Genomic DNA, 144179 nt, shown 5'->3' with positions numbered 1-144179 from the left:
CTGACCGTGGAGGGCATCCCCAGTACCGGACCGAGCTGACCCCGGTAGGCATTCCTGCGCTGGGCTGCGGCTGTCTGGTCCGTAGAATCCACGGAATGTCTGGTGCAGAGGCCATGCGCAGGGTCAGCAGGACCCTGGACTGTGATTGTGGCAGGTCCATGGCTCCCCGACTATAGGCCTGGCATCCGTGCTTGCCACTGAACAGACTCCCTGTCCATCCCAGAATACTATGCTGGCACTATTAAGTCAGATCTCAAGAAGGAGACGCTGTGGCAGAAAAACTGTGAGGCTGTGACCGGTATTTTGAGGTACAGGTGTTGCATTCTCGGTGTCCTTTTGTAGCAAAAGTCCTTGACCCTCCTGGAGATTCTGCTGTCACCTCTGTGTGCTCCTGCCTCTGCGCAATAAGTGATGGCAGCCTCGTTAAGAACAGCACTTCTTTAGAAGTGCAGGTCACAGGACACTTATTTTTATTTTATTTATTTATTTATTTATTTATTTTTTTTATTTTTTATTTTTTTAAATTTTATTTATTTATGATAATCACAGAGAGAGAGAGAGGGAGAGAGAGAGGCAGAGACACAGGCAGAGGGAGAAGCAGGCTCCATGCACCGGGAGCCCGATGTGGGATTCGATCCCGGATCTCCAGGATCGTGCCCTGGGCCAAAGGCAGGCGCCAAACCGCTGCGCCACCCAGGGATCCCTATTTATTTATTTTTTTAATAATAAATTTATTTTTTATTGGTGTTCAAATTGCCAACATATAGAATAACACCCAGTGCTCATCCCGTCAAATGCCCACCTCAGTGTCCATCACCCAGTCACCCCGACCCCCCGCCCACTTCCCTTCCATCACCCCTGGTTCGTTTCCCAGAGTTAGGAGTCTTTCATGTTCTGTCTCCCTTTCTGATATTTCCCACTCATTTTTTCTCCTTTCCCCTTCATTCCTTTTCACTATTTTTTATATTCCCCAAATGAATGAGACCATATAAAGTTTGTCCTTCTCCAATTGACTCATTTCACTCAGCATAATACCCTCCAGTTCCATCCATGTTGAAGCAAATGGTGGGTATTTGTCATTTCTAATGGCTGAGTAATATTCCACTGTGTACATAGACCACATCTTCTTTATCCATTCATCTTTCGATGGACACTGAGGCTCCTACAACAGTTTGGCTATTGTGGACATTGCTGCTATAAACAGGACGTGAGGGCGATCTAGCTGCGACATCTGTCACCCCATTGATTGCCAGGGTTGATTCGGCTGATCTGGCTGGCTAGGCGGGTGTCTCCTTCCTCCCTCACCACTCCATGTGTGTCCCTCCCAAAGCTGCGCACTCGGTCGAAGAGGACTACCATCCCTGATAGAGGAGGACCATTCTTCTGTCAAGGGTATATGAGTAGCTGCGCTCCCCTGCTAGAACCTCCAAACAAGGTCACAGGACTTCTTGATCGTTCCATCAACAAAACAATTAATCAGGTCCCAGGATCGAGTCTCGCATCAGGCTCCCTGCAGGAAGCTTGCTTCACTGCCTGTGTTTCTCATTAATAAGTAAATAAAATCTCTAACAAGTTATAAAAGGGAGTTATGTTAGCATGAAAGGGAAGAGGAGGTTCCATAGAAGATTCCACGAGGTGGGGCGGGTCAGCTGTGTTTATCAAATGTTTTCCTCAGTGAACCATTGACAGTTTGTAAGTCCCTGCCCCAGATGGTCTTTACTAGAACAAGCTCGCAAGCAGGCAGTACATCTGCACAGGGAGGAAATAGGGATACAATTCCTCCCTCACCCCACCAATACTCTTTTTTCCTCCTTTTTAAAAGTAGTTTTTATTTAAATTTCACTTAGGTACATGCGTGTAATATTTATTCCAGGTGTAGAATTTAGTGATTCATTGTTTACATACAACACCTGGTGCTCATCACAAGTACCCTCCTTCCTCCTCGTCACCTGTTCTCCCCCCACCATCAGTGTGTTCTTTGTAGATAATAGTCTGTTTCCTGGTTCATCTCTCTCTCATTCTTCTTTTTCCTTTTTTTTTTTTTTAAGTTTTAAATGAATAAGACTTAGATATTTTTTTAAAGTTTTATTTTTTTATTTGAGAGAGAGTAAGCAAGAGTCTCTCTTTTTAGGGATACCTTTCTTACTAATTAAAGAATGGGTCATAGAAGGAGATAGTGGGGGGATCCCTGGGTGGTGCGGCGGTTTGGCGCCTGCCTTTGGCCCAGGGCGCGATCCTGGAGACCTGGGATCGAATCCCACGCCGGGCTCCCGGTGCATGGAGCCTGCTTCTCCCTCTGCCTGTGTCTCTGCCTCTCTCTCTGTGTGTGTGACTATCATAAATAAATAAAAATTAAAAAAATTTTTTAAAAAGGAGACAGTGGTATGGTAGCATGTGAATGGCCAGAGGGTGGAAAGGCATGGAGCGAGAGCTGCATAGTATGAGAGTTTGCCAGGGTGGGTGGTGATGATGATGATGATGATGATGGTGATGATGGTGATATGATGCTAATTATGATGAAAATGGATCTGTACTGCATTAACTCGTATTTTCACCTTCTGACAATTCTGAAATAGGAGCAATTTAAGATTTAATGGCAAGGTATAGTTTACTTTGCAATATTTTTTCTCAGACTTATAGTAAAAGGTGAAAATGAGAATCTAAGTTGTAAAAATTAATGAAATTAATTTCAATTACTTCTAGGAACTAATTCATGAGTGTTATGGTGAACTCTATGTGTTAATCAGACTAGGCCATAAGACTCAGGTAATAGGTCAAAAACCTGTACCGATGTTGCTCTGAAGGTATTTCTTAGATACATTAATATTGATGCCACGAACCAGCTGATTCAACGTTGTGTGGCTGCGTGCTCCAGGTCCGCGGTTTCCGGCGCTACAGGCGCCTGGCAGTGGCTCTGCAGGCCTCCGCCCGGGCGCGCACTGTAACTTGTGTTTGGCCGCGTGCACTGAGTAAGATAACTAGAACGAAAAACTCACCACAGAAGAAGGAATCAGAAACAGTCCTCTCTCCCACGGAGTTCGATTCCAGGAGAACTCCATGAAATCGAGATCAGAAGAACTGTGGAACAGATCAACAAAACCAGGAGCTGGTTCTTTGAAAGATTAATAAAACAGATAAACCATTAGCCAGCCTTATTAAAAAGAAGAGAGAAAAGGCTCAAATTAATAAAATCATGAATGAGAATGGAGAGATCATCACCAATACCAAGGAAATACAAATGATTTTTAAAGATTTAATATGAACAGCTATACGCGAATAAATTAGGCAATCTAGAAAGAATGGACACATATCTGGAAAACCATAAACTACCAAAATGGGAACAGGAAAAAATGGAAAACCTGAACAGGCCAATAACCAGGGTGGAAATGGAAGCAGTCATCCAAAACCTCCCAAGACGCAAAAGTCCATGGCCAGATGGCTTCCCAGAGGAATTCTATCAAACATTTAAAGAAGAAACCATACCTATTCTACTAAAGCTGTTCGGAAAGATAGAAAGAGATGGAATACTTCCAAATTCGTTCCATGAGTCCAGCATCACCTTAAATCCAAACCAAAACCACACAAAGACCCCACCAAAAGGAGAATTATAGACCAATATCCCTGATGAACACAGAAGCTAAAATTCTCAACCAGGTACTAGTCAGTAGGATCCAACAATAGATTAAGAAGATAATTCACCATGACCAAGTGGGATTTATCCCTGGGATGCAAGGCTTGTTCAACACTCATCAAGCAATTAATGTGATTCATCATATCAGCAAGAGAAAAAACAAGAACCATAGGATCCTCTCAAAAGATGCAGAGGAAGCCTTTGACAAACTACAGCATCCATTCCTGTTCAAAACTCTTTTTTACCCCAGGAAATTATACCAAATATTTATTTTTAAATGAATTTATTTTTTATTGGTGTTCAATTTGCCAAAATATAGAATAACACCTAGTGCTCATCCCATCAAGTGCTCCCCTCAGTGCCCGTCACCCAGTCACCCCCACCTCCCACCCACCTCCCTTTCTACCACCCTTAGTTCGTTTCCCAGAGTTAGGAGTCTCTCATGTTCTGTCTCCCTTTCTGATATTTCCCACTCGTTTTTTCTCCTTTCCCCTAATTCCCTTTCACTATTTTTAATATTCCCCAAATGAATGAGACCATATAATGTTTGTTCTTCTCCGATTGACTTACTTCACTCAGCATAATACCCTCCAGTTCCATCCACATTGAAGCAAATGGTGGGTATTTGTCATTTCTAATGGCTGAGGAATATTCCATTGTATACATAGACCACATCTTCTTTATCCATTCATCTTTCGATGGACACCGAGGCTCCTTCCACAGTTTGGCTATTGTGGACATTGCTGCTAGAAACATCGGGGTGCATGTGTCCAGGCATTTCCCTGCATCTGTATCTTTGGGGTAAATCCCCAACAGTGCAATTGCTGGGTCTAGGGAAGATATATTTTTAACTCATTGAGAAACCTCCACACAGTTTTCCAGAGTGGCTGCACCAGTTCACATTCCTACCAACAGTGCAAGAGGCTTCCTTCTATTCTGAATGAGAGTCTTGCTGGATAAAGTATTCTTGGCTGCATGTTCTTCTCATGTCGGACCCTGATTATATCCTGCCAGCCCTTTCTGGCCTGCCAGGTCTCTGTAGAGAGGTCTGCTGTTAATCAAGTATTTGTCCCCATATAAGTTAGAGATTTCTTGTCTCTTGCTGCTTTAAGGATGTTCTCTTTATCGTTGGAATTTGCAAGCTTCACTATTAAATGTTGAGGTGCTGAGCGGTTTTTATTGATATTGGGGGAGGGGGAAGTCTCTCTAATTCCTGGATCTGAATGCCTGTTTCCCTTCCCAGATTAGGAAAGTTTTCAGCTATGATTTATTCAAAAACATATTCTGGACCTCTGTCCCTTTTGGAACCCAATTTAATGTAGATTTTTCTTTCTGAGGCTGTCATTTAATCCCCTTAATCTATCCTCATGATCTTTTAATTGTTTTTCTCTTTTTTCCTCAGCTTCCCTCTTTGCCATCAACTTGTCTTCTATGTCACTCACTCGTTCTTCCACCTCGTTTACCCTCATCATTAGGACCTCCAGTTTGGATTGTATCTCATTTAATTGATTTTTAATTTTGGCTTGATTAGATCTAAATCCTGCAGTCATGAAGTCTCTTGAGTCCTTTATGCTTTTTTTCTAGAGCCACCAGTAGCTGTATAATAGTGCTTCTGAATTGCTTTCTGACATTGAATTGTAATCTAAATTTTGTAACTCTGGGTGAGAGGACTGTTTCAGATTCTTTCTTTTGAGGTGAGGTTTTCCTTCTAGTCATTTTGCTCAGTGCAGAGTGGCCCAAAACAAGTTATATTGGGAAAAGGAGAATAAGAGAGAAGAGAAAGGAGAAAAGAAAAAGAAAAAAAAGGAGGAAGGAAAAAAGAGCAGAGAAGAAAAGGAAAAAAAAAAGGAGTGGGGTGGGGAAGCAAACAGAAAACAAAAAACAAGGGGGAATATCCTCTGATGCTGTATACTGTAAATCCCTTACTTCCCCTGGAACTTTCCAGGGCAGCTTGGTCAATAGTTTGTTTTTCTGCTGTTGGTCAAGCTGGTCTTATGGGGGGGGGGCCTGCTGTGCTGATTCTCAGGTGTCAGCACTTGGGGGGGGGCCTGCTCAGCCCCCTGCCTGGTGCAGGGCTCAGTGAAAGTTGTTTAACCTGTTTAACCCTTGAAGCCAATGTGAAGCTCTGTGGGGGTTGTTTATCCTGTGAGGCCCCAGGAGGAAAAACCATAGCAGCAGCGGCCACCTCTCCAGCTCTGGAGTCAGCTCCTGCAGTAACTACCTGAGCCTTCCTGCAGGGGCCTGGATGCTCCGGGGGTTGGGGGCTTCTGATCTGCACTGCTCGGGCTGCCCGGTGGCAGGAGTGTCCTTGCTGTCCTGTGCCCTCCTGGTTTCTACCTGTCTGGGGGGAGCACCGGATCTTGGGCAGTGTCCCCTGGCACCCTGGGCTCCCGGGCCTCTGCTGTTGGAATCCCGCTCCCGGCCCACAGTTCCCTCTGTGTGGAGCCTCTGCCCCAGCCACCTCCGAGATGCTCCCAGGTCAAGCCAGGTGCACTGCAGCCTTTTATGGAGCTCGGCCGCGGGGTTTGTCGCGCTCTCACTGGGGTGCAGTTCCTCTGTTTGTGTACCTGGGGGATGCGGGCATCCCTGCCCCTCCTGGGATCCTGCTCTAAATCCCTGTGAGTGCCTTCCATCTGGGAAGATTGGTGAAGCTCCTGCTTCTCCCTGGAGGGGCTTTGCTGTCTTGTGGGCCTCTCCCCCTTGGATGCCTTTTGTTTCTTTATTTCTTTTTTTCCCCCATCTTCTTACCCTGATAGAAGCATGAACTCTTCTCACTGTAGTACTCCAGCTCTTCTCTCTTTAAATCTCATGCCAAATTCGTAGGTTTTCAGGATGATTTGAAAGTTATCTAGGTAATTTGGTGGGGACAGGTGATTGGGGAACCTACTCTTCCGCCATCTTGCCCTGCCTCCTCCCTTTATTCCCTTTCACTATTTTTATATTCCCCAAATGAATGAGACCATATAATGTTTATTCTTCTCCGATTGACTTATTTCACTCAGCATAATACCCACCAGTTGCATCCACGTTGAAGCAAATGGTGGGTACTTGTCATTTCTAATGGCTGAGTAATATTCCACTGTACGCATATACCACATCTTCTTTATCCATTCATCTTTTGATGGACACCGAGGCTCCTTCCATAGTTTGGCTATTGTGGACATTGCTGCTAGAAACATCAGGGTGCAGGTGTCTTGCCATTTCACTGCATCTGTATCTTTGGGGTAAATCCCCAGCAGTGCAATTGCTGGGTCTAGGGTAGATATACTTTTCACTCATTGAGGAACCTCCACACAGTTTTCCAGAGTGGCTGCACCAGTTCACATTCCCACCAACAGTGCGAGAGGGTTCCCCTTTCTCCACATCCTCTCCAAAATTTGTGGTTTCCTGCCTTGTTAATTTTCCCCATTCTCACTGGGGTGGGGTGGTATTTCATTGTCGTTTTGATTTGTATTTCGCTGATGACAAGTGATACGGAGCATTTTCTCATGTGCTTGTTGGCCACGACTATGTCTTCCTCTGCGAAATTTCTGTTCATGTCTTTTGCCCATTTCATGATTGGATTGTTTGTTTCCTTGCTGCTGAGTTTAATAAGTTCTTTATACGTCTTGGATACTAGTCCTTTATCTGATATGTCATTTGCAAATATCTTCTCCCATTCTGTAGGCTGTCTTCTAGTTTTGTGGACGCTTTCTTTTTTTAAGATTTATTTATTTATGATAGAGAGAGAGAGAGGCAGACACAGGAGGAGGGAGAAGAAGGCCCATGCCTGGAGACTGACGTGATACCGGGACCCCAGATTGCGCCCCGGTCCAAAGGCAGGTGCTAATCCGCTGAGCCACTCAGGGATCCCCTTGTTGACTATTTCTTTGGCTGTGCAAAAGCTTCTTATCTTGATGAAGTCCCAATAGTTCATTTTTGCTTTTGTTTCTCTTTCCTTCATGGATGTATCTTGCAAGAAGTTACTGTGGCCAAGTTCAAAAAGGGTGTTGCCTGTGTTTTCCTCTAGGATTTGAATGGAATCTTGTCTCACATTTAGATATTTCATACATTTTGAGTTTATCTTTGTGTATGGTGAAAGAGAGTGGTACAGTTTCATTCTTCTGCATGTGGATGTCCACTTTTCCCAGCACCACTGATTGAAGGGACTGTCTTTTTTTCCAGGGGATAGTCTTTCCTCCTTTGTTGAATATTAGTTGACCATAAAGTTGAGGGTCCACTCCTGGTTTCTCTATTCTGTTCCATTGATCTATGTGTCTGTTTTTTGTGCCAGGACCACACTGTCTTGATGACCACGGCTTTGTAGTATGACCTGAAATTTGGCATTGTGATGCCCCCAACTATCCTTTTCCTTTTTAATATTCCCCTGGCTATTCGGGGTCTTTTCTAATTCCACACATTTCTTAAGATGATTTCTTCCAACTCTGCAAAGAAAGTCCATGGTATTTTGATAGGGATTGCATTAGACGTGTAAATTGCCCTGGGTAGCATTGATATTTTCACAATAATAATTCTTCCAATCCATGAGCATGGAATATTTTTCTATCTTTTTGAGTCTTCCTCAATTTCTATCAGAAGTGTCCTGTCATCGTTAGGGTATGGATCTTATACCTTCTTGGATGGTATTGGTATACCTCTTTGGTTTATTCCTAGGTATCTTATGATTTTGGGTACAATTGTAAATGGGATTGACTCCTTAATTTCTCTTTCTTCAGTCTCTTTGTTAGTGTATAGAAATGCTACTGACTTCTATTGATTTTGTATCCTGCCACACTGCCACATTGCTGTATGAGTTCTAGGAATCTTGGGGTGGAGGCTTTTGGGTTTTCTGTGTAGAGTATCGTGTCATCGGTGACGAGGGAGAGTTTGACTTCTTTGCCAATTTGAATGCCTTTTATGTCTTTTTGTTGTCTGATTGCTTCTGCTAGGACTTCTAGTACTATGTTTAATAGTAGTGGTGAGAGTGGACATCCCTGTCTTGTTACTGATCTTAGGGGAAATGCTCCCAGTGTTTCCCCATAGAGAATGATATTTGCTGTGGATTTTTTGTAGATGGCTTTTAATATGCTGAGGAATGTTCCCTCTGTCCCTACACTCTCAAGAGTTTTGTGATTTAGTTCTAATTTCAAAGCATTATGGTCTGAAAATATGCAAGGGACAATCCCAGTCTTTTGATATCAGTTCCAACCTTATTTGTGACCCAGTATGTGGTCTATTCTGGAGAAAGTTCCCTGTGCACTTGAGAAGAATGTGTATTCAGTTGAGTTTGGATGTAAAGTTCTGCCAATATCTGTGAAATCCATCTTGTCCAGTGGGTCATTTAAAGCTCTTGTTTCTTTGGAGATCTTGTGCTTAGAAGACCTTTAGATTGGAGAAAGCACTACATTGAAGAAGCCTAAGTATAAGTGTATTATTATCTAAGTGTGTCTTGGTTATTGATTGATTGATATACTTGTCAGCTCCCACATTCGGGGCATATATATTGATGATTGTTAAGTCCTCTTCTTGGATATATCCTTTAAGTATGATATAGTGTCCCTCTTCATCTCTCACTAGTCTTCGGGATAAATTTTAGTTTATCTGATATAAGGATGGCTACCCCTGCTTTCTTTTGAGGATCATTTGAATTGTAAATGGTCTTCCCACCTTTCATTTTCAGGCTATAAGTGTCCTTATATCTAAAATGAGTCTCTTGTAGACATCAAATAGGGGGTCTTCCTTTTTTATCCAGTCTGAAACCCTGCGCCTTTTGATGGGGTCATTAAGCCCTTTCACGTTCATAGTTACTGTTGAAAGATATGAATTTAGTGTCATCATGATATCTCTTCAGTCCCTGTTTTTGTGGATTGTTCCCTTGGACTTCCTCTTTCCATTACAGAGTCCCTCTTAGTATTTCTTGCAGAGCCGGCTTGGTGGTCACATATTCTTTCAGTTTCTGCCTATCTTGTGAAGTTAGGGAAATTCTCAGCTATGATTTGTTCAAATACATATTTTGGACCTCTGTCCCTTCTGGCACCCTCAGGACCCCAATTAAGCATGGATTTTTCTTCCTGGTGCTTCATTTATTTCCTTAACCTATCCTCATGATCTTTAATTGTTTTTCTCTTTTTTCCTCAGTTTCCCTCCTTGACATCAACTTGTCTTCTATGTCACTCCCTGGTTTTTCTACCTTGTTAACCCTCATCGTTTGGACCTCCAGTTTGGATTACCTCTCGTTTAATTGATTTTTAATTTCGGCCTGATTAATCTAAATTTTCCAGTGTTGAAGTCTCTTGAATCCTTTATGCTTTTGTTCTAGAGCTTCTGGTAGCTTTATAATTGTGCTTCTGGATTGGCTTTCTGACATTGAATTGTAATTCAAATTTTGTAACTGTGGGTGAGGGGACTGTTTCTGATTCTTTCTTTTGAGGTGAGTTTTTCCTTCTAGTCATTTTGCTCAGTGCAGAGTTGCAAAAAACAAGTTGTACTGAAAAAAGGAGAAAAAGAGAGAAACAAAAAAGGAAAAGAAAAAAAAGAAAAAAAAGGGGAGGGAAGCAAACAGAAAATAAAAAACAAGAGGGAATATCCTCTGATTCTGTATACTGTGAATCCCTGCACTTCCCTTGGAACTTTCCAGTGCTGCTTGGTCAATAACTTGCTTTTCCCTGTCCTTCTAGTTGGTCTTCTGAGGGATAGGCCTTCTGTACTGATTCTCAGGTGTGTGCACCTTGGGGGGCTGCCCAGCTTCCTGGCAGGTGCACCGCTGAGTGCAAGCTGTGTATCCTGTGAGGCTCCTGCTCAGTCCCAGGTACAGGTGACAGCAGGAGGAACAACAGTAGTTGTGGTGGCCAGCTGTCCAGCCCTAGAATCAGCTCCCCGTAACTACCACAGCTCTCAGTCTGCAGGGGCCTGGATGCTCCAGGGAGGGCGCCAATCTGCACAGCTAGGGGCTGCCCTGCGGCAAGAGCGTCCTTGCTGTCCTAGGCCCTCCCGGTCTCTGCCTCTCCCGCGGGGAGCGCCAGATCTTGTGCTGTTTCCCCCAGTGCCCTAGACTCCTGGGCCTGTGCCACTTGAATTGGGCTCCCGCAGCCGCGCAGGCCTCTCCACGAGGAGCCGCTGTCCAAGCCGCTGCTGAGCTGCTCCCGAGGCCCTGTGGGGTGTGCACTGCAGTCCTTTTGGTAGCTCGGCCCACGGTGTGTGGTGCGCTCTCCCCCAGGGTGCAGTTCCTCTTTTAGTGCCCCTGGGAACCTGAGGGCTTCCCTGCCCTTCCCGAGATCCTGCCTGAGCTCTGTGCAAGGGCCTTTCTGTCCGGGAAGATTGGTAAAGCTCCTCCTTCTCCGGGCCTGGGCTCTCTTGTCCTGGGGGCACTCACTGCGGGGCCTTAGCCCGGCTCCTCATGGGGGCTCCTCCCCCTTGGATGCTTTTTTATTTATTATTTTTTTCCCGTCTTCCTTCCTTAATAGAAGCACCAACTCTTCTCACTGTAGCACTCCAATTGTTGTCTCTAAATCTCAGACCGAATTTGTAGGTTTTCAGGATGATTTGAAAGTTATCTAGGTAAGTTGGTGGGGACTGGTATCTTGGGGACCCTACTCTTCTGTCATCTTGACCCCTCCCCTTTGACTTGTTCCTATATGGCCTTTATTATGTTGAAGTGTTTTCCCTCTAAATCCACTTTGAGTTTTTTTTAAATTTTTATTTATTTATGATAGTCACACACAGAGAGGGAGAGAGAGGCAGAGACACAGGCAGAGGGAGAAGCAGGCTCCATGCACCGGGAGCCCGACATGGGATTCGATCCCGGGTCTCCAGGATGGCGCCCTGGGCCAAAGACAGGCGCTAAACTGCTGCGCCACCCAGGGATCCCACATTTTGAGTTTTTATCAAGAATGGATGTTGAACTTTGTCAGGTATATAAACATATGAATGTTATTTGCTTCAGTATTCTAAGACCCATCATCTAGAACTACTAGTTGAGTTTGCAAGGGTTATGACACATGTAAATAGAATGTAGCTTCATTTTTAATTATGAGCAATGGGAAATGCCCTTGGTGATTAGGTTTTCATGATACATGTGCACAGCATATATTGATATGAAAAATACATCCATGATCTTGTCAGTGACCATAATTGCCAGGAAGTCCTGAGTCTGCTTTACTCTGGTTTGGTTTCTCAAGTCTTGCATTCTTCTCTTGGAATGAGGAGCTTGCTATGCTGAGTTTGTTTATAATTTTTTACCTTCAAATTTTTGATACCATCTGCCTCCTGACATTTTACCCAATGTTCTGTCCCAAGCTGAAAGACAAATTGGTGTACTAAGATTGAGGAAATCACCTTAGTCTGGGTATCTTCAAGGCAGAAGCTGTGCCCAGTGTAGATAGTCTAGGATCCCCCAGAGCAGGGATATAGGGCAAGGACAAAGATGGATTTGGCCATAACTAAGAGTGACTGGTGCTCCATCCCATGGGGGCCAGATTGCTGAGTGAAGTGATATTATGATATAATAAGAAACATATATATTGGTCTTAGTCAATAGCCCATAATTTCTGGCATTTAACTCCCCAAATCCTTCTAATTTTGTTGGTGATTAGAGCAATAATCATTCATTATAATATTATTTTTTTTCCTCTTGCTTCCTGAAATATTTACAGTGGTAAAGTATGAATGGATGCCATTTGTTATTTCTACATTAAAAAAGTATCCCTTTCAACCACACTTGAGCTTATGATAATGAAATGACATTTGGAAAATCTCTTGATAAACACCAGCCCAGGGTCATTGCCAGGAGATTCACTCACATGATTAAAAAATTAGAACTTTCAGTTTCCAATCCTGCCCTGACATCTGGGGTGGAGAGATTGGCTGGGTTTTGGGTTAATCACTAATGGACAATGATTTCATCAGTAATGCCTAGATAAAAAAGCCTCCATAGGAGCTCAAAAGAAAGGGGTTTGGGAGCTTCTGGGTTGGTGAACAAAAACTCATCCATATGCTGTGAGGATGATGCACTCCAAACTCCATGGGTGCAGAAACTCCTGTGCTTGGGACCCTTCTGTACCTCACCCTATGTATCTATATCTCTTCATCTGGCTATTTATTTATATCATTTAATATCCTTTTGAACAGACAAGTAATCTAATAAGTAAACTGTCTGAGTTCTGTGAGCCACTATAGTAAAGTAATCAAACCTGAGGAGGGAGTTACGGGAACCTCTGCTTTACAGCTGGTGGGTCAGAAGCACAGTGCAAGACACCTGGACTTGCAATTGACATCTAAAGTGGGGGCAGTCTTCTGGGACTGAGCTCTTAACCTAGGGGGTCTGATGGTATCTCTGGGTAGAGTAGACAAACTGGGTTAAATTATAACACCCAGTTTGTGTAAGGGAATTGTTTGGTGTGATAAAAACACCCAAATACAAATATAGCCCAGATCAGTCCGCTGAGGGATGAAGTGGAAACACATTTCCATCATCTCGTGTTCCTGTGGTCAATGTATCTTCATTTCCAGGCTCTGCATGCTTAAATTCATCATGATCTTCACAGCAAGCAGTATGCAAGGAGACCCAGTATGCAAGTGGGGAAACCAAGGTTAGCCTCTGATTCACCACATTCACAGGGCTCTAGGGGCTCCACTTGTGCCATGTGTATTGCATTAGACTCTTTTTATCATAGATTAAGTAATTATTGCTGTTATACAGATACAAAAATATTCTAGGTGCAGTTTTGTCTTTCCCGCATTAACCGCATACAGAAAGGACTTTCACAATGCCTCAGCCATCACCATGGCATCTCGTACAATACCACCTGTGTCCAAGGAACACATTTTAAAACAAAGGGAGAGTAGTATTAGGGTCACCATTGGAATTTATGATTCTTACTTCATACTTTAGTGTTCAGAAGCAGCAAGCTGGAGAGATTGATGGAATGGACCAGTAAGGTTCAGATATGGGACAAGCTGAGAAACAATACTGCACAGATAATCACTGCTTTCCTACAGGAGCAGTAAATGCCCAAAGCCTGCAGTCAGTGTGTGAGGCCATCTTCCCCATAACTTGACACCTGGATCCAGGAACCAATGAGTGAGATGAGAGTGTCTTCACTCACTGTTATACATCATAGTCTAGTTGAAAATTTTTGCTTGGAGAATGTCACTTAAAGTTTGGGCTTGGTGAGTTTGATGGTTAATCTGATGTATCCCCTTGGCTAGACTATTATACCCAGTTTTTGTTCAAATACCAGACTAGACGTTGCTATAGAGATATTTTTTAAAAAAATATGATTAACATTAAATCAATAGACAAAGTATATTATCTTCTAAAGTGTAGGTGGATGTCATCCATGCAATGAAGGCCTTAAGAGAAAAGAATGAGTTCCCCTGAGGATGAGGAAATTCTGACGTCAGACTGCCTCTGGATTCAAGATGCAACATTAACTCCTGCCAGAATTTCCAGCTTGCTGTCCTGTCCTGCGGAATTTGGATTTGCCAAACTCCAAATCACATGAGCCAATTCCTTAAGATTAATCTCTCTTCTCTATCCTTCCTTTCTTCCCTCCCTTCCCCTCCCTCTCTCTGTGCCTATGATTATTTCTTATCTACCTATCTTTTTTTTATTTATGATAGTCACAGAGAGAGAGAGAGAGAGAGAGACAGAGACAGAGACAGAGACACAGGCAGAGGGAGAAGCAGGCTCCATGCAAGGAGCCAAGATGGAACTCAATCCCGGGTCTTCAGGATCATGCCCTGGGCTGAAGCTGGCGCTAAACCGCTGAGCCACCCAGGCTGCCTATCTATCTATCTATCTATCTATCTATCTATCTATCTATCTATCATCTATCTATTATCTATCTATCTATCTATCTATCTATCTATCTATCTATCTATCTATTATCTATCTATCTATCTATCTATCATCATCATCATCATCTATCTATATCTATCTATCTATCTATATCTATCTATCTATCTATCTATCTATCTATCTATCATCTATCATTTATCTGTCATCTATCACCTATCATCTATCAAACTTGCATTGCTGTTATAGAATGTTGCAAGGAGAAATAATTGGGGAAGAAACTTCTGGTACTTGCCCAATAGTCCTGCACAAGGAAAAATACAACATTCCAACAAAGCTAAGATATCAAATACTAAAATCCCACAGGAATTGAAAAGGATGAAGTTATGGTTCACCTCACCAGGTAAAGAATCTCTTTCTAGTTAAGACGCTGAAAAGAAGTTAGGGGAACATGGATTGGATGGTGAAAGAAAAAGCTGTTGACTAAAAGCTCTTATCTTATACTTCTCATGAGTAATGGGGATTGTTAGAAGCTATGTTTTAAGTTAAATTATTGCCCTCCCTTCTATCCTACTAAGTTATGTGAAAAACAATGGTGGTGGCTAATATTTTAGGTCTCCAAGAATTTATTCCTGAATTGATATCACTTCTTGTTATATAGTAGCTGTTTATATGTCCCTGAAGTTGGAGATGTGAACTTTCACCTAAATTAGAGACCAGGAGAGAGAGGAAAAGCAATGAAGATCTACTCTGCCCCAGGAGCTTCACCCTCTACTTTCTCCAACTTGGTCTGTGTTCCACCTGCAGAGATAACACCAGTGGGACTGTAGCCTTTAGCTTGTGGTTATATTCAGCCAGTGGGGGCCCATAACAGGAGGTAGAAAAGAGGGAGTAGAGTTAGGTCAACAGAGTGACCCCTGCTCTTTCTTATTGGGAGTGCCACATCTGTATGTTTCTCTTCCCTAAAAATAATAGCTCCTCCTGAACATCTGACACCACACAGCCCTTCTGTCTTTGGGTTCCTGTAGCTGCTGCTGTCCTCTTGCCTTTGTCCACAAGTAGTCATGGTCTCCACTGGGACTAGCCCCAGTTAAGATACTACCCCTGGAAATTTCTCTGCAGTCTGCCCACACTACAGGTGATTTTCTCTTTATTAAATATCATTCAAATGACCCAATTTTATATCTGTTTCTCAAGGGGACCCTGATTAACACAATTGCCCAGTAATTGCCTGACCAGTTTGATTATAAACCCAGGTCCTCTGGCTCAAATCCAGACTCATTTCCATTCTTCCTCATAGCTGAGGTGGGTTGGCAGGTTATCTGGAAGACAGCTTTGGTTTTCATTACCTTATTAAATCAAGAAAGAGGAGTGCCACTCTTTTTCACGTCAGAGGCAGACATGTTACCTGAGTACCACTCTTGATCCTGGCACCCGAAGTGCTTTATAGAGAAGCATAAAGTGGTACAATATGAAATAGAGAATCAATGAAAACAAATAGATATGATGTAATTTTTGGTATGCAGGTGGATTTCACTTTTTAAGGCATATTTGTGAAATAAATGGAATTATATCCACGATCTATTTCCCTCCCCAACTGCCAGTATGTGGCCAATGTTTGTGAAAAAAAATGCAATTCTTGTAATATTTTCCACAATAATAAATATCCTGTGGAGTATTTTAAGAAAATAATTCAATAAAAAAGAAACCTTCATATATCCCATAACATAGCAAAACATAAAGATAGCCTAAATGTCTACAAATAGAAATATATGGAAACTAAGGAATACCTACTGATTAGACTGTCATGCATTATTTCCAAAAACATCATGAGACAGTGCTAGTGTGAACATTTTAATGACATTTAATGAATAAAGGACTCAAGAAGAAGCAGGGCACTCTGAAACTGCCTGGATTAAAATATGAGCTTCCTGAATCTACGTTCTGTTAATTTGGGCCTCAGTTTCCTCATTTATAAAACGGGGACAGGGGCACCTGGGTAGCTCAGCCATTGAGTATCTGCTTTTGGCTCAGATCATGATCCTGGGAATCGAGTTCCACATTGGGCTCCCCGCAGGGAGCCTGCTTCTCCCTCTGCCTGGTCTCTGTCTCTCTCTGTGTCTCTCATGAATAAATAAAATCTTAAAAAAACAAAAATAAAACAAGGACAATGATGATGCCTAATTAATCACTTTAGTGTGAAAATTAGATGAGCGAAGCCAGATAAGTTGTTTAGAAATGTACCTGGCAGTACTAAGCAGCTATGACTTCAGGTATGTCAGCTGTCATCAACTACGTATGTCAGCTGTGATGGCTGTCATTCCCATTGGTAAAGGAAATAGAAAGCTATACCTGTACTGTACTAATCCTTGCTTGTGAATGAGCAAACAAGGGAACTGGGTAGAAGAAAATATGGAAAACCATCAATATGTGGATAGAATGCAGATAAATTTTTGGTTTTATAATTTTTTTATAATCTTATTTTATGTTTACAATAAATATATACATGTGTGAATCACTGGTTCTCATTTTCTACAGACCTGTAGACTCTTCACTTCCATTAGCAATGAAGCTGTTTTAAGGAGGCAATCGTTGATAAAGCTGAGCCGTTATCAACACCAATGCTCTATCTGTGCATATTAAGACCCAGATTTCCCAATATATGTTGGTATTAACCATATGAGAATCTAAACATCACATTTAGAAATGTGTTTAATTCAGAGAAGTGGAGGGACATTTTTTGGAGGTGTGAATCTCAGGGGTAAAGGCCACCTAAAGAATAACTGTGAAAATATTGTTGCAAGTACATGATTTTGTGGATTCCTCCCCTTAATCCAAGGCTGAAACACAAATGAATGCCATATTTTCTGTCTGATCAGAATATTCTTATTTCCAAAATGGCAACATCATCAACTTTACAACACTATTTTGAGATTTAAATCAATAAAGTCAATGACTGCTCTGTGACCTTGATTTATCTGTCTTAGGGTAGTGTGGTGTGCTCATTTTTATAACAACCAGAAATGGGTCTCATTTTAAGAATGAAGGAATGGGGGTTCCTGGGTGGCTCAGTTAGTTAATTGTCTGACTCTTGATTTCAGCTCAGGTCATGATCTTAGGGTCCTGGTATTAAGCCCGGCGTCTGGCTCCATGATCATTGAGGAGTCTGCTTGAGATTTTCCCTCTCTCTCTCCCTCTGCTCCTCCCCCCACTCACAAGGTACTCCCTCTCTCTCTGAAATAAATAAGTCTTAAAAAAAGAATGAGTGCATGCTTGGACATGTGAGTAAAGTAAGCAAATGTACTAATGAATGAATGAAAACATCTTTACATATATTGAAACAGGAAGGTGTATAGTTGAACAGGAAAATCAGTAATTCAGTAGTTAGAGATAAATCAGTGCAGTATATTATTGATGAAACTGCTGATGTACTGGCAATCAATTGCAGTTCTACTCCTGAGATGTTTGCATTTTCCAACTCCTACTACTGAAGGGATATGGACTGTTTTACTCCCAACACTTCTGACACTAAATGTGTGAGACTTTTCCACACCAATAGCCAATTCTCCAACTCTCTGGACACCTATATTAAATGAAATTCTGGCACTAATACCCAGAGTTAGCACAGACTCCTGAGGTTTGAGTGCTCAGTCCCAACAAGACCGCCTCAGTTCAGAAGGCAGTTGTCAGTGCCAGGTTGCCACCACATATATGACCAAATGGCTATAAAGAAAGGGTTTCCATGATCCTTACCTCAACTTTAGTAATTTGCTAAAATGTTTCACAAATCACAGGGAAGCACTTACTGATTTATTATAAAATATAAAAAAAGAACAACCAATGAAAGATGTACATGAGGTGAGGTCTGGAAGGTTCCCTCGTGGATATCTATTCCTGTGGAGTTTGGGGTGTTGCACTTAAATTTCCAAACACCATCATTTAGGAGTTTTAAGGAAGTTCCATTTAGTAGCCTTGATTGATTAAATTATTGGTCATTGGTGATTGAACTCAGCCTTCAGCCCTTCTTCCTTTCCTGAAGGTCAGGGAAGGTCTAAAGGTTCCAACCTTCTAATCACATGGCTGGTTTCTCTGGTCACCAGCCTCTATCCTGAAGCTATCTGCAGGCCCTGCTTTGCGTTACCTCATTGGAATAAGTCAGGTATGATTGAAATGGCCTCATTATGAATAACTAAAGATATACCTCTCACCCAAATCACTCAAGAAATCCCAAGAGGCCTGGAAACTGTGTCATTAGGCACAAAGACCACGAAGGATTATATTACGAAGGATTGCAGGCAAAATGGTGAACATGTGTATGGATAGATAGATCTAGAATTAGATCTCAGCATAAGCCCTTAATAGTTTTGTGATTCCTTAACCTTTATCAAGTTAATAATATTTACCTTGTGGAATTGTTATAAATATTAGGAAAAAAATGAAAAAAACTTCACACAGATTAGTCATATCCAAAGTCAATTAGTATAAACAATTAACAAAATAACAATGAACATATATAATTATACAAGCAATTAACAATAGGAGAATTAGCATATATATTACATGTATATAACAATATAAATGGCTAACAAAACAATAGGTTTAGTAACAAAAAGTAAAATACTTTCTCTTTGCCTTGGCTTGGAAATGATGTATGAGCACACTCATATCAGATTGTCATCTACCTTGAACTCCAACAACATTGGAACAGAAACTACATACCAAGTATCCTGCCACTCCAATCAATTTTGATATATTTCAATCTTCTCTTTCTCCTCAATAGTTACTAAACTGTCTAAATATGCCCCCATGGCCCTGCAAAGCCACAGCACTTCTCTAACACAATGTGCCTGAGAGCCGTCTTCACATCCTTGTTCCTGAGCGTGTAAATCAAGGGGTTCAGCATCGGGGTGATCACAGTGTAGAAGAGGGCTATGAACTTGCCCTGTTCATGGGAGTTACTCTTGGCTGGCTGGAGATACATAAAAATGATGCTCCCATAGAATAGAGCCACAACTGCCACATGGGAGGAGCAAGTGTTGAAGGCCTTTCTCCGTCCTTCTGCTGACCTGATTTTCATCACAGCCCAGGCAATGTGGCCATATGAGACCAGGATGAGACCCAGGGGCAAGACAACAAAGATAAAGCTGGCCACATACATCTCCACCTCATTGAGGCTGGTGTCCACGCAAGTCAATTGCATAATGAGGGGCATCTCACAGAAGAAGTGATCAATGTGATTGTTCCCACAGAGCGGCAGGAGCATAGTGAGTGTGGAGCCCACCATGCTGGTGGTCAGACCCCCAAGCCATGAGGCGAGGGCCAAGCAGAGGCAAAGCTGTGGATGCATGATGACGGTGTAATTAAGTGGCCTACAGATGGCAGCATAGCGGTCGTAGGACATGACTGCCAGGAAGACACATTCAGTCGCTCCCAGCCAGTGGGAGATATAGAATTGGACCACACACCCTCCATAGCTTATGGTTTTCTGTGGTCCCCAGAGGTTGACCAGAAGTTGTGGGACAATGCTTGTGGTAAAGCTAATGTCAAGGAAGGAGAGGTTAGCAAGAAAGAAGTACATAGGCGTGTGGAGGTGCACATCCATGCAGGAAACCAGAATAATGATGCCATTGCCCAAGATAGACCCCACATAAAACCCTAAGACAATGATGAAGAGGATGGATTCTAGGGAGGGTCGTGCAGAGAAGCCCAGGAGTACAAAGACTTCTGGAGAACTTACATTGGCTATTCCCATCATCATGTGAAGCCAGGAATGGGGCAAAAAGGCCACCTGTGGTGAATGGGGGTAGGGACACAGAATATGAAGCCCCAAGTGATTATATCAGCAAACTTCAAACATAATTTTATACTTATTTTGTTGAAAGCATCTACTCAAATGCTCCATGGATGATGTTGCATCATCTTCTTGAAGGCCATTTTGGAGAGACATGAAAATATGCATACCTAGCAGAAAATGGACATTCATGTAAAGTTCTTGGCACTGATTATTTTATTGAAACATTGCTTATAGTAGCAACATCTGGAGTCAACCTGAATGTTTAGTGATGAGGTTTTTCTTGGGTAAAAGATGGCATTTCATGTGATGAAACACTACAGAGGCACTAAAATCATGCTGGTGGTAGTCACTCTCCAGTTAATGGGCACATGGAGTCCATCATATCATTTCTCTTACTCTTAAATCCCACAATCAGCAAATTTTTGTTTTAACATTAAATTAAGATTCCATCACTTCTTCAGCCTCCCTGCTACCACCCTGGGCTATGCTATGATAAATCTAATATCCTAACTTGTCTTTTTGCTTTCTGCCTTAGTTCCCTTCAGAGTATTCTCAACATAGCAGCCGGAAACTTACATTAGGATACAATATGATCATATTGCTCCACTGCTTAGCACTTCTGTTTTCCTAGAGCAAGGCTTGCAGTGCCTTTCCCCCAAGACATCCATCCACAGCTCAACTTCATACCTCCTTCAGGTTGTTTTTCAAAAGGAATCTTTCATTGAAGCAAAAGCATTATTTTTCAGTGTTTATTTAAGTTCTAGTTAGTTAACCTACAGTGTAATATTAGTTTCAGGTGAACAATATAATGATTCAGTACTTCCATACAATGAAGCAAAGGTGCTACTTAGTATTGAAACTCCTCCCAGCTCCCTTTTCTTCCTTTTCTGCTTTATTTTTATTCATAGTACTTATCACTATAGGACAAACACGCTAGTCTGAGTTACTATGTTTGTACCTCTGCTAGAGTTTAAACTCCACGGGCTTCTGGCTTTCTGTTTACATTGTTTGCTTCTGGCTCTGCAATGCCTAGCCCAGTACTGATACACAACGATCCCTCAATCAATAGTCACTGAATGAGCAAACTGTGAAACAGGTCACTAAAATGTGTACATGGTTATAGTGACAGAAGAACCAGAGTAATATGAAGGCATCATTAAGGAATGCTCAGTGTAATCTCACAGTAGTGTTGTCAGGAAGGAACTCTTGGAACTGTCAGAGTCATGTACTGCTGACATTATTCCTTCTTCTTATGCAGGTTGAAGAAAGCAAACCTTTGGACCACGCAAGAAGCTAGAAATCCCCATAGAGAAACATGGACATCTTCAGTGTGCTTCAGATGTCCTTGAAAAGTTCTGAAGTCTTTCTTACAAAAACATTAATATATTTCTTCCTTGTCTTTTAAAAGGAAGAGTAAGTGCATTATAATTAGAAATCATGCAAGTATGAAGAACAGAGCAGCTATAAACTCAACGATCCCTTTTAAAATCCCAGGGAATGAAACTTGCTCATCTCTAAAACTGGAAGTTGACCAAGTTACATAGAATTTGAACACACATGTTTATTCACAGATTTTCAAAGTACCTGTAGAGTTTCCATCATGCACATGTAAAAACGGGGCTCAGAGAGCTTCAGGCATTTGCCAAAATTTACGCACAGAAACCAGTGTGGACCTCACAGAGCCATAGAACTGAGACAGTTGTCTGGTTTGCAAATCAGAGAGCAGAGCAGCAGTGATGCTCTGAAAAATCATCTGGGAAATATATTGTGACCCCCTGCAAACTGGGGAAGTATAGAGAGCCACAAGGACATGGGTGGCTTCCTAATGTGGGTGTGAGAGAGAAGTCACCAAGGGTATCTTGGTCAGATATGTGCATCTGAGCCACGACACAATGAGGTGATCACCCCACACAGAGAGTCATCTTAGATGAGTGAATGAGAACATGGAAAAGTAAAGGGCAAAACTCAAAACTCTATGTCCCCTGAGGATGTGTCCCCTCCATGGAGATTTGGAAAATTTGTGGATTCATTTATGAAGAAAATGTATGAATATCATCAAGAGATGGCCACCATAAGGTCAGTCATGAGATAACAGTTCAGTAGAATTTCTGAGGAAGCAGGGGCCTTTGTGGTGATATGATCTATTTCTAGAAATGTTCATGGTTTACCCAAAGTACCAGAGCTGATCAGTGCTGGGGTGAGCTTGAGCTACACCCAAGACATCCAGATTCTTAGTATGAAAATAACGCTACCAGCAAAGGAGGTTTGCTCATTTGCAGAGAATCACCAACACAGTCACAATAATCATTCTTGAAAATGTGACCTCGCCCCAAGTCCTGTGGTACTATGACAAAGAAAGATAGCATAGTGACAGTTGTGAAAATGTTTTGAGTTCACATTTTAAGTCAATTATGCAGTCACAAACTTCTTCTGGCTGTACGTAACCTGACAAAATACCAGACATCCAGAAGAACAAATCAGATTATTGAAATGGATCACTGTTCACCAACTTTAACTGGAATTACCAGAAACTCTGATCCCAATTCATCTTAAATATCATAAAAAAACCACAAACAAACAAATTAACAAGCAAACAAATCCAAGAATGTCACTTACAGATGGTGGGCTAGCTGCAGCACCTCCCTCTATGGAGAGTGGAAATGTTGAATAATGAGGAATATTTTCCTTCAAAGATTGGTAAAACTCATGAATTCAATGGATGTGGCATTAAAAAGTAGGAAAGTAGCAATGGCTTTGGAGAAGCCCTAAAAATATTGGAAATCTCCAAGTCTTCGGTGGCAGAAATCTTAGATTCTGTTCAAATGCATGTCTAAAGAACACACTTTTAAGTTTTAAAATCAGAATAGGCTTATATTAGAAAGAAAATTTTTTTCCTATGAAAACTGTTAGCAAAAAGAGTGAGGATGACTCTCAGTGTTTCCAGGAAGAGAAATATATGCCAACTCTCAAAGGATCTAGTGTGTTGTAAAAAAATGTATAATCACAAGACACTTGTTTTATCTTCTGGAGCATTCAGGAGGGAAGCAGAGGGTGATGTATATGTCAGGGGATTGAAATTGCAAGGAAAGAAGCTTTGGGGATTTGTTTTTCCCTTTTGAATAATTACAATTTCATTGTAAACAAACTAATTGATTTCTTTTATGAATAAAACACTATTGTAAGTGTTTTTACTGCCAAACACTTTTTACAGAACATAGAATCAGACCTCTCTACAGAAAGATTTATCACACAGTGGAGGACAGAGCCTGAAGTATTTGCTCATTACAATTTTGGTACATGTTGCTATAGATTTTCTTTAAAATGCAATCATATAATTATTGGTGTCCACCACAGCAATGAACTGATACCTTTTCTTTAAAAATGAGCCTATTTTTCTTGTGGTAAAATACACATAACATTAATTTAGCATCGTAATAATTTTTTCAAGTATACAAATTGGTGAAATTAAGGGTGTTCACAGGACAGTGCAGCCCTCACCAACATCTAGTTGCAGAACTTTCTTGTTGCTCCAGATGTAGCCATGACAGAGCCACTCTTCATTTGCTTTCTTTCTTCAGGCTTTGGCAACCACTGATCTGCTTTGTCCCTAAGGATTTACCTATTGTGGATATTACACATAAATGAAATAATATGTTTTGTGGCCTTTTGTGTTTGGATTCTTTCACTTAGCGTATGTCTTGCTCATCTACATTATGGCATATGTTTTGCTCACTCTTGTAGCTGAATATTATTCCATTGTGTGCCTTCGCCATATTATATTTACCTATTTATTTGCTGATGTATATTGGGTGTATTTGTTGGATATTTTGGCTATTTCTACCTTCAGCTATAGTGAATTGAGTTTTTCAGAACATTTCTCTACAAACTGTGTTTGAATGCCTGTTTTCAATTATTTCAGATATACACTTAGGATTGGACTCACTGGGACATGTGAGAACTCTGTGATTAATTTATGGGGGAACTGTCAAACTTTTCACAGCGACACATCATTGATATTCCTATAAGCACTGCATTGTATGTTCTGATTTTTCCACATCTTCACCACTACTTTTTATTTCCACTTAAGGTTTTTTTTGTAATAATCCTGGTGGGTGTGAAGTCACATTTCCTTCTAGTTTTGATTTGTACTTCCCTAAAGATTGATGATATTGTGCATCTGTTCATGCACTTTTGGTCACTTTATCTTTTTTGAAGCAGTATTTAATCAGGTTCTTTGCCCACTTTTAATTGCATTGTTTGTATTTTTGTTGTTAAGAAATTAGTTCTTTTTATATTCTGATTATTAGATGCTTTATAGATAGATCATTTACAAACAGTTTCTTTTATCTGTGTGCTGTTTTTTTTGGTCACTTTCTTCATAGTGTCCTTTGACAAAGAATTTTTTTTCACAAAGTCCAATCTGTCTATTTTCCTTTTGCTTCTTATATTTGGGGTGTCATATTTAGGAAACTTTTTAATGCCACATCCATTGAATTTATGAGTTTTGCCAAATCCAGACTCATGAAGTATTTCTTCTCCATAGTCTTCCAAGAGTTTTTAAATTTTAGCCCTTACAATTAAGTCCCTCATTTTTATTTATTTATTTATTTATTTATTTATTTAGTTAGTTAGTTAGTTAGTTAGTTTTAATATGATGTAAGATAGGGGTTCAGCTTCATTCTTTAACAGGTATATATCTATTTGGCCCAGCACTAGTTACTGAAGAAACTATTCTTTCCCCCATTGAATGGTCTTGACACCCTTGTCTAAAATTTAAAAAAAATAAAAATAAAAAATAAATTAAAAAAAGAAGTTTTTACCAAGACGTTTCTACTATTACATAACTTAAATATAAAAAGCACCTAATTCAAAAAAAGCACCTAATTCAGTAATTCTTCTCTCTCAATAACAAATATTTGCTAATTATAAAATAATGTTGTGCCAAATGTTTTGTTTCATGAAAACAGCAACTTTCAAAAAATATTGTTGAGCAAAAAAAGAAAATCGATTGCCATAGATGTATGAGTTTATTCTGTACTTCTATTTCTGTACCACTGATCTATTGTTATGTTAGTACCACAGTTTTGATTACTATAGATTTGTAATAAGTTTTGAAAGTGGAAAATGTGAGGTCTATGAATTTGGGTCCCCCCTCTGCATATTGTTTTGGCTGTTCTGGGTTCCTTGTAATTAAATATGAATTTCAGAATTGGCTTTTCTATTTTTGCAATGATGAGAACAAAAAATATTGGGGTTTTGATAGGCATTGCATTAAATCCATGGATCATTCTGAGGAGTGTTGCCGTCTTAGCCATATTAAGTCTTCCCATTCATAGACATGAATGTCTATTAAGTCTTCAATATTTTCTTTTTTTTAAATTTTTATTTACTTATGATAGGCACACAGTGAGAGAGAGAGGCAGAGACACAGGCAGAGGGAGAAGCAGGCTCCATGCACCGGGAGCCCGACGTGAGATTCGATCCTGAATCTCCAGGATCGCGCCCTGGGCCAAAGGCAGGCGCTAAATCCCTGCACCACCCAGGGATCCCTAAGTCTTCAATATTTTCATCAATAGTTTATTGCTTTCAATGTACAAATCTTAAACATACTTAAATTTATTCCTAACTATTTTCTTCCTCCCATGTTATTGTAAATAGAATTACTCTGTTAATTTCATTTTGGGGTTGTTTATGGCTAGTGTACAAAAACACTATTTTGTGTATTTTGTGTATTTTGTGTTTTGATGGAGTGTCTTTCAACTTTGGTGAATTCATTTATTTGCTCTAACAGTTTTGTGATTCTTCAGGTTTGGATACATTAAAAATCATGCCATTTGTGAGTAGAGATCATTTTACTACACTCTTTTCTTTTTGAGAGTCTTTATTTCTTTTGTTTGCCTAATTCCTTTGGCTAGAACTTCAGCACAATGTTGAACAGAAGTGATATTGGTGGATGCCCTTGACTTGTTCCTGATTTTAGAGAGTAATCTTAGTTTTTCATAATAGAGTATGATGTTAGATGTGGGTTTTTTAACTACTACCTTATCATGTTGAAGCAGTTTCCTTCTTGAAATACATGAATTTATTTTTGGATGTTGAACGGTCCTTGCATTACTATACTAAATCTCACTTAGTCATCATGCATAATGCTTTTAATATGCTCTGCAGGATTTGATTAGCTATTTTTTTTAGGATTTCTGTATCTACATTAATAAAGTACATTGGTCTGCAATTTTCTTTTCTTCAATGTCTAGCTGATAGCTATACACTTTTACATATATTTGGAAAAATTTCATTGGATAATATTTCTTCTTCTTCAGCACTGGTCCCTAATTGCATCATTATTCATTTACTCTTCAATTTGTGTAAAGATTTGGGTGAGCATAATTACTAAGAATTTCGCCTTTATAATTTGTCAAGCCTAGATTTGCACATTGCACTGCAACTAGCCAGTTCTAGCTATTAGTCAAGCCTCTTAAATTTACTTGTCTTCTGTTTTTTGATATACACATTAGAAGATTTGTAGAATATAATTTTAATTTTTAAACCCTGTGAAGGTAAGACCTGTGTCTAACCTGGTTACTATTATATTCTCCATTGTCCCAATATATACTTGATTTGGTACCTGGCATGTTGACATCTAATACATTATTATTATTATTATTATTATTATTATTATTCAATGAATGAATGATTCCAGATTTATTCTGTTAATGATGATAATAATGCTTTTCATATAACACAGGGATACAGGCATTGGAATATGTCTGTGACATAATTTACTCCAATATGAGTCATTTTACACCAATAATAATAATTATAAATAATATTTAATAATATTAGATAAATAATAATTTATCTGACTTTTGGATTATCCCTAAATTATTCAGATTACTCTTAGTTAAACTCTTTAAATATCTATTATGAGTACCCTGTTAAAGATGAGGCCAATATGGGTTTGAGTGGTCTTGTTCAAGGTCCTATGGATACTAAGGGGAAGTGGGTGGGGGAATGGGGAACTGGGTGACGGATACTGGAAGCGCACTTGATGGGATGAGCTCTGGATGTTATACTGTATGTTGGCAAATCGAATTTGAATAAAATCTTTTTTTTAAAGGTTATATGGCTACCAAATGCAGAGCAAGAACTGCACGTAAATTTGCACTCCTAAGTAACATTCTTTTTCTATTTCACACACTCCTTTAGTGACCTCATCTAGTCCAATGAGTTCAAATACTAAATCCTGGAGACTTTCCAAGTTACATCTGTGGCCAGCACCTCTATGCCAAACTTCAGATTTCTATGGCTAACTCCCTGAACTGTATCTTCATTTGGATGGTATTATGGACAGAATTCCAGCCCCCCCCATTTATAGTTGAAATCCTAATCCCCAAGGTGACTCCTCTCTTGGGTAAAAGATACATACTTTTCATTTTTCCTTTTTTTGTGTTTGTGCTTGTGAATGAATGTGCATGTGGCAAACTGTGATGGAAACATACGTATTAGTTTGCTGAGGCTGATATAACAAAATACAAAAAAAAAAAAACCCAAAAACCAACCTGAGTAGTTAAAACAATAGAAGTTTATTTCTCACAGTCCTGGAAGATAGAGTTCTGTAAATATCAAGGTGCCATTAGAGACCATTTATCTGAAGAGACCTCTCCTAGACTTGATGGTAACGTCTCTTTGTGTCTTCACATGTTTGTGCATCACTGATGTCTCTCTGTGTGTCCAAATCTCTTTTTATGACACCAGTCACTTGGATTGGGTTCCACCCTAATGGCCTTATTTTAAGTTAACTGCTTCTTTAAAAAATATTTTCTTTAAATATTCATAATATGAATTTTCTTTCCATTTTATGGAAAGCTCCATCCTGGAGAAGCAGGTGTTTCACCAATCTTCCCAGAGGTAAAGGCTCTCAAAGAGAGTTGGAGCAGGACCCAGGTACTGGAATTAGGGTTTCAACACATGAATGGGGAGCCATGATTCAGTTCATAGCACTGTGATTCTTCAATTCTAAAAGTTCAGAGTTATGGGCAATGCCCCCCAGTGTGATTTAAGAACTCACTTAAGTTCTTCCCCCGACCCTCTTTTTTCAGTTTTATTGAGGTGTGGTTGGCAAATATTATATATATTTGAGGTGTACACAGTGATATGTTTACATATGTATGCACTGTGAAATGATACCTCCAATGAAGATAATTGATCTACCCACCACCTCCCCTTTCTCCTATGAGTGTGGTGGAAACAGATTTATTCTCTTTGCATATTTTGAACATATAACAGGATTGTTAACCAGAATCACCATGTTGTATATTACATCTCTGGAACTTATTAATACTATAGCTGAAAGTGCACAGCTTTACTTCAGTTAGCTCTGACCAGATCTAAATCTCCTATTTATGCAATATAGAAACAGTATTACACAGAACCTCTCTCAAACTGGCATCCCTTGCATCCCTTCCAGACACAGTCTTCCCTGATAAACACCTTCCCTTGAGAAAATAGCCTTTACTTAGGCAAAGATGCAAAATAACTGTGTGCACAGTGGCACACACTCATACACATATACACACACAAACACCCATGCTGTTTGCCCAACACCTTTTCTGAAACAGTTTAGTAACTGACTCGGATTCAGTCTACCCACAGAAATACAAAAAAAAGTAGAAAGTAGAAAAGTTTTGATATGCAGATTAAAATGCATACCACACATCCCATCAAAGGAACCTGGCAGTTTGTGGAAAACAAAAACAGGACACTTCTTGGCTTGGTTAATTTTTTCATTGCTTTGCTTAATAACTGATCAGGTTCTATTGAATTAATTGAGGTTTAAACTAAAAATGCTGAGGAATCCCCATACTGTTTTCGGCAATGTCTGTACTGATTTGCAGTCCCATTAACAGTGCACATGGGTTCCCTTCACTCCACATCCTCACTGGCTTTTGTTATCTCTTGTCTTTTTGAAAATAAATATTCAGAGGTTGGGCAAGATGGTGGAAGAGTAGAGTCCCCAAGTCACCTGTCTCCAGCAAATTACCTAGATAACCTTCAAATCATCCTGAAAACCTATGCATTTGGCCTGAGATTTAAAGAGAGACCAGCCGGAATGCTACAGTGAGAAGAGTTCGCGCTTCTATCAAGGTAGGAAGATGGGGTGTGTGTGTGGGGGGGGGGCAGAAATAAAGAAACAAAAGGCCTCCAAGGGGACAGGACCCCGAGAGGACTGGTGCTAAGGCCACAGGGAGTGCCCCCAGGACAGGAAAGCTCCATCCTGGAGAAGCAGGTGTTTCACCAATATTCCCAGAGGTAAAGGCTCTCAAAGAGAGTTGGAGCAGGACCCAGGAGGGCGGGGATGCCCTCGGGCTCCCTGGGACAGTAACAGAGGAACTGCGCCCCGGGAGAGTGCGCCGAGCTCCCTAAGGGCTGCAGCGCGCACGGCTGGACCCGGAGCAGCTTGGAGGGGCTTGGGCGGCTCCGCGAGGAGGGGGCTGTGCAGCCCCAGGACCAGCTCTGAAGCGGCTCGGGCAGAGGCTACGAACAGACAGAGCTACACCGGGAGCGCGATTCCAACAGCGCAGGCCCCGGAGCACAGGGAGCCGGGACACAGCCCAGGATCCGGCCTCCCCCCGGAAAGGCAGAGTCCGGGAGGGCCCAGGACAGCAAGGACGCGCCTGCTCCGAGCTGAGCAGATCAGCGGCCCCGCCCCGGAGCCTCCAGGCCCTGCAGACGGAGAGCACCGGAGTTACTGCAGGAGCTGACTCCAGGGCTGCAGAGCTGGCCCCGCCACTGCGGTTGTTCCTCCTGGGGCCTCACGGGGTAAACAACCCCCACTGAGCCTCACAGTGGCCTCACCGTATAAACAGGTTAAACACCTTTCATTGAGCCCTGCAGGAGGCAGGGGGCTGAAGAGCTCCCCCAGTGCTAACACCTGAAAAGTCAGCACATTGGTTCCTCTCCCAAAAGACCAACTAGACTGACAGGGGAAAAACAAATTATTGACCAAGCAGCATTGGAAAGTTCTGGGGAAGTCGAGGGATTTACAGCATAGAGAATCAGAGGATACTCCCCCTTGTTTTTTGCTTTTGCTTTCTGTTTGCTCCCCCCCTTTTACTTTTTCTTTTTTCTTTTTTCTTTTTTTTCATCTTTTTTTTCTTTTTCTTTTCCTCTTTCTCTCCTCTTTTTTCTCCTTTCCCCAAATACAACTTGTTTTTAGTCACTCTGCACTGAGCAAAATGACGAGAAGGAAAAAGTCACCTCAAAGAAAGAAACAGAAACAGTCCTCTCTCCCACAGAGTTACAAAATTTGGATTACAATTCAACGTCAGAAAGCCAATTCAGAAGCACTATTATAAAGCTACTGCTGGCTCTAGAAAAAAGAATAAAGGACTCAAGAGACTTCATGACTGCAGAATTTAGATCTAATGAGGGAGAAATTAAAAATCAATTAAATGAGATGCAATCCAAACTAGAGGTCCTAACAACGAGGGTTAACAAGGTGGAAGAAAGAGTGAGTGACATAGAAGACAAGTTGATGGCAAAGAAGGAAACTGAGGAGAAAAGAGACAAAAAATAAAAAGATCATGAGGATAGATTAAGGGAATTAAATGACAACCTCAGAAAGAAAAATGTAGATTTAATTGGGGTTCCCGAGGGCGCTGAAAGGAACAGAGGTCCAGAATATGTATTTGAACAAATCATAGCTGAAAACTTTCCTAATCTAGGAAGGGAAACAGGAATTGATATCCAAGAAATAGAGAAAGTCCCCCCCACTGCTAAAATCAATCAAAACCACTCAACACCTTGACATTTAATAGTGATGCTTGCAAATTCCAAAGATAAAGAGAAGATTCTGAAAGCAGCAAGAGACAAGAAATCTCTAACTTATATGGGGAGAAATATTAGATTAACAGCAGAACTCTCCACAGAAACCTGGCAGGCCAGAAAGGGCTGGCAGAATATAGTCAGGGTCCTAAATGAGAAGAACATGCAACCAAGAATACTTTATCCAGAAAGTCTCACATTCAGAATAGAAGGAGAGATAAAGAGCTTCCAAGATAGGCAGGAACTGAAAGAATATGTGACCTCCAAACCAGCTCTGCAAGAAATTTTAAGGGGGACTCTCAAAATTCCCCTTTAGGAAGAATTCAGTGGAACAATCCACAAAAACAGGGACTGAACACTAAACTCATATCTTTCAATAGTAACTCTGAACGTGAATGGGCTTAATGACCCTATCAAAGGTGCAGGGTTTCAGACTGGATAAAAAAGCAGGACCCATCTATTTGCTGTCTACAAGAGACTCATTTTAGACAGAAGGACACCTACAGCCTGAAAATAAAACGTTGGAGAACCATGTACCATTCTAAAGGTCCTCAATAGAAAGCAGGGGTAGCCATCCTCATATCAGATAAACTAAATATTATCCCAAAGACTGTAGTGAGAGATGAAGAGGGACACTATCTCATACTTAAAGGATCTATCCAAGAGGACTTAACAGTCATCAATATATATGCCTCGAATGTGGGAGCTGCCAAATATATCAACCAATTCATAACCAAAGTTAAGACATACTTAGATAATAATACACTTATACTTGGTGACTTCAATGTAGCACTTTCTACACTCGACAGGTACAATAAGCACAATATCTCCAAAGAAACAAGAGCTTTAAAAGATACATTGGACTAGATGGATTTCACAGATATTTATAGAACCTTGCGTCCAAACACAAGTGAATACACATTCCTCTGAAGTGCAAATGGAACATTCTCCAGAATAGACCACACAGTGGGTCACAAATCGGGTCTTAATCGATACCAATAGATTGGGACCGTCCCCTGCATATTCTCAGGCCATAATGCCTTGAAATTAGAACTAAATCACAAGAAGAAGTTTGGAAGGACTTCAAACACGTGGAGGCTAAGGACCATCCTGCTAAAAGATGAAAGGGTCAACCAGGAAATTAAGTAGGAACTAAAAAGATTCGTGGAAACTAAACAGAATGAAGATACAACCATTCAAAATCTTTGGGAAGCAGCAAAAGCAGTACTGAAGGGGAAATACATCGCAATAAAAGCATCCATCCAAAAACTGGAAAGAAGTCAAATACAAAAGCTAACCTTGCACTTAAAGGAGCAGGAGAAAAAACAGTAAATAGATCCTGCACCCAGCAGAAGAAGAGAGTTAATAAAGATATGAGCAGAACTCAATGAAATTGAGACCAGAAATACTGTGGAACAGATCAACAAAACCAGGAGTTGGTTCCTTGAAATATAGATAAACCATTAGCCAGCCTTATTAAAGAGAGAGAGAGAGAAGACTCAAATTAATAAAATCATAAATGAGAAAGGAGAGGTCACTACCAACACCAAGGAAATACAAACGATTTTAAAACATATTATGAACAGCTATATGCCAATAAATTAGGCAATCTAGAAGAAATGGACGCATTTCTAGAAAGCCACAAACTACCAACACTGGAACAGGAAGAAATAGAAAACCTGAACAGGCCAATAACCAGGGAGGAAATTGAAGCAGTCATCAAAAACCTCCGAAGACACAAAAGTGCAGGGCCTGATGGCTTCCCTGGGGAATTCTATCAAACGCTTAAAGAAGAAACGATACCTATTTTACTGAAGCTGTTTGGGAAGATAGAAGGAGATGGAGTACTTCCAAACTCTTTCTATGAGGCCAGCATCACGTTAATTCCAAAACAAGACAAAGACCCCACCAAAAGGAGAATTATAGACCAATATCCCTGATGAACATGGGTGCAAAAATTCTCAACAAGATACTAGCCAATAGGATCCAACAGTACATTAAGAAGATTATTCACCATGACCAAGTGGGATTTATCCCTGGGATGCAAGGCTGGTTCAACACTCATAAAACAATTAATGTGATTGATCATATCAGCAAGAGAAAAAACAAGAACCATTGGATCCTTTCAGTAGATGCAGAGAAATCATTTGAAAAACTACAACATCCATTCCTGATCAAAACTCTTCAGAGTGTAGGGATAGAGGGAACATTCCTCAGCATCTTAAAATCCATTTACGAAAAGCCCACAGCAAATATCATTCTCAATGGGGAAACCCTGGGAGCCTTTCGCCTAAGATCAGGAACAAGACAGGGATGTCCACTCTCACCACTGCTATTCAACATAGTACTGGAAGTCCTCGCCTCAGAAATCAGACAACAAAAAAACATAAAAGGCATTCAAATTGGCAAAGAAGAAGTCAAACTCTCCCTCTTCACCGATGACATGATACTGTACAGAGAAAACCCAAAAGCCTCCACCCCAAGATTGCTAGAACTCATACAGCAATTTGTCAGTGTGACAGGATACAAAATCAATGCCCTGGAGTCAGTGGCATTCCTAGACACTAACAGTGAGACTGAATAAAGAGAAATTAAGGAGTCAATCCCATTTACAATTGCACCCAAAAGCATAAGATACCTAGGAATAAACCTAACCAAAGAGATAAACGATCTATACCCTAAAAAGTATAGAACACTTCTGAAAGAAATTGAGGAAGACACAGAGAGATGGAAAAATATTCCATGCTCATAGATTGACAGAATTAATATTGTGAAAATGTCAATGTCACCCAGGGCAATTTACACGTTTAATGCAATCCCTATCAGAATACCATGGACTTTCTTCAGAGAGTTGGAACAAATTATTTTAAGATTTGTGTGGAACCATTTGCTTCGACGTGGATAGAATAGGAGGGTATTATGCTGAGTGAAATAAGTCATTTGGAGAAAGACAAACATTATATGCTCTCCTTTATTTGGGGTATATAAATAATAGTGAAAGGGGATAAAGGGGAAAGGAGAAAAATAAGTGGGAAATATTCAGAAAGGGAGACAGAACATGGAAGACTCCTAACTCTGGGAAACAAACTAGGGGTGATGGAACGGGAGGAGGGCGAGGGGTGGTGCTACTAGGTGATACGCACTGAGGTGGGCACTTGATGGGATGAGCACTGGGTGTTATTCTGTATGTTGGCAAACTGAACACCAATAAAAAATAAATTTAGTATTAAAAAATGATTTGTGTGGAATCAGAAACGACCCTAAAAGCCAGGGGAATTTAAAAAAAAAGAAAACCATAGCTGGGGGCATCACAATGCCAGATTTCAGGTTGTATTACAATGCTGTGGTCATCAAGACAGTGTGGTCCTGGCACAAAAACAGACACATAGATCAGTGGAACAGAATAGACAATCCAGAAGTGGACCCTCAACTTTATGGCCAACTAATATTCGACAAAGGAGGCAAGACTATCCACTGGAAAAAATACAGTCTCTTCAATAGATGGTGCTGGGAAAATTGGACATTCACATGCAGATGAATGAAACTATACCATTCTCTTGCATCATACACAGAGATAAACTCAAAATGGATGAAAGATCTTAATGTGAGACAAGATTCCATCAAAATCCTAGAGGAGAACACAGGCAACATCCTTTTTTTAGCTCGGCCACAGTAACTTCTTGCATGATACATCCACGAAGGCAAAAGAAACAAAAGCAAAAATGAACTACAGGGACTTCATCAACATAAGAAGCTTTTGCACAGCAAAGGATACAGTCAACAAAACTCAAAGACAACCTACAGAATGGGAGAAGATATTTGCAAATGACGTATCAGATAAAGAGCTAGTTTCTAAGATCAATAAAGAACTTACTAAACTCTACAGCAAAGAAACAAACAATCCAATCATGAAATGGGCAAAAGACATGAAGAGAAATCTCACAGAGGAAGACATGGACATGGCCAACAAGCACAGGAGGAAATGCTCTGCATCACATGCTATCAGGGAAATACAAATCAAAACCACAATGAGATACCACCTCACACCAGTGAGAATGGGGAACATAAACAAGACAGGAAACCACAAATGTTGGAGAGGATGTGGAGAAAGGGGAACCCTCTTACACTGTTGGTGGGAATGTGAACTGGTGCAGCCACTCTGGAAAACTGTGTGGAGGTTCTTCAAAGAGTTAAAAATAGATCTGCCCTACGACCCAGTAATTGCACTTCTGGGGATTTACCCCAATGATATAGATTCAACGAAATGCTGGGACACCTGCACCCTATTTTTATAGCAGCAATGTCCACAATAGCCAAACTTGGAAGGAGCCTTGGTGTCCATCGAAAGATGAATGGATAAAGAAGATGTGGTCTATGTATACAATGGAATATTACTCAGCCTTTAGAAACGACAAATACCCACCATTTGCTTCGACATGGATGGTACTGGAGGGTATTATGCTGAATGAAATAAGTCAGTCAGAGAAAGACAAACATTATATGGTCTCATTCATTTGGGGATTATGAAACCTAGTGAAAGGGAATAAAGGGGAAAGGAGAAAAAATGAGTGGAAATATCAGAAAGGGAGACAGAACATGAAAGACTCCTAACTCTGGGAAACAAACTAGGGGTGGTGGAAGTGAGGTGGGTGGGAGGTGGGGGTGACTGGGTGAGGAGAACTGAGGTGGGCACTTGACGGGATGAGCACTGGGTGTTATTCTATATGTTGGTGAATTGAACACCAATAAAAAATAAATTTTAAAAAAAAGAATATAATCATTCTAGCAGGTATGACATGACATTGGGGTCTTTATTTGTATTTCCTGATTACTTGTGTGTTAAGCACCTTTTTATGTATCTATCGGCTATACCCATACTCTCATGCTTATTGCACCCTATTCAGAATAACTAAAATATAGAAACAGCAAGTATCTCTTGAAGGACTAATGGATGAAGAATATATATTGGAACATTTTTCAGCCATAAAAATCATGAGACCCTTCCACTTGAAACAATATGGGTGAAACTGGAAGGCGTTATGCTAACTGAAATAAGTTATACAGAGCAAGAGAAATATATTTTATAATCTAATCTATATGTAGAAAGACAGAAAGAAAAAGAGAAAGAAAGATAGAAATAAAGAAATTCAAACTTAAAGAAATAGTTAAATGATGGCTGCCAGAGGCTGGGGAGTGGGAAAAAATGGGGAGAGATATTGGTCAATGGATACAAATTTATTAGATATTAAGTTCTTTTTTTAATGTATTTTTTATTGGTGTTCAATTTGCCAACATATAGAATAACACCCAGTGCTCATTCTGTCAAGTGCCCACTTCAGTGCCCATCACCCAGTCACTCCCACCCCCCCCACCCACCTCCCCTTCCATGACCCCTAGTTTGTTTCCCAGAGTTAGGAGTCTTTCATGTTCTGTCTCCCTTAAGGACAAACATTATATGGTCTCATTCATTTGGGGAAGATATTTAAGTTCTGAGTATCTAATGCACAGAATAGTGGTTATTAATAATACTGCATTGTATATTTGAAATTTGCTGAAAGTAAATGTTAAATGTTCTCATTATAAAAGTCACCATGTGGAGTAATAGATGGGATAATTTGCTTCATCTTAGTGAACATTTCACAATGTATATGTATATCAAATCATCAAGTTGTATATTTTTTTTTGAGTGGTGAAAGCTGGAGTAGAGCCTTTTATTTTTAAATCTTTATTTTTTTCAGATTTATTTTTATTATTTTTTAATAATAAATTTATTTTTTATTGGTGTTAAATTTGCCAACCTACAGAATAGCACCCAGTGCTCATCCCGTCAAGTGCCCACCTCAGTCCCCATCACATATTCACCCCCCACCCCCACCCTTCTCCCCTTCCACCACCCCTAGTTCGTTTCCCAGAGTTAGGAGTCTTTATGTTCTGTCTCCCTTTCTGATATTTCCTACCCATTTCTTCTCCCTTTATTTTAATTCCAGTTAGTTAATATACAGTATTATATTAGTTTCAGTTGTGCAGAATAGTAACTCAACACTTCCCACAATACCGTGTGCTCATCAGGGCAAGTCCATGTCTTTGTCCTCATTATGTATTTAACCTATCCCCCCACCATCTTCCCTCTGGTCACCATCAGTGTGTTCTCTATAGTTAAGGGTCTGTTTCTTGGCTTCTCTCTCTCTCTCTCTCTCTCTCTTTCTCTCTCTCTCTCTCTTCCCCCTTTTATTCTTGGTTTTGTTTCTTAAATTACACATATAAGGGATGTAATACAGTATGCATCTTTCTATGACTTATTTCACTTAGTATAATACTCTCCATCTCCACCCATGTTGTTGCAAATGACAAGATATCATTCTTTTTTAGGGCTGAGTAATATTCTATTGTATATATTCCAAATCATTTCCTCCCCCCCTAAGATCTAGGGCTAGGGCTAGATTTAGGGACAAAATAATGTTTAGGGCTAGGGAAAAATGTGAGGGCATGTGCTTATTATATTGCAGTTGATGAGGGGTTTTATCATGAATGTGTATTTTACTATGTCAAATGCTTTGTCTGCATGTATTGGGAAGATCTTATGATTCTTATCCTTTATTTTATTAATGGTATGTATCACATACTCTGATTTTCAAATATTGAACCACTTTATAACCTGGGAATAAGTCCCACTTCACTATGGTGAATGATTATTTTAAAATTAATTGTATTTGATTTAATAGAATTTTATTGATAATGTTTGCATTCATGTTTATCAAAGATATTAGCTTATATTTCTCTTTTTTTGTGGAATTTTAAATCTACTTTTGGTTGCAGGGTTAAAGCTGGCCCTGTAGAATGAGTTCTGAAGTTTTTCTTCTATTTATATTTTTTGGAATAATTTGTGAAAAATAAATATTATACACACACAACAAAAAGAATAAACAGAGTCAATACTCTCTGCCAAAGCCATTATAGATATGGATTTAAGTAAAATGCAGGAGATGGAAATCAGGATAACAATTACAAAGTTACTAGCTGGGCTTGAGAGAAACAGAAAAGACATTAGAAAATCTCTTAGTATAGAAATCATATCTAATCAGGCTAAAACAAAAATGCTGTAACTGATTGACTCATTTCACTCAGCATAATACCCTCCAGTTCCATCCATGTTGAAGCAAATGGTGGGTATTTGTCATTTCTAATGGCTGAGGAATATCCCATTGTATACATAAACCACATCTTCTTTATTCATGAGTCAATTGGAGAAGGACAAACATTATATGTTCTCATTCATTTGGGGAATATAAATAATAGTGAAAGGGAATAGAAGGGAAGGGAGACGAAATGGGTAGGAAATACCAGAAAGGGAGACAGAACATGAAGACTCCTAACTCTGGGAAACGAACTAGAGGTGGTGGAAGTGGAAGAGGGCGGGGGTTGGGGGTGAATGGGTGACGGGCACTGAGGGGGGCACTTGACGGGATGAGCACTGGGTGTTATTCTGTATGTTGGCAAATTGAACACCAATAAAAAATAAATTTATTATTAAAAAAATAAAATAAAAAAATGCTGTAACTGAGATGAAGTCTAAACTGGATTCTTTAACAATGAGGGTAAATGAGACAGAAGAAAGAGTAGGTGACATAGAAGACAAGTGTATGGAAAGGAAGGAAGCTGAGGAAAAAAGAAAAAAACAACTAATATATCATGCAGGGAGGTTTCAAGAAATCAGTGATGCTATAAAATGAGGAAATATCAGAATTATTGGGGTGCCTGAGGGTGAAGAAATAGAAAAAGACCCAGAAGATTTATTTGAGCAAACCATAGCTGAGGACTTCCCTAATTTGGGGATGGATATAAGCATTCTTGTCCAAGAGGTTGAGAAGACACCTCCCCAAATCAATAAAAAATAGATCAACACCCTGACATATAATAATAAAGCTTGTAAATGTCAGAGATAAAGAGAAAATCTGGAAATCAACTTAAGACAAAAGGTTCCTTACCTATAGGGCTAGGAATATCAGACTGGCATAAGACCTATCCACAGAGACCTGGCAGGCCAGAAAGGGCTGGAATGATATATTCTGGGTACTAAATGAGACAAACATGGAGCGAAGAATACTTTATACAGCAAGGCTGTCATTAGGAATGGAAGGAGAGAGAAAGAACTTCCAGGACAGACAGAAGCTGAAATATTATGTGACCACCAAGACAACTCTGCAAGAAATATTAAGGGGACCCTGTAAGTGAAGAGAGGCCCCCAAAATAACATGGGCCAGAAAGAAACAGAAATAATCTACAAACACAAGGACTTTACAGGTAATGCAATGGCACTAAATTTTTATCTCTCAATAGGTTTTCTGAATGTAAATGGGCTAAAAGTTCCAGTCAAAAGACACAGGGTATCATGGATGAAAAAGCAAGACTCATCCATATGCTGTCTACAAGAGATTCATTTTAGATGTAAAGACACCCAAACTGAAAGTGAGGGGATAGACAATTATTTATCATGCCAATGGACCTCAAAAGAAAGCTGGGGTAGCAAAGATCATATGAGACAAATTAGATTTTACATCAACAACTATAGTAGGGGATGAAGACGGACACTATATCATACTTAAAGGGTCCGTCCAACAAGAAGATTTAACAATTATAAATATTCACCCTACTAATTTAAGAGCAGCCAATTATATCAACTAATTAATAACCAAAGTAAAGAAACACATCAATAACAAGATGGTAATAGTAGGGGACTTCAACACTCCACTCTCAGGAATGGGCAGATAATCTAAGCAGAAGATCAACAAAGGAATAAAGTTTTGCATAAGATACCTAGGAATAACCCTAACCAAAGAGATAAATATTCTATACCTTAAAAACTACAGGACACGTCTGAAAAACATTGAGGAAGACACAAAGAGATGGAAAAATATTCCATGCTCATGTAATGGAAGAAGTAATATTGTGAAAATGGCAATGATACTCAGGGCAATTTACACATATAATGCAATCCCTATCAAAATACCATGTATCAAAATACCATGGACTTTCTTCAGAGAGTGGGAACAAATCATCTTAAGATTTCTGTGGAATCAGAAAAGACCCCAAATAGCCAGGGAAATATTAAAAAGGAAAGAATGAAACTAGACCATTTTCTTATACCAGACACAAAAATAAACTCAAAATGGATGAAAGATCTAAATGTGAAACAAGTTGCATCAAAATCCTAGAGAAGAACACAGGCAACATCCTTTTTTAACTCGGCCACAGCAACTTCTTGCAAGATACATCCATGAAGGCAAGAGAAACAAAAGCAAAAATGAATTATTGGGATTTCATCAAGATTAAAAGCTTCTGTACAGCCAAAGAAACAGTCAACAAAACTAAAACACACAACCTACAGAATGGGAGAAGATATTTGCAAATGACATATCAGATAAAGGGCTAGTTTCCAAAATCTATAAAGAACTTATTAAAGGGGGAGGGGCAAGATGGCGGAGGAGTAGGGTCCCCAAGTCACCTGTCCTCAACAAATTACCTAGAAAACCATCCAATCATCCTGAAAATCTACGAATTCGGCCTGAGATTTAAAGAGAGACCAGCTGGAATGCTACAGTGAGAAGAGTTCGCGCTTCTATCAAGGTAGGAAGACGGGAAAAAAGAAATAAAGACACAAAAGGCCTCCAAGGGGGAGGGGCCCACGAGGAGCCGGGCTGAGGCCGGGGCGAGTGTCCCCAGGACAGGAGAGCCCCGTCCCGGAGGAGCAGGAGCTGCACCAACCTACCCGCGGAAAGGGGCTCCCAGGGAATTGGAGCAGGATCCCCAGAAAGGCGGGGACGCCCTCGGGCTCCCTGGGACAGTAACAGGCACCTGCGCCCCGGGGAGATGCGCCGAGCTCCCTAAGGGCTGCAGCGCTCGGCGGGACCCGGAGCAGCTCGGAGGGGCTCGGGCGGCGGCTCCGCGGAGGGGCCTGCGGGGCTCCGGGAGCAGCTCGGCGGCGGCGGCTCGTGCAGAGGAAGAAGCTCCCCAGAGGGGGCTGTGGGGCGGGAGCGCAAATCCAACAGCGCAGGCTCCAGAGCACAGGGTGCCGGGACACAGCCCAGGATCCGGCCTCCCCAGGGACAGGCAGAGGCCGGGAGGGCCCAGGACAGCGAGGACGCTCCTGCCTGGAACTGAGCAGATCAGCGGCCCCGCCCCGGAACCCCAGGCCCTACAGACAGAGAGCCCTGGAGCTACTGCGGGAGCTGACTCCAGGGTCCCAGAGCTGCCGCCGCCACTGTGGCTTCCTCCCGGGGCCTCACGGGGTAAACACCCCCCACTGAGCCCTGCACCAGGCAGGGGGCAGAGCAGCTCCCCCAAGTGCTAACACCTGAGAATCAGCACAGCAGGCCCCTCCCCCAGAAGACCAGCGACACGGACCAGTTCCAAGGGAAGTCAAGGGTCTTAAAGTATACAGAATCGGAAGATACTCCCCCTGTTTTTTTTTTTTTGTTTTTTTGTTTTTGTTTTTTGTTTTTTTGTTTTTGTTTTTTGTTTTTTTGTTTTTGGTTTTGTTTTGTTTTGTGCTTTTTTTTCTTTCTTTCTTCTTGATTTCTGATTGCTACCCCCACCCCACCCTTTTTTTTCTTTCTTTTTTCTCCTTTCTTTCTCTTCTCTTTTTCCCCTTTTTTTCTTCTTTCTCTTTTTTTCTTTTTCTCTTTTCTTTCCTTCTCTCTCGTTTTCTCCTTTTCCCAATACAACTTGTTTTTGGCCACTCTGCACTGAGCAAAATGACTAGAAGGAAAACCTCACCTCAAAAAAAAGAATCAAAAACAGCCCTCACTCCCACAGAATTACAAAATTTGGATTACAATTCAATGTCAGAAAGCCAATTCAGAAGCACTATTTTACAGCTACTGGTGGCTCTAGAAAAAAACCGTAAAGGACTCAAGAGACTTTATGAGTGCAGAATTTAGATCCAATCAGGCAGAAATTAAAAATCAATTAAATGAGATGCAATCCAAGCTAGAAGTTCTAACGACGAGGGTTAACGAGGTGGAAGAACGAGTGAGTGACATAGAAGACAAGTTGATGGCAAAGAGGGAAACTGAGGAAAAAAGAGACAAGCAATTAAAAGATCATGAAGATAGATTAAGGGAAATAAATGACAGCCTGAGGAAGAAAAACCTACGTTTAATTGGGGTTCCTGAGGGCGCAGAAAGGGACAGAGGGCCAGAATATGTATTTGAACAAATCCTAGCTGAAAACTTTCCTAATCTGGGAAGGGAAACAGGCATTCAGATCCAGGAAATAGAGAGATCCCCCCCTAAAATCAACAAAAACCGTTCAACACCTCGACATTTAATAGTGAAGCTTGCAAATTCCAAAGATAAGGAGAAGATCCTTAAAGCAGCAAGAGAAAAAAAGTCCCTGACGTTTATGGGGAGGAATATTAGGGTAACAGCAGACCTCTCCACAGAGACCTGGCAGGCCAGAAAGGGCTGGCAGGATATATTCAGGGTCCTAAATGATAAGAACATGCAACCAAGAATACTTTATCCAGAAAGGCTCTCATTCAAAATGGAAGGAGAGATAAAGAGCTTCCAAGACAGGCAGGAACTGAAAGAATATGTAACCTCCAAACCAGCCCTGCAAGAAATTTTAAGGGGGACTCTTAAAATTCCCCTTTAAGAAGAAGTTCAGTGGAACAATCCACAAAAACAAGGACTGAATAGATATGATGACACTAAACTCATATCTATCAATAGTAACTCTGAATGTGAACGGGCTTAATGACCCCATCAAAAGGCGCAGGGTTTCAGACTGGATAAAAAAGCAGGACCCATCTATTTGCTGTCTACAAGAGACTCATTTTAGACAGAAGGACACCTACAACCTGCAAATAAAAGGTTGGAGAACTATTTACCATTCAAATGGTCCTTAAAAGAAAGCAGGGGTTGCCATCCTTATATCAGATAAAATAAAATTTACCCCGAAGACTATAGTGAGAGATGAAGAGGGACACTATCTCATACTCAAAGGATCTATCCAACAAGAGGACTTAACAATCCTCAATATATATGCCCCGAATGTGGGAGCTGCCAAATATTTAAACCAATTAATAACCAAACTAAAGAAATACTTTGATAATAATACATTTATACTTGGTGACTTCAATCTAGCTCTCTCTATACTAGATAGGTATTCTAAGCACAACATATAAAAAGAAACGAGAGCTTTAAATGATATACTGGACCAGATGGATTTCACAGATATCTACAGAACTTTACATCCAAACTCAACTGAATACACATTCTTCTCAAGTGCACATGGATCTTTCTCCAGAATAGACCACATACTGGGTCACAAATCGGGTCTGAACCGATACCAAAAGATCGGGATAGTCCCCTGTATATTCTCAGACCATAATGCCTTGAAATTAGAACTTAAGCACAAAAAGAAGTTTGGAAGGACCACAAACACGTGGAGGTTAAGGACCATCCTGCTAAAAGATGAAAAGGTCAACCAGGAAATTAAGGAAGAATTAAAAAGATTCATGGAAACTAATGAGAATGAAGATACAACCGTTCAAAATCTTTGGGATGCAGCAAAAGCAGTCCTGAGGGGGAAATACATCGCAATACAAGCATCCATTCAAAAACTGGAAAGATCTCAAATTCAAAAGCTCACCCTACACATAAAGGAACTAGAGAAAAAGCAACAAATAGACCCCACCCCGAGCAGAAGAAGACAGTTAATTAAAATTCGAGCAGAACTCAATGATATCGAGACCAAAAGAACTGTGGAACAGATCAACAGAACCAGGAGTTGGTTCTTTGAAAGAATTAATAATATAGATAAACCATTAGCCAACCTTGTTAAAAAGAAGAGAGAGAAGACTCAAATTAATAAAATCATGAATGAGAAAGGAGAGATCACTACCAACACCAAGGAAATACAAACGATTTTAAAAACATATTATGAACAGCTGTACGCCAATAAGTTAGGAAATCTAGAAGAAATGGATGCATCCTGGAAAGCCACAAACTACCAAAACTGGAGCAGGAAGAAATAGAAAACCTGAACAGGTCAATAACCAGGGAGGAAATTGAAGCAGTCATCAAAAACCTCCCAAGACACAAGAGTCCAGGGCCAGATGGCTTCCCAGGGGAATTCTATCAAACGTTTAAAGAAGAAATCATACCTATTCTAGTAAAGCTGTTTGGAAAGATAGAAAGAGATGGAGTACTTCCAAATTCGTTCTATGAGGCCAGCATCACCTTAATTCCGAAACCAGACAAAGACCCCACAAAAAAGGAGAATTATAGACCAATATCCCTGATGAACATGGATGCAAAAATTCTCAACAAGATACTAGCCAATAGGATACAACAGTACATTAAGAAGATTATTCACCATGACCAAGTAGGATTTATCCCCGGGACACAAGGCTGGTTCAACACTCGTAAAACCATCAATGTGATTCATCATATCAGCAAGAGAAAAACCAAGAACCATATGATACTCTCATTAGATGCAGAGAAAGCATTTGACAAAATACAGCATCCATTCCTGATCAAAACCCTTAAGAGTGTTGGGATAGAGGGAACTTTCCTCGACATCTTAAAAGCCATTTACGAAAAGCCCACAGGAAATATCATTCTCAATGGGGAAGCACTGGGAGCCTTTCCCCTAAGATCAGGAACAAGACAGGGATGTCCACTCTCACCACTGCTGTTCAACATAGTTCTGGAAGTCCTCGCCTCAGCAAGCAGACAACAAAAAGACATTAAAGGCATTCAAATTGGCAAAGAAGAAGTCAAACTCTCCTTCTTCGCCGATGACATGATACTCTACATAGAAAACCCAAAAGCCTCCACCCCAAGATTGCTAGAACTCATACAGCAATTTGGTAGCGTGGCAGGATACAAAATCAATGCCCAGAAATCAATGGCATTTCTATACACTAACAATGAGACTGAAGAAAGAGAAATTAAGGAGTAATTCCCATTTACAATTGCACCCAAAAGCATAAGATACCTAGGAATAAACCTAACCAAAGAGGTAAAAGATCTATACCCTAAATACTATACAACACTTGTGAAAGAAATTGAGGAAGACACAAACAGATGGAAAAATATTCCATGCTCATGGATTGGCAGAATTAATATTGTAAAAATGTCAATGTTACCCAGGGCAATTTACACGTTTAATGCAATCCCTATCAAAATACCATGGACTTTCTTCAGAGAGTTAGAACAAATTATTTTAAGATTTGTGTGGAATCAGAAAAGACCCGGAATAGCCAGGGGAATTTTAAAAAAGAAAACCATAGCTGGGGGCATCACAATGCCAGATTTCAGGTTGTACTACAAAGCTGTGGTCATCAAGACAGTGTGGTACTGGCACAAAAACAGACACATAGATCAATGGAACAGAATAGAGAACCCAGAAGTGGACCCTGAAATGCATGGTCATCTAATATTCGATAAAGGAGGAAAGACTATCAATTGGAAGAAAGACAGTCTCTTCAATAAATGGTGCTGGGAAAATTGGACATCCACATGCAGAAGAATGAAACTGGACCACTCTCTTTCACCATACATAAAGATAGACTCAAAATGGATGAAAGATCTCAATGTGAGACAAGAGTCCATCCAAATCCTAGAGGAGAACACAGGCAACACCCTCTTTGAACTCGGCCACAGTAACTTCTTGCAAGATACATCCACAAAGGCAAAAGAAACAAAAGCAAAAATGAACTATTGGGACTTCATAAAGATAAGAAGCTTTTGCACAGCAAAGGATACAGTCAACAAAACTAAAAGGCAACCTACAGAATGGGAGAAGATATTTGCAAATGACATATCAGATAAAGGGCTAGTTTCTAAAATCTATAAAGAACTTATTAAACTCAACACCAAAGAAACAAACAATCCAATCATGAAATGGGCAAAAGACATGAAGAGAAATCTCACAGAGGAAGACATGGACATGGCCAACACGCACATGAGAAAATGCTCTGCATCACTTGCCATCAGGGAAATACAAATCCAAACCACAATGAGATACCACCTCACACCAGTGAGAATGGGGAAAATTAACAAGGCAGGAAACAACAAATGTTGGAGAGGATGCGGAGAAAAGGGAACCCTCTTACACTGTTGGTGGGAATGTGAACTGGTGCAGCCACTCTGGAAAACTGTGTGGAGGTTCCTCAAAGAGTTAAAAATAGACCTGCCCTACGACCCAGCAATTGCACTGTTGGGGATTTACCCCAAAGATTCAGATGCAATGAAACGTCGGGACACCTGCACCCCGATGTTTCTATCAGCAATGGCCATAATAGCCAAACTGTGGAAGGAGCCTCGGTGTCCATGGAAAGATGAATGGATAAAGAAGATGTGGTTTATGTATACAATGGAATATTACTCAGCAATTAGAAACGACAAATACCCACCATTTGCTTCAACGTGGATGGAACTGGAGGGTATTATGCTGAGTGAAATAAGTCAATCGGAGAAGGACAAACAGTGTATGTTCTCATTCATTTGGGGAATATGAATAATAGTGAAAGGGAATATAAAGGAAGCGAAAAGAAATGTTGGGAAATATCAGGAAGGGAGACAGAACATAAGGACTCCTAACTCTGGGAAATGAACTAGGGAGGTGGAAGGGGAGGAGGGTGGGTGTTGGAGGGGAATGGGTGACGGGCACTGAGGTGGACACTTGAAGGGATGAGCACTGGGTGTTTTTCTGTATGTTGGTAAATTGAACAGCAATAAAAATTAATTAAAAAAAAGAACTTATTAAACTCAACAAGCAAAGAAACAAACAATCCAATCATGAAATGGGCAAAAGACATGAACAGAAATTTCACGGAGGAAGACATAGACATGGCCAACACACACATGGGAAAATTCTCTGCATCACTTGCCATCATGCAAATACAAATCAAAACCACAATGAGATACCACCTCACACCAGTGAGAATGGAGAAAATTAACAAGGCAGGAAACCACAAATCTTGGAGAGGATGTGGAGAAAGGGGAACCCTCCTGCACTGTTGGTGGGAATGGAACTGGTACAGCTACTCTGGAAACCAGGATGGAGGGTCCTCAAGAAGTTAAAAATAGAACTATCCTATGACCCAGCAATTGCATACTGGGTATTTACCCCAAGGATACAGATGCAGTGAAATGGCAGGACACCTGCACCCCGATGTTTATAGCAGCAATGTCCACAATAGTCAAACTGTGGAAGAAGCCTCGATGTCCTTGGACAGATGGATGGATAAAGAAGTTGTGGTCTATATATGCAATGGGATATTGCTCAGCCATTAGAATCAATGAATACGCACCATTTGCTTCGACGTGGATGGAACTGGAAGGTATTATGCTGAGTGAAATAAGTCAATCAGATAAAGACAATTTTCATATGGTCTCACTCATATGAATAATATAAGAATCAGTGCAGAGGATCATAAGGGAAAGGAAGGAAAACTGAAGGGAAAGTCATCAGAGAGGGAGACAACCCATGAGAGACTCTTAACTAAAGGATACAAACTGAGGGATGCTGGAGAGGAGGTGGGTTGAGCAGTGGGTATTATACTCAAGTGATAAATCATTGCACACTACATCTGAAACTAAGTATTACTTTATATTGACTAACTGAATGAATAAAATTTTGTGTTGGGCAACTAGTCATATGCTGGATCTCCCTAAGCAGCTGCTGGTGGCTTTGCCCTGGGGCAGTTGGGGGCGTGAGAGGCTGGGTATGGTGCTCCCTGGCGACTGGGCCTGGTTTGTGAGGTGCCTAGGGTGCATGGTAAGCCTGGTGCTGCAGCTGAATACGTGCCTGGCGGCAGCAGTGCACCTAATACCTAAACAGGGCATGCACAACTTTCATAGAGTGTGCCATGAGCCCAGGGTTGAGTGTTGTGCTCTATGCCCTGCAGGTGGCTCAGGGTTTATGCTGGGCGGACAGTCCAATGGCACCTGCCAGCTTTCTCCTTTACTTTTTTTTTTGATTTTTTAAATTAATTTTTATTGGTGTTCAATTTACCAACATACAGAAAAACACCCAGTGCTCATCCCGTCAAGTGTCCACCTCAGTGCCCGTCACCCATTCCCCTCCAACACCCACCCTCCTCCTCTTCCACCACCTTTAGTTCGTTTCCCCGAGTTAGGAGTCTTTATGTTCTGTCTCCCTTCCTGATATTTCCCAACATTTCTTTTCCCTTCCTTTATATTCCCTTTCACTATTATTTATATTCCCCAAATGAATGAGAACATACACTGTTTGTCCTTCTCCGATTGACTTATTTCACTCAGCATAATACCCTCCAGTTCCATCCACGTTGAAGCAAATGGTGGGTATTTGTCGTTTCTAATTGCTGAGTAATATTCCATTGTATACATAAACCACATCTTCTTTATCCATTCATCTTTCGATGGACACCGAGGCTCTTTCCACAGTTTGGCTATTGCAGCCATTGCTGATAGAAACATCGGGGTGCAGGTGTCCCGACGTTTCATTGCATCTGAATCTTTGGGGTAAATCCCCAACAGTGCAATTGCTGGGTCGTAGGGCAGGTCTATTTTTAACTCTTTGAGGAACCTCCACACAGTTTTCCAGAGTGGCTGCACCAGTTCACATTCCCACCAACAGTGTAAGAGGGTTCCCTTTTCTCCGCATCCTCTCCAACATTTGTTGTTTCCTGCCTTGTTAATTTTCCCCATTCTCACTGGTGTGAGGTGGTATCTCATTGTGGTTTGGATTTGTATTTCCCTGATGGCAAGTGATGCAGAGCATTTTCTCATGTGCATGTTGGCCATGTCTATGTCTTCCTCTGTGAGATTTCTCTTCATGTCTTTTGCCCATTTCATGATTGGATTGTTTGCTTCTTTGGTGTTGAGTTTAATAAGTTCTTTATAGATTTTGGAAACTAGCCCTTTATCTGATATGTCATTTGCAAATATCTTCTCCCATTCTGTAGGTTGTCTTTTAGTTTTGTTGACTGTATCCTTTGCTGTGCAAAAGCTTCTTATCTTGATGAAGTCTTTTTTTGATTTTTAATAGATTTTATTTTTTAGAACAGTTTTATTTTTTTAATTTTTTATTTGTTTTTATTTAAGTTTGATTTGCCAACATGTAGTCTAACACCCAGTGCTCATCCCGTCATGTGCCCTCCTCAGTGCCCATCCCCATCCCCCCACCCACCTCCTCTTCCACTACCCTTTGTTTCCCAGAGTTAGAAGTCTCTCATAGTTTGTCTCCCTCTCTAATTTTTCCCACTCAGTTCCCCTCCTTTCCCTTATAGAACAGTTTTAGATATGCACTATGTAGTATAGCTGGTCCCCATACATCATATGCTCAGTTTCTCCTATTATTAACATCTTATATTAGTATAATGCATTTATTGCAATTAATGAACCAATGTTGATATATTATTTTAAAATAAAATCCATAGTTTCATCCAGATTTTCTGAGTTTTCACCTTTCAATATCATTTTTTTCTATTGAAATTTCTCATTTAGGATACCACTTACATTTAGTTGTTATGGTACCTTTAGACTCCTCTTGACTGTGAGTTTCTCAGACTTTCCTTATGTTTGAAGACTTTGACTGTTTTGAGGATTACTGGTCAGATATTTTATACAATACTCCAATATTGAAATTTGTCTAATGCTATTGGGAAGAAGACCACAGAGGTAAAGTGGCATTTTTATCAGCTCTTCTTTTCAAAGAAGACCCCCAACATGCTCTGTATGAAAGATCTGTCCTCAGTTTGCCCCCAGCATTGTATAAACTGCATTTTTTATATGGCCCCTTTGCACAGGCTGCTCTATTTTTAAGGATCATAACCCAGGTATCACCTGCTCTCCTGACTCACCCAGTGCAGACTTCTAATGCTCCACAATCCATGTCCCACTGGTTTTAAAGATTCACAGAATTCAGCCCCTCTGGATTTTAAAGACAAATTATTATGAAGTATTTTATGCTTTGAGCTCCATAGGGAGGACTCACATCTCTGCTCTCTCTGTGTGAACAGTCCCCTCTGTCCTGTGGGCAGCTTTCTTTCACTCTTCTGACCTTCCTAACCTTTCAGATGCAGATTTTCCGTATTTAGTTGTGCCATCTATTCCATCATCTTCAGTCACTCTCCCTTTTACTGACTTGTATATGGATGATATCTGGTCAAAGATATGGGATTGCCCCCATCAAAAAAAATTGCCCCATCATGTTGTGTACTTTAAATAAATATAATCTTGGTGGGATGAGCACTGGGTGTTATTCTATATGTTGGCAAATTGAACACCAATAAAAAATAAATTAAAAAAATAAATATAATTTTTGGACGCCTGGGTAGCTCAGCAGTTTAGTGCCTGCTTTTGGCCTAGGGCATGGTCCTGGAATCCTAGGATCGAGTCCCACATCGGGCTCCCTGCATGGAGCCTGCTTCTCCCTCTGCCTGTGTCTCTGCCTCTCTCTCTCTCTCATGAATAAATAAATTTAAAAAATCTTTAAAAAATAAATATAATTTTAAAACAATTCTAACTTAATAAAAACATAAATATAATTTTTAAAAAGGATAAGAATGCAGATCTCTGGTCCATGGAGAGGTATGGGGATTCCACATCCTGTAGCAAACTCTGCATCTTTCTCACCAAGAGCCTTTTCATCAACATATAACTGAAACCACAGCCCATGAGCATCACTGAAAGCATGATTTGTATGTTTAAGAACTCAGACCCTTCACTGTCGGATCTAGATCCACTGTCCAGAATGGAAGGATTAAATCAGCATCTTTAATAATTCTTTATGGGCTGGATTTTTTTCTCCCAGGATAAGGTGGGCTCAGCTCCCCATCTGGGTGAGCTCCATATCCTGTGACTTATTACAATAAATGTAGGGACTGATAAGGAGGGCAATTGTAATAATAATCTATTCTACTACATATTTTCACATTGTTCCTTTTTAAAATTGAGATATAATTTCATTTGTTAGATTTCAGATATAAGTGAAATCTTCTGGTATTTGTCTCTCTCTTTCTGATAGATTTCATTTAGCATAATACCCTGGGTGGATCAGTGGTTGAGCATCTGCCTTTGGCTCAGGTCATAGTCCCTGGGTCCTGGAACCAAGTCCCTCATCGGGCTCCCTACAGGGACCCTGATTTTCCCTCTGCCTGTATCTCCGCATCTCTCTGTGTGTCTCATGAATAAGAAAAAATACAATCTTAAAAAAATAAATTGAGATACAATATCCTATCAGTTTCAGTTATACATCACAGTTATTTGTATTTTTATATGTTTTGAAATGATCCCCACAAGAGTTCAGTTACCATCTTTCACCATACAAAGTTATTAAAATATTATTGACTTTATTCCCTGTGGTTTACTTTACATCCCTGAGATTTATTTTGTACTTCTTAATGCACTTCACCTATTTTGCCCACCTCCAAAACCTCACATCTCTGGTAACCAATAGGTATTGTTTTCTACATCTATGAGTCTGTTTCTGTTTTGCTAATTTATTTCATTTGTTATATTCCACATATAAGTGAAATCATCTGGTATTTGTCTCTCTCTGTCTGATACATTTCATTTAGCATAATATCCTTAATGTCCATCTAAGTTGTCAAAATTGTCAAGATATTTCTTTTTATATGACTGGGTAATATCCCCTTATGCATGTGATATATGAATATATATCTATGCACCACATGTTCACCCATTCATCTAACATGCACCACATGTTCACCCATTCATCTATCAATGGACACTTAGCTTGATTCCATACCTTAGATATTGTAAATAATGATATAATGAGCATAGGGTTTCATATAGCTCTTCAAATTGGTGTTTTCATTTTCTTTGTGTGAAAACCCAGAATTGGAATTGCTGGATCATATGGCAGCTCTATTTTTAAATTTTTGAGGAATCTTCATACTACACCAAGTTACATTCTTACCATTATTGTTATTTTAAAAAAGACTAATATGTTCTCATTAATTTGGGGGAATATAAATAATAGTGAAAGGGAATAGAAGGGAAGGGAGAAGAAATGGGTAGGAAATATCAGAAAGGGAGACAGAACATGAAGACTCCTAACTCTGGGAAATGAACTAGGGGTGGTGGAAGGGGAGGAGGGTAGGGGGTGGGAGTGAATGGGTGACGGGGACTGAGGGGGGCACTTGATGGGATGAGCACTGGGTGTTATTCTGTATGTTGGCAAATTGAACACAAATAAAAAATAAATTTATTATTAAAAATAAAAAAATAAAAAAGACTAATAGATGAATTATTGATGATGTTAGATGACATATCATTGCAGCATTGATTTCATGTTCCTTGATGCTAGTGATGTTGAATGTATTCTTATAAGCCTGTAGAGTAACTGGAAGTCTTCTCTGCAAAATGTCTATTCAGGCATTCTGCCCATTTTTAACACCAGATTGTTTATTTTGGTATTGAGTTCTATAGGTTCATTGCATATTTGGGATATTAACCCATTAGTAATACTGCAAAAAAGTGGTAGTAATGAAACCAATATTGGCATAGAAATAGACAGTGGGATAGACTAGAGGGCCCAGAAATAAACTCACAATTATATGGTTGATTAATCTATGACAAAGGAGGCAAGAACATGCAGTGAGTAAAAGATAGCTTCTTCAACAATTAGCGTTGGGAAAACTGAACAGCTACATGCAAAAGAGTGAAGCTGGAGCACTTTCTTACACAGTACACAAAAATAAACACCAAATATATTGAAGACTTAAATGTGAGACCTGAAACCATCTCTAACATGGGCCACAGCAACATTTTTAGATAGGTCTCCTAAGGCAGGGGAAACAGAAACAAAATCAAACTATTGGGACTACAACAGAATAAAAAACTTTTGCACAGTGAAGGAAACCATTTAACAAAATGAAAAGGCAACCTGGTGAATGGGAAAAGATATTAAAAAATCATACATTTTTTTCAGATTTTACTTATTTATTCATAGAGACAGAGACAGAGAGAGAGAGAGAGAGAGGCAGAGACACAGACAGAGGGAGAAGCAGGGTCCCTGCAGGGAGTCTGATGCGGGACTCCATCCCGGGTATCCAGGATCACACCCTGGGCTGCAGGCGGCGCTAAACCGCCGCGCTGCCGGGCTTGCCCACAAATCATACATTTGATAAGGGATTGAACAGTTGCCTTCTCGACAGACACCATGAGGCCACTGATCCTCACAGTTTGTTAAAACAAATCACAACATCCATTAGTTAGGCAAATGTTTTCAATCAGGTCTTGATTCTAAAAGGGATGATGGAAAGGACCTCCTCAAATCCTCTAACACTGTTAGCTTTAACTTTTGCATCCTTCAGAATTTCTGGTCATTTTGGGGCAGCACCGCTGGATGAAATACAACACATACTTGTGATATATTCCACTCAAGTGGCATCATCAAAGGAACATTTCTTCTACATTTGCAAATATTTTATTACTACCAAGGCACATTCTCCACAATTTCCTGATGAGGGCCAGTTACGCTAAAATTAAAATTCTTAACATAAAGTAATAATAATAATAATAATAATAATAATAATACATTGTCAGCCAGAAATTTTTTTATAAGAAATTTATTTTTTATTGGTGTTCAATTTGCCAACATACAGAATAACACCCAGTGCTCATCCCGTCAAGTGCCCCCCTCAGCGCCCGTAACCCATTCACCCCACCCCCTGCCTTCTCCCCTTCCACCACCCCTAGTTCGTTTCCCAGTGTTAGGAGTCTTCATCTTCTGTCTCCCTTTCTAATATTTCCCACACATTTCTTCTCCCTTCCTTTATATTCCCTTTCACTATTGTTTATATTCCCCAAATGAATGAGAACATACACTGTTTGTCCTTCTCCGACTGACTTACTTCACTCAGCATAATACCCTCCAGTTCCATCCACGTTGAAGCAAATGGTGGGTATTTGTCATTTCTAATAGCTGAGTAATATTCCATTGTATACATAGACCACATCTTCTTTATCCATTCATCTTTCCATGGACACCGAGGCTCCTTCCACAGTTTGGCTATTGTGGCCATTGTTGCTAGAAACATCGGGGTGCAGGTGTCCCGGCGTTTCATTGCATCTGAATCTTTGGGGTAAATCCCCAACAGTGCAATTGCTGGGTCGTAGGGCAGGTCTATTTTTAACTCTTTGAGGAGCCTCCTCACAGTTTTCCAGTGTGGCTGCACCAGTTCACATTCCCACCAACAGTGTAAGAGGGTTCCCTTTTCTCCGCATCCTCTCCAACATTTGTGGTTTCCTGCCTTGTAAATTTTCCCCATTCTCACTGGTGTGAGGTGGTATCTCATTGTGGCTTTGATTTGTATTTCCCTGATGGCAAGTGATGCGGAGCATTTTCTCATGCGCATGTTGGCCATGTCCATGTCTTCCTCTGTGAGATTTCTCTTCATGTATTTTGCCCATTTCATGATTGGATTGTTTGTTTCTTTGGTGTTGAGTTTAATAAGTTCTTTATAGATCTTGGAAACTGGCCCTTTACCTGATACGTCATTTGCAAATATCTTCTCCCATTCTGCAGGTAGTCTTTGAGTTTTGTTGACTGTATCCTTTGCTGTGCAAAAGCTTCTTATCTTGATGAAGTCCCAATAGTTCATTTTTGCTTTTGTTTCTTTTGCCTTCGTGGATGTATCTTGCAAGAAGTTACTGGGCCCAAATTCAAAAAGGGTGTTGCCTGTGTTCTCCTCTATGATTTTGATGGACTCTTGTCTCACATTTAGATCTTTCATCCATTTTGAGTTTATCTTTGTGTATGGTGCAAGAGAGTGGTCTAGTTTCATTCTTCTGCATGTGGATGTCCAATTTTCCAGCACCATTATTGAAGAGACTGTCTTTCTTCCAGTGGATAGTTTTTCCTCCTTTGTTGACTATTAGTTCACCATAAGTTGAGGTTCCACTTCTGGATTCTCTATTCTGTTCCATTGATCTATGTGTCTGTATTTGTGCCAGTACCACACTGTCTTGATGACCCCGGCTTTGTAGTACAACCTGAAATCTGGCATTTTGATGCCCCCGGATATGGTTTTCTTTTTTAAAATTCCCCTGGGTATTCGGGGGTCTTTTCTGATTCCACACAATTCCTAAAATAATTTGTTCTGACTCTCTGAAGAAAGTCCATGGTATTTTGATAGGGATTGCATTAAACGTGTAAATTGCCCTGGGTAACATTGACATTTTCACAATATTAATTCTGCCAATCCATGAGCATGGAATATTTTTCCATCTCTTTGTGTCTTCTTCAATTTCTGTCAGAAGTGTTCTATAGTTTGTAGGGTATAGATCCTTCACCTCTTTTGTTAGGTTTATTCCTAGGTATCTTATGCTTTTGGGTGCAATTGTAAATGGGAATTACTCCTTAATTTCTTTTTCTTCAGTCTCATTGTTAGTGTATAGAAATGCCACTGATTTCTGGGCATTGATTTTGTATCCTGCCACACTGCCAAATTGCTGTATGAGTTCTAGCAATGTTGGGGTGGAGGCTTTTGGTTTTTCTATGTAGAGTAGCATGTCATCGGAGAAGAAGGAGAGTTTGACTTCTTCTTTGCCAATTTGAATGCCTTTAATGTCTTTTTGTTGTCTGATTGCTGAGGCGAGGACTTCCAGGACTATGTTGAATAGCAGTGGTGAGAGTGGACATCCCTGTCTTGTTCATGATTTTAGGGGAAAGGCTCCTAGTGCTTCCCCATTGAGAATGATATTTGCTGTGGGCTTTTCGTAGATGGCTTTTTAAGATATTGAGGTATGGTCCCTCTATCCTACACTCTGAAGAAGTTTTATCAGGAATGGATGCTGTATTTTGTCAATTGCTTTCTCTGCATCTAATGAGAGGATCATGTGGTTCTTGGTTTTTCTCTTGCTGATATGATAAATCACACTGATAGTTTTTGAGTGTTGAATCAGCCTTGTGAGCCAGGAATAAATCCTACTTGTTCATGGTGAATAATTTTCTTAATGTACTGTTGGATCCTATTGGCTAGTACCTTGTTGAGAATTTTTGCACCCATGTTCATCAGGGATATTGGTCTATAATTCTCCTTTTTGGTGGGGTCTTTGTCTGGTTTTTGGAATTAAGGTGATGATGGCCTCATAGAACGAGTTTGGAAGTACTCCATCTCTTTCTATCTTTCCAAACAGCTTTAGGAGAATAGGTATGGGTTCTTCTTGAAACGCTTGATAGAATTCCCCTGGGAAGCCATCGGACCCTGGACTTTTGTGTCTTGGGAGGTTTTTGATGACTGCTTCAATTTCCTCCCTGGTTATTGGCCTGTTCAGGTTTTCTATTTCTTCGTGTTCCAGTTTTGGTAGTTTGTGGCTTTCCAGGATGCGTCCATTTCTTCTAGATTTCCTAATTTATTTGCGTATAGCTGTTCATAATATGCTTTTAAAATCGTTTGTATTTCCTTGGTGTTGGTAGTGATCCCTCCTTTCTCATTCATGATTTTATTAATTTGAGTCTTCTCTCTCTTCTTTTTCATAAGGCTGGCTAATGGTTTATCTATCTTTTTAATTCTTTCAAGAACCACCTCCTGGTTTTGTCGATCTGTTCCACAGTTATTCTGGTCTTGATTTCGTTGAGTTCTGATCGAATCTTTATTAACTCTCTTCTTCTGCTGGGTGTAGGATCTATTTGCTATTTTATCTCTGGCTCTTTTAGGTGTAAGTTTAGCTTTTGTATTTGAGTTCTTTCCAGTTTTTGAATGGATGCTTGTATTGCGATGTATTTCCCCCTCAGGACTGCTTTTGCTGCATCCCAAAGATTTGAACGGTTGTATCTTCATTCTCATTAGTTTCCATGAATCTTTTTAATTCTTCCTTAATTTCCTGGTTGACCCTTTCATCTTTTAGCAGGATGGTCCTTAACCTACAGGTGTTTGAACTCCTTCCAAACTTCTTGTTTTGATTTAGTTCTAATTTCCAGGCATTATGGTCTGCGAATATGCAGGGGACGATCCCAATCTTTTGGTATCAGTTCAGACCCGATTTGTGACCCAGTATGTGGTCTATTATAGAGAAAGTTCCTTGTGCACTTGAGAAGAATGTGTATTCAGTTGAGTTTGGATGTAAAGTTCTGTAGATATCTGTGAAATCCATCTGGTCCAGTGTATCATTTAAAGCTCTCGTTTCTTTGGAGATGTTGTGTTTAGAAGACCTATCGAGTGTAGAAAGCGCTAGATTGAAGTCACCAAGTATAAGTGTATTATTATCTAAGTATGTCTTAATTTTAGTTATTAATTGATTGATATATTTGGCAGCTCCCACATTCGGGGCATATATATTGAGGTTTGTTAAGTCCTCTCCTTGGATAGATCCTTTAAATATGATACAGTGTCTCGCTTCATCTCTCACTACAGTCTTCGGGGTAAATTTTAGTTTATCTGATATAAGGATGGCTACCCCTGCGTTCTTTTGAGGACCATTTGAATGGTAAATGGTTCTTCAACCTTTTATTTTGAGGCTGTACGTGTCCTTCTGTCTAATATGAGTCTCTTGCAGACAGCAAACAAATTGGTCCTGCTTTTGTATCCAGTCTGAAACCCTGCACCTTTTGATGGGGTCATTAAACCCGTTAACGTTCAGAGTTACTATTGAAAGATATGAGTTTAGGGTCATCATGATATCTATTATGTCCTTGTTTTTGTGGATTTTTCCACTGGACTTCTTCTTAAAGGGGAATTTTAAGAGTTCCCCTTAAAATTTCTTGCAGAGCTGGTTTGGAGATCACGTATTCTTTCAGTTCCTGCCTGTCTTCGAAGCTCTTTATCTCCCCTACCATTCTGAATGAGAGCCTTGCTGGATAAAATATTCTTGGCTGTATGTTCTTCTCATTTAGGATACTGACTATATCCTTCTAGCCCTTTCTGGCCTGCCAGGTCTCTGTGGAGAGGTCTGCTGTTACCCAATACTTCCCCATAAAAGTCAGGGATTTCTTGTCTCTTGCTGCTTTAAGGATCCTCTCTTTATCTTTGGAATTTGCAAGCTTCAGTATTAAATGTGAGGTGTTGAACAGTTTTTATTGATTTTAGGGGGGGATCTCTCTATTTCCTGGATCTGAATGCCTGTTTCCCTTCCCAGATTAGGAAAGTTTTCATCTAGGATTTGTTCAAATACATATTCTGCACCTCTGTCTATTTCGGTGCCCTCAGGAACCCCAATTAAACATAGGTTTTTCTTCCTCAGGCTGTCGTTTATTTCCCTTAATCTGTCCTCATGGTCTTTTAATTGTTTGTCTCTTTTTTCATCAGTTTCCCTCTTTGCCATCAACTTGTCTTCTATGTCACTCACTCTTTCTTCTAACTCGTTAACCCTCGTCGTTAGGACTTCTAGTTTGGATTGCATCTCATTCAATTGATTTTTAATTTCAGGCTGATTAGATCTAAATTCTGTAGTCATGAAGTCTCTTGAGTCCTTATGCTTTTTTCTAGAGCCACCAGTAGCTGTATAATAGTGCTTCTGAATTGGCTTTCTGACATTGAATTGTAATCCAAATTTTGTAACTCTGTGGGAGAGAGGACTGTTTCTGATTCTTTCTTTTGAGGTGAGGTTTTTCTTCTAGTCATTTTGCTCAGTGCAGAGTGGCCAAAAACAAGTTTTTGGGAAAAGGAGAAAAAGAGAGGAGAGAAAGAAGGAAAGAAAAGAGAAAAAAAGATAAAAGGAAGAAAAAAGAAAAAAAGAGAAGAAAAAGAGAAAGAGAAAGAAAGAAAGCAAAAAGAAAAAGGTGGGGGAAGGAAACAGAAATCATAAAGCAAAAAAAAAAAATACAAAACAAAAAATCAAAACAAAAAAACACGGGGGAGTATCTTCTGATTCTGTATACTTTAAGTCCCTTGACTTCCTCTGGAACTGGTCCGTCTAGTTGGTCTTCTGGGGGAGAGGCCTGCTGTGCTGATTTTCAGGTGTTAGCACTTGGGGGAGCTGCTCAGCGCCTGCCTGGTCCAGGGCTCAGTGGGGGTTGTTCACCCCTAAGGCCCCAGGAGGAACAACCCCAGTGGCGGCAGCTCTGCAGCCCTGGAGTCAGCTCCCGCAGTAGCTCCGGGGCTCTCCGTCTACAGGGCCTGGAGGCTCTGGGGCGGGGCCGCTGATCTGCTCAGCTCGTGGCAGGAGCGTCCTTGCTGTCCTGGGCCCTCCCGGCCTCTGCCTGTCCCGGGGGAGGCGCCATCCTGGGCTGTGTCTCGGCGCCCTGTGCTCCGGGGCCTGCGCTGTTGGATTCGCGCTCCCGCCCCGCAGCCCCCTCCGCGGAGCCGCCGCCTGAGCCCCTCCGAGCTGCTCCGGGTCCCGCCGTGCGCGCTGCAGCCCTTAGCGAGCTCGGTGCACTCTCCCGGGGTGCAGGTGCCTGTTAGTGTCCCAGGGAGCCCGAGGGCATCCCCGCCCTCCTGGGTCCTGCTCTAACTCCCTGCGGGCCCCTTTCCACCCGGGAAGGTTGGTGCAGCTCCTGCTCCTCCGGGACGGGGCTCTCCTGTCCTGGGGACACTCGCCCCGGCCTCAGCCCGGCTCCTCACGGGCCCCTCCCCCTCGGAGGCCTTTTGTGTCTTTATTTCTTTTTCCCCGTCTTTCTACCTGCTAGAAGCACGAACTCTTCTCACTGTAGCATTCCAGCTGGTCTCTCTTTAAATCTCAGGCCGAATTCGTAGGTTTTCAGGATGATTTGAAGGTTCTCTAGGTAATTTGGTGGGGACAGGTGACTTGGGGACCCTCCTCTTCCGCCGTCTTGCCCTGCCTCAGTCCATTTATATTCAGAGTAATTATGGATAGATACATATTTAGTTCCATTTTATTACTTGTTTTGTCATCGTTTTAGTACATATTCTCTATTCCCTTGTAGTCTTTTTTGTTATTTTTCTTCCCATTCAAAGTATCTGCTTAGTATTTCTTGGAGGGCTGGTTTAGTGGTCACAAACTCCTTTAGGTTTTGTTTTCCTGGGAAACTCTTAATGTTTCCTTCTATTCTGAATGACAGCCTTGCTGGATAGAGTATTCTTGGCTACAGATTTTTTTCCATTCAAAATTCCTAACTTTAACAGCCCAAACTGAAATGATAGTTCTTTGAGTATCAAGGTTACTGGATAACATTTTGTATAAAACCTGAACTGCTGATAAGCAGAAGAGTAAGTAGTAAGATCAAAAGAACAACAACCAGTAGAGAATATTGACAGAAATCTTGGGGAGATATGAATGACCTACATCCGGTAGGCATTAAAAGGGCTACTGTCTCTTCTACATGGCACTGAGAGTCCAAAGGAAAGTGTATATGTGCATGTTTATTGTGGTTAAAGAAGCATCACTGTCCCCATCCCTGCAGAGTACAGCTTGCTAAAACTCACTTCCTTGTATCTTATTCATTCTACAGAAGAAGATGAGTTCCATGATGTCCATTGGTTAGACACTGGTAGTGGAATCTTGTCTTTTTCTAGATAGATTCATGCCAGTGTGAACAGAAAGGAGAGTTTAAGAGGCTAAAGAAAGTGAAGATTTTTGAGTAACCACATCTCTACCATTTAGGGTCTGAGGCCCAACAAGGACCTACTTAACGGAATACTTGTAGATTCACGACTATGCACGATTAATCAGAACAACGGGAAGATTGTTTTTCTTTGCAGTCCTCAAATGTTAGCAGGCAATGGCAGGATTCTGCTCCCAGAGTTTCTGATTCAGCAGGTTTGTGTGTTAGGACCTGAGAATTTGCATTTCTAATAAGTTCAGGTGAAGGTGATGCTGCTGGTCTGGGACTATGCTTTGAGGTTCACTGGCCTCCTGTCTAGTTACTCAAAGGAATAGCAAGAGTGGTATCACCTGGAAGCTTGTTAGAAAGGTAGGATGTTGAATGTAGCTTGACAGAATCAGAATTAACACTTTACAGAATCCTCTGACATTGGTAAGATGTGAAAGTTTGGGAAGCAGGGTTTGATACATAGGTTCTCAAATATGAATTAAGTAGCATAAACCCAGCATGAGTGTGTCACTCCTGCTTCAAATACATTTTCCTATGCTTTGATTGAAATATAAAATAGTAATAAAAAATGAGAACCCAGAGCTTTGCGATGGGTAGCACTGAGAAACTTCCTCAGGCTTGGTATCTTCATTTGGTTAACAAACAAAACAAAACAAAACAAAACAAAATGAAACATTGGGGTAGATGGCATATAATTTCTGACTTCAGCAAATCAATTTCATGTTGGATTAAACTGAAGTTTTCATCTGTTCTGCATGCTTCTGGGTGAAAGACAATATGAATAAACTATTTCATTCCCCCCAAAGCAACAGCTGAGAGTCAGCAGCCAGCTAATCGCCTGTCTTGAAATTATCACCGAGGCCAACTTGTGCTTTGTGGCTCTGGTGGGTGGTTTAAGGGAGGAAGTGCAGCACCAGATGGTGGTGATGGGTCTCTCAGGCCCTGTCTCCTTCCCCCTTGCAATACTAGCCTTGGAATAACAGCAGGAAGAACAGTTACTTCTTTACCTAGCTTGTATAATATCAATACACTTCTATTTTCATATCCTTTTCCATTTTTCCCCATCTTATAATTTTTTTGAAGTATCAGACCTTTTAGGAGAGACATTTACATTTGATTTAATTTTTATAACCTGAAGAACAAACACATTTTATTTCTATGTTTTCTTTTATTTCTTTTATTTTTAGCCTTCCCTACAAGAGGATTTCTTTTTGCTTGTTTGGAAGAGGACAAAATATTGGTATTCTGGAGATATAAGATTTCTGAAGAATAGAAAATCCCCTATCTCTTCTGATTCTCCAATACTGGAGTTTCCTTGAAAGCAAAGTGAACCAGGAGTGTTAGATTTATTCTCTTATATTTCAGCCTTATTTTTTTAACCCACATACCTTCCCCCCCTCCCCTTCAGAATGGTTCCTGCCTTCTCTACGATGCCCATCTCTTGGCAGCTCTCTGTTGGTAGGAGCACAAGCCAGTGGTTAGATGAAACGTCCTGCCTCATATTGTGCTCATCATTGCTGAAAGTGCAGTGAAACTCAGGAGCTGAAAAACAGAGTCACAGTGAGAGAATGGGGAATTATCTCCTGAGAGAACTCAGGTGAGTCTGACTCTGGGCAGGGACCTTTGTTGGAAGAGTAGGGAGGGGGAGACTGGGTATATGCATTTGGAACACTTACACTGTGATGTTTTCAGAGGTTTGAACCTGAAGACTGTGTTCTTTAAGTTCTTTAATAACTCACAGTCACCCCTCACCACCTCAGTTTACTCCTTCTTTGGCCATAATTTGGAACCATGGTAGGTTGCCAGATTTAGAAAATAAAAATACAGGATGTCAAGTCAGATTTAAATTTGAGATAAACCTTTCTTTTGAAGCATAAATATGACACAAATATGACACAAATATTACACAATATTTGGAGCATTATTTATGCCTCATACCTACACTAAACAAATTATTTGTTGTTTATCTGAAATTCAAATCTTAACATTCTGCATTTTATTCAGGAACCCTAGTCTGTAGTCACCTGACTCTATAACTTTCTATCCTCATCTGGGTATATGGTTTATCTTCCCATTTATTAGCTTATGGGGTCTGCATGTGAATGAACAGGTCCTTGAAAATTATGTATGTAAAATAATGTACTCAAATGCTTTTAGGTAGGACCTTCCTTTGGCGATTTTATTTATTTATTAATTTATTTAATCTATTTATTTATTGGAGTTCGATTTGCCAACATATAGTATAATACCCAGCGCTCATCCCATCAAGTGCCCCCCTCAGTGCCCGTCACCCAGTAACCCCCACCCCCCAACCACCTCCCCTTTCACCCCCCCTAGTTCATTTCCCAGAGTTAGCAGTCTCTCATGTTTTGTCACCCTCTTTAGTTTTTCCCACTCATTTTTTTCTCCTTTCCCCTATAATCTCTTTCACTATGATATTTAGCCTTCCTCATCTTATTCAAATGCTTTTGAAGTTGTAGAATACATGTGGTTAACAGAATTATTCTTTGTTTTTAAATATTTTATTTATTCATGAGAGACATATACGGAGAGAGAGAGAGAGAGAGAGAGAGAGAGAGAGAGAGAGAGAAGCAGAAACACAGGCAGAAGGAGAAGCAGGCTCCATGCAGGGAGCCTGATGCAGGACCCGATCCTGGGACTCCAGGATCATGCCCTGGGCCAAAGGTAGGCACTATACTGCTAAGCCACCTAGGGATCCCCAACAGACATTATTCTTTTTATAGTTTGCTTAATCTTAAAGGATTGTCTTTATAGCACCCCACTTTCCAATCCAATACCTGAACCCCTTCCAGTCTTATATGTTATATAACAAGATTAGATTTTAAAAATTAAGATATAATTGATATATAAATTGTGTAAGTTTAAAGTGCACAATGCGTTGATTTGATACATTTATATATTGCAATATGATTACTATGGTAGTGTTAGCTAACACATCTGTCACATCACATAAATTATCATTTCTTTTTTGTGATTGGAACAGTTCAGATTTAGTCCCTTAGCAAGTTTGAAATTTACAGTACAATATTGTTGATAATAATCACTGTTTTTTGAGTTAGATCTCCAGGGCATATCTGCCTACTAGTTGCAAGTTTGTGCTCTCAAACAACATCACCCTAATTCTTTCACCTCCATCCCTGACACCCACCATTCTACTCTCTGTTCTTAAGAGTTCAGCCTTTTGAAATTCTGCATAGAAGTGATATTTGTCTTTCTCTGACTTATTTCACTTAGCATCATGCCCTCAAATTGATGCCATGCCATTTTGTCACAAATGTCAGGGTTTCTTTTTTTCCCATGGCTGAGTAGTATAATATGTATATATTCTATTATCTATCTATCTATCTATCATCATCCATCATCTATCTATCTATCATCTGCCACAGTTTGTTTCTTTATCCATCCATCCCTTGACAGACATTTAGACTGTTTCCATATCTTGGCTATTGTGATCAATTTTGCAATAAACATGGTAGTGCAGATATCTCTTTGATACCCTGTTTTTATTACCTTTGACTGTATCCAGAAGTGGGATTGCTGGATTGTATGGTAGTTCCATTTTTTATTAAAGAATTAGTGGCTAGATCAATTACATTTCTACCAACAGTATAAAAAGGTTCCCTTTTCTTTATATCATTGCCAACATGATACCTCTTCTTTTCATTCCGTTACACATGAGATGATATCTCATGGTGGTTTTGATGTGTGTTTCCCTATGATGAGTGATGGTGAGCACCTCTTAATGTAACTTTTGGCCACTTGATTGTGTAACAGAACTAGGGTTATCTACCCATGGCAAAAGTCTAATCACATTCTCCTGTGTTTCAGCAGTACATTCATTTCCCACTGCTTAACATGTGAAGTGTAGACCACTTATTTTAGAATTTAAGATCTTAGATATTCTGTTTTAATAACTCCATCCTTCTTGTTCTCTTCTCAATTTGGGCATTGCCTTCACTGCCAGGCTTAGCAACAAGCCTCTAATCAACTGTTTTCTGTTTAGTAGAGAATCCTTCAAGGGTAATTGTTGCCATGAATATATCTTTGCAGTCTGTATGTCTCCCTAGAACTTAGTGCAAAGTAGGGATTTAAAGGCAGTAAAATTAATTTGGATTTAAAGGCAGCATAAATTAATATGCTTTGCTGCCTTTTCTACCCTAAATATATCACATGGACCTTATACCATCATCAATCTGACCACTGGTTAATCTTTTGATTTCAAGCTGTGTGCACTGGCTATCAAAACTCTTACTCCAAAGTACATTTTCAACCCTCTTTACTCATCAAAATATTCATTCTGCAATGCCCTGGCCAAATGCCATATCTTCCTGATCTTTGCCAGGAGCTATTCTTTCACATTTTTATGATTCCTTTTTTTTTTCACTGTCAGACTGGTTTATTTTTTACAATCTATATTCTTACAATAAATACTTTCTAATAAATATAATTTCCTATTACATGCATACAGTAATTCTCTCAACAAACATAAAAACTTAGCAAGAATCATAACTCCAAAAGAGTTAACAATAAGTCCTTTATAGATAATATGTACATCAAGAATGTCACAGCAGGTGCTTCACCTAACCAGGAACACATTTTAGTGATGGCAAGATAACTGAATATGTGTAGCTCGAACGCAAAGAAGACCTTTATCCCTTGAGAATCATCTTCAACCTTCTCCAAAGGATTGTAAAACTACAAGAAAACCCATTAGTCCAGTGGTTTGTATTCTCAAACTCCTTCAACAATATTTTGCACTAATTCAACAATCTTTTGTCTTAAAGTTTTTTATCACCTACTATTATGATTCATGGCCTATTTTTCTTTTTTCAAAAGACCATTTCTTGAGTTTTTGGGTCTCTTGTTTTTATTTCATTGACTTCTTACCTTTATTATTTTCTTTCTTTTACTTTCTTTGGATTTATTGTCCTGTTTTTTTACTAAGTACTTAATTTTCTTTTCAGTCTTTTTCATTTCTAATATAAATATTGAAGGCCAAACACTTCCCACTTGGGGCTTCCATAGCAGAATCAAACAGGGTTTTATTCATTTATTTAGATACAATCTATATTCAATAAAATGCACAAATCTTGAGTGTTTGGTTTGATGAGTTTTGGTCATTTTTATGATTTCTAAATGGTTTATATGCATTTATGGCACTAACCATATTCTACCTACTTTCGTGATTACATGTACAAGTCTTTTAGATTATGGATCATTTGATTACAATGACAGTACGCTTAAAACTTTAACCCTGAAACTTGTGCTTATGCTTTATGGAAAGAAGTTTTTCTATAAATGATTTTTGGCTGTTATGGAGAAGCATGTGTAATTTTCATTTGAGGAAAGCAGAGGACAACATGTTCTGCTTCAGAATACTGAGACTTACCATTTTTAATTGATAAATTTTCTGACACACATCTATTACCATGTTCTGATGGAGATGGTGGTCTTTGGAAACAGCCATGGACCTTTCTTATTTATTACCATTAAAGCAGTGAGAGGGTGTTGTTTCAATTCAACCATGTTGTAATAAAGCCATTTAGACTCAGACGGATGGAAATGTTTTGGTTTTCCATATTTGCAGTTGCAGAGACCACATTTCATTCTACTCTTCAGGCATTGCTCTCTGCTTAGGGTCCTGGGCCTAACTTCTGGGCCTAACATCTGGTCTCGATTTTGTTGAGTTCTGCTCGAATCTTTATTAACTCTCTTCTGCTGGGTGTAGGATCTATTTGCTGTTTTTTCCTCTAGATCCTTTAGGTGTAAGGTTAGCTTTTGTATCTGTGTTCTTTCCAGTTTTTGGATGCATGCTTGTATTATGATGTATTTCCCTCTCAGGACTGCTTTTGCTGTATCCCAAAGATTTTGAACGGTTGTATCTTCATTTTTATTAATTTCCACAAATCTTTTTAATTCTTCCTTAATTTCCTGGTGGACCGTTTCATCTTTTAGCAGGATGGTCCTTAATCTCCACATGTATGAAATATTTCCAAAATCTTTTTAATTCTTCCTTAATTTCTTGGTCAACCCTTTCATCTTTTAGCAGGACGGTCCTTAACCTCCACGTGTTTGAAATCTTTCCAAATGTCTTGTTGAGATTTAGTTCTAATTTCAAGGCATTATAGTCTGAGAATATGCAGGGGATGATCCCAATCTTTTGGTATCAGTTCAGACCCGATTTGTGACCCAGTATATGGTATATTCTGGAGAAAGTTCCATGTGCACTTGAAAAGAATGTGTATTCCGTTGAGTTTGGATGTAAAGTTCTGTAGATATCTGTGAAATCCATCTAGTCCAGTGTATCATTTAAAGCTCTCGTTTCTTTGGAGATGTTGTTTTTAGAAGACCTATCGAAAGGACCCGTAGAAAGTGCTAGATTGAAGTCACCAAGTATAAGTGTATTATTATTTAAGTATGTCTTAACTTTGGTTATAAATTGATTGATATATTTGGCAACTCCCACATCGGGGCATATATATTGATGATTTTTAAGTCCTCTTCTTGGATGGATCCTTTAAGTATGATATAGTGTCCTTCTTCATCTCTCACTACAGTCTTCGGGGTAAATTTTAGTTTATCTGATATAAGGATGGCTACCCCTGCTTTCTTTTGAGGACCATTTGAATGGTAAATGGTTCTCCAACCTTTTATTTTCAGGCTGTAGGTGTCTTTCTGTCTAAAATGAGTGTCTTGTAGACATCAAATAGATGGGTCCTGCTTTTTTATCCAGTCTGACACCCTGCGCCTTTTGCATTTATGGCACTATGGTCATTTAGCCCATTCCCGTTTAGAGTTACTATTGAAAGATATGAGTTTAGTGTCATCATGATACCTGCTCAGTCCCTGTTTTTGTGGATTGTTCCATTGGATTTCCTCTTAAAGAGGAATTTGAAGAGTACCCCTTAAAATTTCTTGCAGAGCTGGTTTGGAGGTCACATATTCTTTCAGTTCCTGCCTGTCTTGGAAGCTCTTTATCTCCCCTTCTATTCTGAATGAGAGCCTTGCTGGATAGAGTATTCTTGGCTGCATGTTTTCCTCATTTAGGACCCTGGATATATCTTTCCAGCCCTTTCTGGCCTGCCAGGTCTCTGTGGAGAGGTCTGCTGTTGACCTAATACTTCTCCCCATATAAGTTAGGGATTTCTTGTCTCTTGCTGCTTTAAGGATCTTCTCTTTATCTTTGGAATTTGCAAGCTTCACTATTAAATGTCGAGGTGTTGAATGGTTTTTAATGTTTTTAGGGGGGATCTCTCTATTTCGTGGATCTGAATGCCTGTTTCCCTTCCCAGATTTGGAAAGTTTTCAGCTATGATTTGTTCAAATGCATATTCTGGACCTCTGTCCCTTTCAGCGCCCTCAGGTACCCCAATTAAACGTAGATTTTTTTCCCTCAGGCTGTCGTTATTTCCCTTAATCTGTCCTCATGGTCTTTTAATTGTTTGTCTCTTTTTCCCTCAGTTTCCCTCTTTGCCATCAACTTGTCTTCTATGTCACTCACTTGTTCTTCCACCCGGTTAACCCTCATGGTTAGGACCTCTAGTTTGGATTGCATCTCATTCAATTGATTTTTAATTTCTGCCTGATTAGATCTAAATTCTGTAGTCATGAAGTCTCTTGAGTCCTTTATGTTTTTTCTCTAGAGCCACCAGTAGCTTTATAATAGTGCTTCTGAACTGGCTTTCTGACATTGAATTGTAATCCAAATTTTGCAGCTCTGTGGGAGAGAGGACTGTTTCTGATTCCTTCTTTTGAGATGAGGTGTTTCTTCTAGTCATTTTGCTCAGTGCAGAGTGGCCAAAAACAAGTTGTATTGGGAAAAGGAGAAAAAGAGAGAAGAGAAAGAAGAAAAGAAAAAGAAAAAAAAAGAAAAAAAAAGAGAGAAGAGAAGAAAAGAAAAAAAAGGTGGGGGGAAGCAAAGAGAAATCAAAAACAAAAAAGAAGGTTGAGTATCCTCTGATTCTGTATACTTAAATCCCTCAACTTCCCCTGGAACTTTCTAGTGCTGCTTGGTCAATATTTTGTTTTTCCCCTGTCGGTCTAGCGGTCTTCTAGGGGAGGGGCCTGCCTAGCTGATTTTCAGGTGTTAGCACTTGGGGGAGCTGCTTAACCCCCTTGCCTGGTGCAGGCCTCAGTACAAGTTGTTTAACCTGTTTATCCTGTGAGGCCACTGTGAAGCTCAGTGGGGTTTTTTATCCTGTGAGGCCCCAGGCGGAACAACATCAGTAGCTGGGTCCGCTCTCCAGGCCTAGAGTCAGCTCCTGCAGTAACTACGGAGCTCTCAGTCCACAAGAGCCTGGATGCTCTGGGGGCGGGTGCCGCTGATCTGCTCAGCTTGAGGCCACATGGGGGCTGGAGCACCCTTGCTATCCTGTGCCCTCCTGGCTTCTGCCTGTCCTACGAAGAGCCGCTGTCTGAGCCACCTCTGAGCTATTCCCAGGTCCAGCCCGTTGCACCCTGCAGCCCTTTAGGGAGCTTGGTCGCTGGGTGTGGTGCACTCTCCCTGGGGCGCTGGTGCTCTGTTAGTGTCCCAGGGAGCCTGAGGGCATCCCCTGCCCTCCTGGGGTCCTGCTCCAACTCCCTGAGAGTGCCTTTCCATCCGGTCATATTGGTGAAGCTCCTGCTTCCCGGGCCGGTGCTTTCCTGTCCTGGGGGCACTCGCTGGGCCTTAGCCCAGCTCCTCGCAGGGCCCATCCCCCTTGGATGCCTTTTGTTTCTTTATTTCTTTCCCCACCCCCATCTCCCTACCTTGATAGAGTGCAAACTCTTCTCACTCTAGTGTTCCAGCTGTTCTCTCTTTAAATCTCAAGACGAATTTGTAAGTTTTCTGGATGATTTGAAGGTTATTTAGGTAATTTGGTGGGGACAGGTGACTTGGGGACGCTATTCTTCTGCCATCTTGCCCCGCCTCCCTATCTATGGAGTTCTGAAGTCATAAATTAATGCCAAATATTTGGAAAGTTAAAAAAAAGTTGGAAATTCCAGGAAGTATGCAAAAATCACACATTATCTCAACACTTTGACCAAGATACATTTTTAATATTCATTTAACATCTATTGTTTTAATGACAGAGTGTTAGATGATTTATTAATTCAGCTAACAAATCTTTGTACGTCACCTATGGCCTGACGTTATCTGAATTCTGCTTGAGTAAAAAATTACTTATCTACGGCAAAATTTAGTGAACATTTATTTTAAGTAATAGTGACATGGAATTCTAATTACATTCCTTTTAATGTGAAGGATTTTGTATTCCTGTTTTTAACTTTAAAATACAAATCTCTCTTAGAAGGGTAAGTCAGTGAGTCATTAATAACCTCAAGGAGAATTATTTTAGTATATTCTTTTTTAAAAATTTTTTTAATTTTTATTTATTTATGGTAGTCACAGAGAGACAGAGAGAGAGGCAGAGACATAGGCAGAGGGAGAAACAGGCTCCATGCAGTGGGAGCCTGATGTGGGACTCGATCCCGGGTCTCCAGGATCGCGCCCTGGGCCAAAGGCAAGCGCCAAACCACTGCGCCACCCAGGGATCCCCTTTAGTATATTCTTTTTTCATTGACCAGTTTAGAAAATAGGAACTTTGAGAAAACTGGACTTTAGGAAAACAGAAGAGAACACATGGGACATTGAGATTAACTTTTGCCTGATTTATAATCAATGCTATGAAGTAAGAATCACATCTAAATTTAATCATTTGTGCATATTATCCAGAAATCTCTACATAAGAACTCATCTCCAAAAAGGGTTCTTCTTCCTGAAATCTGATTAACTTTGTATTTAAAAGATTCTATTTTTTGCTTACTGGCCAAATATGTCAATATCTAACCATGTTCTTGAACTTTTAACCATTGATAGTGAGGAAATGTCTTCTTTGAATGACAGTAAGCAAGAGTGAGGCTTATAGTCTGGAATACTTTGTCTTCAGTCCCTCATAGAAGCAGGAGAATAGACAAGTGTTGGAGGTGTGATAGTAGCAGACAAAGACCATTCCAAAAAAAATATTGTTTGGATGACCAGTGTAGTGACAAATTTGATTAACTTAATTATTCGCTTTGGTCTGTATATTACTATTGTGTAACCATTGATTTCTCTAGCCTTAATTCCATCACTCAGTGCTTGCTTGACTCTTATAAGGAAGATGATAATTATTGGGAAAATACCAGGAGTAATATGCACAATAAAGTTCTCTGAATGTAGGTGTGGATTAGAGTGTTGTATATGTGTATGGATGGCCAAACAGCAGAGTTTGGAGAATCTTGCTCTGGATTAGAGGGCCAGGATTAATGGTGCAAGTATTTCATGGGAATGAATGAACCAAGAGCTTCTGGTGTCCCTTTGGCTCACACCATCCTGTTAGGGTCTTTCTCTATTCTTGGCCTCTCCCACCTCTTCTGGAGATGTCAGACCATAGACATTCTTCTGTATTTGTGAATTCCTGCCAGTTATAAAGGACAGGGTAGTTTGGCAAAAAAGAAAAAGCAAGCTTTATCTTAATGGTAAGAGAAAGGGGTGAAAACATTTGAAGGAATTTATGAATTCCTGCCAGTTATAAAGGACAGGGTAGTTTGGCAAAAAAGAAAAAGCAAGCTTTATCTTAATGGTAAGAGAAAGGGGTGAAAACATTTGAAGAGTCTCTTTTCTATGTGTTTCCATCTAGTTGCCTGAGAAACAATCAAAAGGAGCTCAAGAATGTAAACCAAGATGTGGAAAGAAAATGGTAAGCACCTAGTGTATTGCATCACTTTTCTCTAAGATTCACCTCTGTCTCACAAGGGACTGAGAATCTCTGTCTCATAAGAGCCAACATCTTATTTTAGGCCTCATAGAGCTAAACTCATAGAATTCTTTGGTGATTGCCTCTACGACTTGGCAGAAGGGTTATCTGGAGGCTCAAAACAAAAACAAAAGAAATGGAGTATTAGTGCACATGTTTCATTCCTTCCTGACTATATAAAGCACAAAATACAAACATATAGCTGAAATAAAATATGTTTATTTTGGGTTGGCTATTTATGACGGCCACACCACCAACTTATTCCTCATACTTAGAATAATCTTTGGAAAATAGAAGTTTCATCATGCCTTTCCCATGAGATCCTTTAATTGCTCTCCATTACATCCAGAATAAAAATGAAACTCTTCACTGAAGACTGAAATCCTATAAGGATTGACTCCTGCATATCTCTCTGATTTAATTCCCCACCCTCTGCCCTCTCATGAAATGAGAGGAATTTCTCATTTAATTACAAACCCTGCCTTGTTTGCTGATTTGACAGAGTCAAATACCTCACCCTCTTCCTCTCATTTCATGTTCTTGAAGCCATGAAGCTCAGCCTGAACCCAGAGCCCTAGTGCACACTAATCTTTTACCTCTCATGGTTTTTATTTTCTGTGCTGTGCTTGATAGCATCTTTTTCTGGAAATTCTAGTTCTGACACTCTCTTCCAGAAAACATCCCTGAGTATACAATGTGGGAAACTCCACATTGCTTCCACACCCAATGGACTTCCTGCACCATCCACTATACCTTTCTATCACCTAGTAACTTTATATTAGTTTAACTTTAAAAAAAATTATCACTAACATTTATTGATGGGATGGAAAAAATTAGCTCTTTATAGTCCATCTTCCTTTATAGACCATGTGGTCTTTGAGGCTTTGACCACTGCTTGACTTGCCTATCTGTTGCCCAAATTTTGCAAGATACTCAGTGGAAAAAAAGAAAAAAAAGAGTGGAAAAACAACAGCTATCTGGACACTGATATCTTGCCCCAGCTTAGATAAACCCTGCCTTGTTTGCTGATCATGGGATTTCCATATCTTTGCACTCAACCTCTTTCCTAATCATTGCATGTCAAGATCTGGGTTTTTATCTGAGATGCCCCCTTCTTTAAGTGTGAAAGGTTGAGGGATGAAAGGGAAGGCCCATATTTACTGCTGATATGAAATGAAGTTTACAGGAATCAGCCATTTCCTAAGTACTTCACTTAAATTTTCTCTGCACAGTGGGGTGGCTATGCCATCCTTGTAACTAATCTCCTTTACATTATGTAGCTGAAGAAATGATGTTATTGAAACAAGGTCCTTTTTTCAGGCTTCCACAAACTGGTTCTGTGCAACAAAAAGTTGTTTAAACTTGGCTTTTGCTTTATTGTGCATAAAATGATATCTGTGTAAGGTGATGTTCTCCAATTCTTCCCCTTTAAAGGAACTTAAGTGTTGATGTTGTCAAATACATCCAAGTCTTTATTACAAATAGTAATTAAATGAGAAATTAAATGTCTCCAAAGTGTCCCCATCCAAACAATTTTTAAAAAGTTTTAATTCCAGTATAGTTAACATACAGTGTTATATTAGTTTCAGAAAACAACTTAGTGATTCAACACTTACAATGCCCGCTTCTCATCATGATAAGTGTCCTCCTTAATACCCATCACTTATTTCCCCCATCCCCCCACCCACTTTCCCTGGTGACCATCAGTTTGTTCTCTATAGATAAGAGTATGTTTATTGGTTTGCCTCTCTCTTCCCCCCCATTTGCATGTTTTGCTTCTTTTTTTAAAAAAAATATTTTACTTATTTATTTTTTGAGAAAGAAAGTGAGCAAAGGGGAGAGGGACAGATGGGGAAGAAGAGAGAGAATCTGAAGCAGGCTCCATGTCCATAACAGATCCCAACCCAGGGCTCAATCTCATGATCCTGAGATCATAACCTTAGCTAAAATCAAGAGTTGGATGTTTAACTGACTGGACCACCCAGGCACTGCTGTTTTCTTTCCTAAATTCCATATATGAGTGAAATCACATGGTGGTTTTCTCTGACTGACTTATTTCACTTAGCATAATGCCCTCTAGTTCCATCCACATAATTGCAAATGGCAAGATTTCATTTTATGGCTGAGTAATATTCCATTATATATCACTTCTTTTTTTTTTTTCATATATATCACTTCTTTATCCATTCAGCAGTAGATGGACATTTGGGTTCTTTTTTTTTTTTTTTTTTTTTTTGTATTTTAAGTCAATTTTTTATTTTTTTATTTTTTTTAATTAATTTTTATTGGTGTTCAATTTACCAACATACAGAAAAACACCCAGTGCTCATCCCATCAAGTGTCCACCTCAGTGCCCGTCACCCATTCCCCTCCAACACCCGCCCTCCTCCCCTTCCACCACCCCTAGTTCGTTTCCCCGAGTTAGGAGTCTTTATGTTCTGTCTCCCTTCCTGATATTTCCCAACATTTCTTTTCCCTTCCTTTATATTCCCTTTCACTATTATTCATATTCCCCAAATGAATGAGAACATACACTGTTTGTCCTTCTCCGACTGACTTACTTCACTCAACATAATACCCTCCAGTTCCATCCACGTTGAAGCAAATGGTGGGTATTTGTCGTTTCTAATTGCTGAGTAATATTCCATTGTATACATAAACCACATCTTCTTTATCCATTCATCTTTCGATGGACACCGAGGCTCCTTCCACAGTTTGGCTATTGTGGCCATTGCTGATAGAAACATCGGGGTGCAGGTGTCCCGACGTTTCATTGCATCTGAATCTTTGGGGTAAATCCCCAACAGTGCAATTGCTGGGTCGTAGGGCAGGTCTATTTTTAACTCTTTGAGGAACCTCCACACAGTTTTCCAGAGTGGCTGCACCAGTTCCCATTCCCACCAACAGTGTAAGAGGGTTCCCTTTTCTCCGCATCCTCTCCAACATTTGTTGTTTCCTGCCTTGTTAATTTTCCCCATTCTCACTGGTGTGAGGTGGTATCTCATTGTGGTTTGGATTTGTATTTCCCTGATGGCAAGTGATGCAGAGCATTTTCTCATGTGCTTGTTGGCCATGTCCATGTCTTCCTCTGTGAGATTTCTCTTCATGTCTTTTGCCCATTTCATGATTGGATTGTTTGTTTCTTTGGTGTTGAGTTTAATAAGTTCTTTATAGATTTTGGAAACTAGCCCTTTATCTGATATGTCATTTGCAAATATCTTCTCCCATTCTGTAGGTTGTCTTTTAGTTTTGTTGACTGTATCCTTTGCTGTGCAAAAGATTCTTATCTTTATGAAGTCCCAATAGTTCATTTTTGCTTTTGTTTCTTTTGCCTTCGTGGATGTATCTTGCAAGAAGTTACTGTGGCCAAGTTCAAAAAGGGTGTTGCCTGTGTTCTCCTCTAGGATTTTGATGGAATCTTGTCTCACATTTAGATCTCTCATCCATTTTGAGTTTATCTTTGTGTATGGTGAAAGAGAGTGGTCCAGTTTCATTCTTCTGCATGTGGATGTCCAATTTTCCCAGCACCATTTATTGAAGAGACTGTCTTTCTTCCAATGGATAGTCTTTCCTCCTTTATCGAATATTAGATGACCGTACATTTCAGGGTCCACTTCTGGGTTCTCTATTCTGTTCCATTGATCTATGTGTCTGTTTTTGTGCCAGTACCACACTGTCTTGATGACCACAGCTTTGTAGTACAACCTGAAATCTGGCACTGTGATGCCCCCAGCTATGGTTTTCTTTTTTAAAATTCCCCTGGCTATTCGGGGTCTTTTCTGATTCCACACAAATCTTAAAATAATTTGTTCTAACTCTCTGAAGAAAGTCCATGGTATTTTGATAGGGATTGCATTAAACGTATAAATTGCCCTGGGTAACATTGACATTTTTACAATATTAATTCTGCCAATCCATGAGCATGGAATATTTTTCCATCTCTTTGTGTCTTCCTCAATTTCTTTCAGAAGTGTTGTATAGTTTTTAGGGTATAGATCTTTTACCTCTTTGGTTAGGTTTATTCCTAGGTATCTTATGCTTTTGGGTGCAATTGTAAATGGGATTGACTCCTTAATTTCTCTTTCTTCAGTCTCATTGTTAGTGTATAGAAATGCCATTGATTTATGGGCATTGATTTTGTATCCTGCCCACTGTCCAATTGATGTATGAGTTCTAGCAATCTTGGGGTGGAGGCTTTTGGGTTTTCTATGTAGAGTATCATGTCATCGGCGAAGAGGGAGAGTTTGACTTCTTCTTTGCCAATTTGAATGCCTTTAATGTCTTTTTGTTGTCTGCTGAGGCGAGGACTTCCAGAACTATGTTGAACAGCAGTGGTGAGAGTGGACATCCCTGTCTTGTTCCTGATCTTAGGGGAAAGGCTCCCAGTGCTTCCCCATTGAGAATGATATTTGCTGTGGGCTTTTCGTAGATGGCTTTTAAGATGTCGAGGAAAGTTCCCTCTATCCCAACACTCTGAAGGGTTTTGATCAGGAATGGATGCTGTATTTTGTCAAATGCTTTCTCTGCATCTAATGAGAGTATCATATGGTTCTTGGTTTTTCTCTTGCTGATATGATGAATCACATTGATGGTTTTACGAGTGTTGAACCAGCCTTGTGTCCCGGGGATAAATCCTACTTGGTCATGGTGAATAATTTTCTTAATGTGTTGTTGGATCCTATTGGCTAGTATCTTGTTGAGAATTTTTGCATCCATGTTCATCAGGGATATTGGTCTGTAATTCTCCTTTTTGGTGGGGTCTTTGTCTGGTTTCGGAATTAAGGTGATGCTGGCCTCATAGAACGAATTTGGAAGTACTCCATCTCTTTCTATCTTTCCAAACAGCTTTAGTAGAATAGGTATGATTTCTTCTTTAAACGTTTGATAGAATTCCCCTGGGAAGCCATCTGGCCCTGGACTCTTGTGTTTTGGGAGGTTTTTGATGACTGCTTCAATTTCCTCCCTGGTTATTGGCCTGTTCAGGTTTTCTATTTCTTCCTGCTCCAGTTTTGGTAGTTTGTGGCTTTCCAGGAATGCATCCATTTCTTCTAGATTTCCTAATTTATTGGCGTACAGCTGTTCATAATATGTTTTTAAAATCGTTTGTATTTCCTTGGTGTTGGTAGTGATCTCTTCTTTCTCATTCATGATTTTATTAATTTGAGTCTTCTCTCTCTTCTTTTTAATAAGGTTGGCTAATGGTTTATCTATCTTATTAATTCTTTCAAAGAACCAACTCCTGGTTCTGTTGATCTGTTCCACAGTTCTTTTGGTCTCAATATCATTGAGTTCTGCTCAAATTTTAATTAACTGTCTTCTTCTGCTGGGGGTGGGGTCTATTTGTTGCTTTTTCTCTAGTTCCTTTATGTGTAAGGTGAGCTTTTGAATTTGAGATCTTTCCAGTTTTTGAATGGATGCTTGTATTGCGATGTATTTCCCCCTCAGGACTGCTTTTGCTGCATCCCAAAGATTTTGAACGGTTGTATCTTCATTCTCATTAGTTTCCATGAATCTTTTTAATTCTTCCTTAATTTCCTGGTTGACCTTTTCATCTTTTAGCAGGATGGTCCTTAACCTCCACGTGTTTGTGGTCCTTCCATACTTCTTGTTGTGATTAAGTTCTAATTTCAAGGCATTATGGTCTGAGAATATACAGGGGACTATCCCAATCTTTTGGTATCAGTTCAGACCCGATTTGTGACCCAGTATGTGGTCTATTCTTGAGAAAGTTCCATGTGCACTTGAGAAGAATGTGTATTCAGTTGAGTTTGGATGTAGAGTTCTGTAGATATCTGTGAAATCCATCTGGTCCAGTGTATCATTTAAAGCTCTCGTTTCTTTGGAGATGTTGTGCTTAGAAGACCTATCCAGGGTAGAAAGAGCTAGATTGAAGTCACCAAGTATAAGTGTATTATTATCAAGGTATTTCTTGAGTTTGGTTATTAATTGGTTTAAATATTTGGCAGCTCCCACATTCGGGGCATATATATTGAGGATTGTTAAGTCCTCTTGTTGGATAGATCCTTTGAGTATGAGATAGTGTCCCTCTTCATCTCTCACTATAGTCTTTGGGGTAAATTTTAATTTATCTGATATAAGGATGGCAACCCCTGCTTTCTTTTGAGGACCATTTGAATGGTAAATGGTTCTCCAACCTTTTATTTGCAGGTTGTAGGTGTCCTTCTGTCTAAAATGAGTCTCTTGTAGACAGCAAATAGATGGGTCCTGCTTTTTTATCCAGTCTGAAACCCTGCGCCTTTTGATGGGGTCATTAAGCCCATTCACGTTCAGAGTTACTATTGATAGATATGAGTTTAGTGTCATCATATCTATTCAGTCCTTGTTTTTGTGGATTTTTCCACTGAACTTCTTCTTAAAGGGGAATTTTAAGAGTCCCCCTTAAAATTTCTTGCAGAGCTGGTTTGGAGGTTACATATTCTTTCAGTTCCTGCCTGTCTTGGAAGCTCTTTATCTCTCCTTCCATTTTGAATGAAAGCCTTGCTGGGTAAAGTATTCTTGGTTGCATGTTCTTCTCATTTAGGACCCTGAAAATATCCTGCCAGCCCTTTCTGGCCTGCCAGGTCTCTGTGGAGAGGTCTGCTGTTACCCTAATATTCCTCCCCATAAAAGTCAGGGACTTTTTTTCTCTTGCTGCTTTAAGGATCTTCTCCTTATCTTTGGAATTTGCAAGCTTCACTATTAAATGTCGAGGTGTTGAACGGTTTTTGTTGATTTTAGGGGGGATCTCTCTATTTCCTGGATCTGAATACCTGTTTCCCTTCCCAGGTTAGGAAAGTTTTCAGCTAGGATTTGTTCAAATACATATTCTGGCCCTCTGTCCCTTTCGGCGCCCTCAGGAACCCCAATTAAACGTAGGTTTTTCTTCCTCAGGCTGTCATTTATTTCCCTTAATCTATCCTCATGATCTTTTAATTGCTTGTCTCTTTTTTCCTCAGTTTCCCTCTTTGCCATCAACTTGTCTTCTATGTCACTCACTCGTTCTTCCACCTCGTCAAGCCTCGTCGTTAGGACTTCTAGCTTGGATTGCATCTCATTTAATTGATTTTTAATTTCTGCCTGATTGGATCTAAATTCTGCAGTCATGAAGTCTCTTGAGTCCTTTATGGTTTTTTCTAGAGCCACCAGTAGCTGTAAAATAGTGCTTCTGAATTGGCTTTCTGACATTGAATCCAGATTTTGTAACTCTGTGGGAGAGTGGGCTGTTTCTGATTCTTTTTTTTGAGGTGAGGTTTTCCTTCTAGTCATTTTGCTCAGTGCAGAGTGGCCAAAAACAAGTTGTATTGGGAAAAAGAGAAAAAGAGAGAGAAGGAAAGAAAAGAGAAAAAGAAAAAAGAGAAAGAAGAAAAAAAGGGGGGGAAAAGAGAAGAAAAAGAAAGAAAAAGAAAGAAAGGAGAAAAAAGAAAAAAAAGGGGGGGTGTGGGGGAAGCAATCCGAATTCAAGAAGAAAGAGAGAGAAAAAAAGCACAAAACAAAACAAAACAAAAACAAAAACAAAAACAAACAAACAAAAAAACACGGGGGAGTATCTTCCGATTCTGTGTACTTTAAGTCCCTTGACTTCCCTTGGAACTGGTCCGTGTCTCTGGTCTTCTGGGGGAGGGGCCTGCTGTGCTGATTCTCAGGTGTGAGCACTTGGGGGAGCTGCTCTGCGCCTGCCTGGTGCAGGGCTCAGTGGGGGGTGTTCACCCCGTGAGGCCCCGGGAGGAAGCCACAGTGGCGGGGGCAGCTCTGGGACCCTGGAGTCAGCCCCCGCAGTAGCTCCGGGGCTCTCCGTCTGCAGGGCCTGGGGGCTCCCGGGCGGGGCCGCTGATCTACTCAGTTCCAGGCAGGAGCGTCCTTGCTGTCCTGGGCCCTCCCGGCCTCTGCCTGTCCCGGGGGAGGCCGGATCCTGGGCTGTGTCCCGGCGCCCTGTGCTCCGGGGCCTGCGCTGTTGGATTCGCGCCGCCGCCCGAGCCCCTCCGAGCTGTTCCCGGAGCTGCGCCGCCCCCTCCGCGGAGCTTCTTCCTCCGCCCGAGCCGCCGCCGCTGCGCTGTTCCCGGAGCCCCGCAGCCCCCTCCGCGGAGCCGCCGCCCGAGCCCCTCCGAGCTGCTCCGGGTCCCGCCGAGCGCTGCAGCCCTTAGGGAGCTCGGCGCATCTCCCGGGGCGCAGGTGCCTGTTACTGTCCCAGGGAGCCCGAGGGCGTCCCCGCCTTTCTGGGGATCCTGCTCCAATTCCCCGGGAGGCCTTTCCCCGGGAAGGTCGGTGCAGCTCCTGCTCCTCCGGGACGGGGCTCTCCTGTCCTGGGGACACTCGCCCCGGCCTCAGCCCGGCTCCTCGCGGGGCCCCTCCCCCTCGGAGGCCTTTTGTTCCTTTATTTCTTTTTCCCCGTCTTCCTACCTTGATAGAAGCGCGAACTCTTCTCACTGTAGCGTTCCAGCTGGTCTCTCTTTAAATCTCAGGCCGAATTCGTAGATTTTCAGGATGATTGGATGGTTTTCTAGGTAATTTGTTGAGGACAGATGTTTTGGAGACCCTACTCTTCCGCCATCTTGCCCCTCCCCCCTCTCAATTTTTTATTTAAGAATTCATTTAATAGAATTTTACCAGAAATTTGGCATTCCAATAGTAATTAAGAAAACAAGGCTTGTAGACAATACACAGCTAGTAAGTAGCAAAAGTGGAGTGAAAACCTAGATCATGACTTCTCAACCACTGTTTATTTCATCGCCCTAGAAAGCTATAGAAGCTTGCTGACTCCAGATCATTTTGGACATTTGGGTTCTTTTCATAATTTGGCTATTGTTGATAAAGCTGCTATAAACCAGGATGCATTCATCCATTTGAATTAGTGTTTTTGAATCCTTTGGGCAAATAACTAGTAGTGCAATTGCGGACCATAGGGTAGCTCTATTTTTAACTTTTTGAGGAAACTCCATCCTGTTTTCCATAGAAGCTGCAAATTTTATGAATAGGACTCACAGAAATTTAACTAATTTGATGAGGAAGATCTCAACTGTTTAGGCTACCTGAGTCAATTGAAATCAAATATATAAGACATATGGGCTAGAACTAAATTCAATCTCATTTTGGCTAATTTGACAGGATGATGTTCTTTGAGTAAAGTTACATTATCTACATCATCCTGAGTCAATTTTGGTTATTTCATTTTCATTAGAATATTATCATTTAACTCATGATTTTAAACATATTTACAAAAGGTATGGTGTGAGCTCTTTTAAGTCATTTAGCTTTTTAAAATTTATGTTTACAGAAGTATAGCACAATAAAATTCACCCTTTTTAGGTAAGTTGATAAATTTAGAAAAGCATGTAGTCATGTGACTACCATCTCAATCAAGATATGGAAGACTTTTATCAACCTTTTTCTCACCAAAACCCCCTGGAAACCCCAATCTGACTTTTACTTTGTGTTTTTTCCACAATGTCACAGTGTCATTGCTTTTATCTTTATTAGATTCTTATTTTTGCTGTCCTTGATTTTTTCCATTTTTCTGTTTTAATTGCTTTGAATTCAAAACTTAATTTTTGTTTTTTCAATTTTTCTTGTTTAAAAATGAGGGCATGTACGACCCAGCAATTGCACTGCTGGGGAATTACCCCAATGATACAGATGCAGTGATATGCTGGGACACCTGCTTCCCAATGTTCATAGCAGCAATGTCCACAATAGCCAAACTGTGGAAGGAGACTTGGTGTCCATCAAAAGATGAATGGATAAAGAAGACGTGGTCTATGTATAAATGGAATATTAGTCAGCCATTAGAAACAACAAATACCCACCATTTGCTTCAATATGGATGCACCTGGAGGGTATTATGCTGAGTGAAATAAGTCAATCGGAAAAGGACAAACATTTTATGGTCTCATTCATTTGGGGAATTTAAAAATTAGTGAAAGGGAATAAATGGGAAGGAGAGAAAATGAGTGAAAATATCAGTGAGGGTGACAAACCATGAGACACACCTAACTCTGGGAAATGAACAAGGGGTGGTGGAAGGGGAGGTGGTCGGGGGGTTGGGGTGACTGGGTGATGGGCACGAAGGGAGGCACTAGGTGGGATGAGCACTGGGTGTTATGCTATATGTTGGCAAATTGAACTCCAATAAAAAAAATTTTAAAAATGAGAGCATGTACAAATATAACTTTTCCTCTAATATTTTTTTCTTTTTTGATTCAATTCAGTTAAAGTAACATATCCTATATTACTAGTTTAAGAGGTAGAATTTAGTGATTCATCAGTTGCATATAACACCCAATGCTCATCACATCACATGCCTTCCTTAATGCCCATCACCCAGTTACCCAATTCCCACCTACCTCTTCTCCAGGAATCCTCAATTTGTTCCCTAGAATTAAGTGTCTCATGGTTTGCCTCTCTTTTTTTTTTGCCTTATTTTATTTTTCCTTCTTATCTCCTATATACATCTGTTTTGACCCTAAAATTCTGCATGAGTGAAATCTTATGGTATTTGTCTTTCTCCCACTGATTTATTTTGTTTAATACGCTCTAGTTCCATTCATGTAGTTGCAAATGAATTTCATTCCTTTTGATGAAAGATTAGTATTCCATTGTGTCTGTATCCCAGATGTTGTTGTATTATTGCCCAATATTTTTTTTACTTTACTTTTTGTGTTTTTGTGGTCCTGAATTGTTTTCAATGCCAAACATTGTTGTATATTTTTATTATTTATTTATTTATTTATTTATTTTTGTTTTGTCACCAATTATATTATTTAAAAGTTTTTTTAATTTCTTAAAATTTTATTTGTTTTATTTATTTTTTAATAATAAATTTATTGTTTATTGGTGTTAAATTTGCCAACATACAGAATAACACCCAGTGCTCATCCCGTCAAGTGCCCTCCTCAGTGCCCATCACCCATTCACCCCCAACCCCCTCCCTCCTCCCCTTACATAACCCCTAGTTCATTTCCCAGAAGGAGTCTTCATGTTCTGTCTCCCTTTCTGATATTTCCTACCCATTTCTTCTCCCTTCCCTTCTATTCCCTTTCACTATTATTCATATTCCCCAAATGAATAAGAACATATAATGTTTGTCCTTCTCCGATTGACTTATTTCACTCAGCATAATACTCTCCAGTTCCATCCACGTTGAAGCAAATGGTGGGTATTTGTCATTTCTAATGGCTGAGTAATATTCCATTGTATACATAAACCACATCATCTTTATCCATTCATCTTTCGATGGACACCGAGGCTCCTTCCACAGTTTGGCTATTGTGGACATTGCTGCTATAAACATTGGGGTGCAGGTGTCCTGGCGTTTCACTGCATCTGTATCTTTGGGGTAAATCCCCAGCAGTACAATTGCTGTGTTGTAGGGCAGGTCTCTTTTTAATTCTTTGAGGAACCTCCACACAGTTTTCCAGAGTGGCTGCACCAGTTCACATTCCAACCAACACTGCAGGGGGGTTTCCTTTTCTCTGCATCCTCTCCAACATTTGTTGTTTCCTGCCTTGTTAATTTTCCCCATTCTCACTGGTGTGAGGTGGTTTCTCATTGTGGTTTTGATTTGTATTTCCCTGATGGCAAGTGATGTGGAGCATTTTCTCCTGTGCGTGTTGGCCATGTCTATGTCTTCCTCTGTGAGATTCTCAACAAGATACTAGCCAATAGGATACAACAGTACATTATGATAATTGTTCACCATGACCAAGTAGGATTTATCCCCGGGACACAAGGCTGGTTCAACACTCGTAAAGCAATCAATGTGATTCATCAAATCAGCAAGAGAAAAAACAAGAACCATATGATCTTCTCAATAGATGCAGAGAAAGCATTTGACAAAATACAGCATCCGTTCCTGATCAAAACTCTTGAGAGTGTAAGAACAGAGGGAACATTCCTCAACATCTTTAAAGCCATCTACAAAGAGCCCACAGTAAATATCATTCTCAATGGGGGAATACTGGGAGCCAATCCCCTAAGATCAGGATCAAGACAGGGATGTCCACTCTCACCACTGCTATTCAACATAGTACTAGATGTCCTAGCCTCAGCAATCAGACACCAAAAAGAAATAAAAGGCATTCAAATTGGCAAAGAAGAAGTCAAACTCTCCCTCTTCGCCGATGACATGATACTGTACCTAGAAAACCCAAAAGACTCCACCCCAAGATTGCTAGAAATCATACAGCCATTTGGCAGTGTGTCAGGATACAAAATCAATGCCCAGAACTCAGTGGCATTTCTATACACTAACAATGAGACTGAAAAAAGAGAAATTAAGGAGTCAATTCCATTTACAATTGCACCCAAAAACATAAGATACCTAGGAATAAACCTAACCAAAGAGGTAAAGGATCTATACCCTAAAAACTGTAAAACACTTCTGAAAGAAATTCAGGAAAACACAAAGATATGGAAAAATATTCCATGCTCATGGATTGGAAGAATTGATATTGTGAATATGTCAATGTTACCCAGGGCAATTTACACGTTTAATGCAATCCCTATCAAAATACCATGGACTTTCTTCAGAGAGTTGGAACAAATTATTTTAAGATTTGTGTGGAATCAGAAAAGACCCCGAATAGCCAGGGGAATTTTAAAAAATAAAACCATAGCTGGGGGCATCACAGTGCCAGATTTCAGGTTGTACTACAAAGCTGTGGTCATCAAGACAGTGTGGTACTGGCCCAATAACAGACACATAGATCAATGGAACAGAATAGAGAATCCAGAAGTGGACCTTCAACTTTATGGTCAACTAATATTCAATAAAGGAGGAAAGACTATCCACTGGAAGAAAGACAGTCTCTTCAATAAATGGTGCTGGGAAAATTTGACATCCATATGCAGAAGAATGAAACTAGACCACTCTCTTGCACCATACACAAAGATAAACTCAGAATGGATGAGAGATCTAAATGTGAGACCAGATTCCATCAAAATCCACACAAAACTTCTTGTGTGATTGAGTTCTAGTTTCAAGGCATTATGGTCTGAGAATATGCAGGGGACAATCCCAATCTTTTGGTATCAATTAAGACACGATTTGTGACCCAGTATGTGGTCTATTCTGGAGAAAGTTCCATGTGCAGTTGAGAAGAATGTGTATTCAGTTAAGTTTGGATGTAAAGTTCTGTAGATATCTGTGAAATCCATCTGGCCCAGTGTATCATTTAAAGCTCTCCTTTCTTTGGAGATGTTGAGTTTAGGAGACCTATTGAGTGTAGAAAGCGCTAGATTGAAGTCATCAAGTATAAGTGTATTATTATCTAAGTATGCATTAACTTTGGTTATTAATTGATTGATATGTTTGGCAGCTCCCATATTCGGCCATATATATTGAGGATTGTTAAGTCCTCTTCTTGCATAGATCCTTTGAGTATGAGATAGTGTCCCTCTTCTCTCACTACAGTCTTCGGGGTAAATTTTAGTTTATCTGAGATAAGGATGGCTACCCCTGCTTTCTTTTGAGGACCATTTGAATGGTAATTGGTTCTCCAACCTTTAATTTTCAGGCTGTAGGTGTCCTTCTGTCTAAAATGAGTCTCTTGTAGACAACAAATAGATGGGTCCTGCTTTTTCATCCAGTCTGACACCCTGCGCCTTTTGAAGGGGTCATTAAGCCCATTCACATTCAGAGTTACTATTGAAAGATATGAGTTTAGTGTCATCATGATATCTATTCAGTCCTTCTTTTTTGTGGATTGTTCCACTGAATTTCTTCTTAAAGGGGAATTTTAAGAGTCCCCCTTAAAATTTCTTGCAGAGCTGGTTTGGAGGTCACATATTCTTTCTGTTCCTGCCTGTCTTGGAAGCTCTTTATCTCTCCTTCCATTTTGAATGAAAGCCTTGCTGGGATAAAGTATTCTTGGTTGCATGTTCTTCTCATTTAGGACCCTGAAAATATCCTGCCAGCCCTTTCTGGCCTGCCAGGTCTCTGTGGAGAGGTCTGCTGTTACCCTAATATTCCTCCCCATAAAAGTCAGGGACTTTTTTTCTCTTGCTGCTTTAAGGATCTTCTCCTTATCTTTGGAATTTGCAAGCTTCACTATTAAATGTCGAGGTGTTGAACGGTTTTTGTTGATTTTAGGGGGGATCTCTCTATTTCCTGGATCTGAATACCTGTTTCCCTTCCCAGGTTAGGAAAGTTTTCAGCTAGGATTTGTTCAAATACATATTCTGGCCCTCTGTCCCTTTCGGCGCCCTCAGGAACCCCAATTAAACGTAGGTTTTTCTTCCTCAGGCTGTCATTTATTTCCCTTAATCTATCCTCATGATCTTTTAATTGCTTGTCTCTTTTTTCCTCAGTTTCCCTCTTTGCCATCAACTTGTCTTCTATGTCACTCACTCGTTCTTCCACCTCGTTAACCCTCGTCGTTAGGACTTCTAGCTTGGATTGCATCTCATTTAATTGATTTTTAATTTCTGCCTGATTGGATCTAAATTCTGCAGTCATGAAGTCTCTTGAGTCCTTTATGGTTTTTTCTAGAGCCACCAGTAGCTGTAAAATAGTGCTTCTGAATTGGCTTTCTGACATTGAATCCAGATTTTGTAACTCTGTGGGAGAGTGGGCTGTTTCTGATTCTTTTTTTTGAGGTGAGGTTTTCCTTCTAGTCATTTTGCTCAGTGCAGAGTGGCCAAAAACAAGTTGTATTGGGAAAAAGAGAAAAAGAGAGAGAAGGAAAGAAAAGAGAAAAAGAAAAAAGAGAAAGAAGAAAAAAAGGGGGGGAAAAGAGAAGAAAAAGAAAGAAAAAGAAAGAAAGGAGAAAAAAGAAAAAAAAGGGGGGGTGTGGGGGAAGCAATCCGAATTCAAGAAGAAAGAGAGAGAAAAAAAGCACAAAACAAAACAAAACAAAAACAAAAACAAAAACAAACAAACAAAAAAACACGGGGGAGTATCTTCCGATTCTGTGTACTTTAAGTCCCTTGACTTCCCTTGGAACTGGTCCGTGTCTCTGGTCTTCTGGGGGAGGGGCCTGCTGTGCTGATTCTCAGGTGTGAGCACTTGGGGGAGCTGCTCTGCGCCTGCCTGGTGCAGGGCTCAGTGGGGGGTGTTCACCCCGTGAGGCCCCGGGAGGAAGCCACAGTGGCGGGGGCAGCTCTGGGACCCTGGAGTCAGCCCCCGCAGTAGCTCCGGGGCTCTCCGTCTGCAGGGCCTGGGGGCTCCCGGGCGGGGCCGCTGATCTACTCAGTTCCAGGCAGGAGCGTCCTTGCTGTCCTGGGCCCTCCCGGCCTCTGCCTGTCCCGGGGGAGGCCGGATCCTGGGCTGTGTCCCGGCGCCCTGTGCTCCGGGGCCTGCGCTGTTGGATTCGCGCCGCCGCCCGAGCCCCTCCGAGCTGTTCCCGGAGCCGCGCCGCCCCCTCCGCGGAGCTTCTTCCTCCGCCCGAGCCGCCGCCGCTGCGCTGTTCCCGGAGCCCCGCAGCCCCCTCCGCGGAGCCGCCGCCCGAGCCCCTCCGAGCTGTTCCCGGAGCCGCGCAGCCCCCTCCGTGCGGAGCTTCTTCCTCCGCCCGAGCCGCCGCTGCTGAGCTGTTCCCGGGGCCCCGCAGCCCCCTCCGCGGAGCCGCCGCCCGAGCCCCTCCGAGCTGCTCCGGGTCCCGCCGAGCGCTGCAGCCCTTAGGGAGCTCGGCGCATCTCCCGGGGCGCAGGTGCCTGTTACTGTCCCAGGGAGCCCGAGGGCGTCCCCGCCTTTCTGGGGATCCTGCTCCAATTCCCCGGGAGGCCTTTCCCCGGGAAGGTCGGTGCAGCTCCTGCTCCTCCGGGACGGGGCTCTCCTGTCCTGGGGACACTCGCCCCGGCCTCAGCCCGGCTCCTCGCGGGGCCCCTCCCCCTTGGAGGCCTTTTGTTCCTTTATTTCTTTTTCCCCGTCTTCCTACCTTGATAGAAGCGCGAACTCTTCTCACTGTAGCGTTCCAGCTGGTCTCTCTTTAAATCTCAGGCCGAATTCGTAGATTTTCAGGATGATTGGATGGTTTTCTAGGTAATTTGTTGAGGACAGATGTTTTGGAGACCCTACTCTTCCGCCATCTTGCCCCTCCCCCCTCTCAATTTTTTATTTAAGAATTCATTTAATAGAATTTTACCAGAAATTTGGCATTCCAATAGTAATTAAGAAAACAAGGCTTGTAGACAATACACAGCTAGTAAGTAGCAAAAGTGGAGTGAAAACCTAGATCATGACTTCTCAACCACTGTTTATTTCATCGCCCTAGAAAGCTATAGAAGCTTGCTGACTCCAGATCATTTTGGACATTTGGGTTCTTTTCATAATTTGGCTATTGTTGATAAAGCTGCTATAAACCAGGATGCATTCATCCATTTGAATTAGTGTTTTTGAATCCTTTGGGCAAATAACTAGTAGTGCAATTGCGGACCATAGGGTAGCTCTATTTTTAACTTTTTGAGGAAACTCCATCCTGTTTTCCATAGAAGCTGCAAATTTTATGAATAGGACTCACAGAAATTTAACTAATTTGATGAGGAAGATCTCAACTGTTTAGGCTACCTGAGTCAATTGAAATCAAATATATAAGACATATGGGCTAGAACTAAATTCAATCTCATTTTGGCTAATTTGACAGGATGATGTTCTTTGAGTAAAGTTACATTATCTACATCATCCTGAGTCAATTTTGGTTATTTCATTTTCATTAGAATATTATCATTTAACTCATGATTTTAAACATATTTACAAAAGGTATGGTGTGAGCTCTTTTAAGTCATTTAGCTTTTTAAAATTTATGTTTACAGAAGTATAGCACAATAAAATTCACCCTTTTTAGGTAAGTTGATAAATTTAGAAAAGCATGTAGTCATGTGACTACCATCTCAATCAAGATATGGAAGACTTTTATCAACCTTTTTCTCACCAAAACCCCCTGGAAACCCCAATCTGACTTTTACTTTGTGTTTTTTCCACAATGTCACAGTGTCATTGCTTTTATCTTTATTAGATTCTTATTTTTGCTGTCCTTGATTTTTTCCATTTTTCTGTTTTAATTGCTTTGAATTCAAAACTTAATTTTTGTTTTTTCAATTTTTCTTGTTTAAAAATGAGGGCATGTACGACCCAGCAATTGCACTGCTGGGGAATTACCCCAATGATACAGATGCAGTGATATGCTGGGACACCTGCTTCCCAATGTTCATAGCAGCAATGTCCACAATAGCCAAACTGTGGAAGGAGACTTGGTGTCCATCAAAAGATGAATGGATAAAGAAGACGTGGTCTATGTATAAATGGAATATTAGTCAGCCATTAGAAACAACAAATACCCACCATTTGCTTCAATATGGATGCACCTGGAGGGTATTATGCTGAGTGAAATAAGTCAATCGGAAAAGGACAAACATTTTATGGTCTCATTCATTTGGGGAATTTAAAAATTAGTGAAAGGGAATAAATGGGAAGGAGAGAAAATGAGTGAAAATATCAGTGAGGGTGACAAACCATGAGACACACCTAACTCTGGGAAATGAACAAGGGGTGGTGGAAGGGGAGGTGGTCGGGGGGTTGGGGTGACTGGGTGATGGGCACGAAGGGAGGCACTAGGTGGGATGAGCACTGGGTGTTATGCTATATGTTGGCAAATTGAACTCCAATAAAAATATTTTAAAAATGAGAGCATGTACAAATATAACTTTTCCTCTAATATTTTTTTCTTTTTTGATTCAATTCAGTTAAAGTAACATATCCTATATTACTAGTTTAAGAGGTAGAATTTAGTGATTCATCAGTTGCATATAACACCCAATGCTCATCACATCACATGCCTTCCTTAATGCCCATCACCCAGTTACCCAATTCCCACCTACCTCTTCTCCAGGAATCCTCAATTTGTTCCCTAGAATTAAGTGTCTCATGGTTTGCCTCTCTTTTTTTTTTGCCTTATTTTATTTTTCCTTCTTATCTCCTATATACATCTGTTTTGACCCTAAAATTCTGCATGAGTGAAATCTTATGGTATTTGTCTTTCTCCCACTGATTTATTTTGTTTAATACGCTCTAGTTCCATTCATGTAGTTGCAAATGAATTTCATTCCTTTTGATGAAAGATTAGTATTCCATTGTGTCTGTATCCCAGATGTTGTTGTATTATTGCCCAATATTTTTTTTACTTTACTTTTTGTGTTTTTGTGGTCCTGAATTGTTTTCAATGCCAAACATTGTTGTATATTTTTATTATTTATTTATTTATTTATTTATTTTTGTTTTGTCACCAATTATATTATTTAAAAGTTTTTTTAATTTCTTAAAATTTTATTTGTTTTATTTATTTTTTAATAATAAATTTATTGTTTATTGGTGTTAAATTTGCCAACATACAGAATAACACCCAGTGCTCATCCCGTCAAGTGCCCTCCTCAGTGCCCATCACCCATTCACCCCCAACCCCCTCCCTCCTCCCCTTACATAACCCCTAGTTCATTTCCCAGAAGGAGTCTTCATGTTCTGTCTCCCTTTCTGATATTTCCTACCCATTTCTTCTCCCTTCCCTTCTATTCCCTTTCACTATTATTCATATTCCCCAAATGAATAAGAACATATAATGTTTGTCCTTCTCCGATTGACTTATTTCACTCAGCATAATACTCTCCAGTTCCATCCACGTTGAAGCAAATGGTGGGTATTTGTCATTTCTAATGGCTGAGTAATATTCCATTGTATACATAAACCACATCATCTTTATCCATTCATCTTTCGATGGACACCGAGGCTCCTTCCACAGTTTGGCTATTGTGGACATTGCTGCTATAAACATTGGGGTGCAGGTGTCCTGGCGTTTCACTGCATCTGTATCTTTGGGGTAAATCCCCAGCAGTACAATTGCTGTGTTGTAGGGCAGGTCTCTTTTTAATTCTTTGAGGAACCTCCACACAGTTTTCCAGAGTGGCTGCACCAGTTCACATTCCAACCAACACTGCAGGGGGGTTTCCTTTTCTCTGCATCCTCTCCAACATTTGTTGTTTCCTGCCTTGTTAATTTTCCCCATTCTCACTGGTGTGAGGTGGTTTCTCATTGTGGTTTTGATTTGTATTTCCCTGATGGCAAGTGATGTGGAGCATTTTCTCCTGTGCGTGTTGGCCATGTCTATGTCTTCCTCTGTGAGATTCTCAACAAGATACTAGCCAATAGGATACAACAGTACATTATGATAATTGTTCACCATGACCAAGTAGGATTTATCCCCGGGACACAAGGCTGGTTCAACACTCGTAAAGCAATCAATGTGATTCATCAAATCAGCAAGAGAAAAAACAAGAACCATATGATCTTCTCAATAGATGCAGAGAAAGCATTTGACAAAATACAGCATCCGTTCCTGATCAAAACTCTTGAGAGTGTAAGAACAGAGGGAACATTCCTCAACATCTTTAAAGCCATCTACAAAGAGCCCACAGTAAATATCATTCTCAATGGGGGAATACTGGGAGCCAATCCCCTAAGATCAGGATCAAGACAGGGATGTCCACTCTCACCACTGCTATTCAACATAGTACTAGATGTCCTAGCCTCAGCAATCAGACACCAAAAAGAAATAAAAGGCATTCAAATTGGCAAAGAAGAAGTCAAACTCTCCCTCTTCGCCGATGACATGATACTGTACCTAGAAAACCCAAAAGACTCCACCCCAAGATTGCTAGAAATCATACAGCCATTTGGCAGTGTGTCAGGATACAAAATCAATGCCCAGAACTCAGTGGCATTTCTATACACTAACAATGAGACTGAAAAAAGAGAAATTAAGGAGTCAATTCCATTTACAATTGCACCCAAAAACATAAGATACCTAGGAATAAACCTAACCAAAGAGGTAAAGGATCTATACCCTAAAAACTGTAAAACACTTCTGAAAGAAATTCAGGAAAACACAAAGATATGGAAAAATATTCCATGCTCATGGATTGGAAGAATTGATATTGTGAATATGTCAATGTTACCCAGGGCAATTTACACGTTTAATGCAATCCCTATCAAAATACCATGGACTTTCTTCAGAGAGTTGGAACAAATTATTTTAAGATTTGTGTGGAATCAGAAAAGACCCCGAATAGCCAGGGGAATTTTAAAAAATAAAACCATAGCTGGGGGCATCACAGTGCCAGATTTCAGGTTGTACTACAAAGCTGTGGTCATCAAGACAGTGTGGTACTGGCCCAATAACAGACACATAGATCAATGGAACAGAATAGAGAATCCAGAAGTGGACCTTCAACTTTATGGTCAACTAATATTCAATAAAGGAGGAAAGACTATCCACTGGAAGAAAGACAGTCTCTTCAATAAATGGTGCTGGGAAAATTTGACATCCATATGCAGAAGAATGAAACTAGACCACTCTCTTGCACCATACACAAAGATAAACTCAGAATGGATGAGAGATCTAAATGTGAGACCAGATTCCATCAAAATCCACACAAAACTTCTTGTGTGATTGAGTTCTAGTTTCAAGGCATTATGGTCTGAGAATATGCAGGGGACAATCCCAATCTTTTGGTATCAATTAAGACACGATTTGTGACCCAGTATGTGGTCTATTCTGGAGAAAGTTCCATGTGCAGTTGAGAAGAATGTGTATTCAGTTAAGTTTGGATGTAAAGTTCTGTAGATATCTGTGAAATCCATCTGGCCCAGTGTATCATTTAAAGCTCTCCTTTCTTTGGAGATGTTGAGTTTAGGAGACCTATTGAGTGTAGAAAGCGCTAGATTGAAGTCATCAAGTATAAGTGTATTATTATCTAAGTATGCATTAACTTTGGTTATTAATTGATTGATATGTTTGGCAGCTCCCATATTCGGCCATATATATTGAGGATTGTTAAGTCCTCTTCTTGCATAGATCCTTTGAGTATGAGATAGTGTCCCTCTTCTCTCACTACAGTCTTCGGGGTAAATTTTAGTTTATCTGAGATAAGGATGGCTACCCCTGCTTTCTTTTGAGGACCATTTGAATGGTAATTGGTTCTCCAACCTTTAATTTTCAGGCTGTAGGTGTCCTTCTGTCTAAAATGAGTCTCTTGTAGACAACAAATAGATGGGTCCTGCTTTTTCATCCAGTCTGACACCCTGCGCCTTTTGAAGGGGTCATTAAGCCCATTCACATTCAGAGTTACTATTGAAAGATATGAGTTTAGTGTCATCATGATATCTATTCAGTCCTTCTTTTTTGTGGATTGTTCCACTGAATTTCTTCTTAAAGGGGAATTTTAAGAGTCCCCCTTAAAATTTCTTGCAGAGCTGGTTTGGAGGTCACATATTCTTTCTGTTCCTGCCTATCTTGGAAGCTCTTTATCTCTCCTTCTATTCTGAATGAGAGCCTTGCTGGATAAAGTATTCTTGGCTGCATGTTCTTCTCATTTAGGACCCTGAATATATCCTGCCAGCCTTTTCTGGCCTGCCAGGTCTCTGTGTAGAGGTCTGCTGTTACCCTTATACTCCTCCCCATAAAAGTCAGGGATTTCTTGTCTCTTGCTGCTTTAAGGATATTCTCTTTATCTTTGGTATTTGCAAGATTAACTTTTGAGGTGAGGTTTTCCTTCTAGTCATTTTGCTCAATGCAGAATGGCCAAAAACAGGTTGTATTGCAAAAAGGGGGAAAAGAGAGAAGAGAAAGAAGAAAAGAAAAAGAAAATAAAACAGGAAGAAAAAAAGAGAGAAAGAAAAAGAGTAAAAAGGGGAGGAAGCAAACAAATCAAAAAGCAAAAAACAAAACAAAAGAAAACAAACAAAAAAACAAGGGGAATATCCTCTGATTCTGTATACTTTAAGTCCCTTGACTTCCCCTGGAACTGGCCCGTCTAGCTGGTCTTATGGGGGAGAGGCCTGCTGTGCTGATTTTCAGGTGTTAGCACTTGGGGGAGCTGTTCTGCCCCCTGCCTGGTTCAGGGCTCAGTGGGGGTTGTTTACCCCGTGAGGCCCCAGGAGGAACAACCGCCGTGGCGTGGCCAGCTCTGGAGCCCTGGAGTCAGCTCTTGCAGTAGCTTGGAGCTCTCAGTCTACAGGGCCTGGAGGCTCCGTGGTGGGGCCGCTGATCTTCTCAGCTCGGGGCAGGAGCGTCCTTGCTGTCCTGGGCCCTCCCGGCCTCTGCCTGTCCCGGGGGAGGCCGGATCCTGGGCTGTGTCCCAGCGCCCTGTGCCCCGGGGCCTGTGCTGTTGGATTCGCGTTCCCGCCCCGCAGCCCCCTCTGCCGAGCCACTTCCTCTGCCGGAGCCACCTCCGAGCTGCTCCTGGGGCGTGCAGCCCCTCCTGCGTGTTGTATATTTTTAATAATAAATTCTGGTTTTATTACATTATTATTGGTGTCTGTTATTTCTGCTTGCAGATTTTATCAAAGTTCTTTGTCATATATTGTTCATCAACTTTAAACAAGTTACTTATATTCCTTATTTATTTATTTTAGATTTAATACAATTCATTTATTTTATAAATTTATTTTTTATTGATGTTCAATTTGCCAACATATTGAATAACACCCAGTGCTCATCCCATCTAGTGCCCCCCTCAGTGCCAGTCACCTAGTCACCCCCACCCCTCGCCCACCTCCCCTTCCCTCACCCCTAGTTCTTTTCCCACAGTTAGGAGTCTCTCATGTTCTGTCTCCATTTCTGATATTTCCCACTCATTTTTTCTCTTTTCCCCTTCATTCCCTTTCACTATTTTTTATATTCCCCAATTGAATGAGACCATATAATGTTTGTCCTTCTCCGATTGACTGATATTCTTTCAATGTGATTTTTTTCATATGAAAAATTGTCTTACAATTAAAAATAGTACAACTTTATTTTTTTAAAGATTTTATTTCATTTATCCATGAGAGGCACACAGAGAGAGAGAGAGAGAGAGAGAGAGAGAGAGAGAAGCAGAGACACAGGCAGAGGGAGAAGCATTCTCCATGCAGGGAGCCCAAGGTGGGACTCAATCCCTGGTTTCCAAGATCATGCCTGGGCTGAAGGCAGTGCTAAACCGCTGGGCCACTGGGGCTGCCCAATAGTATAACTTTAGATAGTGGTTGTTAAGGTAACATTTAAAAAATTAACATTCATTCATTAGCACATGCTTGGTTGCTACCAGTATTTACTAAGTATAAGCTAACTAGTATTATGTCTATTATGTCCTATAGGCTTTGAAAATTCCAATGGCTTTTTTTTAAGGATCATAAGTTGAAATTTATCTGTTAGGGAAACTTGATTAATTATGTATTTCAGATATTCTATGTCCTTATTTTTCTTACTGTCTGAGAGAAATTGATCTACTACTATTTTATTTGAGTTAATGCTTATTTTTTTCTTTGCTTCATATTGATTCTAAGTATTTTTGGTAACAAACATTGCATGAGAGTTGCAAGTGTTTGTGGTTTCGTCTTTATCATGTCATCTCCTGTCCATATTTGTTCTGAAATGAGAGGAGGGCAATTTGTTAATCTTTATCTTCTAACATGTGTGAAGACTTATGTGGTGGAAGAGTCAAAATAGGTGTGGGGATTACAGGCAATCCTCTTTGGAAAACAAAGATGATAAGGGTGAGTATAGTATTAACCCTTAATATTTTCTGAACTAATTTCTATATAAGGCTGCATTGATTTGCTTTAATTGCCATAACAAACTACCACAGACCAAGAGGTATAACAGAAATTTATTTGCTCACAATCTTGGAAGCCCTAAGTCCAAGATCAAAGTATTAGCAGAGTGGGTCTCTTCTGAGGCCTCTCACTTTGGCTTATGTGACTGTCTTCATATCATCCTCACCGTATGCCTGTCTGTGTCCAAATTTCCTCTTCTTATAAGTTCAACACTCAAATTAGATGAAAGCTCACCTCACAACCTCATTCTAAATCAGTTTTCTCTGGAAAGGCTCGGTCTCCAAATAAAGTCACATTGCAATATGCTGGGAGTTTATTTGGGGGTGGACACAGTTTAAACTTTAACACAGGTCAATAAAAAATAATAATAATAAAGGAAGGTAAGAAAATCCAGGGAGATTTCCAGTCTGGAAGCAAAAGCTAGCCACAGTCTCACTATTTAAAATAGGCAGTCAGTAGTTGATGGTGATAATCCACAACGTGAATTTATACAGATTTGGGTTTTATGGTCAGATCCTCAACCACAGAGCTGGCTGAGCAAGTCAGATTTATCATTCACCAACTTCTTTGTAACATTACTTTGCACCCTATCATATTCAAGTATGGTTTTACAGTGATCTTCTGATTTATTATTTAAAAATAAATAAAATGTTCCAAATATTACTATATTTCACAACTTTTTTTCATACATATGGTACATTACACAGGGTAAGATAATCTAGAAATTCCTTAAGTTTCATAAAATATGGAATTTTATTTTCTACTTCTTATGCTTTTCCTAGATTTTTTTTTGTAGAGAGAATGAATGTACAGGGGGAGGGTCAAAGGGAGAGGGAGAGAGAGAATCTTAAGTAGGCCGCATATCCAGGATGGAGTCCACTTCAACGCTCAATCTCATGACCCTGAGATCACAACCTGAATTGGTGTCAAGAGTTGGATACTTAACCAACTAAGCCGCCCAGGCACCACACTTTTCCTAGATTTTTGGTTTTTTCCCCCAGCTTTATTGAGTTATAATTGACAAGCAAAATTTAAAAAATTTTAAAGTGTATGTGGTGATGTGATATACGTATACTTTATGAAAAGAATTCCCCTTATTAGGTTAATTAACATATCCTTCAACAGTGTAATCAGTTATGGTTATGTTTCCTGGTTTTTCAGACATAGCTGGAGTAAGCAGACTTTTAATTTTAATTAATATTTGAATTGTAAATCTACCAATGACATTAGGTTAAGAATAATGAAACCTTTCTTTCAAGTATGTTTTCAGCTTCAGATGACTGGGCTGTCTCATGTTATTATATCTTTCCTTTATAGGCAGGAAATGACTACATTTGAGAGACAAAATCAAATTCAAGATAAGAAAAGTAAGTCATTGCTTCATAACATTTTTAAGACAAGGGAAGTTGTAAATTTAAACATCTAAATTAGTTCTGATACTGTGCTAGATAAGAAACACATCTTGGGGTCCTTCTAGGGATGTCTTAGCCCTTCTTTTTCTTTCTTTATTTCTTTCTCTTTTTTTGTCTAACAAAACTGATCTCATTACTTTTTGTATGACAGTAGTATCTGTATATTATTTTTTGATTTCCTTAAATTTTTTATTTTTTTACAAGTTTTAAACTCATTTTTGTTAGTAGTAATAATTTATTTACCTTGCTAAAAATCTAATAACTCAAGAGAGTGTTAATCAAATGACATGTAAAATACAGAAAGAGGGGGGAAAAACTAGATTCTTAGCTATTTGTACTATAAGAAATACTCCATTCTTTCCTGGGTATCCTGAATTTCTTCTTTTTCCTTGTGAATTGTACATTTTGAATTTATTAAGTTTTTATTTTAATTCTAGTATAGTTAACATACAGTTTTTTATTAGCTGCAGGTGTACAATATGGTGATTCAACAATTCAAAACATTACTCAGTGCTCATCACAGCAAGTCACTCCTTAATGTCATCACTTATTTCACTCATTCCCTGCCCAACTCCTTTCTGGGAACCGTTGGTTTGTTTGGTGTGTTTCTTTCTTAAACTTCTACATATGAATGAAATCATATGGTATTTGTCTTTCTCTGTCTTATTTTGCTTAGCATAATACTATTCCATTCATGTCATAACATATGGCAAGATTTCATTCTTTTTTATTGCTAAGTAATATTTCACTGTGTGTGTGTGTCACATACTACATTATCTTTATCCATTCATCAGTTGATAGACCCTTAGGCTGCTTCCATAATTTGGTTATTGTAAACAAAGCTACTATAAACATCAGGGTGCATATATTTATTTGAGTTAATGTTTTTGTATTTTGGAAGGTAAATACCCAGTAGTGCAATTGCTGGATAGTTATATTTTTAAATTTTGAGGAACCTCCACACTGTTCTCCAGAGTGGCTGCACCAGTTTGCATTACCACCAATAGTACAAGAGGGTTCCCCTTTCTCCACATCCCCTCCAACATTTGTTGTCTCCTGTGTTAATTTTAAACATTGTGACAGATAATCTCATTGTAGTTTTTATTTGTATTTCCCTGATGATGAGTGATGTTGAGCATCTTTTCATGTCTGTTGGCCATCCTCATGTCTTTTCTGCAAAAATGTCTGTTCAGATCCTTTGTCCATTTTTGTAATTGTTTTTTTTTTTCGGTGTTGAGTTGTTCAAATTCTAAACACATTTTTGGATATTAACTCTTTATCAGGTATATCATTTGAAAATATCTTCTCCCATTGGGTAGGTTTCCTTTTTGTTTGGCTGATGGTTACCTTTACTCTTCAAAAACTTTTTATTTTGGAGTAGTCCCAATATTTATTCTTACCACTTTTATTTAACATCATACTGGAATTCCTAGCCATAATAATCAAAGAAAAAAGAAAGGCATCCATATTGGTAAGGAAGAAGAAAAACTTTCATTTGTAGATGACACAATACTATAGAAAACCCTAAAGACCCCATCAAAGACTACTAGAACTGATAAATGAATTCAGCAAAATTGCAAAGAAAAAAAATATATCCAGAAATCTATAACATTTTTATATGTTAATAATGAGGTAGAGGAAGCATAAATTGAAAAAAAAGTCTCACTTACAATTTCACCAAAGAGAATAAAATACCTTAGAATAAACTGAACCAAGGAGGTGAAAGACCTGTACCTGAAAACTATAAAACATTGATAAACTAAATTGAAGACAACACAAATAAATGGAAAGATATTCCATGTTTATGGATTGAAAGAACCAATTTGTTAAAACATACACACTACCCAAAGCAATCTATGGATTCAAATCAATCCCTATCAAAGTGTCAACAGTTTTCACAGAACTAGAACAAGTAATCCTAAAATTTGTATGGAACCACAAAAGACCCTGAAGAGCCAAAGTATTTTTGTAAAAGAACAACTGGAAATATCACAATATCAGATTCCAAGATGTACTACAAAGCTATAGTTATCCAAACAGTATGGCACAGGCACAAAAATAGACACATAGATCAATGGAACAGAATAGAGACTCTGGTAATAAACCCACATTTATATGGTCAACTAATCTATAATAAAGGAGGCAAGAATATATAATTGGAAAAAGATAGTCTCTTCAACAAATGGTGAAATGGTGTCTGAAAAACTGAACAGCAACATGCAAAATAATGAAATTGGATGACTTTTTTACAACACATACACATAGCTCAAAATGAATTAAAGAGCTAATGTGAGACCAGAAACCATAAAATTCCTGCAAGAAAACATAGGCAGTAATTTCTTTGATATCACTATAGAAAAAATGTTAGATATGTCTTATTTGGTAAAGAGAAAAAAAACAAAATTAAACTATTGTGTATGGTTTATTTTGAGCAACACTTTATGAACATCCATGGGAAGCAATTAACCCAAATCCTGCTGTTTTAATTTCTATATAGAAGTTTTAAATAGAGCCACTTTGAAAATTAGCTGTGTTGTGTTTCTTTTTTCTCTTCTCTTCTTTTTTTCTTTTCTTCTTTTGATCTAGTACTCATTTTTTGGCATAGTAACCATATGTAGTAATCATGTAACTACTCAGAATGAACAATTATGAACAGCAATGTTTGTCCCTGGGGACAGACATATCTGAAAGAAACTCATTTTTTATCCCTTCTGCCTCAACTTACAGCCAAGTGTATTGATATCATTTTTAGCCTCATTATTTGGAACTTTGCATTTCTTAATCACCTCTGCTTGCTTCTGGAACTACTGCTTCATTGAGCTTATTTCATGGCCCATGAAATAAATGTATTTCACCAAACATCATCACAGCCATAAGTAGAATAATATATTTTAAAAACATCATAGTGTTAGACATAAAATTGTCATAGGAGACAATCATATTGATTGTATGTATATGTATATGATTGTACTAAAGCATGGCAGAAAATACATTTCTAACTCTAGGTTTTGTTAAAAAAAAAAAAAAGTGAAGTGCCTCTGCCAAAAAGTAACTACAGACTCTAACAGACAATTGCCAATCTTAATTTAAACTACCCTATCACTAGCACTTACGAATATTGGTCAAAATCTACATCCTAAAACTGTTCATTTCTTCATTTCTCTGGCCTCTATGCCCTACTGTTCATGTCCTAGGTCACGGCCACCTTTCTGCTCCCTGACATGCCCTTTTTTGGGGACACCTAAGGTGTGGGTGCCCTTCAGTCATACAGCCTTGGATTTTTCCTACTTCATAAAGAATTGGTGACTGATGAATTTTTCTTCTTATAATCTTTGAAATAATTTTCTGGTGAAGCTATCTAGGGTAGAAGACATTTATAAAGAAAATTTTTAATGTGCAGATGAAAACCTGTCTGTAGGTACAGACTATTACCATTTTCTTGCAGCTTTATGAGTTTCATTTCTTATTACATTTGTTCTTTTCAATTAATGTTTTAAAGTCTTGAAACTTAAAATTATTATGTATATACTTCTATGTATTTAATGTTTCTAGGATCTATAGTGGTTCCTTCTTGCTCATTCCTAACATTGTTTCTGCATCTGCGAGTGTGGGTGCTTTCCCAACTGTTTTTTTTTTTTTTTGAGAATGTAATGCCTTCTTCTATTAGTAAAATGTTTGAGATATACATTATACCCAAATTCTTGAGATGTTATTGTTGAATATACATCATTTTTGAGTGCAATGTACAGTGAACTTGTTTATCTTGATTTAAATTAATATTCCTTGGAATCATACTGCATTATTACATGGATTCAGGCAGATAAATTACATTCCCTGAAATACAAACCTGCATACTAAATGACACTTGATGAACTGCTACAGCATTGGGTCTTATTAAGGGGAACTTTTACAAATCACATTCCCACCTATCACCACTCCACATACCTGTTTCACCAGGAGGCTAAAATCTGGCGAGAATAGACTTTCCTACTTGCTTCCTTTCCTGACTGCTGTTTCTGAGGCTTGCCTCTCTGAATATATTTTCACATATTTTGCTTATGTGTTATTCTTCCTGTGAAAGGTTGTGAGAGAGGGGAGGATGGGGTTGAAGGTATTTTCAGAAGGTGAAAAATAAGATCAATCTTTTGGACTATGATATAAATCTCAGTAAAACCAAGCTTTTCTAATTAGAAACAATATCATTTTTTGGGACTATTTATTCATTAAATATGATTTTTTTCAGCCACTATTACCATTTTCTGCCCAAATGATTAAATTCACTTTGGAGTTAATCCAATTTGAATTTGCCAAAGCAAACAGATAGCTTAAAAAATAAATCTATGTAACATAAAATCTAAATATTTTCTTTTCAGAATCACCTTGTCTTTATTTTTTATTCATATCTCTGTTCTCCTTTTATCATCGTCCTCTCCATTCTAAGAAAATGAGTCTACTTTTAAAATTATGGTATTTACATTTAATGCAATCCCTATCAAAATACCATGGACTTTCTTCAGAGAGTTAGAACAAATTATTTTCAGATTTGTGTGGAATCAGAAAAGACCCCGAATAGCCAGGGGAATTTTATAAAAGAAAACCATAGCTGGGGGCATCACAATGCCAGATTTCAGGTTGTACTACAAAGCCGGGGTCATGAAGACAGTGTGGTCCTGGCACAAAAACAGACACATAGATCAATGGAACAGAATAGAGAATCCAGAAGTGGACCCTAAACTTTATGGTCAACTAATATTCGATAAAGGAGGAAAATCTATCCACTGGAAGAAAGACAGTCTCTTCAATAAATGGTGCTGGGAAAAGTGGACATCCACATGCAGAAGAATGAAACTGGACCACTCTCTTTCACCATACACAAAGATAAACTCAAAATGGATGAAAGATCTAAATGTGAGACAAGAGTCCATCAAAATCCTAGAGGAGAACACAGGCAACACCCTTTTTGAACTCGGCCACAGTAACTTCTTGCAAGATACACCCACTAAGACAAAAGAAACAAAAGCAAAAATGAACTATTGGGACTTCATCAAGATAAGAAGCTTTTACACAGCAAAGGATACAGTCAACAAAACTAAAGGACAACCTAAGAATGGGAGAAGATATTTGCAAATGACGTATCAGATAAAGGGCTAGTTTCCAAGATCTATAAAGAACTTATTAAACTCAACACCAAAGAAACAAACAATCCAATCATGAAATGGGCAAAAGACATGAAGAGAAATCTCACAGAGGAAGACATAGACATGGCCAACACGCACATTAGAAGATGCTCCGCATCACTTGCCATCAGGGAAATACAAATCAAAACCACAATGAGATACCACCTCACACCAGTGAGAATGGGGAAAATTAACAAGGCAGGAAACCACAAATGTTGGAGAGGATGCAGAGAAAAGGGAACCCTCTTACACTGTTGGTGGGAATGTGAACTGGTGCAGCCACTCTGGAAAACTGTGTGGAGGTTCCTCAAAGAGTTAAAAATAGACCTGCCCTACGACCCAGCAATTGCACTGCTGGGGATTTACCCCAAAGATTCAAATGCAATGAAACGCCAGGACACCTGCACCCCGATGTTTATAGCAGCAATGTCCACAATAGCCAAACTGTGGAAGGAGCCTCGGTGTCCATCGAAAGATGATGGATAAAGAAGAAGTGCTTTATGTATACAATGGAATATTACTCAGCCATTAGAAACGACAAATACCCACCATTTGCTTCAACGTGGATGGAACTGGAGGGTATTATGCTGAGTGAAGTAAGTCAATCGGAGAAGGACAAACATTATATGTTCTCATTCATTTGGGGAATATAAATAATAGTGAAAAGGAATAGAAGGGAAGGGAGAAGAAATGGGTAGGAAATATCAGAAAGGGAGACAGAACATGAAGACTCCTAACACTGGGAAACAAACTAGGGGTGGTGGAAGGGAGGAGGGCAGTGGGTGGGAATGAATGGGTGACGGGCAATGAGGGGGGCACTTGATGGGATGAGCACTGGGTGTTATTCTGTATGTTGGCAAATTGAACACCAATAAAAAATAAATTTATTATAAAAATAAATAAATAAATAAAATTGACATTAAAAAAAGATATATTCGTTTTAATATGTGTATACTCCCAAATCTGTCAATATTTTCCTGTTTTCTAAAGTGTAATATTAGCTTTTGGTTTATGATACAGTGATTCACCAATTCCATACATCACCTATATACCATATCTTGTTTTAGTGGTGGGGAGGAGGGATGTAAGACCTATCATTTTTTTCCCTCAAGTGTTAATTTAAATTATGGTTAGTTAACATACAGTGTGATATTAGTTTTAGGTGTAGGATTTAGTGATTCATCACTTACACAGAACATTCAGTGCTCCTCACTATAAGTGCCCTCCTTAATACCCATGACCTATTCAAACCATCCCCTCACCCACTCCCCTGCAGTAATTATCAGTTTGTTCTCTATTGTTAAGAATCTGTTTTCTGGTTTGATATTCTGTTTTTTTTCCTGCCTTGTTTATGTGTCTTATTTCTAAAATTTCACATATGAGTGAAATCATATATATATAATATATATTTATATATATTCATATATAAAATATATAAATAAAAATATAGACAAATATATATATTATGTTTATATATATATATATATATATATATATATATATATATTTCCCGTATGATACTGTTTGGATCACTAAAGCCCTGTGATATAACTTGAAGTCTGAAACTGTGATGCCTCTAGCTTTGCTTTTCTGTTTCAAGACTGCTTTGGCAGTTCAGGGTCTTTGTGTTTTGATACAAATTAAAATTGTCTATACTAGTTCTATGAAAAATGCTGTTGTTATTTTGATAGAGATTGCATTAATTGGGTAGATTGCTTTGGGTAGTATAGATATTTTAACAATATTTGTTCTGTTTAAAAAAGATTTTATTTATTTATTCATGAGAGACACACAGAGAGAGAAGCAGAGACACAGGCAGAGCGAGAAGCAGGCCCCATGCAGGCAGCCTGATGTGGGACTCAATCCTGGGATCCAGGATCACATTCTGGGCCAAAGGCAGATGCTTTAACTGCTGAGCCACCCAGGCGTCCCACTATTTGTTTTTCTAATTCATGAGGATGGGATATCTTTCCATCTTTGTGTTCTCTTCAATTTCTTTCATCAGTGTTTTGTATTTTTCAGAGTACAGATCTTTTACCTCTTTGGACAGGTATTCCTAGGTATCTTATTTTTGGTGCAATTGTAAATGGGATTGATTCCTTAATTTCTCTTTCTGATGCTTCATTATTAATTTTTAGAAATTCAACTGATTTATGCACATTGATTTTGTATTTTGTAACTTAATGAATTTGTTCATCAGTTCTAGCAGGTTTTTGGATGAGTCAGGTTTTCTATGTAGAGTATCGTGTTATTTGCAAATATGAAATTTTGACTTCTTCATTGATTTGCATTCCTTTTATTTCTTTTTGTCTGATTACAGCAGCTAGGACTTCTAGTACCATATTGAATAGAAGAGATGACAGTGGACATCCTTGTCTTCTTACTGACCTTAAGGGAAAAGCTCTCAGTTTTTACCCTCTGGTTTTGTTGTTGTTGTTGTTTTCTATAAGACCTTTATTATGTTGAGGTGTGTCTTTTCTAAAGATATTTTGTTAAGGGTTTTTATCATGAATGGATGCTGTACTTTGTCAAATGGTTTTTATGGATCTGTTGAAATGATTATATGCTTCTTATCCTTTCTTTTATTGATTTGATGAATTATGTTGATTGGTTTGCAAATAGTGAACTACCTTTGCAACCCAGGAACAAATACCACTTGATCATGGTAAATGATTTTTAAAAATGTTTTGTTGAATTTTTTTGATCATATTTTGTTTGGGTTTTTGTATCCATGCTTACCAGGGATATTGGCCTGTATTTCTCTTTTTTATTGGAGTCTTTATCCAGTTTTGGTATCAGAGTAATGCTGTCCTGATTGAATGAATTTGGAAGTTTTCCTTCCTTTTCTGTTTTTGGAAGAGTTTAAGAAAGTATTAATTCTTCTTGGAATGTTTGGTAGAATTTGCCTGTGAAGCTCTCTGGTCCTGGATTTTGTTTAGTGGGCGATTTTTGATTATTGATTCAATTTCTTTGCTGATAGTTGGGCTGTTCAAATTTACTCTTTCTGTTTCAATTTTGGTAATGTATATGTTTCTAGGAATTTTTCCATTTTTTCTAGGTTGCCCAATTTGTTGGCATATCATTTTTCATAATATTCTCATAGTTTTTGTATTTATGTGGCTTCTGTTATTTTTTCTTTCTCATTTGTGATTTTGTTTATTTGAGTCTCTTCTTTTTTCTTCTGAGAAGTCTGGCTAGAGGTTTATCAATTTTATTAATATTTTCAAAGAACCAGCTCCCGGTTTCATTGATCTGTTCTCTATTGTTGTTCCTGTTGTTTTTTCTATATCATTTATTTCTGCTCAAATATTTATTATTTCCTTTCTTCTTTTGACTTTAGGCTTCATTTGTTGTGCCCTTTCTAGTTCCTTTAGGTGTAAGGATAGGCAGTTTATTTGAGATTTTTCTTGCTTCTTGAAGTAGGTCTGTATTGCTCTATACTTCCCTCTTATAACCGCTTTTGCTGCATCCCAAAGGCTTTGGACTGTCGTGTTTTCTTTTTCACTTGTTTCCATGTACTTTTTAATTTCATATAACCTCTATGTATGTGTGCTCTTTCCAGATTTTTCTTTTTTAAAAGATTTTATTTATTTATTTATGACAGAGAGAGGCAGAGATGTGGGCAGAGGGAGAAGCAGGATCCCTACGGGGAACCCAATGCCGGTCTTGATTCCAGGACCCCAGGATCACGCCCTGAGCCAAAGGCAGACGCTCAACCACTGAGCCACCCAGCTGCTCCTTTCCAGATTTTTTCTTGTGGTTGACTTCTAGTTTCATAGCGTTATAGTCAGAAAAGTTGCATGGTATGATTTCGATTTTTAAAAATTTGTTGAGATTTGTTTTCTAGCTTATTATGCAAATTATCCTGGAGAACGTCCTATGTACACTTGAGAGGAATGTTTATTCTGCTGTTTTAGGATGAAATGTTCTGAATATATCTGTTAAGTCCATCTGTTTCAATGTGCCATTCAAAGCCATTGTTTCCTTGTTCATTTCCTGCTTATATGCTCTATCCTTGCTGTGAGTGGGGTGTGAAAATCTCCTCTTATTATTATCAATTTATTTCTTTATGTTTATTATTAACTGTTTTGTGGATTTGGGAGCTCCTATGCTGGGTGCATTAATATTTATAATTGTTAGATCTTCTTGTTGGATTGTCCCCTTTACATTATATAGTGTCTTTCTTTTTCTCTTTTTAAAGCATCCTAAAGTCTATTTTGTGCAATGAGCGTATTGCTATCCAGCTTTCTTTTGATATCCATTACATGATAAATGATGAATGATGAATGTTTCTCCATCCCCTCTTCCAATCTTCAGGTGGCTTTAGGTCTAAACTGAGTATCCTGTAGGCAGCATATAGATGGGTTTTGGGTTTTTTAAAAAGCCTTTTGGCCACCCTTTGTCTTTTGATTGGGACATTTAGTTCATTTACATTCAAGATAATTATTGAAAGAAATAGATCATTGCTATTTTATTACTTATTTTGTGGTTGTTTCTGAATATTTATTTGATCCATTCTTCTCTCCTGGTTTGCTGGTTTTCTTTGGTGTTACATTTAAATTTCTTTCTCCTTATTCTTTGCATTTCTTTACAGTGGTTTTTGATTTTTGGTTAACATCAAGTTTATATAAAACATCTTCTAAAAAAAAAAACATCTTCTGCATACAGGAGTCATATTAAGTTGAAGATCATTTAAGTTTGAATATTCTTTATTTCTCTCCTCTCCACATTTTACATATATGGTGTTATATTTTCATCTAGTTTATACAGCTGAGGCCAGAGTAAACACAAAAATCTTTAGAAGGTGATGGAGAGGAACAGGAGAAATAGTGCCAAAATAATGCATCAGGAATAAAATTTGAACAGCCATTGCTGGTTTTATGTCTATGGTTGAAAAAGGAGGAAGCCATGATCCAAAGAATGAGGGCAGCTTCTAAAAGTGAAAAGAAGGGAAAATGTAGCTCCCCTAGATTCTGCAGAAAGGTGTTCAGCCTTATCAATTCCTTGATTTTAGCCCTATGAGGCTAATTTTGTTAATTTTGATCTCCAGTATTTTAAGATAATTAACACATATTGTTTTAAGCCATCACATTGTGATAATTGGTTATAGCAGCAATAGGACACTTAAAAAACCCTGAAACACTGATTCTATTTTATGTGGGTTGCCATTACTGAGATCAACTTCTAGGCAGCCACTCCAATTAATGATTGGAAGTGCTTTTAAATCTGTGAGTGCAATATTAAGTCCATATCTGGTAAGTGCACTGATATGAAGACATTCATTCAGTACTATAGAATATATATGCTTCCCTTCATAATCTAGAACTTACAGAGTTCATTCAATAACAGCACCATGATGCTAAATTAACACTTTTGTTAGCTCAATTTGGTGTTTTATTAGGGAATACTTTTCTGTTACAATCTACCTCATTTCAAGAGCATGGTGGGTCTGATTTTCATTTCGAGTCTGAATATATTGAAGTGCCATTGGTAAGGCATAGTCTTTGGGTTTTCTGTGCAAGATAACTTCTTCAGGGTTTTCAAAGTAGGACGAGTTTCATTATTCAGGAACAAAAGGAGTGCCTCATCTGACAAAATGTTTGTTGGCAGTTGGGATTCAGGGTAATCATAGTCATCATAAATTTTCTCTAATATTTTCATTCTGATTTTAACAAAATGTATATATTTTTCTCTAATCAATCCCCTAACATTCAACAATAAATCTACTCTAAATATTAATTCAACTGGTCTTTAATATAGTCATGGGATGTTCCAAGTTTTTGAACTGAGACTAAGTATGTTTGTTACTAAGAATTTTAACAACTTTAGCACCAATAGTGACAATTGTTTCACCCAGTAGTCTAATTTTCTCATGCTCTTTATATGGATAATTGGCTTTTCAAATTATATTTAATGCTGTGATTGAATTTATTCAAGCTATGCAATTCCTCAGTTTATATATAATTCCCTCCATTCATATATAATCCCCTCAGTTCATATATAATTATATTATTATATATGAATGATTTATAAATAAGTAAATAAATAAAATCCCATACATGAAATGAGTGCATTGAACATGACTTCAATTTATGAAAAACAATGAGCTATGAAAAGTTATTAACATATTGTAGTTTTGCAGAATCTGTTAAATTTACTTAGTATAAACTAGTATTTTGCTAAGGGTCACTATCAAACTTATTAAGTTGTAAATTTCAGAATTACTTAATATTCCTCTTATAAATTGGAATTTTTGCCATATTTAGTGTTCTTTGACCTCCTTCATTCTAGTTTGTTAATTAAAAAAATACTAGTTGTGGGGAGCAGGAAGATGGCCATGGAGTAAGAGGGATCCTAGGCTTGTCTCATTCCACGAACATGACTAGATAACAAGCAAATTATCCTAAATACCCTAGAAATAGACCTGAAGACTGACTGAACAAACTCAACAACTTAAGGGAAAGAAGAGACCACATTGAATAACGTAGAAAGTGCAGATATGTGGTTTAGGGGAGAAATGGATCATGGGTACCATGGAAGGGAGGAAGCCATGGATACAGAGAAGGGAGACAGAGGAGCACACAGAGGAACACACAAGTAGAATGCTTTCCCAATGTCATTGGCTAGAAAAATGGGAGGACTTGAATTATCATGAGTTCTTACAATCAGCAAGGCTTAAAGCTTGGAGTTGTAAAGGCCAGATCTCAGCTGGAATAGGGCCTGAAGGACATTGCACTGCTTTTGGAGAGAAGCAGTTGTAGTTTTGATTTGCATTTCTCTGATGATGGGTGATGCTGAGCATCTTTTCATGTGCCTGTTAGCCATCTGTATGTCTTCTGTGGAAAAATGTCTTTTCATGTCTTTTGTCCATTATTATTGGATTATTTCTTTTTTTGTTTTTTGAGTTTTATAAGTTCTTTATATATTTTAGATACTAACCCATTATCAAATATGTCATTTGGAAATATCTTCTACCATTTCATAGGTTTCCTTTTGGTTTTGTAACCTCTTTGACACTGCCCATAACAACTTCTTTCTAGAAATGTCCCTGAGGTAAGGGAAATAAAGACAGAAATAAGCTTAAAAAATGGATATGAACAAATGAATAAATAATTCTCTAAAAAATACTAGTTGTGGATCTCAGATTAACAACAAAAATATAAATTACTTTAGCATTCATAGATGCAATTGACTTGAATCTATACATTGGTACTTAATTTAAAATAGTTCATCTTGTTGCTTCAGTATCCTTCTCTGTAATGATTTTTTATCTTTAAGAATTAAGATTCTCTATGATAGCTTTATAGAATTTATATCTTAAATTTCATATATAATTGTTCCTTCTTGAAACTTGCCCCACTTTATTGTTGTGGCATGTTTGTGAAGAAAATTTTATTACCCAATTCCAAAATCTACCTTTATTTAGCAAATTTACTTTAGGAAATTACAAAGAAGCATAGTATTACTGTTTCATCAACATATATTCACATATATTCTTTTACATATATTCACATATACTGACATATATTCTTTCCTGATATTGTCATTCAACTTGAGAACCTTAATAATAATGATATAATGTTACATGCTTAGATGGTGGACTTCTTTCCAGTTTTATCACTGTATTTTATCCTTTTAACTTTTTCCTCCAACTTGTGATAGTCAAATATCTTAGTTACTTTTTTTTTAATCCTTCAGGTAAAGGAGTTTCACCCACTTCTAATCAGGTAATAAAAAATATTAATTTGTGTGATAAATGTTAAACTACAGATGACTATTTAAGGGTAGCTGTCTTTCTTGTAATTTTTGAATAAGCCTATCAAAGTATTTTATGCTATAAATAATTTCCTTTATAGTTTTAATGCAGAAATAGAGAACATTAAAAAATAAAACAATATATTAACTGATTTAAGTGACTGGAAAATTCTTATTGTTGACCCAAATTCTACTGAAGTTTATTATTTTAATTTTCATTTTTTTACGGTTTTGCTGATGTACAATTTATTTATTTATTTATTTTTTGTTTAGATTTTTAAAATACATTTTCAAAACTACTATAATGAAAATAAAATGAAATAAATTTATACTTATAATTTGACCATCATAAAACATTAATTTTTTTCAGCTTTCTATGTTACCTTTAAACCCAGGAATTAGTGTTTATATTTACAAATATGGTGGAAATTGGGGATCTCTGGGGGGGTCAGTGGTTAAGTGCCTGCCTTTGGCCTGAGGCATGATTCTGGAGTCCCAGGATTGAGTCCTGTGTCGGGGTCCCTGCATGGAGCCTGTTTCTCCCTCTGCCTGTGTTTCTCCCTCTGCCTGTGCCTCTGCCTCTCTCTCTCTCTCTCTCTCTCTCTGTGTGTGTGTCTCCCATGAGTGAATAAATAAAATCTTTAAAAAATATGGTGGAAATTAATAGACATAAAATGTTTATTCCTTTTAATACTTTATCACATTTTATTGATTTAATTACAATATAGTATCTTAATGCTTTCATTTTTCTTTCATAGTCTGTGCAGTTGAGAATGTATTTAAGCTCAAAAATTTAATTTTACTTTGTCTTATGAAACTTGATGTTTTATATAGTTCAACTAATTACTTGAGGTGTGATTATTGCATATATTATGTCTGAATATGTGTGATTCAATGTATACAACTACAATTTTTAGATATTCAGAATGATAATAATATCCTTCTTTCTCTTTTGTTATTTGAAGTGAAACAAAAACATAATGAAAAATAGCTTGGAGCACAGTACATTTTGCTGAAATGAAGTCTATAAGATATTTCTGAAGCCCTTTTGAGAAAGTGCTTTGGATACCTGATGCGTTAAGATAACCAAAAAAAAAAAAAAAAAAAAAAAAAGATAACCATAAGACAAGAAGAAAGGAGGGGCAGTCACTAAACTCAAATTTGATTAATGGTCCTGGATCCTTGATTTATTATTGTTATTATTATTCTTGTGCTTGGCAGGAAAATGAGAATGGCAGTGGTTCTGAGGAACTGTGCTACTCTGTCATTAGTCACAGACCCTGTCGGAGGCCCTCCCTGAGCTCCAATGATGATGGATATGAGAATATTGACTCCACCACAAAGAGAGTGAGGACATATAGAGATGCACCAGAAACAGAATATGCCCTCATCAAGATGACTTGTGTCACTAGGCCTTCTTCCTGTAGCCTTGAGCATGATTATGAACTCGTGCTTCCCCGCTAGAAATCTCATGCTTCATCATCTTACACTAACAAAGATTAATGAATAGTGACCTCCAGGGGAGGGTTTCTGCATCTGTGAAACATGACAACTCTGTGGTTTGGGTTAAGCCATATAAATTGACCTAAAGGTATGGAGCATCCTACAGCTTTCTGTTTGTAAGTTTGGGGACATGGAGACAGTGGAAACTTCTTAGGACAATGGACATCCATAGATATATGACCTAATATCCAATTCCAGCACTGTTCTTCAAATTTCAAATGCCAAGAATTTCCACTCATAATTATCTATTTCACTTTTGAGGTGTAATTCTACTCAATAAACTTTTAAAATATAATACCAGTGATCAGACCCTTTGCTAACCTGATTTTTATTTAAATTTTGATTTTTTCATGTATTAGAAATTCTTTTCTGTAAACTGTGGTAAGAGTTCTAAGAATCAATAGGTTTTGACACTGACCTTTCTGAGAGGGGAAACTGAAAGTCATTAAAAAAGAAGAAATGCATCAAGTTTAGTTACCCACTGTCTTTTTCTTCAATGGTAAATCAGAGGATTCTGTTCAAAGATTATTTAAAAAAAAAACCCTAAAAACCAAAAACCTAAACTAAACAAGCAAAAACAAAAGTAAACTTTGTGTATATAGCTTTGTTCACAACATACTACTGAATTTAATCTATGACTAGTTACCTCTGCTGGAGGACGTTGAAGAGTGTTTGATCTTAAAATTCAGGCATATTGGGAGTTTGGGGAAGATGGCAGAGTAGGAAAATCCTGAGGTCACCTTGCTCCACAAACACACTGTGATAACAGACACTTTAGTGCATCTAACTCTGAAATGGACCTGGGGAAGAACAGATTTTCCATAGTTAATTATAGAGAAGAGGCCATATCAGAAAAGGTTGGAAGGGCAGGTATGTTGGGAAACAAATACTTGGCAGGATTAACCACAAACAGAAGGGTGAAACAAGCATGGTGAAACAAGAGGATTAGAGAGCCATACCAGACACCCTAGGCACAGGGAACCTGCACTAAGACCAGTCCCAATCATAATCTGGCTTTGATAATGTGTGGGGCTTAAATTTGTTTCTACAATTAATGGGCCTTAACTCCAGGTACTCTGACTGCTGACATGGCAACTACAAGCCCTGACAGGCCCAATAACAGCATAGGAACCTAATCATGCCCATGTGTCCACAACAAGCAAAGGGGACCATTGCAGCCAACTGGACTGAAAATAAACACAGATCAGGCACAAGAGTTGGGCACATGCAACCTACATGGTGAACACACCTGAAGTTCTTGGTCTGGGAAACAGGGTTGTTGTACTACAGTGCACCATAAGACCTCTTTTTCACAAGGCCATAATTTTTAAGGTCTGGAACATATCTGGATTTCCTAATACATAGAAACAAACAGAGAATCAAATAAAATGAAGAAGCAGAAGAATATGTCTCAAATAAAAGAATAAGGCCAAGCCATAGCAAAAGAGCAAATGAAACAAATAACATATGACTGATAAATAATTCAAAGTAAAGGTTATAAAGATTCCTGCTGGACTTGAGGAAACTGAAAAATCTTAGTGAAACCTTCAACAAGGATATAGGAAATATAAAAATGAACCAGAGATGAAGAATGCAAAAACTGAGATTAAAAAAAATACACCAGAGGGGGGAGGGGCAAGATGGCGGAGGAGTAGGGTCTCCAGGTCACCTGTCCTCAGCAAATTACCTAGAAAACCATCCAATCATCCTGAAAACCTACGAATTCGGCCTGAGATTTAAAGAGAGACCAGCTGGAACGCTACAGTGAGAAGAGTTCGCGCTTCTATCAAGGTAGGAAGACGGGGGAAAAAGAAATAAAGAAACAAAAGGCCTCCAAGGGGGAGGGGCCCCGCGAGGAGCCGGGCTGAGGCCGGGGCGAGTGTCCCCAGGACAGGAGAGCCCCGTCCCGGAGGAGCAGGAGCTGCACCGACCTTCCCGCGGAAAGGGGCTCCCCGGGAATTGGAGCAGGATCCCCAGAAAGGCAGGGACGCCCTCGGGCTCCCTGGGACAGTAACAGAGGAACTGCGCCCCGGGAGATGCGCCGAGCTCCCTAAGGGCTGCAGCGCTCGGCGGGGCCCGGAGCAGCTCGGAGGGGCTCGGGCGGCGGCTCCGCGGAGGGGGCTGCGGGGCTCCGGGAACAGCTCGGAGGGGCTCGGGCGGCGGCTCCGCGGAGGGGGCTGCGGGGCTCCGGGAACAGCTCGGAGGGGCTCGGGCGGCGGCTCCGCGGAGGGGGCTGCGCGGCTCCGGGAACAGCTCAGCGGCGGCGGCTCGGGCGGAGGAAGAAGCTCCGCGCGGAGGGGGCTGCGCGGCTCCGGGAACAGCTCGGAGGGGCTCGGGCGGCGGCTCCGCGGAGGGGGCTGCGCGGCTCCGGGAACAGCTCAGCGGCGGCGGCTCGCGCAGAGGAAGAAGCTCCGCGCGGAGGGGGCTGCGCGGCTCCGGGAACAGCTCGGAGGGGCTCGGGCGGCGGCTCCGCGGAGGGGGCTGCACCGCCGGGAGCGCGAATCCAACAGCGCAGGCCCCGGAGCACAGGGCGCCGGGACACAGCCCAGAATCCGGCCTCCCCCGGGACAGGCAGAGGCCGGGAGGGCCCAGGACAGCAAGGACGCTCCTGCCTGGAACTGAGCAGATCAGCGGCCCCGCCCCGGAGCCCCCAGGCCCTGCAGAAGGAGAGCCCCGGAGCTACGGCGGGGGCTGACTCCAGGGTCCCAGAGCTGCCCCCGCCACTGTGGCTTCCTCCCGGGGCCTCACGGGGTGAACAACCCCCACTGAGCCCTGCACCAGGCAGGGGCAGAGCAGCTCCCCCAAGTGCTAACACCTGAGAATCAGCACAGCAGGCCCCTCCCCCAGAAGACCAGCGAGACGGACCAGTTCCAAGGGAAGTCAAGGGACTTAAACTACACAGAATCGGAAGATACTCCCCCGTGGTTTTTTTTTTTGTTTTTTGTGTTTTTGTTTTTGTTTTTGTTTTGTTTTGTGCTTTTTTTTCTCTCTTTCTTCTTGATTTATGATTGCTTCCCCCACCCCCCCTTTTTTCTTTTTTCTCCTTTCTTTCTTTTACTTTCTTTTTCTTCTCTTTTTCCCCTATTTTTTCTTCTTTCTCTTTTTTCTTTTTCTCTTTTCTTTCCTTCTCTCTCTTTTTCTCCTTTTCTCAATACAACTTGTTTTTGGCCACTCTGCACTGAGCAAAATGACTAGAAGGAAAACCTCACCTCAAAAAAAAGAATCAGAAACAGCCCACTCTCCCACAGAGTTACAAAATATGGATTACAATTCAATGTCAGAAAGCCAATTCAGAAGCACTATTTTATAGCTACTGGTGGCTCTAGAAAAAACCATAAAGGACTCAAGAGACTTCATGACTGCAGAATTTAGATCTAATCAGGCAGAAATTAAAAATCAATTAAATGAGATGCAATCCAAGCTAGAAGTCCTAACCACGAGGCTTGACGAGGTGGAAGAACGAGTGAGTGACATAGAAGACAAGTTGATGGCAAAGAGGGAAACTGAGGATAAAAGAGACAGGCAATTAAAAGACCATGAGGATAGATTAAGGGAAATAAATGATAGCCTGAGGAAGAAAAACCTACGTTTAATTGGGGTTCCCGAGGGCGCGGAAAGGGACAGAGGGCCAGAATATGTATTTGAACAAATCCTAGCTGAAAACTTCCCGAATCTGGGAAGGGAAACAGGCATTCAGATCCAGGAAATAGAGAGATCCCCCCCTAAAATCAACAAAAACCGTTCAACACCTCGACATTTAATAGTGAAGCTTGCAAATTCCAAAGATAAGGAGAAGATCCTTAAAGCAGCAAGAGAAAAAAAGTCCCTGACTTTTATGGGGAGGAATATTAGGGTAACAGCAGACCTCTCCACAGAGACCTGGCAGGCCAGAAAGGGCTGGCAGGATATATTCAGGGTCCTAAATGAAAAGAACATGCAACCAAGAATACTTTACCCCGCAAGGCTTTCATTCAAAATGGAAGGAGAGATAAAGAGCTTCCAAGACAGGCAGGAACTGAAAGAATATGTAACCTCCAAACCAGCTCTGCAAGAAATTTTAAGGGGGACTCTTAAAATTCCCCTTTAAGAAGAAGTTCAGTGGAACAATCCACAAAAACAAGGACTGAATAGATATGATGACACTAAACTCATATCTATCAATAGTAACTCTGAATGTGAACGGGCTTAATGACCCCATCAAAAGGCGCAGGGTTTCAGACTGGATAAAAAAGCAGGACCCATCTATTTGCTGTCTACAAGAGACTCATTTTAGACAGAAGGACACCTACAACCTGAAAATAAAAGGTTGGAGAACCATTTACCATTCAAATGGTCCTCAAAAGAAAGCAGGGGTTGCCATCCTTATATCAGATAAATTAAAATTTACCCCGAAGACTATAGTGAGAGATGAAGAGGGACACTATCTCATACTCAAAGGATCTATCCAACAAGAGGACTTAACACTCCTCAATATATATGCCCCGAATGTGGGAGCTGCCAAATATTTAAACCAATTAATAACCAAACTCAAGAAATACCTTGATAATAATACACTTATACTTGGTGACTTCAATCTAGCTCTTTCTACCCTGGATAGGTCTTCTAAGCACAACATCTCCAAAGAAACGAGAGCTTTAAATGATACACTGGACCAGATGGATTTCACAGATATCTACAGAACTTTACATCCAAACTCAACTGAATACACATTCTTCTCAAGTGCACATGGAACTTTCTCCAGAATAGACCACATACTGGGTCACAAATCGGGTCTGAACCGATACCAAAAGATCGGGATAGTCCCCTGTATATTCTCAGACCATAATGCCTTGAAATTAGAACTTAAGCACAAAAAGAAGTTTGGAAGGACCACAAACACGTGGAGGTTAAGGACCATCCTGCTAAAAGATGAAAAGGTCAACCAGGAAATTAAGGAAGAATTAAAAAGATTCATGGAAACTAATGAAAATGAAGATACAACCGTTCAAAATCTTTGGGATGCAGCAAAAGCAGTCCTGAGGGGGAAATACATCGCAATACAAGCATACATTCAAAAACTGGAAAGATCTCAAATTCAAAAGCTCACCTTACACATAAAGGAACTAGAGAAAAAGCAACAAATAGACCCCACCCCCAGCAGAAGAAGAGAGTTAATTAAAATTCGAGCAGAACTCAATGATATCGAGACCAAAAGAACTGTGGAACAGATCAACAGAACCAGGAGTTGGTTCTTTGAAAGAATTAATAAGATAGATAAACCATTAGCCAACCTTATTAAAAAGAAGAGAGAGAAGACTCAAATTAATAAAATCATGAATGAGAAAGGGGACATCACTACCAACACCAAGGAAATACAAACGATTTTAAAAACATATTATGAACAGCTGTACGCCAATAAATTAGGAAATCTAGAAGAAATGGACGCATTCCTGGAAAGCCACAAACTACCAAAACTGGAGCAGGAAGAAATAGAAAACCTGAACAGGCCAATAACCAGGGAGGAAATTGAAGCAGTCATCAAAAACCTCCCAAGACACAAGAGTCCAGGGCCAGATGGCTTCCCAGGGGAATTCTATCAAACGTTTAAAGAAGAAATCATACCTATTCTACTAAAGCTGTTTGGAAAGATAGAAAGAGATGGAGTACTTCCAAATTCGTTCTATGAGGCCAGCATCACCTTAATTCCGAAACCAGACAAAGACCCCACCAAAAAGGAGAATTACAGACCAATATCCCTGATGAACATGGATGCAAAAATTCTCAACAAGATACTAGCCAATAGGATCCAACAACACATTAAGAAAATTATTCACCATGACCAAGTAGGATTTATCCCTGGGACACAAGGCTGGTTCAACACTCGTAAAACCATCAATGTGATTCATCATATCAGCAAGAGAAAAACCAAGAACCATATGATACTCTCATTAGATGCAGAGAAAGCATTTGACAAAATACAGCATCCATTCCTGATCAAAACCCTTCAGAGTGTTGGGATAGAGGGAACTTTCCTCGACATCTTAAAAGCCATCTACGAAAAGCCCACAGCAAATATCATTCTCAATGGGGAAGCACTGGGAGCCTTTCCCCTAAGATCAGGAACAAGACAGGGATGTCCACTCTCACCACTGCTGTTCAACATCGTTCTGGAAGTCCTCGCCTCAGCAATCAGACAACAAAAAGACATTAAAGGCATTCAAATTGGCAAAGAAGAAGTCAAACTCTCCCTCTTCGCCGATGACATGATACTCTACATAGAAAACCCAAAAGCCTCCACCCCCAGATTGCTAGAACTCATACAGCAATTTGGTAGCGTGGCAGGATACAAAATCAATGCCCAGAAATCAATGGCATTTCTATACACTAACAATGAGACTGAAGAAAGAGAAATTAAGGAGTCAATCCCATTTACAATTGCACCCAAAAGCATAAGATACCTAGGAATAAACCTAACCAAAGAGGTAAAAGATCTATACCCTAAAAACTATAGAACACTTCTGAAAGAAATTGAGGAAGACACAAAGAGATGGAAAAATATTCCATGCTCATGGATTGGCAGAATTAATATTGTAAAAATGTCAATGTTACCCAGGGCAATTTATACGTTTAATGCAATCCCTATCAAAATACCATGGACTTTCTTCAGAGAGTTAGAACAAATTATTTTAAGATTTGTGTGGAATCAGAAAAGACCCCGAATATCCAGGGGAATTTTAAAAAAGAAAACCTTAGCTGGGGGCATCACAATGCCAGATTTCAGGTTGTATTACAAAGCTGTGGTCATCAAGACAGTGTGTTACTGGCACAAAAACAGACACATAGATCAATGGAACAGAATAGAGAACCCAGAAGTGGACCCTGAAATGTACGGCCATCTAATATTCGATAAAGGAGGAAAGACTATCCATTGGAAGGAAGACAGTCTCTTCAATAAATGGTGCTGGGAAAATTGGACATCCACATGCAGAAGAATGAAACTGGACCACTCTCTTTCACCATACACAAAGATAAACTCAAAATGGATGAGAGATCTAAATGTGAGACAAGATTCCATCAAAATCCTAGAGGAGAACACAGGCAACAACCCTTTTTGAACTTGGCCACAGTAACTTCTTGCAAGATACATCCACGAAGGCAAAAGAAACAAAAGCAAAAATGAACTATTGGGACTTCATCAAGATGAGAAGCTTTTGCACAGCAAAGGATACAGTCAACAAAACTAAAAGACAACCTACAGAATGGGAGAAGATATTTGCAAATGACATATCAGATAAAGGGCTAGTTTCCAAAATCTATAAAGAACTTATTAAACTCAACGCCAAAGAAACAAACAATCCAATCATGAAATGGGCAAAAGACATGAAGAGAAATCTCACAGAGGAAGACATGGACATGGCCAACATGCACATGAGAAAATGCTCTGCATCACTTGCCATCAGGGAAATACAAATCAAAACCACAATGAGATACCACCTCACACCAGTGAGAATGGGGAAAATTAACAAGGCAGGAAACAACAAATGTTGGAGAGGATGCGGAGAAAAGGGAACCCTCTTACACTGTTGGTGGGAATGTGAACTGGTGCAGCCACTCTGGAAAACTGTGTGGAGGTTCCTCAAAGAGTTAAAAATAGACCTGCCCTACGACCCAGCAATTGCACTGTTGGGGATTTACCCCAAAGATTCAGATGCAATGAAACGTCGGGACACCTGCACCCCGATGTTTCTATCAGCAATGGCCACAATAGCCAAACTGTGGAAGGAGCCTCGGTGTCCATCGAAAGATGAATGGATAAAGAAGATGTGGTTTATGTATACAATGGAATATTACTCAGCAATTAGAAACGACAAATACCCACCATTTGCTTCAACGTGGATGGAACTGGAGGGTATTATGCTGAGTGAAATAAGTCAATCGGAGAAGGACAAACATTATATGTTCTCATTCATTTGGGGAATATGAATAATAGTGAAAGGGAATATAAAGGAAGGGAAAAGAAATGTTGGGAAATATCAGGAAGGGAGACAGAACATAAAGACTCCTAACTCTGGGAAACGAACTAGGGGTGGTGGAAGGGGAGGAGGGCGGGTGTTGGAGGGGAATGGGTGACGGGCACTGAGGTGGACACTTGACGGGATGAGCACTGGGTGTTTTTCTGTATGTTGGTAAATTAAACACCAATAAAAGTTAATTTAAAAAAAAAATACACCAAAGGAAATATTGATTAAACATGAGAGAAAGCAGAAGAGAAGATCAGTGATCTGGAAGACAGGATAATGGGAAGTAATAAAGCTGAACAGCAAATAGAAAAAAAAGAATAATAATAAAGCATAAGAATACATTAAGGGAACTAAGGACATCATCAAACCTAATAACAGTGGCATTATAAGGATCCCAGAAAGGGATATCTGAAGACAGATAAGTGGGGACAAAAAAAATTATTTGAAGAAATAATAGCTTAAGATTTCCCTAACCTGGAGAAGGAAACAGATATCCTCATCTAGGAGGCACAGAGAGCCTCCGACAAAATCAACCCAAGGAGGTCCACAGCAAGACACATAACAAATAAAATGGTAAAAAGTAGTGATCGAGAACTTTAAAAGCAGCAGAGAAATGTTTAAAAGACATACAAGGGAAAGTCCATAAGGTTATCAGCTGATCTTTCTTTTAAAGATTTTATTTATTTATTCATGAGACAGAGAGAGAGAGAGAGAGAGAGAGAGAGAGAAAAGCAGGCCCCAAGCATGGAGTCCAATGCGGGATGCTATTCTGGGTCTCCAAGATCAGGCCCTGGGCTGAAGGCGGGACTAAGCCACTGAGTCACCTGGGCTGCCCTATCAGCTGATCTTTTAACAAAAACTTACAGCAAAAAAAAAAAGAGTGATATAGGTAGGTTCAAAGTCCTCAAAGGAAAAAAAAAAGAGAAGAAAAAAAGAAAAACTTGTATCCAAGAATGCCCAGCAAGGCCATTATTCAGAGTAGAAGGGGCATAAATTTCCCCAGACAACCAAAAGTTAAAGGACTTTATCACCACTAAACCAGCCTTACAAAAAACATTAATGTGGATTATTGAGTGGAAAGAAAAGGCCATAGTTAGGAGTAAGACTAAAGGAAAACATTTATAAGGAAACATAAAAGGAAAACATTTAAAAGATAATGCAGACATATAAAAAAGTAGTAGATTAATCATTATAAAATCAGTATAGTGGTTAAAGCACAAAAGCAGTAAAACAAATTATAAATACAAAAATCAGTCAAGAGATGCACAAAATAAAGAATATGAACTATGAGATCATATTCATATAACATGGGGAGGGCAGTAAAAATTTAATGCTTTTAAAATTTGTTCAAACTTATGACCATCAACATAGTATAGACTTCTATATTCATAAGATGTTGTATGTGAACCTAATGGTAAACACAAATAAAAAAATATATAATGGATATATAAAACATTTAAAGGATTCCAAGCATATCACTAAAGAAGGCCATCAAACCACAAGAGAAAAAGCAAGGCAAAAATAGAGAACAGAGAAGAATTAGCAAAACAACCACAAAACCAGAAATAAAATTTCAGTAAGTACATATCTGTTGATAATCACTTTGAATCTAGATGAACTAAATGTTCCAATCAAAAGACAGGGTATTTAGCAGAGACATGGACAAATATTTCTCCTGAGAAGACAACCAGATGGCCAACAGACACATGGAAAGATGAATGGATAAAGAAGATGTGGTCTATGTATACAATGGAATATTACTCAGCCATTAGAAACGACAAATACCCACCATTTGCTTCAACGTGGATGGAACTGGAGGATATTATGCTGAGTGAAGTAAGTCAATTGGAGAAGGACAAACGTTATATGGTCTCATTCATTTGGGGAATATAAAAAATAGTGGAAGGGAATAAAGGGGAAAGGAGAAAAATGAGTGGGAAATATCAGAAAGGGAGACAGAACATGAGAGACTCCTAACTCTGGGAAATGAACAAGGGGTGGTGGAAAGGAAGGTGGGTGGGGGGTGGGAGTGACTGGGTGATGGGCACTGAGGGGCCCACTTGATGGGATGAGCACTGGGTGTTATGCTATATGTTGGCAAATTGAACTCCAATAAAAAATCTAACTTAAAATAAAAAAAGAAAAAAAGAAAAGATGATCAACATCACTTGTCATCAGAGAAATGTAAATTAAAATGACTATGAGATATTACATCACATCTATAAGAATGGCTAACACACACACACACACACACACACACACAGGAGGAAACAAGTGCTGGTGAGTATGTGGAGAAAAAGAAACTCATGAATTGTTGGTGGGAATGCACACTGTTGCAGCCACTGTGATAAACAGTATAGAGCTTCCTCAAATAATTAAAAATAGAATATCCTATGATCCAGTACTTCCACTACTGGGTATTTACCCAAAGAATATAAAAACACTAATTTGAAAAGATTCATATACCCTTATGTTTATTACACATTATTTATTTATTTTTTTTAATTTTTATTTATTTATGATAGTCATACAGAGAGAGAGAGGCAGAGACGCAGGCAGAGGGAGAAGCAGGCTCCATGCACCGGGAGCCTGATGTGGGATTCGATCCCGGGTCTCCAGGATCGCGCCCTGGGCCAAAGGCAGGCGCCAAACCGCTGCGCCACCCAGGGATCCCCCTATTACACATTATTTAAAAGTGCCCATCAATAAATGAATAGGTAAAGATATATATGATATATATCTATAAATATATATAAATTAGAATATTATCCATAAAAAGTATTAAATCTTGCAATTTGCAATAACATGGATAGATCTAGAAATCATAATGCTTTGTGAAATAAGTTGGTCATCTTTTTTTTTATAAGATATATTTATTATTTTTCTGACCAAAGTGCAATGATTTTTAAATCTCCTTAAACAAATAACTGAAAAAAAAGGATTCAAGAAAATAAAACACAAATGGGAAATTAAACATTAGATGTTTTTTACTTCATACCAACCCTACATTTAGTCTAAAAAAACAAACAAAAACACTGAATGAAGTGTTACTAAAATGCTAACCAAATCATTTACCATAAACCTAATACATGCACTTCAAGGTTCCACTGCTAGGAATTTTGTTAAGATCAGTTTAATCATTAATAACACTATATAAATTTTTTTTTAATTTTTATTTATTTATGATAGTCACAGAGAGAGAGAGAGAGAGGCAGAGACATAGGCAGAGGGAGAAGCAGGCTCCATGCACCGGGAGCCTGATGTGGGATTCGATCCCGGGTCTCCAGGATCGCGCCCTGGGCCAAAGGCAAGCGCCAAACCACTGCGCCACCCAGGGATCCCAATAACACTATATAATAGAGCATAGGAACACATGTCATTAGATGTGATCCTTGCCTCTTACCCTCAGACTTATGTCAGAATAAAGCTGACAACTCTGCCAGGCTCTGAACCCCCAGTGACCCCAACCCAATCCCTGGAAGCAAAGAAGATGCCCTGTCACACAACTTTGTATAAATTGTAATAAAGCAAAGCCTAAGTTTTCTTACTTTTCTGTAGGAAATGGTCAGTTATTTGATAAATACTAAAACACCTCTAGGATTTCTTTTTATGAGTTTGTTTACCAAACACATTTTGCAAGAACCGACTACACAAAAAGTTCCTTTGGAATTTGGTCCACAAATTCACTTAACAGGTTGGAAATTTAAAACCTGCAAGAAAACGAGGAAGTGGGGGAATCCCTAATCCTAACATGTTGTAATTATTAAAGGGATATACACACATACTAAAAAGTTCTGCTCACAGAAGGCACAAACTATAAAAGGGATATGCTTTTTGAGTAAAAACAAAGAACTAGCTGATATCCTTCTTTGTTTGGTGAGCACCATAGCTAAGATAAAATTAGACCCGAATTCAGTCTCTACTCCTATAACCAAAAAAATCTAAGATAAAAAATTTAATTTGTCTTACTATATTCTTTCCAGCCATTAACTGAGATGTAATTATGAAAGATTAAAATTGCCTTAAAAAGGGGTTGTAATAGCAGCTATCAAAGCAATATTCAAGCATGATTTTGAGTTTCCTTTCAGGTTTAGAATTAGCCTTCTTTGTCAAAAATCTTCACAACTTCATCAAAAACCTCGTCAACAGACTTAGAGGCATCTATTTTCTTGACTTTCCCCATTCCTTCATATAAGTCAATAATTGGCTTTGTTGATTGAAGATAGGTCTGAATTCTCTTTTCCAAGCTCTCTCTGTCATCATCACTTCTCCCACTGCTCGTTCCCCTCTCGAGACATCGTTCAATACAGATCTCACCATCACCGTCAGAACACGGAACAAAAGACACATCTGCCTCCCCATCCGTGGTCTTATTCCAACCTTGAAGGTTGTCTTGATTTCCTGGAAACCCATCAATCAAGAATTTATTCTTCTGAGCATTGGCAGCCGTTGTCTGATCCATTTCCCTCTTTAACAAACTGGCACAATCTTTCCATCTTCAATGTACTTTTCAATGAGTCCCCCACGCTGCGAAGCTGGGTTCTCCCTTTCATCACGAGGAAGTCCTCCTGCACAAAGGTGTGTGCAGCCGTATTTCTCCACGATGCGGGCGCCCTGGGTCCCTTGCCGGCGCCAGGACCGCCGAGGACGGACACGACCAGCGGTTTCACGAGGCAGCGAGGGCAGAGGAAAAGCGGCGGGCGGGTCAGCAGCGGGAAGCTAAGGCCCCGGACGCGCAGCAGCCTGCGGCCGCCGCGGCTCAGCGCACACCGCGTCTCCGCCCCGCGCCGCCGCCGCCGCCGAGGAGAGCTGACAGCGGCCCGGCCGGCGGCGGCGGCGCGGGGCGGGGCGGGGCCGGGGGCGGGGCGGGGCCGAGGGGGCGGGGCGCAGGGCGGGGCGGGACGGGGGGCGGGGGCGGGACCGGGGCGAGCCCACTGGGCGAAAGAAGAGGCGTCCGCCCTAAGTTGGTCACCTTATTTGGATGCTGAAAACAGCAGATAATCCCTTGCTAAATAGTAATATTAGACTGACAGAAATTTCTATCCTGCAGGCTGCCTTTTCCCTCCGTTATTCCTAATGAACTAAACACCATTGAACACGTCTTAATTACTTCCTTGGGGTTCTTTGCCCCAGTGACCTCGGCCAAGTAAACATACTAAATATCGCTCTTTGTTACTTCCTTATATTCTCACTTTAGAGACAAAGCACAGCCTGCTCCTGTATGGGGTAGACTCATTTTCCCTTCGCTGGTGTCTGCTTTTTGACCTCAGGTAAACAATATCAGTAACAAAGCCTTTATTTCTCTTCATGTGTGTGTACAGATCTTGCGACAAAAGGCTCTATGGAAAGTAAAGCAATCACTTATTTATGGCTGTTTCACAATAAATACATGATTGAATAAACTTTTCTGTTATTAATTAGATTTAAGGGAAGCTAATATAATTGTTTTCCAGTATTTTGCCAGGTAGATATATATTAGTTAATTGAATGGATCATTGTACATAAATCCAAAACTATAAATCTGTTCACTCGGTGTCACCGAGGAAGTGCTAAATTGAAATAATGTTATTTGGATTTGATGTAAATATTTTAAATAATTCTGTCCTGTTCCAACTATGAATGTTATTATGTAGACAAAAAAGTGTCAAACAACGCATTTATACTTTGATTAAAGTTTCAGAAAGTATAAACCAAGTTTTTAAAAAATATGAAGAAAGTAAAATATGGTTAGTGTTCATTGTGAGTATACTAGCATAATCTATTATTTTTATTTTATTTTATTTTAATATTTTTATTTTTTATTCATTGGAGACACACACAGAGAGAAAGAGGCAGAGACACAGACAGAGGGAGAAACAGGCTCCCCACAAGGAGCCTGATGCAGGACCTTATCCCTGACCCGAGATCACGCCCTGAGCCAAAGGCAGATGCTCAACCCCTTAGTGACCACGTGTCCCCAACATAATCCATTTATTTTATTTTATTATTTATAATTTTTTTAGTAAATAAATTTTTTATTCGTGTTCAATTTGCCAACAAACAAGATAACACCCACTGCTCATCCCGTCAAGTGGCCCCCTCAGTGCCCGCCACCCAGTCACACCCACCACCCGCCCTCCTCCCTTTCCACCACCCCTAGTTCATTTCCCAGAGTTAGGAGCCTTCCATGTTCTGATATTTCCCACTTATTTTTCCTCCTTTCCCCTTTATTCCCATTCACTATTATATATATTCCCCAAATAAATGAGAACATACACTGTTTGTCCTTCTCAGATTGACTTACTTCACTCAGCATAATACCCTCCAGTTCCATCCATGTTGAAGCAAATGGTGGGTATTTGTCATTTCTAATGGCTGAGTAATATTCCATTGTATACATAGACCACATCTTCTTTATCCATCATCTTTCGATGGACACCGAGGCTCCTTCCACAGTTTGGCTATTGTGGACATTGCTGCTAGAAACCTCGGGGTGCAGGTGTCCCGGCGTTTCATTGCATCTGAATCTTTGGGGTAAATCCCCAGCAGTGCAATTGCTGGGTCATAGGGCAGATCTATTTTTAACTCTTTGAGGAACCTCCTCACAGTTTTCCAGAGTGGCTGCACCAGTTCACATTCCCACCAACAGGGCAAGAGGGTTCCCCTTTCTCCCCATCGTCTCCAACATTTGTAGTTTCCTGTCTTGTTAATTTTCCTCATTCTCACTGGTGTGAGGTGGTATCTCCTTGTGGTTTTGATTTGTATTTCCCTGATGGCAAGTGATGCAGAGCATTTTCTCATGTGCGTGTTGACCATGTCTATGTCTTCCTCTGTGAGATTTCATGTCTTTTGCCCATTTCATGATTGGATTGTTTGTTTCTTTGGTGTTGAGTTTAATAAGTTCTTTATAGATCTTGGAAACTAGCCCTTTATCTGATATGTCATTTGCAAGTATCTTCTCCCATTCTGTAGGTTGTCTTTGAGTTTTGTGGACTGTAACCTTTGCAGTGCAAAAGATTCTTATCTTGATAAAGTCCCAATAGTTCATTTTTGCTTTTGTTTCTCTTGCCTTCATGGATGTATCTTGCAAGAAGTTACTGTGGCTGAGTTCAAAAAGTGTGTTGCCTGTGTTCTCTTCTAGGATTTTGATGGACTCTTGTCTCACATTTAGATCTTTCATCCATTTTGAGTGTATCTTTGTGTCTGCTGCAAGAGAGTGGTCTAGTTTCATTCTTCTGCACATGGCTGTCCAATTTTCCCAGCAACATTTATTGAAGAGTCTGTCTTTCTTCAAGTGGATAGTATTTCCTGCTTTGTCGAATATTAGTTGCCCATAAAGTTTAGGGTCCACTTCTGGATTCTCTATTCTGTTCCATTGATCTATGTATCTGTTTTTGTGCCAGTACCACACTGTCTTGATGACCACAGCTTTGTAGTACAACCTGAAATTTGGCATTGTGATGCCCCCAGCTATGGTTTTCTTTTTTAAAATTCCCCTGGCTATTCGGGGTCTTTTCTGATGCCACACAAATCCTAACATAATTTTTTCCAACTCTCTGAAGAAAGTCCATGGTATTTTGATAGGGATTGCATGAAACGTGTACATTGCCCTGGGTAACATTGACATTTTCACAATATTAATTCTGTCAATCCATGAGCATGGAATGTTTTTCCATCTCTTATTTTTCTCAATTTCTTTCAGAAGTGTTCTATAGTTTGTAGGGTATAGATCCTTTACCTCTTTGGTTAGGTTTATTCCTAGGTATCTTATGCTTTTGGGTGCAATTGTAAATGGGATTGACTCCTTAATTTCTTTTTCTTCAGGCTCATTGTTAGTGTATAGAAATGACACGTACTTCTGGGCATTCATTTTATATCCTGCCACACTGCCAAATTGCTGTATGAGTTCTAGCAATCTTGGGGTGGAATCTTTTGGGTTTTCTATGTAGAGTATCATGTCATCTGTGAAGCAGGAGAGTTTGACTTCTTTGCCAATTTGAATGCCTTTAATGTCTTTTTGTTGTCTGATTGCTGAGGCGAGGACTTCCAGTACTATGTTGAACAGCAGTGGTGAGAGTGGACATCCCTGTGTTGTTCCTGATTTTAGGGGAAAGGCTCCCAGTGCTTCCCCATTGAGAATGATATTTGCTGTGGGCTTTTCGTAGATGGCTTTTTTTTAAATTTTTTAATTAATTTATTTATTTATGATAGTCACAGAGAGAGAGAGAGAGAGAGGCAGAGACACAGGCGGAGGGAGAAGCAGGATCCATGCACCGGGAGCCTGATGTGGGATTCGATCCCGGGTCTCCAGGATCGCACCCTGGGCCAAAGGCAGGCGCCAAACCGCTGCGCCACCCAGGGATCCCTCGTAGATGGCTTTTAAGATGTTGAGGAATGTTTCCTCTATCCCTACACTCTGAGGAGTTTTGATCAGGAATGGATGCTGTATTTTGTCAAATGCTTTCTCTGCGTCTATTGAGAGGATCATATGGTTCTTGGTTTTTCTCTTGCTGATATGATGAATCACATTGATTGTTTTATGAGTGTTGAACCAGCCTTGCATCCCGGGGATAAATCCTACTTGGTCATGGTGAATAATTTTCTTAATGTACTGTTGGATCCTATTGGCTAGTATCTTGTTGAGAATTTTTGCATCCGTGTTCTTCAGGGATATAGGTCTATAATTCTCCTTTTTGTTGGGGTCTTTGTCTGGTTTTGGAATTAAGGTGATGCTGGCCTCGTAGAATGAGTTTGGAAATACTCCATCTCTTTCTATGTTTCTGAACAGCTTTAGTAGAATAGGTATGGTTTCTTCTTTAAATAATTGATAGAATTCCCATCTGGCCCTGGACTTATGTGTCTTGGGAGGTTTTTGATGACTGCTTCAATTTCCTCCGTGGTTATTGGCCTGTTCAGATTTTCTATTTCTTCCAGTTCTAGTCTTGGTAGTTTGTGGCTTTCAAAAAATGCGTCCATTTCTTATACATTGCCTAAGTTATTGGCGTATAAGCTGCTCATAGTATGTTTTTTAAATCGTTTGTATTTCCTTGGTGTTGGTAGTGATCTCTCCTTTCTCATTCATGATTTTATTAATTTGAGTCTTCTCTCTTCCTTTTAATAAGGCTGGCTAATGGTCTATCTAGCTTACTAATTCTTTCAAGGAACTAATTCCTGGTTTTGTTGATCTGTTCCACTGTTCTCCTGGTCTCAATTTCATTGGGTTCTGCTCTAATCTTTATTAACCCTCTTCTTCTGTTGGGAGTAGGATCTATTTGTTGTTTTTTTCGCTAGCTCCTTTAGGTGTAAGGTTAGCTTTTGTATTTGAGTTCTTTCCAGTTTTTCAATGGCTGCTTGTATTCCTATGTATTTCCCCCTTACGACTGCTTTTGCCCTATCCCAAAGATTTTGAACGGTTGTATCTTCATTCTCATTAGTTTCCATGAATCTTTTTAATTCTTCCTTAATTTCCTGGTTGACCCTTTCATCTTTTAGCAGGATGGTCCTTAACCTCCACGTGTTTGAGGTCCTTCCAAACTTCTTGTTGTGATTGAGTTCTAATTTCAAGGCATTATGTTCTGAGAATATACAGGGGATGATCCCAATCTTTTGGTATCCATTAAGACCTGATTTGTGGCTCAGTATGTGGTCTATTCTGGAGAAAGTTCCATGTGCACTTGAGAAGAATGTGTATTCAGTTGAGTTTGGATGTAAAGTTCTGTAGATATCTGTGAAATCCATCTGGTCCAGTGTATCATTTAAAGCTCTTGTTTCTTGGAGTTTTTGTGCTTAGAAGACCTATCAAGTGTAGAAAACGCTAGATTGAAGTCATCAAGTATAAGTCTATTATTTTCTAAGTATGTCTTAATTTTGGTTATTAATTGATTGATATATTTGGAAGCTCCCATATTCGGGGCATATATATTGAGGATTTTTTAAAATTTTTATTTATTTATGATAGTCACAGAGAGACAGAGAGAGAGGCAGAGACATAGGCAGAGGGAGAAACAGGCTCCATGCACCGGGAGCCTGACGTGGGATTCCATCCCGGCTCTCCAGGATCGCGCCCTGGGCCAAAGGCAAGCGCCAAACCACTGCGCCACCCAGCGATCCCAATATTGAGGATTTTTAAGTCCTCTTGTTGGATAGATCTTTTAAGTATGATATAGTGTCCCTCTTAATCTCTCACTACAGTCTTTGGGGTAAATTTTAGTTTATCTGATATAAGGATGGTTACCCCTGCTTTCTATTGAGGACCATTTGAATGGTACATGGTTCTCCAACCTTTTATTTTCAGGCTGTAGGTGTCCTTATGTCTAAAATGAGTCTCCTGTAGACATAAAATAGATGGGTCCTGCTTTTTTATCCAGTCTGACACCTTGCCCCTTTTGATGGGGTCATTAAGCCCATTCATGTTCAGAGTTACTATTGACAGATATGAGTTTAGTGTCATCATGATACCTATTCAGTCCCTGTTTTTGTGGATTGTTCCATTGGACTTCGTCTTATAGGGTAATTTTAAGAATCCCCCTTAAAATTTCTTGCAGAGCTGGTTTGGAGGTCACATATTCTTTCAGTTCCTGCCTGTCTTGGAAGCTCTTTATCTCTCCTTCCATTCTGAATGAGAGCCTTGCTGGATAAAGTATTCTTGGTTGCATGTTTTCTTATTTATCCTTGTAGTTGTTGTCTGTCTGTAATATTATATTTGGATTTTTTTCTGTTTAGTGTTTTGCGTGTGAAAATGTATTATACATTTTGTTGTGGTTACCATGGGGTTCATATATAACATCATAAGAATATAAGTCTGTATTTTAAAAAGAATACGTCTATATTAAGATGATAGTCAGATGCCTTGGTGGCTCAGCGGTTGAGCATCTGCCTTTGGATCAGGGCATGATCCCACAGTCCCAGGACTGAGTCCTGCATCAGGCTTCCTGCATGGAGTCTGCTTCTCCTTCTTCCTCTGCCTCTGCCTCTCTCTATTTCTCATGAGTAAATAAATAAAATCATTTAAAAAAAACATTATGTTCATTTAAATTCTCACACATTTTAATAACTTTTTTCCTACACCTTCTATGTTTTATGTATGTGTTGTCATATTTTGCACCATTTTATTCATACATGTTTTACTTCTAATTGTGGCCTTTTCTTGTCTACTTAAAAAAAGCCCAGGGCACCTGTGTGGCTCAGTTGGTGAAGCTTCGCTAGACTCTTGATTTCAACTCAGATCATGAGCTCAAGATCTCCAGATTGAGCCCCATTTTGGGCTCAACACTCAGTGGGGAGTCTGCTTGAGATTCTTTCCCCTGCCCCTCCCTCACCTTTCTATCTCTAAATGTAAATAAATAGATAAATCTTTTAAAAATGAAAAGTCCCTTTAAAATTTCTTCTAAAGTCAGTATAGTGGTGATGAACCATTTTAACTTTTTTTTATCCTTGAAAATGCATTTATTTTTCAGTTCTGAAAGATAATATTGTTAGGTAGAATATTTTAGTTGTAGTTGTTTGTTGTTGTTTTTGTTATTGTTGTTTTCCAGTACTATGCATATATATTGCCACTCCTTTCAGGATTGCTAAGTTTTTGCTGAAAAATTGATTCAAATTCCTATGGGGTTTCCCTTGTACATATTGGCTTGTTGTGGTTTTGTTTCTGTTTTTGTTTTTTGTCTTTTATAATTATTTTCCTCTTTTTTATTTTATTTATTTTTTGATTTTTTTACATATTTTTTTATTTGGAGTTCAATTTGTCAACATGTAGCATAACACCCAGTGCTCATCCCATCAAGTGCCCCACTCAGTGCCCATCACCCAGTCACCCTCACCCCCTGCCCACCTCCCTTTACACCACCCCTTGTTCATTTCCGAGAGTTAGGAGTCTCTCATGTTCTGTCTCCCTTTCTGATATTTCCCACTCATTTTCCCCCTGTTCCCCTTTATTCCCTTTCACTATTTTTTATATTACCCAAATGAATGAGACCATATAATGTTTGTCCTTCTCCTATTGACTTATTTCCTCTTTAATGTTTAACATTTTAAATGTGTTTCATGGTAGGGGCACCTGGGAGGCTCAGTGGTTGAGCATCTGTCTTTGGCTCAGGCCATGATCCCAGGGTTCTGGAATAGAATCCTGCATCAGGATCCCTGCATGGAGCCTATTTCTCCCTCTGCCTATATCTCCATCTCTTTCTGTGTATCTCTCTCAAATAAATAAATAACATCTTAAATAAATAAATAATAAATAAATATGTGTCGTGGTGTGGCTGTCTTTGCGTTCATCTTCTTTGGAACACTCTGTGGTTCTTGGACTGGATAGTTATTTCATTCCCTAAGTTAGAGAAAATTCTAGCTATTATTTCTTCAAATAAGTTTTCTGCCTCTTTCTCTCTTTTCTTTTTATGAAACTCTCATAATATAAATGTTTATTCACTTGATGTTTTCAAAGAGATCCTTTAAGCTATCCTCACTTTTAAAATTTATTTTTCTTTCTGCTGTTCATTTTGGGTGTTTTCCATTACCCTATCTTCCAGTTCAAGAATCTCTTCTGCCTCTGCTAATCTACTCTTGATTCCTTTCAGTGTATTTTTCTCTTCTATTATATTCTCCAACTCTGATTGATTGTTTATTATTTTCTATTTCTTTTTTGAAGTTCTCTCACTCTTCTCTTTAGTCTAATGAGCATCTTTATGATCATTACTTTTATTTTTTATTTTTTTAATAATAAGTTTTTTTATTGGTGTTCAATTTGCCAATATACAGAATAATACCCAGTGCTCATCCCATCAAGTGCCCCCCTCAGTGCCTGTCACCCATTCACCCCTACCCTCAGCCCTCCTCCCCTTCCACCACCCCTAGTTCATTTCCCAGAGTTAGGAGTCTTCATGTTCTGTCTCCCTTTCTGATATTTCCAACCCATTTCTTCTCCTTTCCCTTCTATTCCCTTTCACTATTATTTATATTCCCCAAATGAATGAAACCATATAATGTTTGTCCTTCTCCGATTGGCTTATTTCACTCAGCATAATACCCTCCATCCACATTGAAGCAAATGGTAAAGCTGATCATTACTTTTATTTTTTTATCAGATATATTGTTTATTTTTGTTATATTTATTATTTTATGAATGTTTTTGTTGTGTTTTTTTTTGAGAGCATATTCCTCTGTATCTGGATTTGCTTAATTTTCTGTGTTTCTATGAATTAGGTTTAACAGCTACTTCTCCTAAACTTGTAGGAATAATCTTAGGTGTAGTCATCCCTTGTTTAGGTTGTGTGTAGTAACAGGCTGAATGGCTGGAATTATGGGTTATATGTTCTATGAGGGTCTCATGGCACTCCATTCTAGGTATGCCCTGGAAGAACAGAGAGCTGAAGTGGACATGGGCAAGACATTCCCAGTATTCCCTGTGCATAGTGTCCTTGCAGAACAGCTGAAGTTAAAGTGGATGCATGCTGGGCATTGTCAGGGCTCTCTACACAGACAGAAGCCTGTCAGGACAGTTGAAGCTGATGTGAGTGCAAGCCAAGTTATCCCAGTGTGCTCAGCACAAGGGCCACCTTGGCAGCATAGCTGCAGCTGAGGCATACATGGGCCAGTGTTTCCTGAATGCTCCACGAGTGGGGCACCCTGGCAAGGGAGTTGGAAGTAAAAAAGGAATGAGCCAGGAAGTCTCAAAGTGCTCTGCACTAGAGATGCCTTTTTATATCATCTAGAGCAAACTGGTGAAGGCTCAGAATGTTCCATGGTACTTTCTACTTATCGCTTTGGCAAGATAATTAGAACTGTAGTGAGTGCTGACCAGACATATCCAGGTGTGTGCCATATGGAGCTACCTTAGTGAGTCAGCTGAGGGTGGTGTGGATTAGGGGCATACCTCACTTAAGGTGGTTGACCAGCTAGGACACACAAACCCTGCTCTCATTCACACTATCAAAACCATGGAACAATGTATACCATGGTGCTTGCCAGCCCCTCAAACCCTGAATGTGTTCCCACAGTTCACTTATCACTTGGCAGAGTTTTAGGGCTAGCTCTTTTATATTATAGTGGTTTTTTATTTGTTTATTTGACTCTGAATACTTGGTTACATTTCAAATTTATTTCCAATCATTTAGGTGGGTCAATGGGAAACAAAAGTGTCTTTAGCTTTGGCGTCTGCTGCTTCTCCCAAATGTCAAGGACTGACATTTAACGCCATTATTGCCATTCAGCTTACAGAAGAGTCACTTCCTTGCTTCCCCAGCCCTCAGACCAACCCATTCAGCAAGGACTTCCACACCATGCTGATGATAATCCGTATTATGCAGGAGGATCCAGACCTTATCCCTCTGGCAGAGCAAAGGCAGGCCTCTTGCATGGCCACTGCATCCACGGGGGCCTGGGAGAGGCCTTTCCTGGCTCAATTCTTCCTTCTATCCCCTCTTCCCTCAAGATACCACCTAGTGGGATCCCTGGGTGGCGCAGCAGTTTGGCGCCTGCCTTTGGCCCAGGGCAGGATCCTGGAGACCTAGGATCGAATCCCACATCAGGCTCCCGGTGCATGGAGCCTGCTTCTCCCTCTGCCTATGTCTCTGCCTCTCTCTCTCTCTCTGTGACTATCATAAATAAATAAAAAATTAAAAAAAAAAAGATACCACCTAGTGTTCCTTGGCCAGGTGCATATCTTGGGATTAGGGGGACCCTCTCATGGTTTGCCTGGTGGTACAGGTAGCAGGGTGGGGTTACAGGGTGCATCTTCTCTTACTAAGCTGAAGGAGGCATTGAGGTAAGTCAGGTCGGGATCCCCTCAGATAAAGTACTCCTTTCTGCTGCTGATGTCTTCATCCTGGGGGGAGTGGTCATCCTGATGGGCCAAATCTGCACTTTAGGCAAACTCTGTGCCCTTTGCCTCCATGGTGTGATATGTGCCTTTGTGCCAGTACAAGCAGTGTAGTATGATGAAGAGGAGGCAGATCTGGAGAAGGTATAGAGCCAAGATCATGCCTCTGATGATGGTAATGTCCCACCCCACAAGGTGACGAACATGCCAGGGGTGGGCTGGTGGCAGGGCTATGACATGCTATTGGGGCCACTCATCACCAACAGGTGTGGGGCACAGGTAGGCCAGAGATGAGAGGACAGCAGAGTGGTGGTGAGGGTCGCACCTGCCTGTCCTGATGCTCACCATATATATATGAATATATATGAATATTCAGCATATATATATATGAATATTCACTATATATATATATATATATATATATATATATATATATATATTTCTTTAAGCTCTGGCTTCTTGTCTTGGTTAGTGTGCCAAGGCATCTGGCCTGGTATGGGTTAGTGGCCTGGGAATTACTGAGGCAGAAGCCTCCCTATAAAACCTGGACCCTGTTTCCCTCTGTGATCATAGTGGAAGGGTAACATAAACCCTTACTACTTTCTTTGCCTGGGGGGAGAATTCCAGCAGCTCATCTACTATAGGCAGAGTTTAAGGCCTGGGTCAGTTATATTCCAGCTTCTGTTTTAAATCACAACTTTTGTGTGCCTCAGAACATCCAGAGCTGGTGTGAAATAGGGACCCAGGGGTCCCTGAGGCAACAGGAAGGTTAGGGAGCCCAGAGACTGCTCTGTCTGCACTATTAGAGTGGACAGGGACCATACACCATGGCCTTTGCCAGCCCCTCTGATCTGAGAGATTTCCAGCATTTCCCCCGGCATCTCTCAGGGTTCTAAGGCTAATTCCTCTATATCTAGTTGTGCAGAAAAAGCACCACAGGGCACATACATCTCCTCACATTCTCTCACTATCCATCCCCAATGCAATTTTCAGCATCAGGGCTGAGGGCTCCCTTTGTCTTTATCTCTTGTCATTCTTTTTTATATAATAAATTTATTTTTTATTGGTGTTCAGTTTGCCAACATACAGAATAACACCCAGTGCTCATCCTGTCAAGTGCCCCCCTCAGTGCCTGTCACCCATTCACCCCCACCCCCCTCCCTCCTCTCCTTCCACCACCCCTAGTTCATTTCCCAGAGTTAGGAGTCTTTATGTTCTGTCTCCCTTTCTGATATTTCCTACCCATTTCTTCTCCTTTCCCTTCTATTCCCCTTCACTATTATTTATATTCCCCAAAACAAACAATCCAATAATGGAATGGGCAAAAGACATGAACAGAAATCTTGTCATTCTTTATGAGGTCTTTCTTGTTGAAGAAGAGCTGTTCAGTTAGCTCTTGGTTCTTTTTAGGAGGATTTGCTCTATCAATTGATATAGATTTGGTGTGTCTATGAAGGATGTTAGTTTAGGGTCTTTCTACCTTATCATCTAACATCAGGCATTTTCCCAATAGAGACTTCTGTTTTTCAGTCACACTCTAGATAAAAATAAATATATGCATTTAAAAATCTCAGTATTCACATTTAACCAAGAAAATATCAGTAAAATGAGTGGGTGTGAGAACTGCCAATTTTTTTTGATGCAAACCATGTCAAGAACAACATCATCTAGTGAGAAGGCACAGCTATTTGTTTCTGAAATGAAATCTAGCTTGCAACTGTGAGGGAGGGACAGGTAGCATCTTTTGGGGTAAAACAAAAAAAAACATGCTTAGTATATTTTGTTTTTCCTACCCTTTCTTGATAGTTAATTTTAAATGAGAATATGGAAAAGAACAATTAATATGGTATCCTACAGTTCAATAAATTGAAAGTATTAAAATATGTTTTTCTGCCTTTGTAGGGGAAGTACATTTTCCAACATGAAGCCTTAATGAAGAGACATTATAAAGTAAATTAAAGGTGTTTGAACACTAAATAACTCATCAAAATGGAAACAACAACAAAAAAGAATTTGTAACATAGAAAATTGGTAAATATTTAATTACTTACATTTATTGAATCCCTGAGAATAAGTGTCAGAAATAAAATATAGACTTTCTGGTGAGGATTACAATGTATACCCACACACAAATCTCTTCTCCATTGTTCAAGCTCTGAATTTAAGAAACCATATATGTTTTGTTTAGTTAGACATAAGAGGAAAATATCCCTTGTTAGATTAAGTAAACACAAACTTGTGTGGTGTGAAATTGAGAAATGTGGTAATGTGGTTTGGCTTAATAGAAGCTGGGTTACCACATGTCTTGCAAACACTTCCTTGTACATCATGTTCATAGGGAGCACAATTTTTTTGACAGGAGTGTTTTCACAGCCACTTTCACATCCCTGTTCCTTAAAGTGTAGATAATAGGATTTAAGGTTGGAGTCACCATGGTATAGAAGAGGGAGATAAATTTGTCTTGGTCCTGAGTATAGCTGTTCCTTGGTTGCAGGTACATGTAGATTATGGTGCCATAGAAAATGATCACCACTGTAAGGTGGGAGGAGCAGGTGCTGAAGGCTTTGTGCCTTGCCTCCACTGACTTTATCTTCAGCACAGCTTGACTAATAAAGCCATAGGAGATAAGAATGAGTGCTGGGGGGATTAGGAGAAACAGGACACTAACCACAAAAAGCACCAATAGTTGACAGTGGTGTCCACACAAGCCAACTTGAAGAGAGCTGGCACTTCACAAATAAAATGATCGAGTCTGTGGTTGCCACATAGAGACAATTGCAAGGTAATAGTAGCATGGATCAGGGAATTGGCCAAACCACTAAACCAGGAGATGGATGCCAGCTGTTGACATAGCCTTGGGTTCATGATAGCCACATAGTGAAGGGGCTTGCAGATGGCAACATAGCGATCCAAAGCCATTACAGCCAGGAGGATACACTCAGTGGAGCCCAGTGCTAGCGAAATATAGAGTTGTACTACACAACCACCATAAGTGATAGTCTTCTCTGGACGTCTCAGGTTAACTAGCATCTGAGGTGCAAGGCTAGTAGTGAAGCAGAGGTCCAGCAGGGAGAGGTTGCTGAGGAAGAAGTACATAGAGGTGTGGAGGAGGGGATCTAGGTATGAGATAATGATGATGGTGAGGTTCCCCACAAGAGTCAGGAGGTAGAAAAAAAGGACAAATACAAAGAGTGCAGCTTCCAGGTGAGGGTGGCCTGAGAAGCCTAGAAGGATGAAACCCATCAAGGAGCTCACATTGGCCTTTTCCATTTCTACAGAGGGAACTGCTTCTGCTAAGAGGGAAATGAGAACAGGTACATTTGAAAAAAATTATTCTAGATTCACAATGTACAAATAGAAGGGCTGATAGAAACTAACTTGTGCAACTTATTATTTTTTTTACCCTCATTAGCTTGCTGATTCAGAACATCTAGTCCAATGACTCGTCAAAATTTTTGAGTGTTTTCAATGTCGGGGTTATTTGCACACATATCAAAAAACATGAGCTCACTTCTAATGAAATTAATTGTCTCTCAAAATAAGGAAGCAAGTATCATCTCCATGGTTTTAACTATCAACAAAATTTTGCATACAAGATACAATATTCAGGTATTAACATAGGGAGAAATTTCTCTTCATCTTTTCCCTTTATATACATTCTTACACATTCATCTGTGTACACTATATCAACAGAGAAAAGTAAGATACTTGGATTTAAAACTCTATCTAGAGATTAAAACACAGAGTTGAATAGTTAAATATTAAATAATTTGTATTTTAAACTAAATTTTAGGTTGTGTGGCTGCCACCATGTACCATGCCCAGCTACCAGGTACACAGTTGTCACTACATATTTCACCCAGCTACCATATCATGCCCAGCCTCCATATTGCTGACCCAGCCACCAGGATGCCCCAAGCCATGTGCCCACAGCCACCACTGCACACCAGACCCAGCTGTTCCCAGCCATCCTAACACACAACTCCCAGATCCAAACCACCAGCCACTCCAGGAAGCAGCCCCCAGTCACAGCAGTACTTCAGAGGACCTGGTATATGAGTGGAGTCCCAGGACAAATTTTGGTAACACCTTTGCTTCACTCCCAACATCCCCAGTAAGCATATCCCTTCTGAGCTAGCCTACCTGGGTCCCACTAACACTGAGAGAGCAAGTACAGACCACAAAAGTCAGAGATTCAATGCAGACAACTGTACTGAAAGGAAAAGTGACTCAGACACAACAACAGGAAGTTAAGGAACACACATAGGATGCTTCCCTGAAGTCCCAGGTTCTGGAGGCCAGGGAACACTGCTGGGATTCCAGGACCTCTTCTGCAGAAGATGGAGGCAGGCAAAATGAGGAGACAGAGAAATGTGTCCCAAATGAAAGAACAAAACAAGGCTACAGCCATAGTCGTAAGTGAAACAGATAAAAGTAACATATCTGACAGAATTTATTTTTCCCCTTTTTTATAAATTTATTTTTTATTGATGTTCAATTTGCCGACATATAGAGTAACACCCAGTACTCATCCCATCAAGTGCCCCCCTCAGTGCCCATCACCCAGTCACCCCCACCCCCTGCCCACCACCCTTCCCCCCACCCATACAGAGAATTTAAAGCAATGATCATAAGGATACCCACTGGACTTGAGAAGAGTGGAAGATATGAATAAGAGCCTTGACACAGAGATGAGGAATAATGTAACAAAGGGCTTGATAAACAAAATGAGAAACATGCTTGATAGAATGAACAGTAGTGTAGAAGCAGAGGATTGATTTAGTGACCTAGAAGGGAGAGTAATGGAAAGTAATTAAGCTGAACAAAAGACAGAAAAATAATTATGCAAACTGAGAATAGGTTTAGGGAACCCAGGGACTCCATCAAACATTTGTACCATAGCAATGCCATAAGAGAAAAGATTAAAAATAGGGAAGAAAATTTACTTGAAAACTGCCCATGCCTGGGGCAGAAAACAGATATTGAAACCCAAGAACAGAGAACCCCCATCAAATGCAACAAAATCAGATACACACCAAGATATGTTATAATCAAATTGGCAAAATATAGACATAAAGAAAAAAATTAAAGCAGCAAAAGGGGTCATTAACTTACAATGGAAAGTTCATTGGCTAGCACTTGACAAGCCAGAAGAGAATAGTGTGCTATATTCAAAGTGCTGAATGGGAAAAATCTGCAACCAAGAATATCCTATCCAGCAAAGTAATCATTTAGAATAGAAAGAGAGATAAATAGCTTTCCAGACAAACAAAACTAAAGGAGTTTGTGACCACTAAATCAATCTTGCAATAAATATTAAAGGGGACTATTTAAGTGGAAAGGATTGATCAAAAGTGAGTGTATAAAAGTAGAAAACACAAAATAAGTAAAAATGAATATATCTGCAAAATATCAGTCAGTGAACCCACAAAGAAAGAATATAAAATGTATTAACATGTTCCTAAAATGTAGAAAGGAGAGAAGAAACAGGTTCAAATTTAAACAATCATCAACTTAATACAGACTGCTCTATGCAGAACTTTTATATACAAACCTAATAGTAACTATAAGTTAAAAAACAGGCAATAACTTCTTTGACATCTACTAGGGCAACCTTATTCTACATACATCTCTCCTAAGGCAAGGAAAATAAAAGCAAAGATAAAACCACTGGGACTTCATCAAAATAGAAAGCTTCTGCACAGCGAAGGAAACAATCAACAAAACAAAAGACAATACACTTGATGGGAGATATTTGCAATCTAGCATAACATATGTTAACTACAGTCTAATTAATATAAAAACTTAACAAAAAGAATAAAAAGACATTCCCATTGTTCTCATGATATAAAGTAAGATTATGTAGTGTGAGTAGACTGACAATTACTAAAAATAACATTACTTAAAAATTTAATTGGAGGAAAATAAATTGAATTAAAATGACAAATTTAAGTGAATACTATGTTTTTAATGAAAAGATGGATAAAACGAATACTATAAGACAATCTCATGTGTTCCTCTAAGAATGAGAAAACTAGGAAATATAAAATGTCAGAATATATTTCCCATTCTCTAACAGTTTGCCAAACTTGCCAAGAGTTCAATTGAAAATATATTCCACTTCCCCATTGACTAACGTTCTTCTTTCTGATTGTGAAATAATAGTAAAGGATTCAAATAAGATGGTTACATCTAGTGGGCATATTTTAGGCACCGAGCTAGATGTGAGTCAGATGTAGTCTTTCCACTCCCACAATTAGGAAGGAGAATGTCTCTCCATGATGATCACAAATTATTTTCTCACATTTTAGAAAATTCTAATGTTGAAATTGTCCTATTATTGAGAATTAATACACTAACTATGACAAAAGGAATAAAAATGGAAAAAATATAAATATTAATACAAGTTAAAAGAAAGGAAATGTTACAATCAAATTTTTAAAAGAAGACACAAAGCAGGGTGACGTTCAATAAAGATAAAATAAATAACAACTAGTAGAGGTGTTGAAATAAGTCCAAATTGTGTGAGAAATCTTAAAATGATAATTATCCTTCTGTTTTCCTAAAATAAGAAGTAGTAAGTCACTGTGCATGTATGAAGGGAGAAATAATAAAAGATCGGAAAGAACTAGGTCTGTTAGTTTGGTAAGGATTTTGAAGTGTAGGCTGACAGCCTACAGATATGGATGATTTTGAAGAAATCTGTTTTAGAACACCTAACTGTGGGCAGCCCAGGTAGCTCAGTGGTTTAGCACTGCCTTCAGCCCAGGTCCTGTTCCTGGAGACCCAGGATCGAGTCCCATGTCAGGCTCCCTGCATGAAGCCTGCTTCTCCCTCTGCCTGTGTCTCTGCCTCTTTCTCTCTCTCTGTGTGTCTCTCATGAATAAATAAAATCTTAAAAAAAGAACACCCGACTGTGTAGAACTGACTGGATAAACAATAATAAAGGTAGATACGGCAAGTGACAGTCAGATACTACAGTGAGAAATATGATAGTGCATGTTGTTATCTTTTTGCCTCTAATTCTAATTCAGACTAAGCCCCATTCAGCAGGCAGAGTGACAGGCACTACACACAGGGCACTCAAGGCCCTACTTATTCTGGCCTGCACCCCCTGACATCTATGTCCCCATCCACACGTCTAATTTTCACCCTGCCATACTGAGCTGTTTGCAATATCTTAATTTTTTCTCACTCAGCTATACTGTTTCTGTGTTACTCCTCTAACAACAACAACAACAACAACAACAACAAATATATATATATATATTTTTTCTTCTTCTTCTTCTTCTTCTTCTTCTTCTTCTTCTTCTTCTTCTTCTTCTTCTTCTTCTTCTTCTTCTTCTTTCTCCAGTCCCCTCCATCTTGGAAATTATCTATGTCCTTTTTAAGACTCAGCACTAGCCACTTAAGGACAAACCTCTCTTTGACTCTGAAGGACATTCCCCCTTTACATCTCATGTCTCTTCATGCTACAAGATTTATTTTGTGTTCACCCTATACCCTAAATCTTCTGTCATAGAAATTATAAGACACTACTGACCTAATGTTTACATGTGTATATTTCTATCAAATGCTAAGCTACTTCTTAAACTGAAGTCATGTTTTACTGATATTTTACATAATTTCTATGATGACTGATGCATAATAATTGATCCATGACTGCCTTATGGAAGAAAGAATGCGTTTATCAGGTGTTATAGTCCCCATGGTCAGGCTCTGTCTTGGTTGTGTCTGCAGAGCAGATATTGAAGGAACATAAGTGGTTATGGTCAAATCATCTGAGCCAAGATGGAGAATTGAGCTGCCTCTGTTGGAGAAGACAACTAAAGCAACCAGTCAACACAAATTACAATAAAACGTCTGGCCCCATACTATAAAGGCATGAGAAAAGTCCAAACTGCAGAAAGTGCCAACTCCTGTTCATTTTCCCCCATGGAACGGTGCATTGGGGAAGAAGATGAAGTAAATTAGAATCAGTGGGAAAATCATATCGCTGTTGAGGGAACTTGAGAAAAGTCTTTTGAAGTTTCATGGGTCCTGGGACCAAGCAGAGAGGGAGAATTGTACAGTTAATGTGAGGGCAGACAATCTTCTAGTACTCTGTTGATTAGCAGTGGTGAGAGTGGACATCCCTGTCGTGCTCCTGATCTTATGGGAAAGGCTCCAAGTGTTTCCACATTGAGAATGATGTTTGCTGTGGGCTTTTTGTAGCTGGCTTTTAAGATGCTGAGGAATTTTTCCTCTATCTCTACACTTTGAAGAATTTGATCAGGAATTGATGCTGTATTTTGTCAAATGCTTTCTCTGCATCTATTGAGAGGATCATATGGTTCTTGTTTTTTCTGTTGTTGATCTGATCTATCACATTCATTATCTTACAAGTGTTAAACCAACCTTGTATCCTGGGGATAAATTCCACTTGGTCATGATGAATAACCTTCTTAATGTACTGTTGGATCCAATTGGCTAGTAACTTGTTGGGAATTTTTGCATCCGTGTTCTTCGGAGATATTTGTCATAATTCACCTTTTTGGTAAGGTCTTTGTCTGGCTTTAGGGATTATGTTCATGTTGGGCTCATAAAACAAGTATGGAAGTATTCTGTCCCTTTGCATCATTTGAAATACCTTCAGTAGAATAGGTATTGTTTTTCTTTAAAGGTTTGACAGAATTCCCCTGGGAAACCATCTGGCCCTGGACTTTGTGTCTTGGGAGGTTTTTGATAACTGCTTCAATTTCCTTGCTGGTTATTGGCCTGTTCAGCTTTTCTATTTCTTCCTGCTCCAGTTTTGGTAGTTTGTGGTTTTCCAGAAATGAATCCATTTCTTCTAGATTGCATAATTTATTGGCATGCAGAGCTCATAATGTTTTAAAATCATTTGTATTTCCTTGGTATTGGTGATGATCTCTCCTTTTTCATTCGTGATTTTATTTTTTTTAATCTTTTCTCTTTTCTTTGTAATAAGGCAGGCTAGTGGTTTATCTATCTTATTAGTTCTTTCAAAGAACCAGCTCCTGGTTTTGTTGATCTGTTCTACAGTTCTTCTGGTCTCTATTTCATTGAGTTCTTCTCTAATCTTTATTATTTCTCTTCTTTTGCTTGGTGTAGGTTTCACTTGCTGTTCTTTCTCCAATTCTTTTAGGTGTGAGGTTACCTTGTGTATTTGAGTTTTTTCCAATTTATTTGAAGGAGGCTTGTGTTGCGATGTATTTCCCTCTTAGAACTGCTTTTGCTATATACCCAAATTACGAATTGTTGTATTTTCATTTTTGTTAATTTCCATGAATCTTTTTAATTCTTCTCTAATTTCCTGGTTGACCCTTTCATCTGTTAGCAGGATTGTCTTTAACCTCCACGTGTTTGAATTTCTTCCAAATTTCTTCTTGTGATTGAGTTCTAGTTTCAAAGCATTTTTATCTGAAAATGTGCAGGGGACAATTCCAATCTTTTGGAATCCATTTAGACCTGATTTATGTCCCAGTATGTGGTCTATTCTGGAGAAAGTTCCATGTGCACTTGAGAAGAATGTGTATTCAGTTACGTTTGGATGGAAAGCTCCATATATCTGTGAAATCTATTTGGTCCAGTGTATCATTTAAGTCCCTTGTTTATTTGGCAATGCTATGATTAAAATATCTGTCATTTGCTGAACGTGCCATGTTGAAGTCTCCCAATATGAGTGTATTATCATCTAATTATGTCTTTACTTTAGGTATTAATTGATTGATATTCTTGGCAGCTCCCACACTAGGGACATAAATATGCATGACTGTTAGGTCTTATTGTTGGCTAGATCCTTTAAGTATGATATAGGTTCCCTCTCCATCTCTTACTACAGTCTATGGTATAAACTTTAATTTATCTAATATGAGTATTGGTATGCCAGATTTCTTTTGAAGACCACTTGTTTTTTATATGAATTTATTTTTTATTGGTGTTCAATTTGCCAACATATAGAATAACACCCAGTGCTCATCCTATCAAGTGCTCCCCTCAGTGCATGTCACCTAGTCACCCCCACCCCCGCCCTCCTCCCTTTCTACCCAAGTTCAACCCAAGTTCATTTCCCAGAGTTAGAAGTCTCTCATTTCTAATGAGAAATGTCTCCCTTTCTAATATTTCCCACTCTTTTTTCTCCTTTCCCCCTTTTTAAAATAAATTTATTTTTTATTGGTGTTCAATTTGCCAACATATACAATAACACCCAGTGCTCATCCCATCAAGTGCCCCCCTCAGTGCCCGTCACCCAGTCACCCCCACCCCCCGCCCTCCTCCCCTTCCACCACCCCTAGTTCGTTTCCCAGAGTTAGGAGTCTCTCATGTTCTGTCTCCCTTTCTGATATTCCCCACTCATTTTCTCTCCTTTCCCCTTTATTCCCTTTCACTATTTTTTTATATTCCCCAAATGAATGAGACCATATAATGTTTGTCCTTCTCTGATGGACTTATTTCACTCAGCATAATACCCTCCAGTTCCATCCACGTCGAAGCAAATGGTGGGTATTTGTCGTTTCTAATGGCTAATATTCCATTGTATACAAAGACCACATTTGAAGACCATTTGAATGATAAATGGTGTCCACCCTTTCATTTTCATCTGGAGGTGTCCTTAGGTCTGAAATGAGCCTTTTACAGACAGCATATATATGGTATCGCTTTTTTTATCCAGTCC

At 39.6% G+C, this 144179-nt stretch overlaps 3 protein-coding genes and 1 pseudogene across 4 annotated transcripts; 1 reads left to right on the top strand and 3 right to left on the bottom strand.

The window, feature by feature from the left end:
- Positions 1-19197: 19197 nt before the first annotated feature.
- LOC121492602 (olfactory receptor 2C3) lies at positions 19198-20160 on the bottom strand. The gene has a single exon (XM_041757835.1). The coding sequence runs from the start codon at positions 20158-20160 to the stop codon at positions 19198-19200; it is 963 nt and encodes a 320-aa protein (XP_041613769.1).
- A 41824-nt stretch (positions 20161-61984) lies between these two features.
- On the top strand, positions 61985-110961 carry GCSAML (germinal center associated signaling and motility like). Of its 2 annotated transcripts, XM_041759811.1 has the most exons (5): positions 61985-62095; positions 71181-71240; positions 96184-96233; positions 109154-109182; positions 110432-110961. In XM_041759811.1, the coding sequence occupies exons 1-5, from the start codon at positions 62067-62069 to the stop codon at positions 110672-110674; spliced, it is 411 nt and encodes a 136-aa protein (XP_041615745.1). In that variant the 5' UTR covers positions 61985-62066; the 3' UTR covers positions 110675-110961. The 2 variants fall into 2 exon arrangements, with proteins under 2 accessions (XP_041615745.1, XP_041615746.1); XM_041759812.1 differs by lacking the exon at positions 71181-71240 and having other exon boundaries at positions 62033-62095.
- An 11105-nt stretch (positions 110962-122066) lies between these two features.
- LOC121492601 lies at positions 122067-123536 on the bottom strand (annotated as a pseudogene).
- Positions 123537-135836: 12300 nt separating this feature from the next.
- Positions 135837-136774, bottom strand: LOC121492600 (olfactory receptor 2G3-like). Its single transcript, XM_041757834.1, is given in 2 exon segments — positions 135837-136186; positions 136189-136774. Coding segments are annotated over 2 exon segments (936 nt in total).
- Positions 136775-144179: the final 7405 nt, after the last annotated feature.

This window comes from Vulpes lagopus, chromosome 6 (assembly GCF_018345385.1).
Source record: "Vulpes lagopus strain Blue_001 chromosome 6, ASM1834538v1, whole genome shotgun sequence".
Taxonomy (NCBI): Eukaryota; Metazoa; Chordata; class Mammalia; order Carnivora; family Canidae; genus Vulpes; species Vulpes lagopus.
The sequence above is the reverse complement of the archived record's forward strand: the minus strand, read 5'-3'. Positions and strand labels throughout refer to the sequence as shown.

Coding starts and splice junctions, on each gene's coding strand:
- LOC121492602 (XM_041757835.1), bottom strand. CDS start 20,160: ATGATGGGAATAGCCAATGTAAGTTCTCCAGAAGTCTTTGTACTCCTG.
- GCSAML (XM_041759811.1), top strand. CDS start 62,067: ATGGGGAATTATCTCCTGAGAGAACTCAG. Junction 62,096..71,180: donor TATCTCCTGAGAGAACTCAG/GTGAGTCTGACT, acceptor GTTTCCATCTAG/TTGCCTGAGAAACAATCAAA. Junction 109,183..110,431: donor TTTCACCCACTTCTAATCAG/GTAATAAAAAAT, acceptor TGTGCTTGGCAG/GAAAATGAGAATGGCAGTGG.